The sequence below is a fragment of the Lampris incognitus genome, chromosome 14 (assembly GCF_029633865.1).
Source record: "Lampris incognitus isolate fLamInc1 chromosome 14, fLamInc1.hap2, whole genome shotgun sequence".
Lineage (NCBI taxonomy): Eukaryota > Metazoa > Chordata > Actinopteri > Lampriformes > Lampridae > Lampris > Lampris incognitus.
Window position 1 is genome coordinate 50,236,588 of NC_079224.1, and position 101,546 is coordinate 50,338,133.

The 101,546-nt window shown below is 43.2% G+C and overlaps 1 protein-coding gene across 3 annotated transcripts; it reads left to right on the forward strand.

Annotated features, from left to right (window-relative positions):
• The first annotated feature begins 48,529 nt into the window (after positions 1 to 48,529).
• On the forward strand, positions 48,530 to 92,768 carry afg3l2 (AFG3-like AAA ATPase 2). Of its 3 annotated transcripts, none has more exons than XM_056292973.1 (20): positions 48,530 to 48,545; positions 48,686 to 48,737; positions 48,878 to 48,937; positions 49,109 to 49,241; positions 51,449 to 51,542; positions 60,635 to 60,712; positions 68,808 to 68,932; positions 69,273 to 69,425; positions 70,092 to 70,166; positions 70,254 to 70,378; positions 70,473 to 70,746; positions 73,102 to 73,239; positions 73,644 to 73,797; positions 81,240 to 81,347; positions 81,434 to 81,559; positions 81,648 to 81,758; positions 82,161 to 82,276; positions 89,386 to 89,586; positions 90,879 to 91,073; positions 91,186 to 92,768. In XM_056292973.1, exons 4-20 carry the CDS (start codon positions 49,146 to 49,148, stop codon positions 91,426 to 91,428), a joined length of 2,412 nt encoding a protein of 803 aa, XP_056148948.1. In that variant the 5' UTR covers positions 48,530 to 48,545; positions 48,686 to 48,737; positions 48,878 to 48,937; positions 49,109 to 49,145; the 3' UTR covers positions 91,429 to 92,768. The 3 variants fall into 3 exon arrangements, with proteins under 3 accessions (XP_056148948.1, XP_056148950.1, XP_056148949.1); XM_056292975.1 differs by having other exon boundaries at positions 70,257 to 70,378; XM_056292974.1 differs by lacking the exons at positions 48,530 to 48,545; positions 48,686 to 48,737; positions 48,878 to 48,937 and having other exon boundaries at positions 49,044 to 49,241.
• The last annotated feature ends 8,778 nt before the right edge of the window (positions 92,769 to 101,546 follow it).

Below are 101,546 nucleotides of genomic sequence, written 5' to 3' on the forward strand. Positions count from 1 at the left end.
ATATGGACAAACACAATGTATAGCTTGAGTCTTTATCCAACATCTCAAAACCCAGCAGAACACCATCATACTGTACCACTCTAACAGACAACATGTTCTCAGATAATATGGACAAACACAATGTATAGCTTGAGTCTTTATCCAACATCTCAAAACCCAGCAGAACACCCTCACACTGTACCACTCTAACAGACAACATGTTCTCAGATAATATGGACAAACACAATGTATAGCTTGAGTCTTTATCCAACATCTCAAAACCCAGCAGAACACCATCACACTGTACCACTCTAACAGACAACATGTTCTCAGATAATATGGACAAACACAATGTATAGCTTGAGTCTTTATCCAACATCTCAAAACCCAGCAGAAGACCATCACACTGTACCACTCTGACAGACAACATGTTCTCAGATAATATGGACAAACACAATGTATAGCTGAGTCTTTATCCAACATCTCAAAACCCAGCAGAACACCATCACACTGTACCAGATAATATGGACAAACACAATGTATAGCTTGAGTCTTTATCCAACATCTCAAAACCCAGCAAAACACCATCACACTGTACCAGATAATATGGACAAACACAATGTATAGCTTGAGTCTTTATCCAACATCTCAAAACTCAGCAGAACACCATCACACTGTACCACTCTAACAGACAACATGTTCTCAGATAATATGGACAAACACAATGTATAGCTGAGTCTTTATCCAACATCTCAAAACCCAGCAGAACACCATCACACTGTACCACTCTAACAGACAACATGTTCTCAGATAATATGGACAAACACAATGTATAGCTTGAGTCTTTATCCAACATCTCAAACCCAGCAGAACACCATCACACTGTACCACTCTAACAGACAACATGTTCTCAGATAATATGGACAAACACAATGTATACCTTGAGTCTTTATCCAACATCTCAAAACCCAGCAGAACACCATCACACTGTACCACTCTAACAGACAACATGTTCTCAGATAATATGGACAAACACAATGTATAGCTTGAGTCTTTATCCAACATCTCAAAACCCAGCAGAACACCACCACACTGTACCACTCTAACAGACAACATGTTCTCAGATAACATGGACAAACACAATGTATAGCTTGAGTCTTTATCCAAAATCTCAAAACCCAGCAGAACACCATCACACTGTACCACTCTAACAGACAACATGTTCTCAGATAATATGGACAAACATAATGTATACCTTGAGTCTTTATCCAACATCTCAAAACCCAGCAAAACACCATCACACTGTACCAGATAATATGGACAAACAAAATGTATAGCTTGAGTCTTTATCCAACTTCTCAAAACTCTGCAGAACACCATCACACTGTGCCACTCTAACAGACAACATGTTCTCAGATAATATGGACAAACACAATGTATAGCTTGAGTCTTTATCCAACATCTCAAAACCCAGCAGAACACCATCACACTGTACCACTCTAACAGACAACATGTTCTCAGATAATATGGACAAACATAATGTATAGCTTGAGTCTTTATCCAACATCTCAAAACCCAGCAGAACACCATCACACTGTACCACTCTAACAGACATGTTCTCAGATAATATGGACAAACACAATGTATAGCTTGAGTCTTTATCCAACATCTCAAAACCCAGCAGAACACCATCACACTGTACCACTCTAACAGACAACATGTTCTCAGATAATATGGACAAACACAATGTATACCTTGAGTCTTTATCCAACATCTCAAAACCCAGCAAAACACCATCACACTGTACCAGATAATATGGACAAACACAATGTATAGCTTGAGTCTTTATCCAACATCTCAAAACCCAGCAAACCACCATCACACTGTACCAGATAATATGGACAAACACAATGTATAGCTTGAGTCTTTATCCAACATCTCAAAACTCAGCAGAACACCATCACACTGTACCACTCTAACAGACAACATGTTCTCAGATAATATGGACAAACACAATGTATAGCTTGAGTCTTTATCCAACATCTCAAAACCCAGCAGAACACCATCACACTGTACCAGATAATATGGACAAACACAATGTATAGCTTGAGTCTTTATCCAACATCTCAAAACCCAGCAGAACACCATCACACTGTACCACTCTAACAGACAACATGTTCTCAGATAATATGGACAAACACAATGTATAGCTTGAGTCTTTATCCAACATCTCAAAACCCAGCAGAACACCATCACACTGTACCACTCTAACAGACAACATGTTCTCAGATAATATGGACAAACACAATGTATAGCTTGAGTCTTTATCCAACATCTCAAAACCCAGCAGAACACCATCACACTGTACCACTCTAACAGACAACATGTTCTCAGATAATATGGACAAACACAATGTATAGCTTGAGTCTTTATCCAACATCTCAAAACCCAGCAGAACACCATCATACTGTACCACTCTAACAGACAACATGTTCTCAGATAATATGGACAAACACAATGTATAGCTTGAGTCTTTATCCAACATCTCAAAACCCAGCAGAACACCCTCACACTGTACCACTCTAACAGACAACATGTTCTCAGATAATATGGACAAACACAATGTATAGCTTGAGTCTTTATCCAACATCTCAAAACCCAGCAGAACACCATCACACTGTACCACTCTAACAGACAACATGTTCTCAGATAATATGGACAAACACAATGTATAGCTTGAGTCTTTATCCAACATCTCAAAACCCAGCAGAAGACCATCACACTGTACCAATCTGACAGACAACATGTTCTCAGATAATATGGACAAACACAATGTATAGCTGAGTCTTTATCCAACATCTCAAAACCCAGCAGAACACCATCACACTGTACCACTCTAACAGACAACATGTTCTCAGATAATATGGACAAACACAATGTATAGCTTGAGTCTTTATCCAACATCTCAAAACCCAGCAGAACACCACCACACTGTACCACTCTAACAGACAACATGTACTCAGATAATATGGACAAACACAATGTATAGCTTGAGTCTTTATCCAACATCTCAAAACCCAGCAGAACACCATCACACTGTACCACTCTAACAGACAACATGTTCTCAGATAATATGGACAAACACAATGTATACCTTGAGTCTTTATCCAACATCTCAAAACCCAGCAGAACACCATCACACTGTACCAGATAATATGGACAAACACAATGTATAGCTTGAGTCTTTATCCAACATCTCAAAACCCAGCAGAACACCATCACACTGTACCACTCTAACAGACAACATGTTCTCAGATAATATGGACAAACACAATGTATAGCTTGAGTCTTTATCCAACATCTCAAAACCCAGCAGAACACCCTCACACTGTACCACTCTAACAGACAACATGTTCTCAGATAATATGGACAAACACAATGTATAGCTTGAGTCTTTATCCAACATCTCAAAACCCAGCAGAACACCACCACACTGTACCACTCTAACAGACAACATGTTCTCAGATAATATGGACAAACACAATGTATAGCTTGAGTCTTTATCCAACATCTCAAAACCCAGCAGAACACCATCACACTGTACCAGATAATATGGACAAACACAATGTATAGCTTGAGTCTTTATCCAACATCTCAAAACCCAGCAGAACACCACCACACTGTACCACTCTAACAGACAACATGTTCTCAGATAATATGGACAAACACAATGTATAGCTTGAGTCTTTATCCAACATCTCAAAACCCAGCAGAACACCATCACACTGTACCAGATAATATGGACAAACACAATGTATAGCTTGAGTCTTTATCCAACATCTCAAAACCCAGCAAAACACCATCACACTGTACCAGATAATATGGACAAACACAATGTATAGCTTGAGTCTTTATCCAACATCTCAAAACTCAGCAGAACACCATCACACTGTACCACTCTAACAGACAACATGTTCTCAGATAATATGGACAAACACAATGTATAGCTGAGTCTTTATCCAACATCTCAAAACCCAGCAGAACACCATCACACTGTACCACTCTAACAGACAACATGTTCTCAGATAATATGGACAAACACAATGTATAGCTTGAGTCTTTATCCAACATCTCAAACCCAGCAGAACACCATCACACTGTACCACTCTAACAGACAACATGTTCTCAGATAATATGGACAAACACAATGTATACCTTGAGTCTTTATCCAACATCTCAAAACCCAGCAGAACACCATCACACTGTACCACTCTAACAGACAACATGTTCTCAGATAATATGGACAAACACAATGTATAGCTTGAGTCTTTATCCAACATCTCAAAACCCAGCAGAACACCACCACACTGTACCACTCTAACAGACAACATGTTCTCAGATAACATGGACAAACACAATGTATAGCTTGAGTCTTTATCCAAAATCTCAAAACCCAGCAGAACACCATCACACTGTACCACTCTAACAGACAACATGTTCTCAGATAATATGGACAAACATAATGTATACCTTGAGTCTTTATCCAACATCTCAAAACCCAGCAAAACACCATCACACTGTACCAGATAATATGGACAAACACAATGTATAGCTTGAGTCTTTATCCAACTTCTCAAAACTCTGCAGAACACCATCACACTGTGCCACTCTAACAGACAACATGTTCTCAGATAATATGGACAAACACAATGTATAGCTTGAGTCTTTATCCAACATCTCAAAACCCAGCAGAACACCATCACACTGTACCACTCTAACAGACAACATGTTCTCAGATAATATGGACAAACATAATGTATAGCTTGAGTCTTTATCCAACATCTCAAAACCCAGCAGAACACCATCACACTGTACCACTCTAACAGACATGTTCTCAGATAATATGGACAAACACAATGTATAGCTTGAGTCTTTATCCAACATCTCAAAACCCAGCAGAACACCATCACACTGTACCAGATAATATGGACAAACACAATGTATAGCTTGAGTCTTTATCCAACATCTCAAAACTCAGCAGAACACCATCACACTGTACCACTCTAACAGACAACATGTTCTCAGATAATATGGACAAACACAATGTATAGCTTGAGTCTTTATCCAACATCTCAAAACCCAGCAGAACACCATCACACTGTACCACTCTAACAGACAACATGTTCTCAGATAATATGGACAAACACAATGTATAGCTTGAGTCTTTATCCAACATCTCAAAACCCAGCAGAACACCATCACACTGTACCACTCTAACAGACAACATGTTCTCAGATAATATGGACAAACACAATGTATAGCTTGAGTCTTTACCCAACATCTCAAAACCCAGCAGAACACCATCACACTGTACCACTCTAACAGACAACATGTTCTCAGATAATATGGACAAACACAATGTATAGCTTGAGTCTTTATCCAACATCTCAAAACCCAGCAAAACACCATCACAATGTACCAGATAATATGGACAAACACAATGTATAGCTTGAGTCTTTATCCAACTTCTCAAAACTCTGCAGAACACCATCACACTGTGCCACTCTAACAGACAACATGTTCTCAGATAATATGGACAAACACAATGTATAGCTTGAGTCTTTATCCAACATCTCAAAACCCAGCAGAACACCATCACACTGTACCACTCTAACAGACAACATGTTCTCAGATAATATGGACAAACATAATGTATAGCTGAGTCTTTATCCAACATCTCAAAACCCAGCGGAACACCATCACACTGTACCACTCTAACAGACAACATGTTCTCAGATAATATGGACAAACACAATGTATAGCTTGAGTCTTTATCCAACATCTCAAAACCCAGCAGAACACCATCACACTGTACCACTCTAACAGACAACATGTTCTCAGATAATATGGACAAACACAATGTATAGCTTGAGTCTTTATCCAACATCTCAAAACCCAGCAGAACACCATCACACTGTACCACTCTAACAGACAACATGTTCTCAGATAATATGGACAAACACAATGTATAGCTTGAGTCTTTACCCAACATCTCAAAACCCAGCAGAACACCATCACACTGTACCACTCTAACAGACAACATGTTCTCAGATAATATGGACAAACACAATGTATAGCTTGAGTCTTTATCCAACATCTCAAAACCCAGCAAAACACCATCACACTGTACCAGATAATATGGACAAACACAATGTATAGCTTGAGTCTTTATCCAACTTCTCAAAACTCTGCAGAACACCATCACACTGTGCCACTCTAACAGACAACATGTTCTCAGATAATATGGACAAACACAATGTATAGCTTGAGTCTTTATCCAACATCTCAAAACCCAGCAGAACACCATCACACTGTACCACTCTAACAGACAACATGTTCTCAGATAATATGGACAAACATAATGTATAGCTGAGTCTTTATCCAACATCTCAAAACCCAGCGGAACACCATCACACTGTACCACTCTAACAGACAACATGTTCTCAGATAATATGGACAAACACAATGTATAGCTTGAGTCTTTATCCAACATCTCAAAACCCAGCAGAACACCATCACACTGTACCACTCTAACAGACAACATGTTCTCAGATAATATGGACAAACACAATGTATACCTTGAGTCTTTATCCAACATCTCAAAACCCAGCAAAACAGCATCACACTGTACCAGATAATATGGACAAACACAATGTATAGCTTGAGTCTTTATCCAACATCTCAAAACCCAGCAAAACACCATCACACTGTACCAGATAATATGGACAAACACAATGTATAGCTTGAGTCTTTATCCAACATCTCAAAACTCAGCAGAACACCATCACACTGTACCACTCTAACAGACAACATGTTCTCAGATAATATGGACAAACACAATGTATAGCTGAGTCTTTATCCAACATCTCAAAACCCAGCAGAACACCATCACACTGTACCACTCTAACAGACAACATGTTCTCAGATAATATGGACAAACACAATGTACAGCTTGAGTCTTTATCCAACAGCTCAAAACCCAGCAGAACACCATCACACTGAACCACTCTAACAGACAACATGTTCTCAGGTAATATGGACAAACACAATGTATAGCTTGAGTCTTTATCCAACATCTCAAAACCCAGCAGAACACCATCACACTGTACCACTCTAAAAGAAATGTTCTCAGATGTTATGGACAAACACAATGTATAGCTTGAGTCTTTATCCAACATCTCAAAACCCAGCAGAACACCATCACACTGTACCAGATAATATGGACAAACACAATGTATAGCTTGAGTCTTTATCCAACATCTCAAAACCCAGCAGAACACCATCACACTGTACCAGATAATATGGACAAACACAATGAATAGCTTGAGTCTTTATCCAACATCTCAAAACCCAGCAGAACACCATCACACTGTACCACTCTAACAGACAACATGTTCTCAGATAATATGGACAAACACAATGTATAGCTTGAGTCTTTATCCAACATCTCAAAACCCAGCAGAACACCATCACACTGTACCACTCTAACAGACAACATGTTCTCAGATAATATGGACAAACACAATGTATAGCTTGAGTCTTTATCCAACATCTCAAAACCCAGCAGAACACCATCACACTGTACCAGATAATATGGACAAACACAATGTATAGCTTGAGTCTTTATCCAACATCTCAAAACTCAGCAGAACACCATCACACTGTACCACTCTAACAGACAACATGTTCTCAGATAATATGGACAAACACAATGTATAGCTTGAGTCTTTATCCAACATCTCAAAACCCAGCAGAACACCATCACACTGTACCACTCTAACAGACAACATATTCTCAGATAATATGGACAAACACAATGTATAGCTTGAGTCTTTATCCAACATCTCAAAACCCAGCAGAACACCATCACACTGTACCAGATAATATGGACAAACACAATGTATAGCTTGAGTCTTTATCCAACATCTCAAAACCCAGCAGAACACCATCACACTGTACCACTCTAACAGACAACATGTTCTCAGATAATATGGACAAACACAATGTATAGCTTGAGTCTTTATCCAACATCTCAAAACCCAGCAGAACACCATCACTCTGTACCAGATAATATGGACAAACACAATGAATAGCTTGAGTCTTTATCCAACATCTCAAAACCCAGCAGAACACCATCACACTGTACCACTCTAACAGACAACATGTTCTCAGATAATATGGACAAACACAATGTATAGCTTGAGTCTTTATCCAACATCTCAAAAACCAGCAGAACACCACCACACTGTACCACTCTAACAGACAACATGTTCTCAGATAACATGGACAAACACAATGTATAGCTTGAGTCTTTATCCAAAATCTCAAAACCCAGCAGAACACCATCACACTGTACCACTCTAACAGACAACATGTTCTCAGATAACATGGACAAACATAATGTATACCTTGAGTCTTTATCCAACATCTCAAAACCCAGCAAAACACCATCACACTGTACCAGATAATATGGACAAACACAATGTATAGCTTGAGTCTTTATCCAACATCTGAAAACTCAGCAGAACACCATCACACTGTACCACTCTAACAGACAACATGTTCTCAGATAATATGGACAAACACAATGTATAGCTTGAGTCTTTATCCAACATCTCAAAACCCAGCAGAACACCATCACACTGTACCACTCTAACAGACAACATGTTCTCAGATAATATGGACAAACACAATGTATAGCTTGAGTCTTTATCCAACATCTCAAAACCCAGCAGAACACCATCACACTGTACCACTCTAACAGACAACATGTTCTCAGATAATATGGACAAACACAATGTATAGCTTGAGTCTTTACCCAACATCTCAAAACCCAGCAGAACACCATCACACTGTACCACTCTAACAGACAACATGTTCTCAGATAATATGGACAAACACAATGTATAGCTTGAGTCTTTATCCAACATCTCAAAACCCAGCAAAACACCATCACAATGTACCAGATAATATGGACAAACACAATGTATAGCTTGAGTCTTTATCCAACTTCTCAAAACTCTGCAGAACACCATCACACTGTGCCACTCTAACAGACAACATGTTCTCAGATAATATGGACAAACACAATGTATAGCTTGAGTCTTTATCCAACATCTCAAAACCCAGCAGAACACCATCACACTGTACCACTCTAACAGACAACATGTTCTCAGATAATATGGACAAACATAATGTATAGCTGAGTCTTTATCCAACATCTCAAAACCCAGCGGAACACCATCACACTGTACCACTCTAACAGACAACATGTTCTCAGATAATATGGACAAACACAATGTATAGCTTGAGTCTTTATCCAACATCTCAAAACCCAGCAGAACACCATCACACTGTACCACTCTAACAGACAACATGTTCTCAGATAATATGGACAAACACAATGTATAGCTTGAGTCTTTATCCAACATCTCAAAACCCAGCAGAACACCATCACACTGTACCACTCTAACAGACAACATGTTCTCAGATAATATGGACAAACACAATGTATAGCTTGAGTCTTTACCCAACATCTCAAAACCCAGCAGAACACCATCACACTGTACCACTCTAACAGACAACATGTTCTCAGATAATATGGACAAACACAATGTATAGCTTGAGTCTTTATCCAACATCTCAAAACCCAGCAAAACACCATCACACTGTACCAGATAATATGGACAAACACAATGTATAGCTTGAGTCTTTATCCAACTTCTCAAAACTCTGCAGAACACCATCACACTGTGCCACTCTAACAGACAACATGTTCTCAGATAATATGGACAAACACAATGTATAGCTTGAGTCTTTATCCAACATCTCAAAACCCAGCAGAACACCATCACACTGTACCACTCTAACAGACAACATGTTCTCAGATAATATGGACAAACATAATGTATAGCTGAGTCTTTATCCAACATCTCAAAACCCAGCGGAACACCATCACACTGTACCACTCTAACAGACAACATGTTCTCAGATAATATGGACAAACACAATGTATAGCTTGAGTCTTTATCCAACATCTCAAAACCCAGCAGAACACCATCACACTGTACCACTCTAACAGACAACATGTTCTCAGATAATATGGACAAACACAATGTATACCTTGAGTCTTTATCCAACATCTCAAAACCCAGCAAAACAGCATCACACTGTACCAGATAATATGGACAAACACAATGTATAGCTTGAGTCTTTATCCAACATCTCAAAACCCAGCAAAACACCATCACACTGTACCAGATAATATGGACAAACACAATGTATAGCTTGAGTCTTTATCCAACATCTCAAAACTCAGCAGAACACCATCACACTGTACCACTCTAACAGACAACATGTTCTCAGATAATATGGACAAACACAATGTATAGCTGAGTCTTTATCCAACATCTCAAAACCCAGCAGAACACCATCACACTGTACCACTCTAACAGACAACATGTTCTCAGATAATATGGACAAACACAATGTACAGCTTGAGTCTTTATCCAACAGCTCAAAACCCAGCAGAACACCATCACACTGAACCACTCTAACAGACAACATGTTCTCAGGTAATATGGACAAACACAATGTATAGCTTGAGTCTTTATCCAACATCTCAAAACCCAGCAGAACACCATCACACTGTACCACTCTAAAAGAAATGTTCTCAGATGTTATGGACAAACACAATGTATAGCTTGAGTCTTTATCCAACATCTCAAAACCCAGCAGAACACCATCACACTGTACCAGATAATATGGACAAACACAATGTATAGCTTGAGTCTTTATCCAACATCTCAAAACCCAGCAGAACACCATCACACTGTACCAGATAATATGGACAAACACAATGAATAGCTTGAGTCTTTATCCAACATCTCAAAACCCAGCAGAACACCATCACACTGTACCACTCTAACAGACAACATGTTCTCAGATAATATGGACAAACACAATGTATAGCTTGAGTCTTTATCCAACATCTCAAAACCCAGCAGAACACCATCACACTGTACCACTCTAACAGACAACATGTTCTCAGATAATATGGACAAACACAATGTATAGCTTGAGTCTTTATCCAACATCTCAAAACCCAGCAGAACACCATCACACTGTACCAGATAATATGGACAAACACAATGTATAGCTTGAGTCTTTATCCAACATCTCAAAACTCAGCAGAACACCATCACACTGTACCACTCTAACAGACAACATGTTCTCAGATAATATGGACAAACACAATGTATAGCTTGAGTCTTTATCCAACATCTCAAAACCCAGCAGAACACCATCACACTGTACCACTCTAACAGACAACATATTCTCAGATAATATGGACAAACACAATGTATAGCTTGAGTCTTTATCCAACATCTCAAAACCCAGCAGAACACCATCACACTGTACCAGATAATATGGACAAACACAATGTATAGCTTGAGTCTTTATCCAACATCTCAAAACCCAGCAGAACACCATCACACTGTACCACTCTAACAGACAACATGTTCTCAGATAATATGGACAAACACAATGTATAGCTTGAGTCTTTATCCAACATCTCAAAACCCAGCAGAACACCATCACTCTGTACCAGATAATATGGACAAACACAATGAATAGCTTGAGTCTTTATCCAACATCTCAAAACCCAGCAGAACACCATCACACTGTACCACTCTAACAGACAACATGTTCTCAGATAATATGGACAAACACAATGTATAGCTTGAGTCTTTATCCAACATCTCAAAAACCAGCAGAACACCACCACACTGTACCACTCTAACAGACAACATGTTCTCAGATAACATGGACAAACACAATGTATAGCTTGAGTCTTTATCCAAAATCTCAAAACCCAGCAGAACACCATCACACTGTACCACTCTAACAGACAACATGTTCTCAGATAACATGGACAAACATAATGTATACCTTGAGTCTTTATCCAACATCTCAAAACCCAGCAAAACACCATCACACTGTACCAGATAATATGGACAAACACAATGTATAGCTTGAGTCTTTATCCAACATCTCAAAACCCAGCAAAACACCATCACACTGTACCAGATAATATGGACAAACACAATGTATAGCTTGAGTCTTTATCCAACATCTCAAAACTCAGCAGAACACCATCACACTGTACCACTCTAACAGACAACATGTTCTCAGATAATATGGACAAACACAATGTATAGCTGAGTCTTTATCCAACATCTCAAAACCCAGCAGAACACCATCACACTGTACCACTCTAACAGACAACATGTTCTCAGATAATATGGACAAACACAATGTATAGCTTGAGTCTTTATCCAACATCTCAAACCCAGCAGAACACCATCACACTGTACCACTCTAACAGACAACATGTTCTCAGATAATATGGACAAACACAATGTATACCTTGAGTCTTTATCCAACATCTCAAAACCCAGCAAAACACCATCACACTGTACCACTCTAACAGACAACATGTTCTCAGATAATATGGACAAACACAATGTATAGCTTGAGTCTTTATCCAACAGCTCAAAACCCAGCAGAACACCATCACACTGTACCACTCTAACAGACAACATGTTCTCAGGTAATATGGACAAACACAATGTATAGCTTGAGTCTTTATCCAACAGCTCAAAACCCAGCAGAACACCATCACACTGTACCACTCTAACAGACAACATGTTCTCAGGTAATATGGACAAACACAATGTATAGCTTGAGTCTTTATCCAACATCTCAAAACCCAGCAGAACACCATCACACTGTACCACTCTAAAAGAAATGTTCTCAGATAATATGGACAAACACAATGTATAGCTTGAGTCTTTATCCAACATCTCAAAACCCAGCAGAACACCATCACACTGTACCAGATAATATGGACAAACACAATGTATAGCTTGAGTCTTTATCCAACATCTCAAAACCCAGCAGAACACCATCACACTGTACCAGATAATATGGACAAACACAATGTATAGCTTGAGTCTTTATCCAACATCTCAAAACTCAGCAGAACACCATCACACTGTACCACTCTAACAGACAACATGTTCTCAGATAATATGGACAAACACAATGTATAGCTTGAGTCTTTATCCAACATCTCAAAACCCAGCAGAACACCATCACACTGTACCACTCTAACAGACAACATGTTCTCAGATAATATGGACAAACACAATGTATAGCTTGAGTCTTTATCCAACATCTCAAAACCCAGCAGAACACCATCACACTGTACCAGATAATATGGACAAACACAATGTATAGCTTGAGTCTTTATCCAACATCTCAAAACCCAGCAGAACACCATCACACTGTACCACTCTAACAGACAACATGTTCTCAGATAATATGGACAAACACAATGTATAGCTTGAGTCTTTATCCAACATCTCAAAACCCAGCAGAACACCATCACACTGTACCACTCTAACAGACAACATGTTCTCAGATAATATGGACAAACACAATGTATAGCTTGAGTCTTTATCCAACATCTCAAAAACCAGCAGAACACCACCACACTGTACCACTCTAACAGACAACATGTTCTCAGATAACATGGACAAACACAATGTATAGCTTGAGTCTTTATCCAAAATCTCAAAACCCAGCAGAACACCATCACACTGTACCACTCTAACAGACAACATGTTCTCAGATAACATGGACAAACATAATGTATACCTTGAGTCTTTATCCAACATCTCAAAACCCAGCAAAACACCATCACACTGTACCAGATAATATGGACAAACACAATGTATAGCTGAGTCTTTATCCAACATCTCAAAACCCAGCGGAACACCATCACACTGTACCACTCTAACAGACATGTTCTCAGATAATATGGACAAACACAATGTATAGCTTGAGTCTTTATCCAACATCTCAAAACCCAGCAGAACACCATCACACTGTACCACTCTAACAGACAACATGTTCTCAGATAATATGGACAAACACAATGTATACCTTGAGTCTTTATCCAACATCTCAAAACCCAGCAAAACACCATCACACTGTACCAGATAATATGGACAAACACAATGTATAGCTTGAGTCTTTATCCAACATCTCAAAACCCAGCAAAACACCATCACACTGTACCAGATAATATGGACAAACACAATGTATAGCTTGAGTCTTTATCCAACATCTCAAAACTCAGCAGAACACCATCACACTGTACCACTCTAACAGACAACATGTTCTCAGATAATATGGACAAACACAATGTATAGCTGAGTCTTTATCCAACATCTCAAAACCCAGCAGAACACCATCACACTGTACCACTCTAACAGACAACATGTTCTCAGATAATATGGACAAACACAATGTATAGCTTGAGTCTTTATCCAACATCTCAAACCCAGCAGAACACCATCACACTGTACCACTCTAACAGACAACATGTTCTCAGATAATATGGACAAACACAATGTACAGCTTGAGTCTTTATCCAACAGCTCAAAACCCAGCAGAACACCATCACACTGAACCACTCTAACAGACAACATGTTCTCAGGTAATATGGACAAACACAATGTATAGCTTGAGTCTTTATCCAACATCTCAAAACCCAGCAGAACACCATCACACTGTACCACTCTAAAAGAAATGTTCTCAGATAATATGGACAAACACAATGTATAGCTTGAGTCTTTATCCAACATCTCAAAACCCAGCAGAACACCATCACACTGTACCAGATAATATGGACAAACACAATGTATAGCTTGAGTCTTTATCCAACATCTCAAAACTCAGCAGAACACCATCACACTGTACCACTCTAACAGACAACATGTTCTCAGATAATATGGACAAACACAATGTATAGCTTGAGTCTTTATCCAACATCTCAAAACCCAGCAGAACACCATCACACTGTACCACTCTAACAGACAACATGTTCTCAGATAATATGGACAAACACAATGTATAGCTTCAGTCTTTATCCAACATCTCAAAACCCAGCAGAACACCATCACACTGTACCAGATAATATGGACAAACACAATGTATAGCTTGAGTCTTTATCCAACATCTCAAAACCCAGCAGAACACCATCACACTGTACCACTCTAACAGACAACATGTTCTCAGATAATATGGACAAACACAATGTATAGCTTGAGTCTTTATCCAACATCTCAAAACCCAGCAGAACACCATCACACTGTACCAGATAATATGGACAAACACAATGAATAGCTTGAGTCTTTATCCAACATCTCAATACCCAGCAGAACACCATCACACTGTACCAGATAATATGGACAAACACAATGTATAGCTTGAGTCTTTATCCAACATCTCAAAACCCAGCAGAACACCATCACACTGTACCACTCTAACAGACATGTTCTCAGATAATATGGACAAACACAATGTATAGCTGAGTCTTTATCCAACATCTCAAAACCCAGCAGAACACCATCACACTGTACCACTCTAACAGACAACATGTTCTCAGATAATATGGACAAACACAATGTATAGCTTGAGTCTTTATCCAACATCTCAAAACCCAGCAGAACACCATCACACTGTACCAGATAATATGGACAAACACAATGAATAGCTTGAGTCTTTATCAAACATCTCAAAACCCAGCAGAACACCATCACACTGTACCACTCTAACAGACAACATGTTCTCAGATAATATGGACAAACACAATGTATAGCTTGAGTCTTTATCCAACATCTCAAAACCCAGCAGAACACCATCACACTGTACCACTCTAACAGAAATGTTCTCAGATAATATGGACAAACACAATGTATAGCTTGAGTCTTTATCCAACATCTCAAAACCCAGCAGAACACCATCACACTGTACCAGATAATATGGACAAACACAATGTATAGCTTGAGTCTTTATCCAACATCTCAAAACCCAGCAGAACACCATCACACTGTACCACTCTAACAGACAACATGTTCTCAGATAATATGGACAAACACAATGTATAGCTTGAGTCTTTATCCAACATCTCAAAACCCAGCAGAACACCATCACACTGTACCACTCTAACAGACAACATGTTCTCAGATAATATGGACAAACACAATGTATAGCTTGAGTCTTTATCCAACATCTCAAAACCCAGCAGAACACCATCACACTGTACCACTCTAACAGACAACATGTTCTCAGATAATATGGACAAACACAATGTATAGCTTGAGTCTTTATCCAACATCTCAAAACCCAGCAGAACACCATCACACTGTACCAGATAATATGGACAAACACAATGTATAGCTTGAGTCTTTATCCAACATCTCAAAACCCAGCAGAACACCATCACACTGTACCACTCTAACAGACAACATATTCTCAGATAATATGGACAAACACAATGTATAGCTTGAGTCTTTATCCAACATCTCAAAACCCAGCAGAACACCATCACACTGTACCAGATAATATGGACAAACACAATGTATAGCTTGAGTCTTTATCCAACATCTCAAAACCCAGCAGAACACCATCACACTGTACCACTCTAACAGACAACATGTTCTCAGATAATATGGACAAACACAATGTATAGCTTGAGTCTTTATCCAACATCTCAAAACCCAGCAGAACAACATCACACTGTACCAGATAATATGGACAAACACAATGAATAGCTTGAGTCTTTATCCAACATCTCAAAACCCAGCAGAACACCATCACACTGTACCACTCTAACAGACAACATGTTCTCAGATAATATGGACAAACACAATGTATAGCTTGAGTCTTTATCCAACATCTCAAAACCCAGCAGAACACCATCACACTGTACCAGATAATATGGAAAAACACAATGTATAGCTTGAGTCTTTATCCAACATCTCAAAACCCAGCAGAACACCATCACACTGTACCACTCTAACAGACAACATGTTCTCAGATAATATGGACAAACACAATGTATAGCTTGAGTCTTTATCCAACATCTCAAAACCCAGCAGAACACCATCACACTGTACCACTCTAACAGACATGTTCTCAGATAATATGGACAAACACAATGTATAGCTGAGTCTTTATCCAACATCTCAAAACCCAGCAGAACACCATCACACTGTACCACTCTAACAGACAACATGTTCTCAGATAATATGGACAAACACAATGTATAGCTTGAGTCTTTATCCAACATCTCAAAACTCAGCAGAACACCATCACACTGTACCACTCTAACAGACAACATGTTCTCAGATAATATGGACAAACACAATGTATAGCTTGAGTCTTTATCCAACATCTCAAAACCCAGCAGAACACCATCTCACTCTACCACTCTAACAGACAACATGTTCTCAGATAATATGGACAAACACAATGTATAGCTTGAGTCTTTATCCAACATCTCAAAACCCAGCAGAACACCATCACACTGTACCAGATAATATGGACAAACACAATGTATAGCTTGAGTCTTTATCCAACATCTCAAAACCCAGCAGAACACCATCACACTGTACCACTCTAACAGACAACATGTTCTCAGATAATATGGACAAACACAATGTATAGCTTGAGTCTTTATCCAACATCTCAAAACCCAGCAGAACACCATCACACTGTACCACTCTAACAGACAACATGTTCTCAGATAATATGGACAAACACAATGTATAGCTTGAGTCTTTATCCAACATCTCAAAACCCAGCAGAACACCATCACACTGTACCACTCTAACAGACAACATGTTCTCAGATAATATGGACAAACACAATGTATAGCTTGAGTCTTTATCCAACATCTCAAAACCCAGCAGAACACCCTCACACTGTACCACTCTAACAGACAACATGTTCTCAGATAATATGGACAAACACAATGTACAGCTTGAGTCTTTATCCAACAGCTCAAAACCCAGCAGAACACCATCACACTGTACCACTCTAACAGACAACATGTTCTCAGATAATATGGACAAACACAATGTACAGCTTGAGTCTTTATCCAACATCTCAAAACCCAGCAGAACACCATCACACTGTACCACTCTAACAGACATGTTCTCAGATAATATGGACAAACACAATGTATAGCTGAGTCTTTATCCAACATCTCAAAACCCAGCAGAACACCATCACACTGTACCACTCTAACAGACAACATGTTCTCAGATAATATGGACAAACACAATGTATACCTTGAGTATTTATCCAACATCTCAAAACCCAGCAGAACACCATCACACTGTACCAGATAATATGGACAAACACAATGAATACCTTGAGTCTTTATCCAACATCTCAAAACCCAGCAGAACACCATCACACTGTACCACTCTAACAGACAACATGTTCTCAGATAATATGGACAAACACAATGTATAGCTTGAGTCTTTATCCAACATCTCAAAACCCAGCAGAACACCATCACACTGTACCACTCTAACAGAAATGTTCTCAGATAATATGGACAAACACAATGTATAGCTTGAGTCTTTATCCAACATCTCAAAACCCAGCAGAACACCATCACACTGTACCAGATAATATGGACAAACACAATGTATAGCTTGAGTCTTTATCCAACATCTCAAAACTCAGCAGAACACCATCACACTGTACCACTCTAACAGACAACATGTTCTCAGATAATATGGACAAACACAATGTATAGCTTGAGTCTTTATCCAACATCTCAAAACCCAGCAGAACACCATCACACTGTACCAGATAATATGGACAAACACAATGTATAGCTTGAGTCTTTATCCAACATCTCAAAACCCAGCAGAACACCATCACACTGTACCACTCTAACAGACAACATGTTCTCAGATAATATGGACAAACACAATGTATAGCTTGAGTCTTTATCCAACATCTCAAAACCCAGCAGAACACCATCACACTGTACCACTCTAACAGACAACATGTTCTCAGATAATATGGACAAACACAATGTATAGCTTGAGTCTTTATCCAACATCTCAAAACCCAGCAGAACACCATCACACTGTACCACTCTAACAGACAACATGTTCTCAGATAATATGGACAAACACAATGTATAGCTTGAGTCTTTATCCAACATCTCAAAACCCAGCAGAACACCATCACACTGTACCACTCTAACAGACATGTTCTCAGATAATATGGACAAACACAATGTATAGCTTGAGTCTTTATCCAACATCTCAAAACCCAGCAGAACACCCTCACACTGTACCACTCTAACAGACAACATGTTCTCAGATAATATGGACAAACACAATGTATAGCTTGAGTCTTTATCCAACATCTCAAAACCCAGCAGAACACCATCACACTGTACCACTCTAACAGACAACATGTTCTCAGATAATATGGACAAACACAATGTATACCTTGAGTCTTTATCCAACATCTCAAAACCCAGCAGAACACCATCACACTGTACCACTCTAACAGACAACATGTTCTCAGATAATATGGACAAACACAATGTATAGCTTGAGTCTTTATCCAACATCTCAAAACCCAGCAGAACACCATCACACTGTACCAGATAATATGGACAAACACAATGAATAGCTTGAGTCTTTATCCAACATCTCAAAACCCAGCAGAACACCATCACACTGTACCACTCTAACAGACAACATGTTCTCAGATAATATGGACAAACACAATGTATAGCTTGAGTCTTTATCCAACATCTCAAAACCCAGCAGAACACCATCACACTGTACCACTCTAACAGACAACATGTTCTCAGATAATATGGACAAACACAATGTATAGCTTGAGTCTTTATCCAACATCTCAAAACCCAGCAGAACACCATCACACTGTACCAGATAATATCGACAAACACAATGTATAGCTTGAGTCTTTATCCAACATCTCAAAACCCAGCAGAACACCATCACACTGTACCACTCTAACAGACAACATGTTCTCAGATAATATGGACAAACACAATGTATAGCTTGAGTCTTTATCCAACATCTCAAAACCCAGCAGAACACCATCACACTGTACCACTCTAACAGACAACATGTTCTCAGATAATATGGACAAACACAATGTATAACTTGAGTCTTTATCCAACATCTCAAAACCCAGCAGAACACCATCACACTGTACCAGATAATATGGACAAACACAATGTATAGCTTGAGTCTTTATCCAACATCTCAAAACTCAGCAGAACACCATCACACTGTACCACTCTAACAGACAACATGTTCTCAGATAATATGGACAAACACAATGTATAGCTTGAGTCTTTATCCAACATCTCAAAACCCAGCAGAACACCATCACACTGTACCACTCTAACAGACAACATATTCTCAGATAATATGGACAAACAGAATGTATAGCTTGAGTCTTTATCCAACATCTCAAAACCCAGCAGAACACCATCACACTGTACCAGATAATATGGACAAACACAATGTATAGCTTGAGTCTTTATCCAACATCTCAAAACCCAGCAGAACACCATCACACTGTACCACTCTAACAGACAACATGTTCTCAGATAATATGGACAAACACAATGTATAGCTTGAGTCTTTATCCAACATCTCAAAACCCAGCAGAACACCATCACACTGTACCAGATAATATGGACAAACACAATGAATAGCTTGAGTCTTTATCCAACATCTCAAAACCCAGCAGAACACCATCACACTGTACCACTCTAACAGACAGCATGTTCTCAGATAATATGGACAAACACAATGTATAGCTTGAGTCTTTATCCAACATCTCAAAACCCAGCAGAACACCATCACACTGTACCACTCTAACAGACAACATGTTCTCAGATAATATGGACAAACACAATGTATAGCTTGAGTCTTTATCCAGCATCTCAAAACCCAGCAGAACACCATCACACTGTACCAGATAATATGGACAAACACAATGTATAGCTTGAGTCTTTATCCAACATCTCAAAACCCAGCAGAACACCATCACACTGTACCACTCTAACAGACAACATGTTCTCAGATAATATGGACAAACACAATGTATAGCTTGAGTATTTATCCAACATCTCAAAACCCAGCAGAACACCATCACACTGTACCACTCTAACAGACATGTTCTCAGATAATATGGACAAACACAATGTATAGCTGAGTCTTTATCCAACATCTCAAAACCCAGCAGAACACCATCACACTGTACCACTCTAACAGACAACATGTTCTCAGATAATATGGACAAACACAATGTATAGCTTGAGTCTTTATCCAACATCTCAAAACCCAGCAGAACACCATCACACTGTACCAGATAATATGGACAAACACAATGAATGCCTTGAGTCTTTATCCAACATCTCAAAACCCAGCAGAACACCATCACACTGTACCACTCTAACAGACAACATGTTCTCAGATAATATGGACAAACACAATGTATAGCTTGAGTCTTTATCCAACATCTCAAAACCCAGCAGAACACCATCACACTGTACCACTCTAACAGAAATGTTCTCAGATAATATGGACAAACACAATGTATAGCTTGAGTCTTTATCCAACATCTCAAAACCCAGCAGAACACCATCACACTGTACCAGATAATATGGACAAACACAATGTATAGCTTGAGTCTTTATCCAACATCTCAAAACTCAGCAGAACACCATCACACTGTACCACTCTAACAGACAACATGTTCTCAGATAATATGGACAAACACAATGTATAGCTTGAGTCTTTATCCAACATCTCAAAACCCAGCAGAACACCATCTCACTGTACCACTCTAACAGACAACATGTTCTCAGATAATATGGACAAACACAATGTATAGCTTGAGTCTTTATCCAACATCTCAAAACCCAGCAGAACACCATCACACTGTACCAGATAATATGGACAAACACAATGTATAGCTTGAGTCTTTATCCAACATCTCAAAACCCAGCAGAACACCATCACACTGTACCACTCTAACAGACAACATGTTCTCAGATAATATGGACAAACACAATGTATAGCTTGAGTCTTTATCCAACATCTCAAAACCCAGCAGAACACCATCACACTGTACCACTCTAACAGACAACATGTTCTCAGATAATGTGGACAAACACAATGTATAGCTTGAGTCTTTATCCAACATCTCAAAACCCAGCAGAACACCATCACACTGTACCACTCTAACAGACAACATGTTCTCAGATAATATGGACAAACACAATGTATAGCTTGAGTCTTTATCCAACATCTCAAAACCCAGCAGAACACCATCATACTGTACCACTCTAACAGACAACATGTTCTCAGATAATATGGACAAACACAATGTATAGCTTGAGTCTTTATCCAACATCTCAAAACCCAGCAGAACACCCTCACACTGTACCACTCTAACAGACAACATGTTCTCAGATAATATGGACAAACACAATGTATAGCTTGAGTCTTTATCCAACATCTCAAAACCCAGCAGAACACCATCACACTGTACCACTCTAACAGACAACATGTTCTCAGATAATATGGACAAACACAATGTATAGCTTGAGTCTTTATCCAACATCTCAAAACCCAGCAGAAGACCATCACACTGTACCACTCTGACAGACAACATGTTCTCAGATAATATGGACAAACACAATGTATAGCTGAGTCTTTATCCAACATCTCAAAACCCAGCAGAACACCATCACACTGTACCACTCTAACAGACAACATGTTCTCAGATAATATGGACAAACACAATGTATAGCTTGAGTCTTTATCCAACATCTCAAAACCCAGCAGAACACCACCACACTGTACCACTCTAACAGACAACATGTACTCAGATAATATGGACAAACACAATGTATAGCTTGAGTCTTTATCCAACATCTCAAAACCCAGCAGAACACCATCACACTGTACCACTCTAACAGACAACATGTTCTCAGATAATATGGACAAACACAATGTATACCTTGAGTCTTTATCCAACATCTCAAAACCCAGCAGAACACCATCACACTGTACCAGATAATATGGACAAACACAATGTATAGCTTGAGTCTTTATCCAACATCTCAAAACCCAGCAGAACACCATCACACTGTACCACTCTAACAGACAACATGTTCTCAGATAATATGGACAAACACAATGTATAGCTTGAGTCTTTATCCAACATCTCAAAACCCAGCAGAACACCCTCACACTGTACCACTCTAACAGAAAACATGTTCTCAGATAATATGGACAAACACAATGTATAGCTTGAGTCTTTATCCAACATCTCAAAACCCAGCAGAACACCATCACACTGTACCACTCTAACAGACAACATGTTCTCAGATAATATGGACAAACACAATGTATACCTTGAGTCTTTATCCAACATCTCAAAACCCAGCAGAACACCATCACACTGTACCACTCTAACAGACAACATGTTCTCAGATAATATGGACAAACACAATGTATAGCTTGAGTCTTTATCCAACATCTCAAAACCCAGCAGAAGACCATCACACTGTACCACTCTGACAGACAACATGTTCTCAGATAATATGGACAAACACAATGTATAGCTGAGTCTTTATCCAACATCTCAAAACCCAGCAGAACACCATCACACTGTACCACTCTAACAGACAACATGTTCTCAGATAATATGGACAAACACAATGTATAGCTTGAGTCTTTATCCAACATCTCAAAACCCAGCAGAACACCATCACACTGTACCACTCTAACAGACAACATGTTCTCAGATAATATGGACAAACACAATGTATAGCTCGAGTCTTTATCCAACATCTCAAAACCCAGCAGAACACCACCACACTGTACCACTCTAACAGACAACATGTTCTCAGATAATATGGACAAACACAATGTATAGCTTGAGTCTTTATCCAACATCTCAAAACCCAGCAGAACACCATCACACTGTACCACTCTAACAGACAACATGTTCTCAGATAATATGGACAAACATAATGTATAGCTGAGTCTTTATCCAACATCTCAAAACCCAGCAGAACACCATCACACTGTACCACTCTAACACACAACATGTTCTCAGATAATATGGACAAACACAATGTATAGCTTGAGTCTTTATCCAACATCTCAAAACCTAGCAGAACACCATCACACTGTACCACTCTAACAGACAACATGTTCTCAGATAATATGGACAAACACAATGTATAGCTTGAGTCTTTATCCAACATCTCAAAACCCAGCAGAACACCATCACACTGTACCACTCTAACAGACAACATGTTCTCAGATAATATGGACAAACACAATGTATACCTTGAGTCTTTATCCAACATCTCAAAACCCAGCAGAACACCATCACACTGTACCACTCTAACAGACAACATGTTCTCAGATAATTTGGACAAACACAATGTATAGCTTGAGTCTTTATCCAACATCTCAAAACCCAGCAGAAGACCATCACACTGTACCACTCTAACAGACAACATGTTCTCAGATAATATGGACAAACACAATTTATAACTGAGTCTTTATCCAACATCTCAAAACCCAGCAGAACACCATCACACTGTACCACTCTAACAGACAACATGTTCTCAGATGATATGGACAAACACAATGTATAGCTTGAGTCTTTATCCAACATCTCAAAACCCAGCAGAACAACCTCACACTGTACCACTCTAACAGACAACATGTTCTCAGATAATATGGACAAAAGCAATGTATAGCTTGAGTCTTTATCCAACATCTCAAAACCCAGCAGAACACCATCACACTGTACCACTCTAACAGACAACATGTTCTCAGATAATATGGACAAACACAATGTATACCTTGAGTCTTTATCCAACATCTCAAAACCCAGCAGAACACCATCACACTGTACCACTCTAACAGACAACATGTTCTCAGATAATATGGACAAACACAATGTATAGCTTGAGTCTTTATCCAACATCTCAAAACCCAGCAGAAGACCATCACACTGTACCACTCTAACAGACAACATGTTCTCAGATAATATGGACAAACACAATGTATAGCTTGAGTCTTTATCCAACATCTCAAAACCCAGCAGAACAACCTCACACTGTACCACTCTAACAGACAACATGTTCTCAGATAATATGGACAAACACAATGTATACCTTGAGTCTTTATCCAACATCTCAAAACCCAGCAGAACACCATCACACTGTACCACTCTAACAGACAACATGTTCTCAGATAATATGGACAAACACAATGTATAGCTTGAGTCTTTATCCAACATCTCAAAACCCAGCAGAAGACCATCACACTGTACCACTCTAACAGACAACATGTTCTCAGATAATATGGACAAACACAATGTATAGCTTGAGTCTTTATCCAACAGCTCAAAACCCAGCAGAACACCATCACACTGAACCACTCTAACAGACAACATGTTCTCAGGTAATATGGACAAACACAATGTATAGCTTGAGTCTTTATCCAACATCTCAAAACCCAGCAGAACACCATCACACTGTACCACTCTAACAGAAATGTTCTCAGATAATATGGACAAACACAATGTATAGCTTGAGTCTTTATCCAACATCTCAAAACCCAGCAGAACACCATCACACTGTACCAGATAATATGGACAAACACAATGTATAGCTTGAGTATTTATCCAACATCTCAAAACCCAGCAGAACACCATCACACTGTACCAGATAATATGGACAAACACAATGTATAGCTTGAGTCTTTATCCAACATCTCAAAACTCAGCAGAACACCATCACACTGTACCACCCTAACAGACAACATGTTCTCAGATAATATGGACAAACACAATGTATAGCTTGAGTCTTTATCCAACATCTCAAAACCCAGCAGAACACCATCACACTGTACCACTCTAACAGACAACATGTTCTCAGATAATATGGACAAACACAATGTATAGCTTGAGTCTTTATCCAACATCTCAAAACCCAGCAGAACACCATCACACTGTACCAGATAATATGGACAAACACAATGTATAGCTTGAGTCTTTATCCAACATCTCAAAACCCAGCAGAACACCATCACACTGTACCACTCTAACAGACAACATGTTCTCAGATAATATGGACAAACACAATGTATAGCTTGAGTCTTTATCCAACATCTCAAAACCCAGCAGAACACCATCATACTGTACCAGATAATATGGACAAACACAATGAATAGCTTGAGTCTTTATCCAACATCTCAAAACCCAGCAGAACACCATCACACTGTACCACTCTAACAGACAGAATGTTCTCAGATAATATGGACAAACACAATGTATAGCTTGAGTCTTTATCCAACATCTCAAAACCCAGCAGAACACCATCACACTGTACCACTCTAACAGACAACATCTTCTCAGATAATATGGACAAACACAATGTATAGCTTGAGTCTTTATCCAACATCTCAAAACCCAGCAGAACACCATCACACTGTACCACTCTAACAGACATGTTCTCAGATAATATGGACAAACACAATGTATAGCTGAGTCTTTATCTAACATCTCAAAACCCAGCAGAACACCATCACACTGTACCACTCTAACAGACAACATGTTCTCAGATAATATGGACAAACACAATGTATAGCTTGAGTCTTTATCCAACATCTCAAAACCCAGCAGAAAACCATCACACTGTACCAGATAATATGGACAAACACAATGAATAGCTTGAGTCTTTATCCAACATCTCAAAACCCAGCAGAACACCATCACACTGTACCACTCTAACAGACAACATGTTCTCAGATAATATGGACAAACACAATGTATAGCTTGAGTCTTTATCCAACATCTCAAAACCCAGCAGAACACCATCACACTGTACCACTCTAACAGAAATGTTCTCAGATAATATGGACAAACACAATGTATAGCTTGAGTCTTTATCCAACATCTCAAAACCCAGCAGAACACCATCACACTGTACCAGATAATATGGACAAACACAATGTATAGCTTGAGTCTTTATCCAACATCTCAAAACCCAGCAGAACACCATCACACTGTACCACTCTAACAGACAACATGTTCTCAGATAATATGGACAAACACAATGTATAGCTTGAGTCTTTATCCAACATCTCAAAACCCAGCAGAACACCATCACACTGTACCACTCTAACAGACAAAATGTTCTCAGATAATATGGACAAACACAATGTATAGCTTGAGTCTTTATCCAACATCTCAAAACCCAGCAGAACACCATCACACTGTACCAGATAATATGGACAAACACAATATATAGCTTGAGTCTTTATCCAACATCTCAAAACTCAGCAGAACACCATCACACTGTACCACTCTAACAGACAACATGTTCTCAGATAATATGGACAAACACAATGTATAGCTTGAGTCTTTATCCAACATCTCAAAACCCAGCAGAACACCATCACACTGTACCACTCTAACAGACAACATATTCTCAGATAATATGGACAAACACAATGTATAGCTTGAGTCTTTATCCAACATCTCAAAACCCAGCAGAACACCATCACACTGTACCAGATAATATGGACAAACACAATGTATAGCTTGAGTCTTTATCCAACATCTCAAAACCCAGCAGAACACCATCACACTGTACCACTCTAACAGACAACATGTTCTCAGATAATATGGACAAACACAATGTATAGCTTGAGTCTTTATCCAACATCTCAAAACCCAGCAGAACACCATCACACTGTACCAGATAATATGGACAAACACAATGAATAGCTTGAGTCTTTATCCAACATCTCAAAACCCAGCAGAACACCATCACACTGTACCACTCTAACAGACAGCATGTTCTCAGATAATATGGACAAACACAATGTATAGCTTGAGTCTTTATCCAACATCTCAAAACCCAGCAGAACACCATCACACTGTACCACTCTAACAGACAACATGTTCTCAGATAATATGGACAAACACAATGTATAGCTTGAGTCTTTATCCAACATCTCAAAACCCAGCAGACCACCATCACACTGTACCAGATAATATGGACAAACACAACGTATAGCTTGAGTCTTTATTCAACATCTCAAAACCCAGCAGAACACCATCACACTGTACCACTCTAACAGACAACATGTTCTCAGATAATATGGACAAACACAATGTATAGCTTGAGTCTTTATCCAACATCTCAAAACCCAGCAGAACACCATCACACTGTACCACTCTAACAGACAACATGTTCTCAGATAATATGGACAAACACAATGTATAGCTGAGTCTTTATCCAACATCTCAAAACCCAGCAGAACACCATCACTGTACCACTCTAACAGACAACATGTTCTCAGATAATATGGACAAACACAATGTATAGCTTGAGTCTTTATCCAAAATCTCAAAACCCAGCAGAACACCATCACACTGTACCACTCTAACAGACAACATGTTCTCAGATAATATGGACAAACACAATGTATACCTTGAGTCTTTATCCAACATCTCAAAACCCAGCAAAACACCATCACACTGTACGACTCTAACAGACAACATGTTCTCAGATAATATGGACAAACACAATGTATAGCTTGAGTCTTTATCCAAAATCTCAAAACCCAGCAGAACACCATCACACTGTACCAGATAATATGGACAAACACAATGTATTGCTTGAGTCTTTATCCAACATCTCAAAACTCAGCAGAACACCATCACACTGTACCACTCTAACAGACAACATGTTCTCAGATAATATGGACAAACACAATGTATAGCTTGAGTCTTTATCCAACATCTCAAAACCCAGCAGAACACCATCACACTGTACCACTCTAACAGACAACATGTTCTCAGATAATATGGACAAACACAATGTATAGCTGAGTCTTTATCCAACATCTCAAAACCCAGCAGAACACCATCACACTGTACCACTCTAACAGACAACATGTTCTCAGATAATATGGACAAACACAATGTCTAGCTTGAGTCTTTATCCAACATCTCAAAACCCAGCAGAACACCATCACACTGTACCACTCTAACAGACAACATGTTCTCAGATAATATGGACAAACACAATGTATAGCTGAGTCTTTATCCAACATCTCAAAACCCAGCAGAACACCATCACACTGTACCACTCTAACAGACAACATGTTCTCAGATAATATGGACAAACACAATGTATAGCTGAGTCTTTATCCAACATCTCAAAACCCAGCAGAACACCATCACTGTACCACTCTAACAGACAACATGTTCTCAGATAATATGGACAAACACAATGTATAGCTTGAGTCTTTATCCAACATCTCAAAACCCAGCAGAACACCACCACACTGTACCACTCTAACAGACAACATGTTCTCAGATAATATGGACAAACACAATGTATAGCTTGAGTCTTTATCCAAAATCTCAAAACCCAGCAAAACACCATCACACTGTACCACTCTAACAGACAACACGTTCTCAGATAATATGGACAAAAACAATGTATAGCTTGAGTCTTTATCCAACATCTCAAAACCCAGCAGAACACCATCACACTGTACCAGATAATATGGACAAACACAATGTATACCTTGAGTCTTTATCCAACATCTCAAAACTCAGCAGAACACCATCACACTGTACCACTCTAACAGACAACATGTTCTCAGATAATATGGACAAACACAATGCATAGCTTGAGTCTTTATCCAACATCTCAAAACCCAGCAGAACACCATCACACTGTACCACTCTAACAGACAACATGTTCTAAGATAATATGGACAAACATAATTTATAGCTGAGTCTTTATCCAACATCTCAAAACCCAGCAGAACACCATCACACTGTACCACTCTAACAGACATGTTCTCAGATAATATGGACAAACACAATGTATAGCTGAGTCTTTATCCAACATCTCAAAACCCAGCAGAACACCATCACACTGTACCAGATAATATGGACAAACACAATGTATAGCTTGAGTCTTTATCCAACATCTCAAAACTCAGCAGAACACCATCACACTGTACCACTCTAACAGACAACATGTTCTCAGATAATATGGACAAACACAATGTATAGCTTGAGTCTTTATCCAACATCTCAAAACCCAGCAAAACACCATCACACTGTACCACTCTAACAGACAACACGTTCTCAGATAATATGGACAAAAACAATGTATAGCTTGAGTCTTTATCCAACATCTCAAAACCCAGCAGAACACCATCACACTGTACCAGATAATATGGACAAACACAATGTATACCTTGAGTCTTTATCCAACATCTCAAAACTCAGCAGAACACCATCACACTGTACCACTCTAACATACAAAATGTTCGCAGATAATATGGACAAACACAATGCATAGCTTGAGTCTTTATCCAACATCTCAAAACCCAGCAGAAAACCATCACACTGTACCACTCTAACAGACAACATGTTCTAAGATAATATGGACAAACATAATTTATAGCTGAGTCTTTATCCAACATCTCAAAACCCAGCAGAACACCATCACACTGTACCACTCTAACAGACATGTTCTCAGATAATATGGACAAACACAATGTATAGCTGAGTCTTTATCCAACATCTCAAAACCCAGCAGAACACCATCACACTGTACCAGATAATATGGACAAACACAATGTATAGCTTGAGTCTTTATCCAACATCTCAAAACTCAGCAGAACACCATCACACTGTACCACTCTAACAGACAACATGTTCTCAGATAATATGGACAAACACAATGTATAGCTTGAGTCTTTATCCAACATCTCAAAACCCAGCAGAACACTACCACACTGTACCACTCTAACAGACAACATGTTCTCAGATAATATGGACAAACACAATGAATAGCTTGAGTCTTTATCCAACATCTCAAAACCCAGCAGAACACCATCACACTGTACCACTCTAACAGACAACATGTTCTCAGATAATATGGACAAACACAATGTATAGCTTGAGTCTTTATCCAACATCTCAAAACCCAGCAGAACACCATCACACTGTACCACTCTAACAGAAATGTTCTCAGATAATATGGACAAACACAATGTATAGCTTGAGTCTTTATCCAACATCTCAAAACCCAGCAGAACACCATCACACTGTACCAGATAATATGGACAAACACAATGTATAGCTTGAGTCTTTATCCAACATCTCAAAACCCAGCAGAACACCATCACACTGTACCACTCTAACAGACAACATGTTCTCAGATAATATGGACAAACACAATGTATAGCTTGAGTCTTTATCCAACATCTCAAAACCCAGCAGAACACCATCACACTGTACCACTCTAACAGACAAAATGTTCTCAGATAATATGGACAAACACAATGTATAGCTTGAGTCTTTATCCAACATCTCAAAACCCAGCAGAACACCATCACACTGTACCAGATAATATGGACAAACACAATATATAGCTTGAGTCTTTATCCAACATCTCAAAACTCAGCAGAACACCATCACACTGTACCACTCTAACAGACAACATGTTCTCAGATAATATGGACAAACACAATGTATAGCTTGAGTCTTTATCCAACATCTCAAAACCCAGCAGAACACCATCACACTGTACCACTCTAACAGACAACATATTCTCAGATAATATGGACAAACACAATGTATAGCTTGAGTCTTTATCCAACATCTCAAAACCCAGCAGAACACCATCACACTGTACCAGATAATATGGACAAACACAATGTATAGCTTGAGTCTTTATCCAACATCTCAAAACCCAGCAGAACACCATCACACTGTACCACTCTAACAGACAACATGTTCTCAGATAATATGGACAAACACAATGTATAGCTTGAGTCTTTATCCAACATCTCAAAACCCAGCAGAACACCATCACACTGTACCAGATAATATGGACAAACACAATGAATAGCTTGAGTCTTTATCCAACATCTCAAAACCCAGCAGAACACCATCACACTGTACCACTCTAACAGACAGCATGTTCTCAGATAATATGGACAAACACAATGTATAGCTTGAGTCTTTATCCAACATCTCAAAACCCAGCAGAACACCATCACACTGTACCACTCTAACAGACAACATGTTCTCAGATAATATGGACAAACACAATGTATAGCTTGAGTCTTTATCCAACATCTCAAAACCCAGCAGACCACCATCACACTGTACCAGATAATATGGACAAACACAACGTATAGCTTGAGTCTTTATTCAACATCTCAAAACCCAGCAGAACACCATCACACTGTACCACTCTAACAGACAACATGTTCTCAGATAATATGGACAAACACAATGTATAGCTGAGTCTTTATCCAACATCTCAAAACCCAGCAGAACACCATCACTGTACCACTCTAACAGACAACATGTTCTCAGATAATATGGACAAACACAATGTATAGCTTGAGTCTTTATCCAAAATCTCAAAACCCAGCAGAACACCATCACACTGTACCACTCTAACAGACAACATGTTCTCAGATAATATGGACAAACACAATGTATACCTTGAGTCTTTATCCAACATCTCAAAACCCAGCAAAACACCATCACACTGTACGACTCTAACAGACAACATGTTCTCAGATAATATGGACAAACACAATGTATAGCTTGAGTCTTTATCCAAAATCTCAAAACCCAGCAGAACACCATCACACTGTACCAGATAATATGGACAAACACAATGTATTGCTTGAGTCTTTATCCAACATCTCAAAACTCAGCAGAACACCATCACACTGTACCACTCTAACAGACAACATGTTCTCAGATAATATGGACAAACACAATGTATAGCTTGAGTCTTTATCCAACATCTCAAAACCCAGCAGAACACCATCACACTGTACCACTCTAACAGACAACATGTTCTCAGATAATATGGACAAACACAATGTATAGCTGAGTCTTTATCCAACATCTCAAAACCCAGCAGAACACCATCACACTGTACCACTCTAACAGACAACATGTTCTCAGATAATATGGACAAACACAATGTCTAGCTTGAGTCTTTATCCAACATCTCAAAACCCAGCAGAACACCATCACACTGTACCACTCTAACAGACAACATGTTCTCAGATAATATGGACAAACACAATGTATAGCTGAGTCTTTATCCAACATCTCAAAACCCAGCAGAACACCATCACACTGTACCACTCTAACAGACAACATGTTCTCAGATAATATGGACAAACACAATGTATAGCTGAGTCTTTATCCAACATCTCAAAACCCAGCAGAACACCATCACTGTACCACTCTAACAGACAACATGTTCTCAGATAATATGGACAAACACAATGTATAGCTTGAGTCTTTATCCAACATCTCAAAACCCAGCAGAACACCACCACACTGTACCACTCTAACAGACAACATGTTCTCAGATAATATGGACAAACACAATGTATAGCTTGAGTCTTTATCCAAAATCTCAAAACCCAGCAAAACACCATCACACTGTACCACTCTAACAGACAACACGTTCTCAGATAATATGGACAAAAACAATGTATAGCTTGAGTCTTTATCCAACATCTCAAAACCCAGCAGAACACCATCACACTGTACCAGATAATATGGACAAACACAATGTATACCTTGAGTCTTTATCCAACATCTCAAAACTCAGCAGAACACCATCACACTGTACCACTCTAACAGACAACATGTTCTCAGATAATATGGACAAACACAATGCATAGCTTGAGTCTTTATCCAACATCTCAAAACCCAGCAGAACACCATCACACTGTACCACTCTAACAGACAACATGTTCTAAGATAATATGGACAAACATAATTTATAGCTGAGTCTTTATCCAACATCTCAAAACCCAGCAGAACACCATCACACTGTACCACTCTAACAGACATGTTCTCAGATAATATGGACAAACACAATGTATAGCTGAGTCTTTATCCAACATCTCAAAACCCAGCAGAACACCATCACACTGTACCAGATAATATGGACAAACACAATGTATAGCTTGAGTCTTTATCCAACATCTCAAAACTCAGCAGAACACCATCACACTGTACCACTCTAACAGACAACATGTTCTCAGATAATATGGACAAACACAATGTATAGCTTGAGTCTTTATCCAACATCTCAAAACCCAGCAAAACACCATCACACTGTACCACTCTAACAGACAACACGTTCTCAGATAATATGGACAAAAACAATGTATAGCTTGAGTCTTTATCCAACATCTCAAAACCCAGCAGAACACCATCACACTGTACCAGATAATATGGACAAACACAATGTATACCTTGAGTCTTTATCCAACATCTCAAAACTCAGCAGAACACCATCACACTGTACCACTCTAACATACAAAATGTTCGCAGATAATATGGACAAACACAATGCATAGCTTGAGTCTTTATCCAACATCTCAAAACCCAGCAGAAAACCATCACACTGTACCACTCTAACAGACAACATGTTCTAAGATAATATGGACAAACATAATTTATAGCTGAGTCTTTATCCAACATCTCAAAACCCAGCAGAACACCATCACACTGTACCACTCTAACAGACATGTTCTCAGATAATATGGACAAACACAATGTATAGCTGAGTCTTTATCCAACATCTCAAAACCCAGCAGAACACCATCACACTGTACCAGATAATATGGACAAACACAATGTATAGCTTGAGTCTTTATCCAACATCTCAAAACTCAGCAGAACACCATCACACTGTACCACTCTAACAGACAACATGTTCTCAGATAATATGGACAAACACAATGTATAGCTTGAGTCTTTATCCAACATCTCAAAACCCAGCAGAACACTACCACACTGTACCACTCTAACAGACAACATGTTCTCAGATAATATGGACAAACACAATGTATAGCTTGAGTCTTTATCCAACATCTCAAAACCCAGCAGAACACCATCACACTGTACCACTCTAACAGACAACCTGTTCTCAGATAATATGGACAAACACAATGTATAGCTTGAGTCTTTATCCAACATCTCAAAACCCAGCAGAACACCATCACACTGTACCACTCTAACAGACAACATGTTCTCAGATAATATGGACAAACACAATGTATAGCTGAGTCTTTATCCAACATCTCAAAACCCAGCAGAACACCATCACACTGTACCAGATAATATGGACAAACACAATGTATAGCTTGAGTCTTTATCCAAAATCTCAAAACCCAGCAGAACACCATCACACTGTACCACTCTAACAGACAACATGTTCTCAGATAATATGGACAAACACAATGTATAGCTTGAGTCTTTATCCAACATCTCAAAACCCAGCAGAACACCATCACACTGTACCAGATAATATGGACAAACACAATGTATAGCTTGAGTCTTTATCCAACATCTCAAAACCAAGCAGAACACCATCACACTGTACCACTCTAACAGACAACATGTTCTCAGATAATATGGACAAACACAATGTATAGCTTGAGTCTTTATCCAACATCTCAAAACCCAGCAGAACACCATCACACTGTACCACTCTAACAGACAACATGTTCTCAGATAATATGGACAAACACAATGTATAGCTGAGTCTTTATCCAACATCTCAAAACCCAGCAGAACACCATCACACTGTACCACTCTAACAGACAACATGTTCTCAGATAATATGGACAAACACAATGTATAGCTTGAGTCTTTATCCAACATCTCAAAACCCAGCAGAACACCATCACTGTACCACTCTAACAGACAACATGTTCTCAGATAATATGGACAAACACAATGTATAGCTTGAGTCTTTATCCAACATCTCAAAACCCAGCAGAACACCACCACACTGTGCCACTCTAACAGACAACATGTTCTCAGATAATATGGACAAACACAATGTATAGCTTGAGTCTTTATCCAAAATCTCAAAACCCAGCAGAACACCCTTACACTGTACCACTCTAACAGACAACATGTTCTCAGATAATATGGACAAACACATTGTATACCTTGAGTCTTTATCCAACATCTCAAAACCCAGCAAAACACCATCACACTGTACCACTCTAACAGACAACATGTTCTCAGATAATATGGACAAAAACAATGTATAGCTTGAGTCTTTATCCAACATCTCAAAACCCAGCAGAACACCATCACACTGTACCAGATAATATGGACAAACACAATGTATACCTTGAGTCTTTATCCAACATCTCAAAACTCAGCAGAACACCATCACACTGTACCACTCTAACAGACAACATGTTCTCAGATAATATGGACAAACACAATGTATAGCTTGAGTCTTTATCCAACATCTCAAAACCCAGCAGAACACCATCACACTGTACCACTCTAACAGACAACATGTTCTCAGATAATATGGACAAACACAATGTATAGCTTGAGTCTTTATCCAACATCTCAAAACCCAGCAGAACACCATCACACTGTACCACTCTAACAGACAACATGTTCTCAGATAATATGGACAAACACAATGTATAGCTTGAGTCTTTATCCAACATCTCAAAACCCAGCAGAACACCATCACACTGTACCACTCTAACAGACAACATGTTCTCAGATAATATGGACAAACACAATGTATACCTTGAGTCTTTATCCAACATCTCAAAACCCAGCAAAACACCATCACACTGTACGACTCTAACAGACAACATGTTCTCAGATAATATGGACAAACACAATGTATAGCTTGAGTCTTTATCCAACATCTCAAAACCCAGCAGAACACCATCACACTGTACCAGATAATATGGACAAACACAATGTATAGCTTGAGTCTTTATCCAACATCTCAAAACCAAGCAGAACACCATCACACTGTACCACTCTAACAGACAACATGTTCTCAGATAATATGGACAAACACAATGTATAGCTTGAGTCTTTATCCAACATCTCAAAACCCAGCAGAACACCATCACACTGTACCACTCTAACAGACAACATGTTCTCAGATAATATGGACAAACACAATGTATAGCTGAGTCTTTATCCAACATCTCAAAACCCAGCAGAACACCATCACACTGTACCACTCTAACAGACAACATGTTCTCAGATAATATGGACAAACACAATGTATAGCTTGAGTCTTTATCCAACATCTCAAAACCCAGCAGAACACCATCACTGTACCACTCTAACAGACAACATGTTCTCAGATAATATGGACAAACACAATGTATAGCTTGAGTCTTTATCCAACATCTCAAAACCCAGCAGAACACCACCACACTGTGCCACTCTAACAGACAACATGTTCTCAGATAATATGGACAAACACAATGTATAGCTTGAGTCTTTATCCAAAATCTCAAAACCCAGCAGAACACCCTTACACTGTACCACTCTAACAGACAACATGTTCTCAGATAATATGGACAAACACATTGTATACCTTGAGTCTTTATCCAACATCTCAAAACCCAGCAAAACACCATCACACTGTACCACTCTAACAGACAACATGTTCTCAGATAATATGGACAAAAACAATGTATAGCTTGAGTCTTTATCCAACATCTCAAAACCCAGCAGAACACCATCACACTGTACCAGATAATATGGACAAACACAATGTATACCTTGAGTCTTTATCCAACATCTCAAAACTCAGCAGAACACCATCACACTGTACCACTCTAACAGACAACATGTTCTCAGATAATATGGACAAACACAATGTATAGCTTGAGTCTTTATCCAACATCTCAAAACCCAGCAGAACACCATCACACTGTACCACTCTAACAGACAACATGTTCTCAGATAATATGGACAAACACAATGTATAGCTTGAGTCTTTATCCAACATCTCAAAACCCAGCAGAACACCATCACACTGTACCACTCTAACAGACAACATGTTCTCAGATAATATGGACAAACACAATGTATAGCTTGAGTCTTTATCCAACATCTCAAAACCCAGCAGAACACCATCACACTGTACCACTCTAACAGACAACACGTTCTCAGATAATATGGACAAACACAATGTATAGCTTGAGTCTTTATCCAACATCTCAAAACCCAGCAGAACACCATCACACTGTACCAGATAATATGGACAAACACAATGAATAGCTTGAGTCTTTATCCAACATCTCAAAACCCAGCAGAACACCACCACACTGTGCCACTCTAACAGACAACATGTTCTCAGATAATATGGACAAACACAATGTATAGCTTGAGTCTTTATCCAAAATCTCAAAACCCAGCAGAACACCCTTACACTGTACCACTCTAACAGACAACATGTTCTCAGATAATATGGACAAACACATTGTATACCTTGAGTCTTTATCCAACATCTCAAAACCCAGCAAAACACCATCACACTGTACCACTCTAACAGACAACATGTTCTCAGATAATATGGACAAAAACAATGTATAGCTTGAGTCTTTATCCAACATCTCAAAACCCAGCAGAACACCATCACACTGTACCAGATAATATGGACAAACACAATGTATACCTTGAGTCTTTATCCAACATCTCAAAACCCAGCAGAACACCATCACACTGTACCACTCTAACAGACAACATGTTCTCAGATAATATGGACAAACACAATGTATAGCTTGAGTCTTTATCCAACATCTCAAAACCCAGCAGAACACCATCACACTGTACCACTCTAACAGACAACATGTTCTCAGATAATATGGACAAACACAATGTATAGCTTGAGTCTTTATCCAACATCTCAAAACCCAGCAGAACACCATCACACTGTACCACTCTAACAGACAACATGTTCTCAGATAATATGGACAAACACAATGTATAGCTTGAGTCTTTATCCAACATCTCAAAACCCAGCAGAACACCATCACACTGTACCACTCTAACAGACAACACGTTCTCAGATAATATGGACAAACACAATGTATAGCTTGAGTCTTTATCCAACATCTCAAAACCCAGCAGAACACCATCACACTGTACCAGATAATATGGACAAACACAATGAATAGCTTGAGTCTTTATCCAACATCTCAAAACCCAGCAGAACACCATCACACTGTACCACTCTAACAGACAACATGTTCTCAGATAATATGGACAAACACAATGTATAGCTTGAGTCTTTATCCAACATCTCAAAACCCAGCAGAACACCATCACACTGTACCACTCTAACAGACAACATGTTCTCAGATAATATGGACAAACACAATGTATAGCTTGAGTCTTTATCCAACATCTCAAAACCCAGCAGAACACCATCACACTGTACCACTCTAACAGACAACATGTTCTCAGATAATATGGACAAACACAATGTATAGCTTGAGTCTTTATCCAACATCTCAAAACCCAGCAGAACACCATCACACTGTACCAGATAATATGGACAAACACAATGTATAGCTTGAGTCTTTATCCAACATCTCAAAACCCAGCAGAACACCATCACACTGTACCACTCTAACAGACAACATGTTCTCAGATAATATGGACAAACACAATGTATAACTTGAGTCTTTATCCAACATCTGAAAACCAAGCAGAACACCATCACACTGTACCACTCTAACAGACAACATGTTCTCAGATAATATGGACAAACACAATGTATAGCTGAGTCTTTATCCAACATCTCAAAACCCAGCAGAACACCATCACACTGTACCAGATAATATGGACAAACACAATGTATAGCTTGAGTCTTTATCCAACATCTCAAAACCCAGCAGAACACCATCACACTGTACCACTCTAACAGACAACATGTTCTCAGATAATATGGACAAACACAATGTATAGCTGAGTCTTTATCCAACATCTCAAAACCCAGCAGAACACCGTCACACTGTACCACTCTAACAGACAACATGTTCTCAGATAATATGGACAAACACAATGTATAGCTTGAGTCTTTATCCAACATCTCAAAACCCAGCAGAACACCATCACACTGTACCACTCTAACAGACAACATGTTCTCAGATAATATGGACAAACACAATGTATAGCTGAGTCTTTATCCAACATCTCAAAACCCAGCAGAACACCATCACACTGTACCAGATAATATGGACAAACACAATGTATAGCTTGAGTCTTTATCCAACATCTCAAAAGCCAGCAGAACACCATCACACTGTACCACTTTAACAGACAACATGTTCTCAGATAAAATGGACAGCAACATAGTGTGCAGGCTGTTAATGAATGATATATGTGACCATTTGCCAGGTTTTTTGATCTGTGGCTGTGATCACGTGAAGGCTCATGCGTGCATTTAGAAATGTAGTATTAAAACAAAACTGGAAAAAGTGTATGAGAAAAATGCCATTGACAAAGCATGTAATACATTTCTCAGTATATTTATAACACTATATGACAAAAACTGCCCAATAAAACCAAACAACAGCAAGCAAAACTGTCAGGACAGACCTGGATTACAAAGGGACTCTGCAAAATGCCTGTACGGAAAAAAATGCTCTTTATATACAGTCCATGAATTGTTGAAGAGTAGAGGCAGAAAAAGACATAAAAATAAGTTAATAAATATTATGAGAATATGCAAGAAGGAATATTATAATAAAATATTAGAGGGAAACAAAGACTATCAAGGGCACATGGAGAGTATTGAATAGCATCACTAGAAATGGATCAACAAGCACAAGTTACCCTCACTGTTTCCTGGACAATGATAAAACTATAAAGTCAAGTCAAGTCAGTTTTATTTGTATAGCCCAGTATCACCAATTACAAATGGGCCTCGGTGAGCTTTACAGCAACACAACACCCTGTCCTCAGATGAAACAATAAACAATATGAATGTTGTGGTAACTGGGTTTAACACATTTTTGTAAGTGTGGACCAGAACTGGCAGAAGAAATCGGTGACCCACAGCCAAAAGAGGTGGGGGCTGTCGGGGATTATGGAGATAGAATTCAAAGCTCAATCTTTCTGAGAGCTGTAGAAGGAAAGGAAATCACTGATATTGTTAACAAGAGTACGAACCAAATGTTGATTTCTTTTCTGTCTTTAACGTCAAAATATTCTGCTTTATCTTTTATATTCCATCCAAAACTATTTTCCTTAAACCTGTCATGTTCCAAACATTCATTTAGGACACTTTTAGTGGTATTTTCATCCCATGTCCTCCAAGACGAATCCAGTGAGCCTGGGTGCCAGTTGGGCTCTTCTGAGCTCCAGTGGGATTCCTCCTGATTCTACCAGCACAGCGTTACATGGTGTTGATCTCATTGCACCAAGGCCAACTCTCAAGGCTTTATTTTGCATTCTATCAGTTTTCACAGGGTCGTCAGATGCAGAGCTAGCTTTTATCCCCAAAACATCCCCATGTAATTTACGCTTTGCTGAAAAAGTCTATCTCAATCCTCTTTAAAAACGTAATTGTCCATACACTTATCTGCTCTTGTAATGCTCGCGCTGTACATTATTGAAAATAAATCACTATGACCATTGGAAATGTAGAGCTTCTGCAGTGGCGAAAACAACCAGGAGGTGGGACCATTTTGTTTTGCCTCTCTATGTTTACCTGCAGAGGCCAGCAGAACAAGAAATGTAGAAATACTCTCTTGTTTCCATTCCACAATTTTCTCCGTCGTCTTTTGAATTTCATGCTGTTACTGTCTCTTATCCAGTCAAACTCGCCATTGTGGTTAAGTACTGCCCACCAGGCCCCCTTGGTGAGTTTCTGGAGGAGCTTCACACACTTGTCTTGCACTTCCGTGCGAGACAACATCCACACTGACAAGCTAGATCCTCTTCTCTCTTTCCTCTCCTCCTTTGACCTTCACCTCTCACCCTCTCCTCCTACCGACAAGGCCGGCAACCAGCTGGACTTTACCTTTACTAGACACTGTCCTATTTCAAATCTCTCTGTTACTCCCCTCCAGCTCTCTGACCACTATTTCATGCCCTACTCTCTCTCCTTCTCTTTACCCCCCTCAGCCCCTCCCCCTACCCACATGGTTTCCACCCGTAGACACCTCCGCGCTCTCTCCGCCACTGATCTTTCTTCCTCTGTTCCCTCTATCCTCCCTACACCTGAATCTTTCTCTCTCCTACCCCCTGACACTGCTACTGATCTTCTTCTCTCTACCCTCTCCTCTTCTCTGGACAACCTCTGTCCCCTCACCTCCAGGCCTGCACGCCCAACTCCACCTGCCCCTTGGCTGTCCGACTTCTGCAACTGCCAAAGGATCTCTGCTTGTTGGCTCGCCAACGCCGCCTGCTGGCTCGTTAGGTTACCCACACAGGCCTGGAGGGGCTGGACCCGAGTCTGAAGATCCCTCACCGCAGCAGAGGACGCCTCTAGCTGCTGGGTGTGGGAGTTGGTCAGTTGGATCTGTCTGATGAGAGCCGCTTGAACCGGACTGGCCGGTACGCTCTCTGTGTTGGCTGGGGTCGTCGTGGTCAGTTGGTATTGTTAGGGTTTGTGGAAGTGTGGTATTGTCTTACATGCCTTATCCTTCCAGTAGGTGGCAGTAGCGCCTAGCACTACAGACTGTACGTGTTGATATGTGCATGTCCCTGAAGAAGAGTTCCGGGTAAAGGAAGTTGAAACAACACCTTGCCTTGTCCGTCTGCTCTTTTCATGCTAACGGTACTACTCAACATATTGGCGATGAGGACGGGATAATTATGGCCCTACTAGGTATTTCGCCACCTCCGGCATTTTCACACAGCCCGGGTGTGCCCACTGTCCACTTTGATACGTGGATTCATATGTTTGATAAGTACGTGACGGCTCTTGCTGACAAGATGGAAGACCAGAGGAAGCGCGCCCTGCTAATTCATGCAATCGGTGCGGAGGCACAGCGCATGTTTTATACATTGCCAGTCGACAGGGACTCTTATGCAGATGCTTTGAAAGCACTGAGAACTTGTTTTGTCCCGAAGTTGAATGTGGTGGCAGAGAGAAATAAGGTTCGACAGAGATCTCAGAGGACTGGTGAGTCTACTGCAGAGTTTGCTGCTGCTGCCCTGCGTGAACTCGTTGCTACATGTGAGTTTGGCGGGCTTGCTGACGATATGATGAGAGGTCAGATTGTTGAAAAGACGAACAATGCTAGGATTAGAGAACGTCTGCTGCTTGAGGGGAATCTGACTCTGGAGAAAGCCATTACAATTCCATGCCAGATAGAACATGCAGTAGCTGGGGCTAAAGCGATGGCCACTACACGCCATGGAGCGTCAGCAGAAGTCGGCATGGTGCGTGGGGGGGTCTACGTTCCGAGGCGGGAAACACAGACGTCCACAGAAGCCTTCACCCTCCGCTTCCCGCCCTCCTTCCAACGCGGCTGCTGCTGGTAAGAGTTGCTACCGGTGTGGCTCCACAAACCACCTAGCAAATGACCCCAAGTGCCCAGCTAAATCAGCCATTTGTAGACAATGTAACAAGAATGGACATTATGCCAAAGTCTGTAAAAGCAAGTCTGCGTCACAAAATGTGGGGGAAGTGTCCACTGCTTCCACTGAGAGTGTTGACACTGTGACAGTGCTACACATTGATGAGAATGACGTGACACGGTGCAATAAGCTGATGTGCTGTGTCTCCCTGGAGGCTTCCAGCGGCCCCACAATTACTACTGATTTGATAGTAGATACTGGGTCTGGCGTTTCCATCCTTCCTGAGCACATATACAGAAATCACTTCAGTCATGTGACCCTTTCAAAGCCCGAAAAAAGACTTACCACTTACACACAGAAACCCATACAGGCGCTTGGTTGCATGGAGCTGAAAGTGACTTACGAGACAAACAGTGCGTCTACACACATTCATGTGGTGCCAGCGGGAACGCCCATATTGGGCATGGACCTTTTCAATGCGCTACGGCTACAAATTTCAGATGGTAAAGTGACTATTAGTAAAACCCTACCTGTTACAAATCCTACTGTTCCCGTACACTACACTACTGTCAACACGGAGCCAACTGTCAATGCAGAGAGTACTGGGACAGTTAGAGGCTTCGTCCACAAAGTGAAGGTGAGATCTGACGTGCAGCCTGTGCAGATGAAGCTACGCCGTCTGCCCTTCGCCGTGCGTGACCAAGTTTCAGAAGAGCTGCAGAGATTGGAGAAGGATGGAGTGATTGAGCGCATCGACTCCTCGCCGTGGGTTTCACCCATTGTGGTGGTGAAACGGAAGTCAGGCCGGCTCAGGATATGTGCAGATCTCCGTGAGCCTAACAAGGCGGTGGTCATCGATAGCCACCCCTTACCACACATTGAGGAGGTGCTCCATGAGCTGCGAGGAGCACACATGTTTTCATCCATCGACCTACAACATGCGTATTATCAGGTTCCACTCCACCCTGAGAGCAGAGAAATTACCAGCTTTATTACACATGATGGACTTTTCCGCTTCACAAAGGTTCCATTCGGGCTCGCCTCAGCTCCAAGTGCGTTTCAGCGCATGATGTCACAGATCCTGTCAGGCCTGGATGGCATACAGTGTTACTTAGATGACATTGTGGTGTATGCCGACACCCCAGAGCTACACGAGAGAAGGCTAAAGGCCGTGCTGCACTGCCTGAACAGCAGTGGCCTGAAGCTAAATATGGAGAAGTGCCTTTTCAGACAAACCAAACTGTTCTACTTGGGGCATGTCGTTTCTGCATCGGGGATCCGCCCCAACCCAGAGAACGTTGTTGCTATCAAGAAGGCCCCTGCTCCTGAGGATGCTGCTGCCCTCAAATCCTTCTTGGGCCTCACAGGGTGGTATTCTAAGTTCATCCCCGGTTACGCTTCTGCGGTGGAGCCCCTCCGTGCTCTCCTGAGAGGGGACGCACAGTTTCAGTGGACTGATGCTGCACAACGAGCTTTCACCCGACTCAAGGAACTGATTGCTACAAGCCCAGCGCTCATGTTATTCGACCCCACTCTCCCAACAATAGTCACTACAGATGCCTGTGACTAGGGCATAGGCGCTGTGCTCACCCAAATGCACGGGGACACTGAATTGACTGTTGCCTTTGCGTCCAGAGCTCTTTCTTCCAGTGAATGAAACTACTCCATCATCGAAAAAGAGGCTCTCGCCTGTGTGTGGGCGGCTGAGCGGTGGCGCATGTACCTGTGGGGGAGACACTTTACCCTGCGCACGGATCACAGCCCGCTTACAACTCTCCTATCTACAAAAGGTTTCGGGAGAGCAGGGATGAGGATAGCGAGGTGGTCTGCCCGCCTCATGTGGTTCAACTACAGTGTGGAATACAAACCTGGCCATGACAATGTTGTAGCGGACTGCCTGTCGCACCTGCCCCTGCCTGTCCTTGACCAACTGGAGTTGGAGGAGGACACTATAGCGCTAGTGACTGTTGATCTTACCTCTCTTACAGCTGACCAGTTACGCACTGCCTACACAGACTGACCTGTTTTGCAGCAGGTCACCAAGCACGTTCGCCAGCGGTGGCCACGCACTTCTAAGGGCCTGGACCCGGCCCTGTTGCCCTATTATCGTGTCAAACTGAGTTGGCTGAGCTGGATGGCTACCTGATACGTGGCACTCACCGTGTGGTGATTCCCCCGGCTCTTCAGTCACAACTCATACAGCTGGCTCACAATACTCACCAAGGCATCGTCAGGACCAAACAGAGGCTGAGAGAACTCTACTGGTGGCCTGGAATGGACTCTGATGTTGAAACTGCCATCAAGTCGTGTGCTACCTGCTCCCAGCATGACAAAACAGCCAAAACACGAGCTGCTCCCCTGCAACCTGTTGCCTTTCCCAATGCTGCCTGGGAAAAGCTCGCTATGGATATAGTGGGTCCATTTCACTCTGCTTCCCCTGACTGCCGGTTTGCTATCACATTAGTGGACTATTACAGCAAATGGTCAGAAGTGGCCTTCACATCAGATGTGACGTCTGCCACTGTCATAACCTTCCTGTCCACCGTCTTCAGCCGTGAGGGCAACCCCCTCGAACTAGTCACTGACAACGGCTCCTCCTTTGTGTCTGCTGAGTTTGAGGCTTACTTGGCAGCCCAAGGCATTACACACTGCCGCAGCTCCATCTACTACCCTCAGAGTAATGGAGAGGTTGAGAGGTGGAACAGAGTATTCAAAGACTGTCTCCAGACGGCTGACATCGAGGGCAAGCCCTGGAAGCCCCTTTTCACTGATTTTCTTCTGACGTACCGTGCCACTCCCCATGCAGTGACTCAAATCTCTCCTGCCGAGCTGCTGCGCGGTCGTCCTTTCCGCACCATCCTGAACATCAAAGGTCTCCCACCCCCTCCTGCCTCTACTCGGCGTGACACCTTGAGACACACCGTGGTGCTGAAGCAAGCCAAAGTGAAGAAATACACCGATGCGCGTCGGGGTGCACGGTCTCCTACATTCCAGTGTGGATTGTATGTGCGGGTTAGGAAGCCTGGGATCACAAAGAAAGGACACTTCATGTTCACACAGCCCTTCCAGGTGGGGGCTCAGAGAGGCCCTGCAACCTATGAATTGTCTGACGGTAGGGTGTGGAATGCCATGCACCTGTCACCTGCCTCTGTCCCAGCCTCTGCTGCACACTCACGGCCCACTGTCCAGCCAGAGGATGTTTACATGCCCCCTCCTGCTGCCCCGCCTCCTCGAGCATCTCCTGTTCCCCAGCGAGGCCGCAGGCAAGTTCACTCACCTGCTTGGTTGGAGGACTATGTACCCTAAGCTTTTCAGAGGGGCAGGTTGGGTGTGTAATGGACTGTGTTATGGACTGTTACACTTAATATGTTTTCACCTTAAAAAAGGACTGTTGCACTTTCATATGTTTGTAATATCAGCAACAAAAGAAGAAAAAGTAATTGGTACTGAAAAGGGAAAGTATGCAAATATACTGTTTTGTATAAGGTGAATTTGGAAAAAAAAGAAAGGACACCTGTCTTGTCTGTTTGTTGGTTGGTAAATACACTGTTCATGTGTTATCACGAAGTAATCTATGGCAAATGCACTGACATTCTGATAAGATGTTTTAGTTACAGTGATGACTGCACTTTCCGTTTAAAATTGATATGCAATATTTTTGACATATATTTGATATGCTATATAAGCTACTTTCAGTTACAAATGGTTGACAAGTCAGAGTCGTTTACTTAAAGTGTTCATTCAAAACATGGTTTATTGCAGGAATGTTATTGTTAAAAGAGAGGGATATGTGGTATTGTCTTACATGCCTTATCATTCCAGTAGGTGGCAGTAGCGCCTAGCACTACAGACTGTACGTGTTGATATGCGCATGTCGCTGAAGAAGAGTTCCGGGTAAAGGAAGTTGAAACTACACCTTGCGTTGTCCGGCTGCTCTTTTCATGCTAACGGTACTACTCGGCAGGAAGACCCCAAGCGCACGACACCAGGCAGAGACGGGTCAGCCGAAACTGGCTCGTACAACGGTCAAACACAGGAGGGCAATGAGCGACAAGAAAACGGGAAGTCCAAGGGAAAAAACTCGCGGGTAATCCAAACTGGGAACACGGCAGGATACTTCCACGGGGAAACCTTGCAAGGGAGACCATAAACCAAGGCTGGGGTGAGCTCGGAGAGAGACGCACCGTGAGGGAAGAGTAGCACGAACTGACAACGGGCGCTGGGAGACCAGCAAACTTAAGCCCGGCCCTGACGGCTAAGCCCTGACGAGCTGATTGGCTGCCGGCGCGAGGTGGGCGGGCCACGGCGCGGGGTGGGCGAGCCGTAACATATTGTAAGTCGCTTCGGATAAAAGCGTCGGCTGAATGACTGTAATGTAGCGAATTCGGGGGGCAACCACAGGAACTGCCGCGACCGGGACGCGAACCCGTATCTCCCGCGCCGCGGGAGGCATCGACTAAATGGTCAGACCCGTCAGCCAGCGGCCAACGTGTCTACTTATCCATGCATGTTACACTACCCCTCTCCTTCGGGAAGCGCGTCCCCGCACTTAAGCATATCAGCTCCTTCACGCCTATGGGTGCATGCGCTTCCGATGGCCTTACGGTCCCACCATCCCACTTCTGACACCAATGTAGCGGATTCGGGGGGGGGGCACTCGGGAGCACCGCCACAGACGGGACGCGAATCCGTGTTTCCCACTCCGCAAGCGACAACGTTAACCAGTCGACTAAAGGGTCAGACCCGTTAGTCAAGGACCAACGTGTCTACTTATCCATGCACGTTACAGTAGAAATGTAGAGCTTATGCAGGGACGACGACAACCAGCAGGTGGCATCATTTTGTTTTCCCTCTCTATGTTTACCCGCATAGTCCAGCCGAACAAGAAATGTAGACGCGTAGAGCTTCTGCAGGGACGACGACAACCAGCAGGTGGCGTCATTTTATTTCCCCCTCTCTATGTTTACCCACATAGGACAGCCGAACAAGAAACGTAGAGCTTCTGCAGGGACGACGACAACCAGCAGGTGGAATCATTTTGTTTTCCCTCTTTATGCTTACCCGCATAGTCATGCCGAACAAGAAATGTAGAAGCGTAGAGCTTCTGCAGGGACGACGACAACCAGCAGGTGGAATCATTTTGTTTTCCCTCTCTATGCTTACCCGCATAGTCATGCCGAACAAGAAATGTAGAAGCGTAGAGCTTCTGCAGGGACGACGACAACAAGCAGGTGGCAACATTTTATTTTCCCTCTGTTTACCCACATAGGCCAGCCGAACAAGAAACGTAGAGCTTCTGCAGGGACGACGACAACCAGCAGGTGGCATCATTTTGTTTTCCCTCTCTGCTTACCCGCATAGGACAGCCGAACAAGAAATGTAGAAGTGTAGAGCTTCTGCAGGGACGACGACAACCAGCAGGCGGCATCATTTTATTTTCCCTCTCTGTTTACCCACATAGGCCAGCCGAACAAGAAACGTAGAAACGTAGAGCTTCTGCAGGGACGAAGGCAACCAGCAGGTGGCATCATTTTATTTTCCCTCTCTATGTTTACCCACATAGGACAGCCGAACAAGAAAGACCGGTCGTCGTTTTACGTAATCAGATATGTTTGTCAGGATGACAGTAAAGATGGCGGCTGAAGTGGGTCGTGTAGGAGAGTAGAATCTGACCTACGCATTTCTCTGTCAGCAGACACACGGCTGCGGTGCTGCGGGTTGGGGTCAGGATGGCCCACCGGTACCTCCGTCTATCCGGAGGCTGCAGGAGTCTCTTCAGAATCCTCCTGCCTTCAAACGGCGCAGGGACGGGCGGCGCGCGGCTGGTGCGTGTTTATCTCATAATGAGCCAAGCTAACGCTAATGCTAGCACAGACCTGTCAACATGTGTATTGTAGACGAGATTAATGGAGATTATCCTTCAAATCACAACAAACTCAGCTCCCCGGTGGCTAAAGCAGCTCGGCTCTACAGGCCTGATGCTGCGGTGTGTTGTTCCACAACCACCCTGCCAGCTGACCCTTGTCTGCATGCAGGGCTGCAGGATGTTGACCCTCGTCTGCATGCAGGGCTGCAGGATGTCGACACAATCAGATATCAGGATAGTCCTGACTCAGTACCTCCACATCAGTAATGTGGTGATAGTTAGTGGACGACTACTGGTGCGTTCATAAGATATTTACACAGCAGAAAATGTTGATAAATGATCATTAGTAATGTGGACATGACGACCAAGCAAGTAGAGATTAATTTTTCATTTCACTAGAATAGTGGAATAAGTTCAGAAAATGGTCTCACTTTAATGCAGCCTTTAAGTAATTTCACCATATTACCAGAACCATAATCCCACAACACACCTAGTCCGATCAACATTACAGATGATGTCAACATTATATCCAGATGCTGACAAGTTTACTCAGGGTAAACTTGTCAGCATCTGGGTCTACCCAGACTTCAAAAAATGCTATCCCCCCCAGCATCTTTTGTAGTCAGAGGTCACAGTTGTCAGTAGTTAACGAGTACGGACAACTATGACCTCTGACTACAAACACAAAATCCTTGCTCATAATTTGTGAAAGTTCACTGATAAATGCTGTCTTGAGTTTATGCTGTCTAGTGGCATTTTCCTGCGAATATGAATCAACTGTATTACTGCTATTGGTGTTGGCTGTAGTACTGCTGCGCCCTTACTTATTTCAACACCATCATTGTCATGTTTATATCGTATCCTCTTTCTCCTGTACTGTCATGTTCAGATGTACACTGATATGAGTCAGTGTACATCTGTTCACCACCTCTTGATGAGCTACACACACGTACACTAAATGTACTCCACATGACATGTACTCTTGGCTATAATACGATTAGTATGTAGTTAATGTATCACTACTTCATAGTAAAGCTAGGATGTGGGTACTAGTTAGGGCTCTATTTAACTTTATCTCCTAATTGTTGACTCTATTGTCACTCACTTTGGTTAAAAGTGTTTGTTTATTATTATAAAGGATTAAATGTATTGGATTGGTGCAGCATCAGCAGTAATACAGGTGTTGTACTGGACCGTTATGGTGAAGAGGGAGCTGAGCCGGGAGGCAAAGCTCTCAGTTTACCAGTCAGTCTTCGTTCCAACCCTCACCTATGGTCATGAGCTTTGGGTAGTGACCGAAAGGGTGAGATCACGGATACAAGCGACTGAAATGAGTTTCCTCCGTAGGGTGTCTGGGCTCAGCCTTAGAGATAGGGTGAGGAGCTCGGACATCCAGAGGGAGCTCGGAGTAGAGCCGCTGCTCCTTCACATTGAAAGGAGCCAGTTGAGGTGGTTTGGGCATCTGATCAGGATGCCTCCTGGGCGCCTTCCTTTGGAAGTTTACCGGTCATGGCCAACTGGGAGGAGACCCCGGGGTAGACCCAGAACTCACTGGAGTGACTACATGTCCAATCTGGCCTGGGAACGCCTTGGGATCCCCCAGGAGGAGGTGGAGGGCGTTGCTGGGGAGAGGGACATCTGGAGTGCCCTACTTAGCTTGCTGCCACCGAGACCCGACCCCGGAGAAGCGGCTGAAGATGAATGAATAAATTAATGTATATGTAGCTGGTAATGGAGACTAGCTATGGCTTTCTGAATGTGATGAGCTTATGAAAATACATGTGGACGCTTCAGTACTTTGGGTGTATAATTTCATGTTGTGGTTGGTAGTTTAGAGGTGTACATTGTGCGACATATAACTTATGTTGACCTGAAACAAAATCAGTTGCACTGTATTGATTTAAACACTGAAGGAGACTCCACCAGTCGCTTTCTACTGATAGACTGTGGAGCGGTAATGGCTGAAGTGCTTTGTTGAGACACTTCAGTGTTTATCTTGTCGGTTTTTTCAAACAGCCTGCGGCTTGTGCTTCAGGTAGCTAGCGATAGCACTGACTTAAATATGTGTCAGTTGCAAAGTGTACTAATGTTTAGTCATGAAGAATGTTCAGGTGTGTTGAGTATGTTGGATGTATAATTACAGTCTCCTGACTGTGTTCTCCACAGGCTTCCAGCCAGACAGTGAGCCTCACTGAGAGACCAAGTCTCTTTACTGCTATACTGGGAGCTTATCGTAGACTGTGCTCCAAACCACCAAAAGGTCAGTCTGTCTGTGTGGCTTTGTGTATGTCTGTGTGTGTCTGTAAATATGTGTCTGTCTGTGCATGTGTGTTTAAACGTGATTGTGTGTGTGCTTGTATGTCAGTGTGTGTGTATTCACTTGTTTGTTTCCTGTGTATCTTTGTGTGTCTGTGTATGTATATGAGTGCACAGTTACACACACCTGATGTGACTTACCACCCACAAATACAACCCTTCTTAAAGGAAGTCAACCCCCCCCCCTTTTAAACCGTTAAATCTGCAAAAACACAGTTTCTATCAAACCTTGTGTCCAACAATTGTAATAGGCCTCAGGTTCTTTTTAATACTATTAACTCTCTTATAAATCCATGTGAGTCTCCTTGCATCGTGCCAACGCCCACGCTCTATGAAGAATTTTTTCAAGTTTTTACAGATAAGATCTCTGCTATTAGGGCCTCACCATCCTCTTCGACCTCAGAACCTGCTATTTATTCTATGGGCCCAGCTGTCTTAGAGCAGTTTGAGCCCGTGTCCCCCTCCTTTATATCTGAGGTAGTTAACCATTTGAGGCCTTCACATTGCCGCCTTGACAGTATTCCACCCAGACTGTTAAAAGATGTTTTTACCACTGTTGGGTCTTGTATTGTAAATTTGATAAACACCTCTCTTCTCTCAGGCTGTGTTCCTGCTGCTTTCAAACATGCTGTAGTACAGCCCCTCAACAAAAAGAGCAATCTTGATCCCTCTGTTCTTTCTAATTTTAGGCCAATTTCTAAGCTGCATTTTCTTTCAAAAGTCTTAGAGAAAGCAGTTTATGTACAGTTACAAACACACCTAGAAATTAATGGCATTTGTGAAAAGTTCCAGTCTGGTTTCAAATCACGTCACAGCACTGAAACAGCCCTTTTAAGAGTTTTTAATGATCTTCTTTTAATTGTGGACTCTGGGAACTCTGCTGTTCTGGTGCTTTTGGACCTGACTGCTGCCTTCGACACTGTTGACCATACTATACTTTTATCACGTCTTGAGCTATGTGTAGGCATTAAAGGTACTGCCCTAGAATGGTTCAAGTCTTACCTGTCAAATAAAGCTTTTCTGTCCATATAGACCAATTCTCTTCAGCTGCACTGAACTGTGGGGTCCCCCAAGGCTCCATTTTGGGCCCCATTCTCTTCTCATTGTTTATGCTGCCCTTGGGGTCCATTTAAAAAGAAAGATAATATGTCTTTTCATTGTTTTGCTGATGATTTGAAAATCTATCTTCCTATAAAAACCAACAGCAGAGATTCTATACAGGCTTTGATGAGTTGTTTAAAGGATGTCAAAACATGGATGGAGTTAAATTTCCTGAAACTAAATCAAATAACACTGAAATTATTGTATATGGACAGCCTGATCTGCTGGATGGTTATGATAGCGCTCTTGGCCCTTTAGCTTCCTACAGTCACTCTTCTGTTAGGAATCTTGGGGTGATTTTTGACAGCTCTTTTAACTTTGATAAACAAATAAGCTCAGTAGTCAAAACAAGTTTTTTTCAATTACAACTTCTGGGAAAAGTACAGCCCTATCTCCCTCCAAATGATCTTGAAAGGGTAATTCATGCATTTATTACCTCTCGTTTGGATTATTGTAACTCATTGTATGTTGGCGTAGCTCAGTCGTTGCTTCGTCGCCTGCAGCTTGTACAAAATGCAGCTGCTCGCCTTCTGACAGGAAAGAAATGCCGTGATCACATAACACCTGTACTGGCCTCCCTTCATTGGCTTCCTGTCTATTTTAGGATCCAGTTTAAGATTTTATTACTTGTTTTTAAGTCTTTACATGGGCTGGCACCATCTTATTTATCTGAGCTAATACATCATCATACACCAGTCAGAGCACTCAGGTTAACAAACCAGATGCTCTTACATGTTCCCAGATCCAGGCTTAAGAATAGGGGTGACAGAGCCTTTGCAGTAGCTGCCCCTGATCTCTTGAACAACTTACCAGTACACAGAAGATCTGCTCAGACCCTAGAGACATTTAAATCTTGGTTGAAGACCTATCTTTTCTCGCTGGCATTCAATTCAAGTTGAGCTTGACACCGTGATTTTATTCTGCAAATATAGTTTTACTCTTATGTTTTATTGTTTACATTTATATTCTTTATTTTATGTCTTCTTTGCATGTATTTTTATATTCATATGTGCCACTTATTTCATATTGTATTTTAAAATTGTGCAGCACTTTGGTTCAACTGTGGTTGTTTTAAATGTGCTATATAAATAAACTTGACTTGACTTAAAAAAAACGTCACTGTATAGGGAAAACCTTACAACTACAGTGCTTCCAGCCTCTGCTCTCAATGCCCTTGAAAATGTCCGCTGGTTTATGAGTACATCAGTACTCATAAGGATAACTTCTGAGTGTTTATCTTTACAAGGTGGATAACTTCTGAGTGTTTATCTTTACAGGGTAGATAACTTCTGAGTGTTTATCTTTACGGGGTAGATAACTTCTGAGTGTTTATCTTTACAGGGTGGATAACTTCTGAGTGTTTATCTTTACAGGGTGGATAACTTCTGAGTGTTTGTCCTTACAAGGTGGATAACTTCTGAGTGTTTATCTTTACAGGGTGGATAACTTCTGAGTGTTTTTCCTTACAAGGTGGATAACTTCTGAGTGTTTATCTTTACAGGGTAGATAACTTCTGAGGGTTTATCTTTACAGGGTAGATAATTTCTGAGTGTTTATCTTTACAGGGTAGATAACTTCTGAGTGTTTATCTTTACAAGGTGGATAACTTCTGAGTGTTTATCTTTACAGGGTGGATAACTTCTGAGTGTTTATCTTTACAGGGTGGACAACTTCTGAGTGTTTATCTTTACAGGGTAGATAACTTCAATTCAATTCAATTTATTGTCAATAAAAACAATGTGCAGGCACATGTTAAAAATGAAATGAGGGCTGTGGCTTCACCAAACAGTGCAAGACAGACACAGCAAACACAATATAAGATATACACACATGAAGACCAAAAGCTAGAAATAAGTTAAAAGAGAGCTGGAGTACAAAATATTTAAAAATATCTACAGACATTCAGTGGGTAGCCAGGTTCAGGTGGGCAACAGCTTGTGGAAAGAAGCTGTTTTTGAGCCGGGTAGTGCGGGCTCTGAGGCTCCTGTAGCGCCTCCCAGAGCGCAGGGGGAAGAACAGTCCGTGGTTGGGGTGGGTGGGATCTCTGCTGATGCTCAGACCCCTTCGAAGGCAGCGTTTGTGATAAATGTCTTTTATGGCTGGGAGCTGGGTACCGGTGATATGCTGGGCCGCCTTGACAATCCACTGCAGAGCTTTCTGGTCTACTGAGGTGCAGTTGCCATACCACACTGAAATGCAGATGGTCAGGATGCTCTCTATGGTGCAGTGGTAGAAGTTGGTGAGAATTTTAGGGGGTAGATGGGCGCTCCTCAGCCTCCTCAGGAAATGTAGGCGTTGTTGGGCCTTTTTCACAAGGGCCTGGGTGTTTAATGTCCACGAAGGTCCTCGCTGATGTGGACTCCAAGGAATTTAAAGCTGGAAACACGCTCCACTTCCACCCCATTGATGTGAATGGGGGAGTGGCTGCAACTTCTAGACCTCCTGAAGTCCACAATCAGCTCCTTCGTCTTCTGCACATTAAGGACAAGATTGTTGGTAGTACACCATGATGTGAGGTGCTCAATCTCATCTCTGTAGGCCATCTCATCATTGTTGGTGATACAGCCAATGACTGTGGTGTCATCTGCAAACTTAACTATAACATTTGAAGGGTGAGTTGGCAGGCAGTTGTGGGTAAAGAGGGAGAAGAGGAGGGGGCTCAGAACACAGCCTTGAGGGGCACCTGTGCTGAGGGTCAGGGTGGAGGAGGTGTGGTCACCTAACCTAACAGACTGAGGTCTGTTGGTCAGGAAGTCCAGGATCCAGTTACAGAGGGAGGGGTTGAGGCCAAGGGAGAGGAGTGTGGTGGTTAGTTTGGTGGGGATGAAGGTGTTGAAGGCAGAGCTGTAATCTATAAACAGCATCCAGATGTATGTGTTATTAAGTTCAAGGTGGGTCAGAGCAATGTGCAGGGCAGTGGCAATGGCATCCTCAGTAGACCTTTTGGGACGGTAGGCGAACTGATGTGGGTCGAATGTGGGGGGGATAATGTTTTTGATGTGAGCCAGAACCAGTCTTTCAAAGCACTTCATGGCAATGGGGGTGAGTGCTATGGGTCTGTAGTCATTCAGACATGTGGATGTTGGTTTCTTGGAGACAGGAATGATAAAGGTGGTCTTAAAGCATGCCGGGACTTTAGATTGGGACAGTGAGAGGTTAAATACAGGTGTGAAGACCTCAGCCAGCTGGTCGGCACATTTCCGGTAGACCCAACCTGGTATGCCGTCTGGTCCAGCAGCCTTCCGTGTGTTCACTCTGCGCAGTGATTCTCTGACCTCTGCGACTGATAGAGTGAGCACCTGGTTTTCTGGGTGGCTGGGGATTTTTGTGGCTGGGTCAGTATTGTTCTTGTTGAAGCGGGCATAGAAATGACTTAGCTTGTCTGGCAGGGAGGCATCATGGACAGTGGGACCGCTAATGGAGCTTTTGTAGTCAGTGATAGACTGAATGCCTTGCCACATTCGCCGAGGATCAGAGTTATTGTGAAAGTGGTCCTCTATTCGTAGGGAATATTTATGTTTCGCTGTTCTGATGCCCTTTTTGAGGTTGGATCTGACTGCGCTGTAGGCCTCACAGTTACCTGACCTGAACGCTGCACCCCGACTTTCAGCAGCTGCCGGAGCTCACTGGTCATCCAGGGTTTCTGGTTTGGAAAGGTGCAGACTGATTTCTTTGTTGTGACACTCTCAGTGCAAAAGTTAATGTAGGCTAGTATGGCAGATGTCTGTTCATTAATGTCTGTATGGGAGCCATGGGTAGCTGAATGTGCAAAAATACTCCAGTCTGTGTTTTCAAAACAGTCCTGGAGTTCAGAGACTGCTCCTTCTGGCCGGACAGTGATTGTCTTTACTGCTGGCTTGACCCGTTTTATTAGGGGTTTGTAGGCTGGGACCAGGAACAGGCAGAGGTGGTCAGAATGCCCCAGATGAGGGCAGGGAGTAGCTTTGTACGAGTCCTTGATGTTTGTATAGAGATGGTCCAGGGTGTTTTGTCCCCTAGTGGGGCAGGAGACATGCTGATGGAATTTGGGCAATACAGCCCTGAGGTTAGCCTGATTAAAGTCACCACCTGTGATAAAGGCATTGTCCGGGTGTTGGGTCTGTTGTCTGCTGATGGCACATTGTAGCTGCTTAAGTGCTACCTTAGCATTAGCATGTGGGGGGATGTATACAGCGGCGATGGTAATGGCCGTTAGCTCCCTGGGCAGGTAGAAAGGCCTGCACTGAATCATAAGGAGCTCCAGATCAGCAGAGCAATGCCTTTCAACCATCTTTATATTGTTGCACCAAGAGATACTGACATAAATACTCAAACCTCCTCCCCGGGTCTTGCCGGAGTCCGCTGTCCTGTCGGTACGGAAGGCTGTGCGGCCCGCTAGCTCGACTGCCGAGTCACCATGCTGCTGCTGAGCCAAGTCTCCGTAAACATCAGCAGCTTCTGACTGTTTATCTTTACAGGGTGGATAACTTCTGAGTGTTTATCTTTACAGGGTGGATAACTTCTGAGTGTTTATCTTTACAGGGTAGATAACTTCCGAGTGTTTATCTTTACAGGATGGATAACTTCTGAGTGTTAATCTTTACAGGGTGGATAACTTCTGAGTGTTTATCTTTACAGGATGGATAACTTCTGAGTGTTTATCTTTACAGGGTAGATAACTTCCGAGTGTTTATCTTTACAGGGTAGATAACTTCTGAGCGTTTATCTTTACAGGGTGGATAACTTCTGAGTGTTTATCTTTACAGGGTAGATAACTTCCGAGTGTTTATGTTTACAGGGTAGATAACTTCTGAGTGTTTATCTTTACAGGGTGGATAACTTCTGAGTGTTTATCTTTACAGGATGGATAACTTCCGAGTGTTTATCTTTACAGGGTAGATAACTTCTGAGTGTTTATCTTTACAGGGTAGGTAAGTTGTCAGAGCTGGTGAGAGGGACCAAGTTTATTGAACAGTAGAAACACATTACTAGCTGAGTGATAATGTGTCTGACACGTCCACTTTTTCGTGAGTGTGGCAAGTGCGTTGCCATGAGGGGGTTTGGACAGAGGGAAGGAGGCGAATATCATCAGTGACAGATATATTTATTACGACACATACATACAGGCACAAAGAGAAGACAGAGCCAGCCACAGATCTGGAACTTTCCCAGTCTTTCCCCGACGTGCCTCTTCCTCCCTACTCTGGCTCAGCTTCCTCATGGTGACAACCACCTGGTGGCGGCCCCACCTGGTGCCGTGTGCTGTCCATCGTATACGTGGCATCTCCCTTGATCTCCCTCCGTCTCTCTCTCCGTCTGCACCAGCCTGCCATCTCTCTCGTCTGTCTCCTCCATTTCGGTCATCTGATACGTTCACCTCCGCCCAGTGTGGCAGTGGTGGTGAGTCTCCGCTTGTCAAGCTGGGCCAAGAGGGTGAACCGGTGGCTCAATGGGAAGGGTAAAGGCTCCACAATAATGCCACCTCACATGCTCCTCCTCGCTGGCGCTAACAAACCTCAGTGACCCTGTCCAATTTGCTCTTCTTCTTCTTCTTCTGAATCGGTTTGAACATCTGTGGCTGAATTACTCCTATATTACCACTGGACATTGTGTAGCGTACAGTAGCAGCAGAAAACAAGCAGAAGTTAGTGCGTTTGATGAAGTCGGCGGTGAGCAGGTATGCTCTGCAGGCGAGCGGTGGAAGGGTGAGGGGGGGGTTGGATTGAGAGTGGAGATAATTCGCATATACATAGATTCTGAAATGTTTAATGAGGAAGAAGGATTAGATGTGATTTTCAGGATTCTAACAAGATAATTGAACTTATTTTGCAGAAAAAAACACATCAGACAATTTATTATATAAATCAGAGCATTTTATATTTCCTGAAACGTGACTGGAGCGGGACTTTAATCATTTAGTCAGCATGTTTTTCATTTTTTAAATGTTCTCTTGCCTGTGCTTTTCTGAGCCTGGTCACACACCCTCATACAGAACATCGTTTAGGGAAACACTGTGTGTGTGTGTGTGTGTGTGTGTGTGTGTGTGTGTGTGTGTGTGTGTGTGTGTGTGTGTGTGTGTGTGTGTGTGTGTGTGTGTATATACACTACCGTTCAAAAGTTTGGGATCACATTGAAATGTCCATATTTTTGAAGGAAAAGCACTGTACTGTTCAATGAAGATAACTTTAAACTAGTCTTAACTTTAAAGAAATACACTCTATACATTGCTAATGTGGTAAATGACTATGCTAGCTGCAAATGTCTGGTTTTTGGTGCAATATCTACATAGGTGTATAGAGGCCCATTTCAAGCAGCTATCACTCCAGTGTTCTAATGGTACAATGTGCTTGCTCATTGGCTCAGAAGGCTAATTGATGATTAGAAAACCCTTGTGCAATCATGTTCACACATCTGAAAACAGTTTAGCTCGTTACAGAAGCTACAAAACTGACCTTCCTTTGAGCAGATTGAGTTTCTGGAGCATCACATTTGTGGGGTCAATTAAACGCTCAAAATGGCCAGAAAAAGAGAACTTTCATCTGAAACTCGACAGTCTATTCTTGTTCTTAGAAATGAAGGCTATTCCATGCGAGAAATTGCTAAGAAATTGAAGATTTCCTACACCGGTGTGTACTACTCCCTTCAGAGGACAGCACAAACAGGCTCTAACCAGAGTAGAAAAAGAAGTGGGAGGCCGCGTTGCACAACTGAGCAAGAAGATAAGTACATTAGAGTCTCTAGTTTGAGAAACAGACGCCTCACAGGTCCCCAACTGGCATCTTCATTAAATAGTACCCGCAAAACACCAGTGTCAACATCTACAGTGAAGAGGCGGCTGCGGGATTCTGGGCTTCAGGGCAGAGTGGCAAAGTTGTGGACGGATGAATCCAAGTTTGAGGTGTTTGGATCACAAAGAAGAACGTTTGTGAGACGCAGAACAAATGAAAAGATGCTGGAAGAATGCCTGACGCCATCTGTTAAGCATGGTGGAGGTAATGTGATGGTCTGGGGTTGCTTTGGTGCTGGTAAGGTGGGAGATTTGTACAGGGTAAAAGGGATTCTGAATAAGGAAGGCTATCACTCCATTTTGCAACGCCATGCCATACCCAGTGGACAGCGCTTGATTGGAGCCAATTTCATCCTACAACAGGACAATGACCCTAAACACACCTCCAAATTGTGCAAGAACTATTTAGAGCAGAAGCAGGCAGCTGGTATTCTATCGGTAATGGAGTGGCCAGCGCAGTCACCAGATCTGAACCCCATTGAGCTGTTGTGGGAGCAGCTTGACCGTATGGTACGCAAGAAGTGCCCATCCAACCAATCCAACTTGTGGGAGCTGCTTCTGGAAGCGTGGGGTGCAATTTCTCCAGATTACCTCAACAAATTAACAGCTAGAATGCCAAAGGTCTGCAATGCTGTAATTGCTGCAAATGGAGGATTCTTTGACGAAAGCAAAGTTTGATGTAAAAAAAATCTTATTTCAAATACAAATCATTATTTCTAACCTTGTCAATGTCTTGACTCTATTTTCTATTCATTTCACAACATATGGTGGTGAATAAGTGTGACTTTTCATGGAAAACACAAAATTGTTTGGGTGATCCCAAACTTTTGAACGGTAGTGTATATATATAGCGAGAGAGAGAGAGAGAGCAAGAGAGAGAGAGCAAGAGAGAGAGCGTTTTTCCCCCCCAGAATATCAATACGTGGCATCTCCCTTGATCTCCCTGGTTAATTTCGCTGGCACTTGTGTCCAGTGACAATAAAGGTTGCTTACTTACTTACTTGCTTACTTACTTACAGATGCAGGCTTGTACTGCTATGTATTTAAACTTTTTTTCCTGCATCTGTGTTGATATGTTTATCTGTGTGTATGTGTGTAGTTTTATGTCCATCATTGAGATATATTGTCTATATGAGGTATAATAACTGTTGTTATTCTTTATTTCTCAGGATTTGAGAAATATTTCCCGGACAGTAAGAAGGCAGCTAAAAGCAGTGAAAGCGGTGCAGACAGTGCCGTATCCAAAGGTAAACCTTCACTTCTAATATGCTTTAATCAACTGTTGCTGATTCTGGAAAACAGGGGTGTCAGGGTGGTGTGCCAGGATGCCACCAGGCGGGACAGAATAGTTTAGACATCTGATGGGAGGAGTATGTGACCAGTCTTAAATTCTCACTGGTCTGTCCAGTCTGGCTGAACTGAACATAACAATACGCTTGGGATTTTTATGTCCTGCAAGTAATATTATAGATATAGACTTTCCTGCAGTAATATTATAGATATAGTGTACCTTGTGCATTTTAACTTCTGAAGGGATTCTGAATTGTTGGTTCATCTAGAATAGAGTAAGTGTCTCTATAAAAAAAGTATCTCTTTCTTGCTTAACAAGTTGCTATTAGTCTTATTCCAGCTGCTTGAGTATTATTCCTTTTCTCTATTGGTCTGCTGCTGGTTCCTAGTGGGGACTAGTGGGATCTTATTCTAGCTGTAGCTGTTTTTCACCTAGTGTGGCCTTAAATATTTCTTGTTGCCTAGCTGTTTAGACTTAGTTATCCTTTCAGCTTATAAACATGTTCCTTGGTAACTTTCTCTTTGCAGTTTTAGTAGTTCTGTGTGAGGTTTGATACAGTTTTACATAAGTGACCAGTTTCTGGGCAATAGGCCTAGTTTCAGTTTACCTCTTTGGCCAATTGGGTGTTAAGTGGCCAGGGTGTGGCCTGCACTCCTGGCAGACAATTAGCAATCAGTGTTCTTTAAATCACTGCTGCTTCTTGGAAGCTGGAAGTATCAGCTTCCAAGCCACAGGCAAACAAGCCGAGGGCAAACAGGTCCAGGTTGAACGAAGGCTAGAGTGAACAAAGGGCAAGCGTGATTTTTTTTCAAGGACTGCTCTTTTTAGGTCCTGTCAGTCAACTGTATTTTGTGTACCTAGTATAGACTATGTGTTTCCTTCGCATTCCTGTCCTTTCCTCTTCCTGGGGCTGGCATAGATGTTGGGTCACTCCTAGGCGCTGTGACCCTACCAATCTCATCTATCCCACTCTCTCCACTCACGTTGAGCAAGTGGTGACAGGAGGACTCTGGAATTGCCAGTCTGCGGTGCCGAAAGCTGAGTTTATCTCAGGCTACGCATCCTTGCTCTCTCCCTCAACTTTCTTGCTCTAACTGAGACCTGGATCATGCCAGAAAACACTACCACACCCGCAGCTCTGTCTGATGTGTACTCTTTTTCTCACACTCCCAGAGCTGGGAGGCGAGGTGGTGGTACTGGCCTGCTAATCTCCCTGAAATGGAAATACTCTCTTGTTTCCATTCCACAATTTTCACGGCCTCTTTTGAATTTCATGCTGTTACTGTCTCTTATCCAGTCAGATTCACCATCGTGGTTGTGTACCGCCCACCAGGCCCCCTTGGTGAGTTTCTGGAGGAGCTTGACACACTTGTCTCGTACCTCCCTGTTGATGACTCTGCACTTCTCCTTCTCGGTGACTTCAACATCCACACTGACGAGCTAGATCCTCTTCTCTCTTTCCTCTCCTCCTTTGACCTTCACCTCTCACCCTCTCCTCCTACCCACAAGGCTGGCAACCAGCTGGACCTTATCTTTACTAGACACTGTCCTATTTCCAATCTCTCTGTTACTCCCCTCCAGCTCTCTTACCACTATTTCATGTCCTACTCTCTCCCTCTCTTCTCCCCCTCAGCCCCTCCCCCTACCCACATGGTTTCCACCCGTAGACACCGCCGCTCTCTCTCTGCCACTGATCTTTCTTCCTCTGTTACCTCTATCCTCCCTACACCTGAATCTTTCTCTCTCCTACCCCCTGACACTGCTACTGATCATCTTCTCTCTACCCTCTCCTCTTCTCTGGACAACCTCTGTCCCCTCACCTACAGGCCTGCACGTCCAACTGCATCTGCCCCTTGGCTGTCCGACTCAGTACGTACTGACAGACTGCCACTCTTAGAGTGGCAGAGCGCAAATGGAGAAAAGGCAAACTCCCAGGGGACCTTCTCAACTTCCAATCTATTCTTTCCACTTTCTCCTCCTCCCTTTCTGCTGCTAAGGCTGCCTTCTATAGCTCTAAAATCCTATCCTCTGCCTCTAATCCTAAGAAACTCATTGAAACCTTCTCTACACTTCTTCAACCCCCACCTCCTCCTCCTACTCCCTCCCTTCTCCCTGATGACTTCACTAACTTCTTTGACAAGAAGATAAACGACATCAGATCCTCCTTTTCTCACCACCTGGTTAGTGCTCCTTGCACTAGCCCACCCTCTGCACCCTCTCTCACCTCTCCACGCCCCACCCTATCCCACCTCGCTCCCCTCTCCCCCGAAGAGTTCCTCAACCTCATCACATCCAGTCGCCCCACCACATGCTTCCTTGAACCGGTCCCCCCCCCCCTTCTTCAGTCTATAGCAGCGTTTCTCAAACCTCTCCTGGCGGACCACTTGTCCTGCATGTTTTAGATCTCTCCCCGCTCCAACACAGCTGATTTAAATGAACAGTTTTGTTATTAGGCAGCTTCGGGAGCTCATAACGAGTTGATCATTTGAATCAGCTGTGTTGGAGCAGGGAGAGATCTAAAACATGCAGGACAAGTGGTCCGCCAGGAGAGGTTTGAGAAACGCTGGTCTATAGCACCTGAACTCCTTCCCTTTCTAACCCACCTCATCAACACCTCCCTCAAGGCAGGTTGCTTTCCAGCTGCCTTCAAGACTGCTAGAGTCACCCCCCTTCTCAAGAAACCATCACTTAACCCCTCTGACGTCAAAAACTACATACCAGTTTCCCTTCTACCCTTTCTCTTCAAAACTTTCGAACGTGCTGTCTTAAACCAACTTTCTTTGTACCTCCACCAGAACAACCTCCCGGACCCCAACCAGTATGGGTTCAAGGTGGGTCACTTGACAGAGACGGCCCTCCTTGCAGTGACAGAATTGTTGCATTCTGCAAGAGCAACATCTCTCTCCTCTGTCTTGATAGTCCTGGACCTGTCAGCTGCGTTCGACACAGTGAACCATCACATCCTCCTCTCTACCCTCGAGGGGCTGAGTGTCACGGGCTCTGCACTCTCAATGTTTGCATCCTACCTGACGGGTCGCTCCTACCAGGTGACATGGAGGGGATCTGTGTCGGACCTCGCAAACTGACTACAGGCGTTCCACAAGGTCCGGTTCTGGGTCCTCTCCTTTTCTCCCTGTACACAACATCCCTGGGTTCTGTTATTTGCTCGCATGACTTCTCTTACCATTGTTATGCCGATGACACCCAGCTGATCTTGTCCTTTCCTCCATCTGACACACAAGTAGAGACACGCGTTGCTGCGTGCTTGACTGACATCTCACAGAGGATGGCGACACACCACCTGACCTGAAGCTCAATCTGGACAAGACAGAGCTGATGTTCCTCCCACGGAAAGGTTGCCCACACCGAGACCTGGCCATCACCATTGACAACACCATGGTGACGCCAACTCGGACTGCAAGGAATTTGGGTGTGACCTGGACAACCAACTGTCAATTGCTGCAAACATTGCATCAATTGCTCTCTCCTGCAGATTTCTCCTCTATAACATCAGGAGGATTCGCCCATTCCTCACCGACAAGACGGCACAGGTGCTCATCCAGGCTCTGGTCATCTTCCGGCTGGACTACGGCAACTCCCTCCTTGCTGGCGCCCTGGCGTCAACCATCAGACCTCTGGAGCTTGTTTAGAAAGCTGCAGCTCATCTAGTGTTCAACCACCCTAAGTTCGCCCACACAACTCCCCTTCTCATGTCCCTACACTGGCTCCCAGTAGCTGCTCGCATCCAGTTTAAGACTCTGGTGCTAGCCTACAGGGCAGTGAAAGGAACAGCTCCTTCCTATCTCCAGGCCATGGTCAAGCCCTACACCCCCGCCCGACCACTTCACTCTGCTGCCTCGGGAAGCCTGGTTGCCCTGTCGCTCAGAGGTCCCTGCTGCCGATCGACCCGGTCACGGCTCTTTTCTGTCCTGGCCCCGCAGTGGTGGAATAAACTCCCCACTGATGTCAGGACAGTGGAGTCGCTGCCCATCTTTCGGCGCAGGTTGAAAATTCACCTCTTCAAGAACTACTACCCTGTTACTTGCTGTTAGCACTTATTGTATTCACTCATTTAAAAAAAAAAATCTTTCTTGCGCTTTTACTTTAGCACTGGTTTTGCTCTTAGATGCTTGTTTAGAGAGAAGATGCACTTATGACCTCTGGTGACTTGTAGTTCACCTGATTTCCTACGTTACATGATGCACTTATTGTAAGTTGCTTTGGATAAAAGTGTCGGCTAAATTACTGTAATGTAATGTAATATAGACTTTCCTGCAATAATATTATAGATAAAAACTTTCCTGCGAGTAATATTATAGGTATAAACTTTCTTGCAAGTAATATTACAGATATAGACTTTTCTGCAATAATATCATAGATGTAGACTTTCCTGCAAGTAATATTATAGATGTAGACTTTCCTGCAATAATATTATAGATATAGACTTTCCTGCAATAATATTATAGATATAGACTTTCCTGCAATAATATTATAGATATAGACTTCCCTGCCATAATATTATAGATATAGACTTTCCTACAAGTAATATTATAGATGTAGACTTTCCTCCAAGTAATGTTATTATTATAGATGTAGACATTCCTGCAAGTAATGTTATAGATATAGACTTTCCTGCAAGTAATATTATAGATATAGACTTTCCTGCAATAATATTATAGATATAGACTTTTCTACGATAATATTATAGATACAGACTTTTCTACAATATTATAGATGTAGACTTTCCCGCAAGTAATATTATAGATATAGACTTTCCTGCAATAATATTATAGATATAGACTTTCCTGCAAGTAATATTGTAGATATAGACTTTGCTGCAAGTAATGTTATAGATATAGACTTTGCTGCAAGTAATATTATAGATGTAGACTTTCCTGCAAGTAATATTATAGATGTAGACTTTCCCGCAAGTAATATTATAGATATAGACTTTGCTGCAAGTAATATTATAGATGCAGACTTTCCTGCAAGTAATATTATAGATATAGACTTTGCTGCAAGTAATATTATAGATATAGACTTTTCTACAATAATATTATAGATACAGACTTTTCTACAATATTATAGATGTAGACTTTCCCGCAAGTAATATTATAGATATAGACTTTTCTACAATAATATTATAGATACAGACTTTTCTACAATATTATAGATGTAGACTTTCCCGCAAGTAATATTATAGATATAGACTTTCCTGCAATAATATTATAGATATAGACTTTTCTACAATAATATTATAGATACAGACTTTTCTACAATATTATAGATGTAGACTTTCCCGCAAGTAATATTATAGATATAGACTTTCCTGCAATAATATTATAGATATAGACTTTCCTGCAAGTAATATTGTAGATATAGACTTTGCTGCAAGTAATATTATAGATATAGACTTTCCTGCAAGTAATATTATAGATATAGACTTTCCTGCAAGTAATATTATAGATATAGACTTTGCTGCAAGTAATATTATAGATAAAGACTTTACTGCAATAGTATTATAGATATAGACTTTCCTGCAAGTAATATTATAGATGTAGACTTTCCTGCAAGTAATATTATAGATATAGACTTTCCTGCAAGTAATATTATAGATGCAGACTTTCCTGCCAGTAGTATTATAGATGTAGACTTACCTGCAAGTAATATAATAGATATAGACCTAGTGAACGAGGCCAGACACACTACACAGGCTAGTGTTGGGGTGTACTGTATGAAACTTCTTGTTACCCCACCGGTATCCAGTCATAAAGGCTTTCCAGTTCAGTAAAGTGTTGGCCTTGTACCAGGTGCAGCTCATCATTACTGAAGGTGATTGGAGAAGTGGCATTGCGTGTTAATTTAACATAATTGTCAAATTCCTTTCAGTTGTGAGAAAACATGTGAATGACAGTGCTCTGCAGAAGGACGCCACATAGGATGTAGTGTAGTCCACGGGTAGCTTTAGACTACAACTCTGAACAGGTTGACATCCAGGTGTCATACAATAATGGACATCAGCCATGTGTGAGCCATGTGTTTTTACCAAACCAGCTTGCATGGCTAACTGCACACTGTAACTACAGTACACGCAGTAGAGTGCAGGTCTCCACTAGGCATAGTACCTATCTGCCCTTCTCTGTACACACAATGAGTGTATTAGAGGGACAGCTCAGCTTGGATGGTTTGGAGACAAAGCAAGAGAGGCAAGATTGAGATGGCATTAACTAGAGTAACAATGGCCATGTGTACTGTTTGCAGAGGATTTGGGAATAGTTGCAGTCACAACATTGTAAGATGGTGACAGATGTACTCTTAGGCCCCCTCGGTTCAGGGATGGTCGTTCCCTGTTCACATAGATGGCCTCTTTTACTCCCCGTTCAAACCAGCATTCCTCCCTATCAAGGATGTGCACATCCTCATCCTTGAACGAGTGTTTAGTTTCCCCAATGTACAAGTCACAGCAATCCTCCTGGTACTTAACAGCTACACTATATTACCCGATCCTTGGGGTGGACCAACTTCTGGTGCAGTGTGTTTTGGGGTTTGAAAGCAAGTGAGATGCTGTGTTTGGAAAATACACGCCTCAACTGTTCTGACACTCCCGCCACATACAGACTCACCACTGGTTTACATTTAGACATCAGAGCCTCTTTTCCACTTCCTCCATATACAAGGTGACCACTACAGGTGAGACTGGGGAACCCATAGCACACCCATGCCTCTGCCTCTGCTACTGCCCCCTGTATGTGAAGTATGTGGACTGAAGACACAGCTTCAGGAGCACACACACTTGTCAGTGTTAAGGGTGGTCCTATTGCTAAGGGTGGGGTCGTCCTGTAATTTCATACAGACTACCTCCTCCACTGCTTCATCAACAGGGACACACGTGAAAAGACTTAACATCATAAGAGACCATTGTTTCATCCCTCTCAATAATGATGTCCCTCACCTTATCCACAACATCCAGTGTTGTGAATGTGATGTTCATTACTGCCTACCAACGGCTTAAGAACAGATGCCAGAAACTTAAGAAATGTGGCCCATAACACCTTGAACATCTTTGACACAGCTGTGCCAGTTTGGGTGGTGATACCACTGTATTGTTTATAAGGCTGGGGATCCCTGCAGTCAGCTTAGACTGCAGAATCACTTAGATGATGAGGAAACATTTCTCCCACTATACTTAGTGTCCAGATGAACTGGTTCAACTTTCTGGAGTTTCCTTACCTGTATTATTTAGCATGCATCGATAACTTTCATTCATAAAATGATGATAAGAAAACATCTCAACTATGGGAAATGTTTTATTGTAGCTGCTGAGATGATTTCCAGCTGCGGTCTTGCTCTTGAAGTTGTAGTTTTACATTGGAGACTATGGAACTTCTGCATGGTGGTGAGGTGAAATATAAGATAAGTTAAGATAACCTTTATTCATCCCCGAAGGGAAATTCAGCTGTAGATAGTAGCAAAGAGGGTAAAAACAAGAGGGTGTACTAGCTGGGTAGTGAGCCATGGGCCAGAGCAGGGGGGGTACAAGCTGGGTAGTTAGCCCTGGGCCAGAGCAGTGGTGTACAAGCTGGGTAGTGAGCCATGGGCCAGATCAGGGGGGTACAAGCTGGGTAGTGAGCCGTGGGCCAGAGCAGGGGGTGTACAAGCTGGGTAGTGAGCCGTGGGCCAGATTAGGGGGGTACAAGCTGGGTAGTGAGCCGTGGGCCAGAGCAGTGGGGTACAAGCTGGGTAGTGAACCGTGGACCAGATTAGGGGGTGTACAAGCTGGGTAGTGAGCCGTGGGCCAGATCAGGGGGGTACAAGCTGGGTAGTGAGCCGTGGGCCAGAGCAGTGGGGTACAAGCTGGGTAGTGAGCCGTGGGCCAGATCAGGGGGGTACAAGCTGGGTAGTGAGCCGTGGGCCAGAGCAGGGGGGTACAAGCTGGATAGGCCAAGAGATGAGAGACAAAACCATCAACAGGATTTATAGAGATGTATTTGTAAGCACTTAACCATTATTTGTAGAATAAAAGGATTTTAGCATACTGCTGCACTCCTCAGAGGCCAAGCCCATCAATCAGCAGAGAGCCTCCGGGAGATCAGGAGGAGGGGGAGGAGCTTCAGGGGGAGGCGGAAAGCGTGGTGGTCGTAAGGAGGAATCCCATTGGTCCAGCCGCCTGCAGAAGGTATAAACACTTTTCCATGCCAGTTCACTTTCCTGTGTTTGAGGTGTATTCACAAAGAAAATGACCCATCACAGATCTGTCTCATCAAGGGCACATTGGCACAGTTTAACACCAGAGTGAGCCGTCCTCTGATGTCCAGTCAGATTACAGGAAACACAGCCCAGTTATGTCGTTTACAGCTGATCTGGTTTTCAGGGAGGGATTTCATTGGTTGGTGTCTTATTGAATCTGAGAGGTTACTGTCTAACAAGCAGTCCTACCAAGTTCACATTTCAGATTGGTAGGAATTTGAGGCCTCTCTCAGATTTAGGCGTGATAGTCAATCTTTTGGGTCTACTAGGGTGAAGTGCCCTGGGATGATAAAGAGTTTCGTATGTACCTCCTGAGCGGGGTGGTGTTCTGGAGCGTCGTCACCTACTACTTCTTCTTCCGTGATGAAGGCAGAGAGGTCACCTGGAAAGACTTTGTCAACAACTATCTCTCCAAAGGAGTGGTGAGAACTCACTGTGACACACTAAATGCTGACATCTCCAGCTGCTATCTACTGGCTTTTCTATGAGCTTGCAGAACAGCCTTGTGGGTAGCGTGATTTTTTTCATACCCGTTTTCCGGGAACTCTGTCTCTGATTGGCTCGTACTCGTTGAGAGAGCGTTCACCTGGATTCCGGGAAGACCCGCCCCTACTCTATCTCTGATTGGCTAACCCTATCCCTAACCCCACCCTAACCCTCACCTTAACCAACCTAATCAACGGAGGCAACGAGTACTAGCCAATCAGAGGCAGAGTTTCCGGAAAACGGGTACGAAAAAAAATCACGCTTGTGGGTATTGAGCTTTTCTATGAGTTAGCAGAACAACCTGTGGGTATTGAAGTCGTCCTCCAAACACAGAGTCAGGTTTCAGTTTCCTGACATTCCTGTTGAATTAGCCTCAGTGAGAAAATAAAATCCCTGGCTGTCAGTGAACTCCTGTAGCACAACCTGACCAGACCTGGTAGGATGACATCACACAGATCGGATCCCTTGCAGAGTAACATGTTAGGTGTAAAACTGATTCTTGTTTTTCTTTTTTTCTTTTTGGAGAAGCAGTTTGCTGGCCAGTGTAAGACATGGAGGCTGTATAGTATAACAGAGAGAATAACTGTCTTGTCCATCTCCAGGTGGACAGGTTGGATGTCGTCAACAAGCGTTACGTCAAAGTTGTGTTTTCCGCTGGGAAGACTCCAGTAGAAGGGGTGAGTTTTGTCCTGTAGAAAGTCAAGAAAGTGAGACAGGCTGAGGGGAAGTAGTCCTGTTAACCCGGAGCCTCTTTCCTCTCTCAGCAGTACGTGTGGTTCAATATTGGCAGTGTGGATACGTTTGAGCGGAACCTGGAAACGGCCCAGTATGAGCTGGGCATCGAGGGGGAGAACAGAGTACCGGTGGTGTATTCCACAGAGAGTGATGGGTGAGCAGGACTGTTGACTGAAGCGTGTCAGACCACCCCATGTCCATGTCCACACCTCTAACATCAGTGTGTGATGAAACTCTCTGCTCTCCAGAACCTTCTTACTGAGCATGCTCCCCACGGTGCTGATCATTGGCTTCCTGCTTTTCATGCTGCGTCGAGGCCCTGCAGGCGCGGGCCGTCCGGGTCGTGGAATGGGGGGGCTTTTCAGTGTCAGCGAGACTACGGCAAAGGTCCTGAGGGATGAGATCGATGTCAAGTTCAAAGACGTGGCGGGCTGCGAGGAGGCAAAGCTGGAGATAATGGAATTTGTCAACTTCCTGAAGAACCCCAAACAGTACCAAGACCTGGGTGCCAAGATTCCCAAGGTAAAGCAGCACCTGAAAACTGACTTTGTTGTGTCTTTGCTGTTTATAGAGAATCCAGATGAATCACAGAAACCGTGATCCACCATCTGTACCAACTACTAACAGGTTAAAGGCCGTCTGCACAGACATTTTAGATAATGACCAGTTTTTTACAATATTCAATTCAATTCAATTTATTGTCATTAAAAACAATGTGCAGGCACATGTTAAAAATGAAATGAGGGCTGTGGCTTCACCAAACAGTGCAAGACAGACACACACAAACACAGCAAGCACAATATAAGATATACACACATGAAGACCACACACAGTATAAGATATACACACATGAAGACCAAACACAGTATAAGATATACACACATGAAGACCAAACACGGTATAAGATACACACACATGAAGACCACACACAGTATAAGATATACACACATGAAGACCACACACAGTATAAGATATACACACATGAAGACCACACACAGTATAAGATACACACACATGAAGACCAAACACAGTATAAGATACACACACATGAAGACCACACACAGTATAAGATATACACACATGAAGACCAAACACAGTATAAGATACACACACATGAAGACCAAACACAGTATAAGATATACACACATGAAGACCACACACAGTATAAGATACACACACATGAAGACCAAACACAGTATAAGATACACACACATGAAGACCACACACAGTATAAGATATACACACATGAAGACCAAACACAGTATAAGATACACACACATGAAGACCACACACAGTATAAGATATACACACATGAAGACCACACACAGTATAAGATACACACACATGAAGACCAAACACAGTATAAGATATACACACATGAAGACCAAACACAGTATAAGATATACACACATGAAGACCACACACAGTATAAGATACACACACATGAAGACCAAACACAGTATAAGATACACACACATGAAGACCAAACACAGTATAAGATACACACACATGAAGACCAAACACAGTATAAGATACACACACATGAAGACCAAACACAGTATAAGATACACACACATGAAGACCAAACACAGTATAAGATAAGATACACATGAAGACCAAACACAGTATAAGATATACACACATGAAGACCAAACACAGTATAAATATACACACATGAAGACCAAACACAGTATAAGATATACACACATGAAGACCAAACACAGTATAAGATATACACGCATGAAGACCAAACACAGTATAAGATATACACACATGAAGACCACACACAGTATAAGATATACACACATGAAGACCAAACACAGTATAAGATATACACACATGAAGACCAAACACAGTATAAGATACACACACATGAAGACCAAACACAGTATAAGATACACACACATGAAGACCAAACACAGTATAAGATACACACACATGAAGACCAAACACAGTATAAGATAAGATACACATGAAGACCAAACACAGTATAAGATACACACACATGAAGACCAAACACAGTATAAATATACACACATGAAGACCAAACACAGTATAAGATGCACACACATGAAGACCAAACACAGTATAAATATACACACATGAAGACCACACACAATATAAGATAAGATACACACATGAAGACCAAAAGCTAGAAATAAGTTAAAAGAGAGCTGGAGTATAAAATATTTAAAATATCTACAGACATTCAGTGGGTAGCCAGGTTCAGGTGGGCAACAGCTTGGGGAAAGAAGCTGTTTCTGAGCCTGGTAGTGGGGGCTCTGAGGCTCCTGTAGCGCCTCCCAGAGCACGGCAGGGGGGAGAAAAGTCCATGGTTGGGGTGGGTGGGATCTCTGCTGATGCTCAGGCCCCTTCGAAGGCAGCGTTTGTGATAAATGTCTTTTATGGCTGGGAGCTGGGTACCGGTGATCTGCTGGGCCGCCTTGATGACCCGCTGCAGAGCTTTCTGGTCTACTGAGGTGTAGTTGCCGTACCACACTGACATGCAGATGGTCAGGATGCTCTCTATGGTGCAGTGGTAGAAGTTGGGGAGAATTTTGGGGGATAGACGGGCGCTCCTCAGCCTCCTCGGGAAATGCAGGCGTTGTTGGGCCTTTTCACAAGGGCCTGGGTGTTTAATGTCCACGAAAGGTCCAATATAGTATGTACAGACTACTACGTATACTCACATAGTGAGGTCGGACGATCAGACTGACAGGCAGTTGTCGTGTGAATGTGTCAAAGCAGAGTGAACTGGTTCTATATCAGTCATCAGTCTTCTACCGCAGGTGTGGCTAAATGGCTCCTGTACAGCTGGAGTTATAAGTGATATGTGTATAATATTTCTAAAAGTCCTTCCCCTCTGGTATGTTACAGGGTGCCATCCTAACAGGTCCCCCTGGCACAGGGAAAACCCTGCTGGCCAAAGCCACAGCAGGCGAGGCCAATGTCCCCTTCATCACTGTCAATGGCTCTGAGTTCCTGGAGATGTTTGTGGGTGTCGGCCCTGCTAGGGTAATGACCTAGATGGACTCCTTTTAAACAGGAAACACTGTCTGTTGTCTTGCTGCTTGAGTCCACTATGATGAGCTACTGACCATATCTGATTATGATTTATTTAATTTTCATCACAAGAGAATCTTCAAGTGCAACACACCAAAGTCAGAAACGAGTAAAAACAGCAGGAAGTGCTCGGAGTGCTATATATAATGTTGGAGTGCTATATATATATGGCATAAAAAGATGTTAAATAAGAAATGCGGAGTAAGATAAAAAGAAATTAAAAAAGAACATAAGATGAAGAAATTTTGAAAAAGAAATGGTAAAAGCATCGAGGAATAAAATTGGAATTAATAGTGAATATACTACTATTGTCATAGTGTGGATGGTATAGCTTTGCTCTCTGTCTCCCCCTCTAGGTCAGAGACCTGTTTGTCATGGCTCGTAAAAATGCCCCCTGCATCCTCTTCATTGATGAGATCGATGCCGTGGGGAGGAAGAGGGGCAGAGGGAACTTCGGAGGTCAGAGCGAGCAGGAGAACACCCTCAACCAGCTGCTGGTGGAGATGGATGGTGGGTGGGGCTTGGGGAAGAAGTGGGTGGGGCTTAGAGGGGTAGTGGATGGAGTCAGAACACACTGTCGAGGAAGTCAGTCTTTGGTAGAGGCACTGTTGCTCTATGTGTGATGTCATGTTTAAAACAAACTTCAGTAGCACTTAACTTTACAGCTCGGTAATAGTGGGGTAACAGTTTGATAATAAAGAGGTAATAATTGCGTAATACCATGTAGTTACCAAAGTAATAACCAGGTATTAACAATGGATAGGTCTGGGTATTATTATTAGACTTACTATTAGGTATTATTATTAGACCAGGTATTAACAATGGGTATGTCTGGGTATTAACAATGGGTATGTCTGGGTATTATTATTAGACTTAAATTTATATAACAGGATAATAAGTGGCCAAAAACAAAGGGTAATAATGGGAAAACGCGTTTAAAGATAGCAACGAGGCAACATATTTGGTAATAGTACGGTAGTGTCCGCGGGGGTGTAGCTGTCTAAGCATCGGCTTTGTGTCAATGCAGTTGCCCACTGGGGACCGGGGTTCGCATCTCAGTCTCGTCAGATCCAACTATGGCCGGACTCGATCAAGCAGCAATAATTGGCAACCTTGTCTTCGGGAGGGGGGCGGAGTCGGCTTGTGTTCGTCACATGAATGCGTCTCTGTGTGTGTGGGGAAAAAGCAGTGGTTCGGCCTGGAGTCGCCCGACTCCTTCAAGACTGCCGGCTGGACAGATGCAGATGGCCAACGCATGCAGTATGAGGATGGGTGTTTGAACTAAAATAGAGATCGATTGGCCACTAAATTGGGAGAAAAAGGGAAAAATTAGAAAAAAAAAGTAGTACAGTAGTATTTTACTACATTTGAAACATTTCTTCCATTAACATTATCTGGTTTTAGGATTTTCATCCATTCATCAAAATGTCCAAGAATCTGCATTAATGGAACAATAGGCGGCCGTTGATTTTGGGCAGAACTTGGAAATATTTTCAAACCGAATTTGACACCGCCCTTCCCAATCAGAAAGCATCAGGATGCCTTCAAAGCCACGCCCTGAAAACACATGCACGCGCCGGACACACCGGCTGACTGAAGCGAAAGCGGTTCACCTGAGACGAGCATCATTCTGAGTGGAGCCGAATCAGCTGTACCAAATGATGTCACACACGCAAGAGAAAAGTAACTTTACTATCACGATGAACATAAACAACGTCTGATGAGGACTTGTCCGTGGTCGGAGCTATGCCCGTGCAACAGCATGGGCAGCCGTGTCACTGAGGGTTTGATAGACAGCTCGCTCATTCCAATCATTTGACTTGGTCGTCGTTTGATTGGATGTTGTTGTTTTAGCTCCAGCCCCCTACAGGAATGACAATTTTTTTTTCATTTCAGTGTCAAACGTCTTGTTTTTTTGAGTACTATCGATTACTGTCGAGATATAATAAGAAATATAGAATTTTGCCAAAAATTGGCGGTCGCCTATAGCTCCTTCAAGTCATTACTTTGGTGTTGCACCACCTCCAAACAAATGCCAGACTGAGCCTGTATGTAAAAAACGTGTATTCGGGGAAAAGTGGCTGCAAGAAGTAGTCTGGCTCCAAACATGATGACCACACAGAGATGTGGTGCAAAATATGCCGTGAAAATCCCAATCTCACGGATAAAGCAGCACCTTTTATATAGCGACAAGACATTCAGTCATCCAGCTTCTGAAAAGCACGAGAAGAGTAAAGAGCACGTGAACACAGTTCAAAGTATTGATAACAGCTGCAGCAGGATCAGAAATCCACTCGCCCTCCTGACACGTGGCAGGACAAACTGAATGAAGAACAGCGTCAAGCACTGTGTCATCTTTTCCTGTCGGCCTTTCACAAAGCCAAACATCCACGCCCGATGCCTTCATATGAGGAGGATACTGAGCTTTTCAAGAGGCTTGGAGTTCATGTCGGGGTGCATATCATTCACGAGAAGGGGGACCCGCATCATGCAAGCATCACACAATCAGTTTAGAACTGAGTAAAAACCTGAAGGCAGCTGAATTCTTGGGCGTGCTCTTTGATGGATCAGTAGACACAACACAAGTGGAGCAGGACATTGTGTACATTATGTCTGTGTCTCGCTACAGAGCGTTTACCTCAGATTTCCTTGGGTTAATTAATTTGGGTATGAACCGAACAGCACAGGACATAGTGAACGGACAAGGGCAGCTCTTCCATACTTGCAATTTAGGGGATCAGTAGAAGACGAAGTTGGTCTCGGTGTGTACAGATGGAGCAGCAGTCAACGTTGGAGTTTACAATGGGATCGTTCCCAAATTGTGTCAAATGGTGGCAATCGGGGATTCCCTTGTGCATATTTTGTGTACTGTCCACACCCTCGAGGACTGCACAAAGTCAGCTGATCGCATGGTACAATACTATGAGACATTTAATCGCTCCGTTGTCAAGTTGCTGAGCTTTTATTTACAGAGAGGGGGCGCAAAAAGAACAGAACAACTAAAGAAGACATGATGAGAATGGCGTTGCCTTTATGAAACAAGGAAAGTTTCACAACATCAGATGGTCTGCATGGAGGCAAGAGACTCTGTTGAAAATATGGAGGCTGTTACCTGCCATTCAAATTCAAGGGTCTACAGTGATGACAGTGACCTAAAACATATCTGCACAGAGCGTTGTCAGTGTTTCCTAGCCAGCATGCCGGACCCTGGAAACATGTTCCAGTTCACCTCCCTCAGTTTCCAGCAGTGTTTCCTAGCCAACATGCCGGACCCTGGAAACATGTTGCAGTTCACCTCCCTCAGGTTCCAGCAGTGTTTCCTAGCCAACATGCCGGACCCTGGAAATATGTTCCAGTTCACCTCCCTCAGGTTCCAGCAGTGTTTCCTAGCCAGCATGCCGGACCCTGGAAACGTGTTGCAGTTCACCTCCCTCAGGTTCCAGCAGTGTTTCCTAGCCAGCATGCCGGACCCTGGAAACATGTTCCAGTTCACCTCCCTCAGGTTCCAGCAGTGTTTCCTTGCCAACATGCCGGACCCTGGAAACATGTTGCAGTTCACCTCCCTCAGGTTCCAGCAGTGTTTCCTAGCCAACATGCTGGACCCTGGAAACATGTTGCAGTTAACCTCCCTCAGGTTCCAGCAGTCTTTCCAACATGCCGGACCCTGGAAACATGTTCCAGTTCACCTCCCTCAGGTTCCAGCAGTGTTTCCTAGCCAGCATGCCGGACCCTGGAAACGTGTTGCAGTTCACCTCCCTCAGGTTCCAGCAGTGTTTCCTAGCCAGCATGCCGGACCCTGGAAACATGTTCCAGTTCACCTCCCTCAGGTTCCAGCAGTGTTTCCTTGCCAACATGCCGGACCCTGGAAACATGTTGCAGTTCACCTCCCTCAGGTTCCAGCAGTGTTTCCTAGCCAACATGCTGGACCCTGGAAACATGTTGCAGTTAACCTCCCTCAGGTTCCAGCAGTCTTTCCAACATGCCGGACCCTGGAAACATGTTCCAGTTCACCTCCCTCAGGTTCCAGCAGTGTTTCCTAGCCAACATGCCGGACCCTGGAAACATGTTCCAGTTCACCTCCCTCAGGTTCCAGCAGTGTTTCCTAGCCAACATGCCGGACCCTGGAAACATGTTGCAGTTCACCTCCCTCAGGTTCCAGCAGTGTTTCCTAGCCAACATGCCGGACTCTGGAACCATGTTGCAGTTCACCTCCCTCAGGTTCCAGCAGTGTTTCCTAGCCAACATGCCGGACCCTGGAAACATGTTCCAGTTCACCTCCCTCAGGTTCCAGCAGTGTTTCCTAGCCAACATGCCGGACCCTGGAAACATGTTCCAGTTCCCCTCCCTCAGGTTCCAGCAAGATAAACTGACGATCGGTGAATGCAGAGATGAGCTCATGGTAGCAGCTGGACAGCTGACACACCACTGGACTGTGAAGCAAGCACAGTGGAGAGACTGTTTCACATGCTGGTGCTGACAGGGACAAGACTGATGTATTGAGAGGTCTAATTCATGAGTTTGAAAGCAGATGTGAATCCCTTAAATCATCTGATCAAGTTTTAATTTTTGATCCTTCAAGTTGGGCTCAAGAAATGCAAGACCTCCACAGTTTTGGCAATACAACACTTATTAACATCCTCCAGAAACATGAGGCCAGCATGTCTGTTGACAGAGACTCCACTGTAAGAGAATGGATGTGTTTAAAGCAGGCAGTTCAACGTGTGGCAGCCTCCTCTGTATATGACTTGGTCAACGCAGTGAAGATAAGTAATCCAGATAGTTGCTCCAACATTCATAAAGTCCTTCTGTTGTCCCTGACACTGCCCTTGAGCAGTGCTGCATGTCAGAGGGGATTTTCACATCTCAATGTAATAAAAAGAAAGTACAGATCCCGCCTGTCAGACTGTCGCCTCTCATCCCTGATGCACATCCACTTGTCTAAGATGACAACAGAGACTTCTGACCCAAAGCCAGCTGTTGACTTATGGATGCAAACAGCTAATCCAGACTCAACCAGGGAGATGAAGTAGGCCTACATCTTCATCTGCCATGTTGGAAAGAGAGGGAGACAGTGAGGAGAGCAGTCAGGGGGGTAGTGATGACGATAGCTTGTAGGATAACCATGCCACGTAAAGACCAAGCAACACCTCCAGCTGCTCCATTGAGAACCAGACCAAGAAAGTTATGTGCACCCCTGGTCATAATATTGTGAAAACATCAGTATATATTACCATATTATTATCAGGTCACCACCCCGTTAATGTCACCATGTCACCATTTTTTAATCCAAATATTGCAGTTATACAACCATTTTGTTGTTAGCAGGCTACCATATTGTTATCAAACGATCACTATTCTACTACTACTACTTTTGGCTGCTCCCGTTAGGGGTCGCCACAGCAGATTATCCTTTTCTATTTCTTCCTGCGTCTTCCTGCGTCTTCCTCTGTCACACCAGCCACCTGCATGTCCTCCCTCACCACATCCATAAACCTCCTCTTTGGCCTTCCTCTTTTCCTCTTTCATGGCAGCTGCATATTCAGTATCCTTCTCCCAATATACCCAGCATCTCTCCTCCACACATGTCCACACCATCTCAATCTTGCCTCTTTTGCTTTGTCTCCAAACCGTCCATCTTCCTAATCCTGTCCTTCTTCGTTACTCCCAATGAAAATCTTATCATCTTCAACTCTGCCACCTCCAGCTCCTCCTCCTGTTTTTTCATCAGACTTCGTTTTGCCCAGTTAGGCTGGAGATATACCTGAAGTTCACTACGTGGTTGTGTGTGCATGACGGCTGCCTCGCGTGTCCTGTGTCTGTTTGCAGTGTTGGTTGTGCACTTCCTAGGAAATTAACGCTACGCTTTCATAAGATGCAATATGCGCATGAACTGTAGGGGCAGTATGGGGATGTGACCAAGTCTGCAATTACCCGCATCTGTGTGATGTGTCTTTGGGCCCAGACACACCAAACCGACATCAGAGACCTAGCGGCGACGAAGGCCGACTGTTGCGTTGCCTCACGTCGCCTGCGTCTGGGCCAAAAAGTAGACCTTCAACACACCGCAAAGACTACAGCCGACGGCCAACTGGCATGTGTACGTTCTGCGCCTGCGCGAGAGGCAATAACTCTCCATACCAGCAGGTGGCAGTAGTCTGTATTCATCATTCAAAATTTGAAACCGGAAGACCCAGGACTGCGGACATACAAACCTTAAACAAAGCAGAGTTTGCTTACCGTTTTCACTCAACTGTCACTCGCTATAGATGGTGTGGTAACGTCTCCTGAACCATGCTGGGCAGCTGGTCTTCACACTCTTCATTCCAGATCGCCATGTCGTTGTGAAAATGTTAGCTTGTTGAAATGTTCAGGTGAGATGAAGACGAGTAATGAGAAGAGCCTTCTGTGTGTGGCCTCTTGACTTTGTCGTTTGCTTGCTTTCGTAACTTCCGTTTTTCTCCTCGTGCACTGATTCGCTAAACTGAACAGCCAATCAGGGTGATCTCTCTCACCAACTGGCTCCGCTGCCGATTCAACATCCTGAATTGGCCGAAAAGCTGCCGACAGGTCTGGCTAGTGCTGACGGTGTGGGACACACCACAAAAACGAGGGCCACAGACGCTGACCGACGGCCTACCGTGGCCTGGTGTGTCACGGCCTGTTGCCGCTGCACAGTGGCAGATATGCTTGTCAGAACAGGTGGTGTGAAGTCAGCACTACTCTAAGAGCTGACATGGAAACCTGCAAAAACAAGTGGAAGCAAGTCTATTTTTGCATGTTTCTCTCATGGATCTAAATACTATTACTAATACTATTACTACTATTACTAAATGCTTTTTTCTTTTTCTTTTTTTGTCTGAATTATGTTACACTGCATTGAAGAAGATTAATTCCCTGAAAAACTCATGTTGTGTTTTCAAAATCTGTTGTTTGAAAAAAAAGCCCGAGACAGTTACATCCGTGTATGGCGAGAAATGTTGGAAAACGGAGGGGGCGACAACGCCGACAGCGTGTTTTGTGTATTTATATCCTTAGTTGTCTGCTGTGCTCTTTGGTGGATCTTCCAGTAACACGGGTCATACACAGACTGGGACATACACAGACAGCAGCTGTGTGAACCAGTCTGTTCACTGCGCAGGCGGCTGTCTACACCAACGCCAACCATGATGTACTAACATGCATGATGCACTAACATGATGATACACTAACATGCATGATGCACTAACGTGCGATGTACAAACATGCCTGATACACTAACATGCATGATGCACTAACATGCATGATATGATGACATGATACACTAACATGATGATACATTAACATGTATGGTGTACTAACATGCATGATGCACTAACATGATGATACACTAACATGCATGATGCACTAACGTGCGATGTACGAACATGCCTGATACACTAACATGCATGATGCACTAACATGCATGATGTACTAGTATGCATGATGTACTAACACGCATGATGCACTAACATGCATGATATGATGACATGATACACTAACATGCATGACATGATGCACTAACATGCATGTTGTACTAGTATGCATGATGTACTAACACACATGATACACTAACATGCATGATATGATGACATGATGCACTAACATGCATGTGTAGCTTGACCGACTTCCACAACCAAGAACAGAGAAATTGGGATTACAACACACACAGAGGAAGTGTGACTTCATCCTCTGCTCAGGAGGCCATTACTCCACTATCTCCTTACATAGCAAATAGTTGTTTGCTGCTGTATTAATGTTCCAAATCTCATATAAAGCACCTTTCAGGGCTTGAAGGTGATTGAAGTCCTTGGTTGACTAAATCTTTTTGCAGACTGGTTCCTCTTCATTCTAGACAGAGAATGATGAGCCTGAGATAATGTTTCCAGGTTTCCTCTTTGAAAGATGGTAGCTGAACTCATTGTTTCTATCTACAGGTTTCAACACAGCGACCAATGTGGTTGTGCTGGCTGGTACCAACAGAGCTGATATCCTGGACCCAGCGCTGATGAGGCCTGGTCGCTTTGATAGGCAGATCTACATCGGTAAGAAGTGCTGGTTTATTTGGCTCATGACAGGAGAGTCTTTTTTTGTGGATGGTATAATGGTTTATAAATTTGTGTACCTTCAGGTCCTCCTGACATCAAAGGCAGGGCTTCCATATTCAAAGTCCATCTAAGACCTCTGAAGCTGGAACCAGATCTGGACAAAGATGCTCTGGCCAAAAATATGGCCGCTCTCACACCCGGTTTCTCAGGTAAACCTCCAGCAAAATTGGTTTTTCGTGTTAGCCCCAGCAGCGTTTGTGGCGACATCATGCTATGGTTGTGTGTGTTGGTCACCAGGTGCAGACATTGCTAACGTGTGTAATGAGGCAGCACTGATCGCAGCCCGCCACCTGTCTGATGCCATCAACCAGAAACACTTTGAGCAGGCCATAGAGAGAGTCATCGGTGGTGAGTCATCCTGACACAGTCCGTTAAGTTAGTCTGGCGCCATCTGTCCAAGACCTCTCATCCCACTAACAAGACACAGGGAGACTGTTGGTGGAAAACTTGTTGAAAACACTTCTAATATGAATATTGTTTTCTGCTAATTGCTGACTGACTTGGACGCAGCTTTAGGCAATAGGATCTGCAAAACGAGTAAATTTAATGATGGCTTGTGAGCTGTCTCAGAGAAATGCTGATCAATAAAGTTTATATCTTTAAAGAGAACATCTGACAGCTCCAACAGGAAACTCTGAATCTAAAATCCAGTCTCAGTGAAGTCAGCGATCATACAGAATGACTCTCTCAGACCTGATAACAAAACCAAAATGGCAGATGTTTGATGGTTTGTGATTGGTTTGATTGCAGGTTTGGAAAAAAAGACGCAGGTCCTTCAGCCAGAGGAGAAGAAAACGGTGGCGTACCACGAGGCGGGGCATGCTGTGGCCGGCTGGTTTCTGGAACACGCCGACCCTCTGCTAAAGGTTGTTCCCTGCTGAACCAGACTTCCTCTTGTCTAGTGCAGATAAAGCTTTCACAGGGTGTCTGCCATTTGGTGGGCACGTCTATCTAAAGCCCCCTGCTGGGCTATAAGCCCAAACATGTTAGGCAGTGGTTCTCAATCAGGTACTCAGGCACCACCTATTGCTAGTTTTCTATTCTGTCGGGTAGTTCATTACATTCACAGAGTTCCCACACATCCTGCAATACCTGGAAATTTCTATACTAGTTTTCCAGGCATGGAAAATACCTGGAAAACTTATCAAATTGATCAAATGTCCAGGAAATATTGAGGTCATGGGAAGTTGTAATGTTGGGTTTTAAAATAATATTTTTACATCCTGAGATGATGTAATTTAGTATGATTTTTGGCTGACATTTGATGTTTGTCTGCATATGTTTCAAGATTTGACATCACTGTGCAGTTGGGCAGTGTGTTCAGTCACACAGTCCATTTAGAGACTGATGACACGTCCACTGATGGTTAAAAATGAATAAAATGACCTTCTGTCAGAAACGCCTGGCATGGATATCCCAAGACGAAGTCATGGAAAATGTCCTTAATGTCCTGGAAAATGATCACCTAAAAAAAAGGATTCAAAAGGTTTATTTGTCACATACTTCACGTAAAAGTACAATGAGCAGTGAAAAGCCTTTTTTCTAACTCTGAAATTGAGCAACAAGAAGTAGAGCAACACTGACCCTGAGAGCAGGATAAGCGGTTCGGATAATGGACGGATGGATGGATATACAGTGCATCCGGAAAGTATTCACACCCCTTCACTTTCCGCACATTTTGTTATGTTACAGCCTTATTCCAAAATGGGTTAAATTCCTTTTTTTTCTCATTAATCTACACACAATACCCCATAATGACAAAGTGAAAAAGGCTTTGTAGAAATTTTTGCAAATTTATTAAAAATAAAAAACTGAAATATTGCATGTACATAAACATTCACACCCTTTGCTATGACACTCAAAATTGAGCTCAGGTTCATCCTGTTTCCACTGATCATCCTTGAGATGTTTCTACATCTTGATTGGAGTCCACCTGTAGTAAATTCAATTGATCGGACATGATTTGGAAAGGCACACACCTGTCTATATAAGGTCCCACTGTTGACAGTGCATGTCAGAGCAGAAACCAAGCCAGGAAGTCAAAGGAATTGTCTGTGGACCTCCAAGACAGGATTGTATCGAGGCACAGATCTGGGGAAGAGTACAAAAAAATTTCTACAGCTTTGAAGGTCCCGAAGAGCACAGTGGTCTCCATCAGTCGTAAATGGAAGAAGTTTGGATCCACCAGGACTCTTCCTAGAGCTGGCCGCCCAGCCAAACTAAGCAATCGAGGGAGAAGGGCCTTGGTCAGGGAGGTGACCAAGAACCCCATGGTCACTCTGACAGAGCTCCAGCGTTCCTCTGTGGAGATGGGAGAACCTTACAGAAGGACAACCATCTCTGCAGCACTCCACCAATCAGGCCTTTATGGTAGAGTGGCCAGACGGAAGCCTCTGCTCAGTAAAAGGCACATGACAGGCCGCTTGGAGTTTGCCAGAAAGCACCTAAAGGACTCTCAGACCATGAGAAACAAGATTCTCTGGTCTGATGAAACCAAGATTGAACTCTTTGGCCTGAATGCCAAACGTCACATCTGGAGGAAACCAGGCACCTCTCATTACCTTGCTAATACCATCCCTACAGTGAAGCATGGTGGTGGCAGCATCATGCTGTGGGGATGTTCTTCAGCGGCAGGAACTGGGTGACTAGTCAGGATCGAGGGAAAGATGAATGAAGCAAAGTACAGAGAGATCCTTGATGAAAACCAGCTCCGGGGTGCTCAGGACCTCAGACTGGGGCGAAGGTTTACCTTTCAACACGACAACGACCCTAAGCACACAGCCAAGACAACGAAGGAGTGGCTTCGGGACAAGTCTGTGAATGTCCTTGAGTGGCCCAGCCAGAGCCCAGACTTGAACCCCATTGAACATCTCTGGAAAGACCTGAAAATAGCTGTGCAGCGACGCTCCCCATCTAACCTTACAGAGCTCGAGAGGATCTGCAGAGAAGAATGGGAGAAATACCCCAAATATAGGTGTGCCAAGCTTGTAGCTTCGCACCCAAGAAGACTTGAGGCTGTAATCACTGCCAAGGGTGCCTCAACCAAGTACTGAGTAAAGGGTGTGAATACTTGTGTGCATGCAATATTTCAGTTTTTTATTTTTAATAAATTTGCAAAAATGTCTACAAAACCTTTTTCGCTTTGTCATTATGGGGTATTGTATGTAGATTGATGAGAGAAAAAAGGAATTTAATCCATTTTGGAATAAGGCTGTAACATAACAACATGTGGGGAAAGTGAATGGGTGTGAATACTTTCCGGATGCACTGTATATCTATATATATATACACTACCGTTCAAAAGTTTGGGATCACCCAAACAATTTTGTGTTTTCCATGAAAAGTCACACTTATTCACCACCATATTTTGTGAAATGAATAGAAAATAGAGTCAAGACATTGACAAGGTTAGAAATAATGATTTGTATTTGAAATAAGATTTTTTTACATCAAACTTTGCTTTCGTCAAAGAATCCTCCATTTGCAGCAATTACAGCATTGCAGACCTTTGGCATTCTAGCTGTTAATTTGTTGAGGTAATCTGGAGAAATTGCACCCCACGCTTCCAGAAGCAGCTCCCACAAGTTGGATTGGTTGGATGGGCACTTCTTGCGTACCATACGGTCAAGCTGCTCCCACAACAGCTCAATGGGGTTCAGATCTGGTGACTGCGCTGGCCACTCCATTACCGATAGAATACCAGCTGCCTGCTTCTGCTCTAAATAGTTCTTGCACAATTTGGAGGTGTGTTTAGGGTCATTTTCCTGTTGTAGGATGAAATTGGCTCCAATCAAGCGCTGTCCACTGGGTATGGCATGGCGTTGCAAAATGGAGTGATAGCCTTCCTTATTCAGAATCCCTTTTACCCTGTACAAATCTCCCACCTTACCAGCACCAAAGCAACCCCAGACCATCACATTACCTCCACCATGCTTAACAGATGGCGTCAGGCATTCTTCCAGCATCTTTTCATTTGTTCTGCGTCTCACAAACGTTCTTCTTTGTGATCCAAACACCTCAAACTTGGATTCATCCGTCCACAACACTTTTTTCCAGTCTTCCTCTGTCCAATGTCTGTGTTCTTTTGCCCATCTTAATCTTTTTCTTTTATTGGTCAGTCTCAGATATGGCTTTTTCTTTGCCACTCTGCCCTGAAGCCCAGAATCCCGCAGCCGCCTCTTCACTGTAGATGTTGACACTGGTGTTTTGCGGGTACTATTTAATGAAGATGCCAGTTGGGGACCTGTGAGGCGTATGTTTCTCAAACTAGAGACTCTAATGTACTTATCTTCTTGCTCAGTTGTGCAACGCGGCCTCCCACTTCTTTTTCTACTCTGGTTAGAGCCTGTTTGTGCTGTCCTCTGAAGGGAGTAGTACACACCGGTGTAGGAAATCTTCAATTTCTTAGCAATTTCTCGCATGGAATAGCCTTCATTTCTAAGAACAAGAATAGACTGTCGAGTTTCAGATGAAAGTTCTCTTTTTCTGGCCATTTTGAGCGTTTAATTGACCCCACAAATGTGATGCTCCAGAAACTCAATCTGCTCAAAGGAAGGTCAGTTTTGTAGCTTCTGTAACGAGCTAAACTGTTTTCAGATGTGTGAACATGATTGCACAAGGGTTTTCTAATCATCAATTAGCCTTCTGAGCCAATGAGCAAACACATTGTACCATTAGAACACTGGAGTGATAGTTGCTTGAAATGGGCCTCTATACACCTATGTAGATATTGCACCAAAAACCAGACATTTGCAGCTAGAATAGTCATTTACCACATTAGCAATGTATAGAGTGTATTTCTTTAAAGTTAAGACTAGTTTAAAGTTATCTTCATTGAAAAGTACAGTGCTTTTCCTTCAAAAATATGGACATTTCAATGTGATCCCAAACTTTTGAACGGTAGTGTATATATATATATATATATATCAACACGAATACAGGAAAAAAGATTTTAATGCATAGCAGTACAGTCCTGTTTCGTGCGTCTCGCACTCATCAGCTGCCAATGTTTTTCACAAAGATGCACAAAACAGGCCTGTACTACTATGCATTAAAATCTTTTTTTCCTGTATCCATGTTGATATTCCGCTCCTCATCAGTCGAGCACTCAACACCATTGACGGTTTCAGAAAAAAACTAACACACACAATCTGCAAAAGTCTATATGGAGGCGAGTCAGTGGCAAAGTGTCAGTGCTTACAGTTCTTAGTATGTATACACAGTTTCAGTTATATATATATTATTGTTATTAAGTGTTAAGAGCCCTTATGGCCTGGTGGTGGTGGGGGGGGGAGCTCTTAAGTCTCACTGTGTTTGGCCTTGTGGCTGAGGAGGCGTCTGCCCGACTAGAAAAGTAGAATCTCTGGTTCACCTGTTGAGTTATTCAGCCTCCAGTCAGGAGGTTTACACCTGGGACAACAGGTGACTGTGATGAAATACCTGTTGAGTTATTCAGCCTGCAGTCAGTAGGTTTTACACCTGGGACAACAGGTGAACGTGATGAAATACCTGTTGAGTTATTCAGCCTGCAGTCAGTAGGTTTTACACCTGGGACAACAGGGGAACATGATGAAATACCTGTTGAGTGTTTCAGCCTGCAGTCAGTAGGTTTTACACCTGGGACAACAGGTGACTGTGATGAAATACCTGTTGAGTTATTCAGCCTGCAGTCAGTAGGTTTTACACCTGGGACAACAGGTGAACGTGATGAAATACCTGTTGAGTTATTCAGCCTGCAGTCAGTAGGTTTTACACCTGGGACAACAGGGGAACATGATGAAATACCTGTTGAGTGTTTCAGCCTGCAGTCAGTAGGTTTTACACCTGGGACAACAGGTGACTGTGATGAAATACCTGTTGAGTTATTCAGCCTGCAGTCAGTAGGTTTTACACCTGGGACAACAGGTGAACGTGATGGAATACCTGTTGAGTTATTCAGCCTGCAGTCAGGAGGTTTTACACCTGGGACAACAGGTGAACGTGATGAAATACCTGTTGAGTTATTCAGCCTGCAGTCAGGAGGTTTTACACCTGGGACAACAGGTGAACGTGATGAAATACCTGTTGAGTTATTCAGCCTGCAGTCAGTAGGTTTTACACCTGGGACAACAGGTGACTGTGATGAAATACCTGTTGAGTTATTCAGCCTGCAGTCAGGAGGTTTTACACCTGGGACAACAGGTGAATGTGATGAAATACCTGTTGAGTTATTCAGCCTGCAGTCAGTAGGTTTTACACCTGGGACAACAGGTGAACGTGATGAAATACCTGTTGAGTTATTCAGCCTGCAGTCAGGAGGTTTTACACCTGGGACAACAGGTGAACGTGATGGAATACCTGTTGAGTTATTTAGCCTGCAGTCAGGAGGTTTTACACCTGGGACAACAGGTGAACATGATGAAATACTTTTTGAGTTATTTAGCCTGCAGTCAGGAGGTTTTACACCTGGGACAACAGGTGACTGTGATGAAATACCTGTTCAGTTATTCAGCCTGCAGCCAGGAGGTTTTACACCTGGGACAACAGGTGAACGTGATGGAATACCTGTTAAGTTATTCACTCTGCAGTCAGGAGGTTTTACACCTAGGACAACAGGTGAACGTGATGAAATACCTGTTGAGTTATTCAGCCTGCAGTCAGGAGGTTTTACACCTGGGACAACAGGTGAACGTGATGAAATACCTGTTGAGTTATTCAGCCTGCAGTCAGGAGGTTTTACACCTGGGGCAACAGGTGACTGTGATGAAATACCTGTTGAGTGTTTCAGCCTGCAGTCAGGAGGTTTTCCACCTGGGACAGCAGGTGAACATGATGAAATACCTGTTGAGTTATTCAGCCTGCAGCCAGGAGGTTTTACACCTGGGACAACAGGTGAACATGATGAAATACCTGTTGAGTTATTCAGCCTGCAGCCAGGAGGTTTTACACCTGGGACAACAGGTGAACATGATGAAATACCTGTTGAGTTATTCAGCCTTCAGTCAGGAGGTTTTACACCTGGGGCAACAGGTGAATGTGATGAAATACCTGTTGAGTTCTTCAGCCTGCAGTCAGGAGGTTTTACACCTGGGACAACAGGTGAATGTGATGAAATACCTGTTGAGTTATTCAGCCTGCAGCCAGGAGGTTTTACACATGGGGCAACAGGTGAATGTGATGAAATACCTGTTGAGTTATTCAGCCTGCACTCAGGAGGTTTTACACCTGGGACAACAGGTGACTGTGATGAAATACCTGTTGAGTTATTCAGCCTGCAGCCAGGAGGTTTTACACATGGGGCAACAGGTGAATGTGATGAAATACCTGTTGAGTTATTCAGCCTGCACTCAGGTTTTACACCTGGGACAACAGGTGAACGTGATGAAATACCTGTTGAGTTATTCAGCCTGCAGTCAGGAGGTTTTACACTTGGGACAACAGGTGAACGTGATGAAATACCTGTTGAGTTATTCAGCCTGCAGTCAGGAGGTTTTACACTTGGGACAACAGGTGAACATGATGAAATACCTGTTGAGTTATTCAGCCTGCAGTCAGGAGGTTTTACACCTGGGACAACAGGTGAACATGATGAAATACCTGTTGGGTTATTCAGCCTCCAGTCAGGAGGTTTTACACCTGGGACAACAGGTGAATGTGATGAAATACCTGTTGAGTTATTCAGCCTGCAGTCAGGAGGTTTTACACCTGGGACAACAGGTGAATGTGATGAAATACCTGTTGAGTTCTTCAGCCTGCAGTCAGGAGGGTTTACACCTGGGACAACAGGTGACTGTGATGAAATACCTGTTGCTAGAATTGAAATCCATTATTATTTGTGGTACCTGAGGACATGATTGAGAACCACTGATATTATGAAACATCATGCCCTGGCACTGTTAGTGCCTCACTCTCTTGACTTACTTCCACAGGACCAAAAGGTATCCCATCATGCTTTGTGATCTCATGTGCCAGTTTTGTGTGTCTGGTCTGTGTGCAGGTGTCCATCATCCCCAGAGGGAAGGGCTTGGGTTATGCTCAGTATCTTCCTAAAGAGCAGTATCTGTACACCAAGGAGCAGCTACTCGACAGGATGTGCATGACATTGGGAGGCCGCGTGGCTGAGGAGATCTTCTTCAGACGGATCACCACCGGAGCTCAGGACGACCTGCGCAAAGTCACGCAGAGCGCCTATGCCCAGGTCTGCTTCCCCCAGGAGAACCCTGGAGGTCATTCATTCCCCTGTCGAGCTCCTCTTCCTGCTTTTGGTTTCGTTTTCCTGGCTGGACTGAATTTTTAGTCCATTCCACCACAAACTGATCCATGGCAGCTTCATTCAGAGTTCTCTCTTCTGGTCTGCTTTGTTGTTTTCTGTGTTGTGTTGTCCTTTAGGCCTTGTTCAGACTGCAGGCAAACGGATTTGCTTCTCAAATCAGATCTTTAAGACAAGACAGTCCGCATTGTTATTTACAAGGGATCCGATTGGATTTTTGTGTCCAGACATCACAGCTTGCTGTGGTAACGACATAGGCGTGAGTAACTACGTATGCTGGTTTATCAACGCGGAAGCATGAGAAATGGAGATCCATCATCTCGCCCTCCAAACAATTGACCTTTCGCAAAGTCCCGCCCCCCTTAGTTACTGCCCGTCAAGCATTTCAGAACTATCCAGGAAGTAGCCGGAAAAAACCAAAACATGAAGGAAGAAATCCGCGCATTGTGTGGGTAAAAGTAACAGTAATAATACATTAGCTGTATTAGCTATCAATAATAGCTAGTAGCAAGCTTAGCTTGGAGCAGGCAGGTATTTTTGTTGATTTTGGATGGATTAAGCTGGCCATGGGGTCTGCTACACTGCCAAATCTATTGCCGACATTGCGCTTCTTGCGTTCTGGGTTTCGGGAAGGGAAAGAGAATTACACCCCCTCCAAACTGTTCACATATCTAGTACCCGATTTGCAATCCCATAGGCACACCGTTCTGGGGCAGTACTTTGCGAAAAGTCAATTGCACTGTCAAGTTGCGGTGCAGAACTCCTCCGTTGCACCAGACAAAGTCAGCGACGGAGGAGTTTGGTATACATTGTAATGTTCCGTGTTGCAGTCATGGCGGCCTCCAGTTCCGTCACACTGGATTTGGATTTGTCTCCATTGTGTGTTGCATTGTGAGTGAGGCAAAAGACAGCTTGAAATCAAATTTGGGCAACCAGAGAGAGCACCCAGAGACATCTTTAGAAATCCAATTGGAATTGCGTTTTTAACCACCTCCAAATGTGATTTAGATCCGATTTGCAAAAATCCCATTTCATGTGTTTTGTTTTGGGGGTTTTTTTTGGTTGCTTTTGCTGTCCAGACTTTATAAAATCAATCTGGATATAATCTGGATATGCTTAAAAACGGATTTGGGCTGGCAGTCTGAACAAGGCCTTAGTAGTTTATTATGTCTTTTGTGTTATGCTTTAGTATTGACAGATCGATGTGTTTCCCTCAACAGATTGTCCAGTTTGGGATGAATGAAAAGGTTGGCCAGGTGTCATTTGACCTGCCCAGGCAAGGGGAGATGGTTCTGGAGAAGCCCTACAGCGAGGCCACTGCTCGCCTCATCGATACAGAGGTGCGCACACTTATCAGTGAGGCCTACCAGCGCACTCACAGCCTGCTGACCGACAAGAAGGCCGACGTCGAGAAGGTGAGAAACTGCTCTGGTTTTTCTGCTGGCTGTTCATGATGTACAAGACATCCGAGGCAGACCCTGTGACTCCTCATTAATTTAAACAACCATGTGGCCTCCTGTACCTTAGGTGGCACTGCATCTCCTGGAAAGGGAGGTTTTGGACAAGAAGGACATGGTGGAACTCCTTGGCGCACGGCCATTCGCTGAGAAATCGACCTATGAGGAATTTGTGGAGGGAACCGGGGGAGAGGAGGAGGACACCTCCCTGCCTGATGGCCTCAAAGACTGGAACAAGGAGCGCGGAAAAGACAAGGAGGAGAGCATGGAGGAGCAGGTGGCTCGCCAAATCTCTGGAGGAATCCCCTTCTAGACTCCTCCACCTGGCCAGTCAGAATGGAGCCTGGATGGACACGCCCACTCTGTACAATGGATGAAGCTGGTAGGCTGGTTCTGTTCCTCATGCTTCTCTGGGTCTTCCAGGCAGGATATTGTGGGCGGTGGGATTTAAAGCAACACTTAATGCTAATTGGACATATTTCCTCATCAGCCTTCAGTGTCGGCTGTCATGTGATCCGTTCTTTCGGCCAGTGGGAAATGAAGTTGCCTTCTAATCAAACATAGGTACAGTCAGGTGTATGTGAGAAAGCTGCTGTTCAGAAGTTCTGAAACATCACTAGAGCAGTTGGTTACACATCAGAAAGCAGGTTTAACAATTCAACACGTTTGTTTGAGATTTCTGTCAACAGCTTCTAGGCATGAATTAATGGAATCACAAGATGAGAAGGCAAACATGAAGGAGAAAAGAACCAGTTTCAGCCCCGAAGTCTCTAGGAGCTGTTAGAAAGAAGAGGTTGAACTTTGGGAATGTTTTCATATGAACGCGGGATGCCGGTCCATAGCGCCGCTGACATTCATCTGTGTAGAAGATGTCCAGATGTTCTTCCCAGCAGCCCACACCGCTGCCATAAGAATAACATGGAATTAAAATAAATGTGCTTAAAAAATATAAATTAGTCTATATCCTTCATGAGAGTGGTTTTATTGTTCAATATGCTCCTTCTTACACTCCAGTCATGTCCAGTGGGATTACTGTCAGTTCAGTTACATTTATAATCCTTCATTTTGTAAAAACAATAATAATAATTCAAAATCCTGAAGTACCCGAAATATGAAAGACTCTGTCACCAGTATAATGGAAATTATATTTTGAATTTACATTCAAACACTTTCAGTGTGCTGAGGCCAACCCTGGCTGACTACAGGTCAGAACCTCAAAACCCACAGGAAGTCCTGAAGAAAGCCTGCTGGTGAATGTTGAACACCTGGAACCATACCTGGCATACAAACTGTCACAATCAGACTCACTTCTTCTCAAAGGCAAAAAAACATCCAGGACCTGGTATGGTTCTCTGGGATTGGTGACTTTATTCGTCACTTATTGAACACATGCTGGTGTTCGTAGGCACTCATGTTCTCCTCTGCTGTCGATGGGAAGGACTACAAACTCTCCTCCACACTAACAGACTTCCCTGAAGTCTGTATTTCTGTTCGGTGAAGTCCACAGAGAAATCTGTGTCTCCATGAGACTGTCGGCAAAGTCAGTCTTCCCATCTCCTGCTGTCACTGCTAAGCTGTTGTAAACATGTAATATGAGCTGTAAGAAGTGTAAATGTGTTCAGGTGTTTAAAGTGATTAAAGACATAGCTGTTCAACACAACCGGCATCAGTATTTCATTCTGTATCATGTCTGTAACAACAATAATAATCTTTTTCTTCTTGCTGTTAGGGGGCGCCACAGCAGATCATCCATTTCCATCTCTTCCCGTCCTCTGCATCTGCCTCTGTCACACCAGCCACCTGCATGTCCTCCCTCACCACATCCATAAACCTCCTCTTTGGCCTTCCTCTTCCCCTCTTCCCTGGCAGCTCCATATTCAGCATCCTTCTCCCAATATAACCAGCATCTCTCCTCCACACATGTCCAAACCATCTCCATCTTGCCTCTCTTGCTTCCTAATCCTGTCCTTCATCACTCCCAATGAAAATCTTATCATCTTCAACTCTGCCACCTCCAGCTCCACCTCCTGTCTTTTCATCAGTGCCACTGTCTCCAAACCATATAACATAGCTGGTCTCACAACCTTCTTGTAAACCTTCCCTTTAACTCTTGCTGGGACCCTTCTGTCACAAATCACTCCTGACACTCTTCACCCACTCCACCCTGCCTGCACTCTCTTCTTCACCTCTTCTGCACTCCCCGTTACTTTGGACAGTTGACACGTACTTAAATTCATACACCTTCGTCACCTCTACTCCTTGCATCCTCAACAGGAATGAATGAGTGAGTGAGTGAATGCCTTTATTTGTCATTGCACAGCAGTACAATGAAATGAAGCGCAACTCCCCAGTGGTACAAACAAGGTTAAAATAAAATAAAATAAAAATATACAAATAGACACAATACAAATAGACACATTTGCAGCACAATCAACATACACTCACTGGCCACTTTATTAGGTACACCTTGCTAGTACCGGGTTGGACCCCCTTTTGCCTTCAGAACTGCCTTAATCCTTCGTGGCATAGATTCAACAAGGTACTGGAAACATTCTTCAGAGAGTTTGGTCCATATTGACATGATAGCATCACGCAGTTGCTGCAGATTTGTCAGCTGCACATCCATGATGCGAATCTCCCGGTCCACCACATCCCAAAGGTGCTCTATTGGATTGAGATCTGGTGATTGTGGAGGCCATTTGAGTACAGTGGACTCATTGTCATGTTCAAGAAACCAGTCTGAGATGATTCGAGCTTTATGACATGGCGCGTTATCCTGCTGGAAGTAGCCATCAGAAGATGGGAACACTGTGGTCATAAAGGGATGGACATGGTCAGCAACAATACTCAGGTAGGCTGTGGCGTTGACACGATGCTCAATTGGTACTAAGGGGCCCAAAGTGTGCCAAGAAAATATCCCCCACACCATTACACCACCACCACCAGCCTGAACCGTTGATACAAGGCAGGATGGATCCATGCTTTCATGTTGTTGACGCCAAATTCTGACCCTACCATCCGAATGTCGCAGCAGAAATCGAGACTCATCAGACCAGGCAACGTTTTTCCAATCTTCTATTGTCCAATTTTGGTGAGCCTGTGCGAATTGTAGCCTCAGTTTCCTGTTCTTAGCCGACAGGAGTGGCACCCGGTGTGGTCTTCTGCTGCTGTAGCCCATCTGCCTCAAGGTTCGACGTGTTGTGCGTTCAGAGATGCTCTTCTGCATACCTCGGTTGTAATGAGTGGTTATTTGAGTTACTGTTGCCTTTCTATCAGCTCGAACCAGTCTGGCCATTCTCCTCTGACCTCTGGCATCAACAAGGCATTTTCGCCCACAGAACTGCCGCTCACTGGATATTTTCTCTTTTTCGGACCATTCTCTGTAAACCCTAGAGATGGTTGTGCGTGAAAATCCCAGTAGATCAGCAGTTTCTGAAATACTCAGACCAGCCCGTCTGGCACCAACAACCATGCCACGTTCAAAGTCACTTAAATCACCTTCCCCATTCTGATGCTTGGTTTGAACTGCAGTAGATCGTCTTGACCATGTCTACATGCCTAAATGCATTGAGTTGCTGCCATGTGATTGGCTGATTAGAAATTTGCATTAACGAGCAGTTGGACGGGTGTGCCTAATAAAGTGGCCGGTCAGTGTATAATGCATGCATAAGTGTAAAAACAAGTGTATTGTTTATGACACTAGATAAATAGTCAGTCTGTATGTTGCACTAACCCGAGTCAGCATATTTTACTGCACGTGTCAAATGTACAGATGTTATCGCACAGTTTCAGGATATCGCAACCTCAGAGTTTGTTATATATGTCTGGACCACAAGTGCACAGCAGAGCTTTGAAACAGTGAAACAGTTGATTGTACACAGTCCCGCGCTGACCTTGTTTGACCCTGATCTGCCCACCATCGTAACCACTGACACTTCAGATTATGGGGTTGGGGCTGTGCTGACTCAAATACACCCAGACAACTCAGAGAGAACAGTGGCGTTCGCGTCACGCACGCTTTCATCAGCAGAGCGGAAGTACTCCATTGTGGAGAAAGAAGCTTTGGGGTGTGTCTGGGCTACAGAGAAATGGAGGACCTACCTGTGGGGCAGACGCTTCACATTACGTACAGACCACAGCCCCCTCACTACACTACTCTCCTTTAAGGGGCTGGACAGAGCTGGTATCCGAAAAGCTAGGTGGTCGGCTAGGTTGCTGTCGTTTAATTATGACATGCAGTACAGACCTGCCACAGAAAATCTCACAGCTGATTGTCTGTCCAGGCTCCCGTTGCTAACTGCTGATCAGGGACAGGAGGATGAGCTGGAGGTGGTGGCACTCATCGGCAGCTTCTCAGCTGTGTCTGCAGATGAATTCAAGGAGGCTTGTCAATCATGCCCTGTTCAGTCACAGCTGCGCGAGTTCATCACCACAAGATGGCCACACTCGGGTCTGGATCCAACACTGACACCCTACTACAGACTGAGAGCAGAACTGTCCATAGTGGATGGATGTGTCCTGTGGGGAGACCATCATCTACTGGTGCCACAGCAACTGCAGCCACAACTGATACGACTGGCTCATGAGACACATCAGGGCATCGTCAGAACGAAACAACGTCTCAGGGACCTCTACTGGTGGCCTGGGATGGATGCACAAGTTGAAGCCACAATCAAATCTTGCCTCACATGTCAGCAGCATGACAAGACAGCTGTTACACATACTATGCCTATGCAACTTGTTCCATTACCAGATGCTGCATGGGAAAAAGTAGCAATAGACATTGTAGGCCCTTTTGAGTCCACAGCCCCTGGTTGCCGTTTTGCTATTACCCTCATAGATTACTTTAGCAAGTGGCCTGAGGTTGCATTCACGTCCCAAGTTACTTCTGCATCAGTGATCCACTTCCTGTCTACAGTGTTCAGCAGGGAAGGAAACCCAAAAGAGTTAATCTCAGACAATGGTAGTCAACTGATTTCACAGGAAATTGAATCTTTTCTCAAGGACAGGGGAATTGCACTCAAACGCTCCTCACTCTACTACCCCCAGGCCAATGGGAAAATTGAGATATTTAATTTATGTCTGAAGGATAGTCTACTGACTGCGAAAATAGAAGCAAAGGAGTGGACGGCATCAACCAGAGACTTTCTACAGGTCTACAGGGCAACCAGGCACGCCATCACTCAATGCTCCCCTGCAAAGCTGTTACACGGACGTAAGATGCACACCAAACTCCATGTGACAGGCCTCCACAAACCAAAGCCTGTCACATCCCTACAGGCACAAAACACAGCACAAGTAGTGAAAGAGAAACAGAGGAAGATGAAGGAGTATGCAGATAAGAAGAGAAGGGTAAAAGCAGTGCACTTTCCTCCTGGGTCTTGGGTCAGAGTTAGGAGACCAGGTATACTACGCAAGAGACAGTGAAAGTACTCTCGCCCTCTTCAGGTACATGAGCAAAGAGGCCAGTACACTTACAGACTGTCTGATGGGCGCACCTGGAATGCATCCTATCTCACGTCAGCCCTACCCCTTCAGGGTCACGCGGACCCTGGGCAGGCCCTTCCTCCCGAGGGGCCTGACATAGACTGTAGCTGAGTCCAGCCTGACCCACTACATGCTCAGCCCCCTCTGTGAGAGGTCAGCGTCAGGAGGCCGCCCGCTTGGGCACAGGACTATGTTATGTGAGGACGGTAAACTAAAACGAGTAGCCTATTGTTGGTATGAAACTGTTATTTTGAGACTGTTATTTCTTATAGACCTAGTACTGTCTGTATGAAACTGTTATTTCAAAACTGTTATTTTTTAATGACCTAGTAGTGTCTGCATGAGACTGTTATTTCGAAACTTATTTGTTTTATGGTCAAGGTATTCTGTTGTTATTGTAAGACTGTTCATAGCGTATACAGTTCGGCATAAGCACCACAGTGATTGTATAGTTGGCGACGGAAATGTTATCTTTTGCAAAGAGGGTATGTGGTCTTGAGTTGATGCAGTTGGAGGACAGTAGGGGAAGCTAGAGGATAAGATAGGGTGTAAGTGACTGTAAGAGGGGAGAAGGAGTGTGACATGGGTTGTTCAAGTAAAGAAGCATATGCTAATGTGACCGGTGTACTTTTTCAGTTGCGTTGTGTAGGAAAGACAGGACAACTTCTCTCATGCATGGGATCTGTATTCTGTCGCCTGTCGCATATAAACAAAACAGGACAGGTTTCAGGAAACTTCAGATCAGCTCCTACTGTAGCCTGCGCAAGAATTGGGACCCACATTAGACATAAGACACATTAGGAATGGATAAAATAAATTACAGGGGCAGACAAAAATGAACACATACCTCTTTCTACATGTCCAGAGCGGGAAAGAGACAGAGGTCAGGGGGAACATACGTTTTGGGGCTACTAACAGGAAATGAGGTCACAACAGGGAGGGGCTACTATAAGCGTTTCCTGATGATAAAATAAAATAATGTTAGCAATGAAAATAATAATCATGTGGTGATACTTTGTGTAATTATATAAAAAGTTTTGGTTATGACGTTTTTAACCATGCTACATTCACCCCCTAGAATTACACAAAAATTGGAACATATCACAAATTGCAATCACCCAACAACACAGCACCCACAATAAAGTCAGCAATACCTGCCATCTACTAAGGTTAGGAGGGCCACAGACTGGCGAAGCGCCAAACCATATCTAAAACCACTCCACGGACAAAACAAGGTGCCTTTTACACCTCACCAAAATGGGCACAAAGGGGCGACGGCTCACAAAACGAAATCAACCAAATAAAAAAAAGGATTGGCAAATTCCACAGTGGACATTACATGAACCAAACAGCAATGTAGGCCTACATTACACTACCCATATAAACACATTAGGCCTAAAACAAAAAGGAGGCAGACTGTGGAGCAACAGTAAAGTGTGGACTGAACCATGGTTTCAATCAACCTATGAACTGGCCTCACTACCCTGCCATACCTAGAGCGAACACTATTCTCAGGGCTCTGAGGTAGGATGTCAGTAAGGGGAGGGGCATGGGGCAAGGGGACGGTGTGAGATGAGCAGCATCATCGGTGGGGAGGACATCTACTGCAGGGGAGGGGGCGCACTCAACAGGTAAGTGACTGACACTCTCCATCTCTGCATGGCTGGACTGATCACAGACCCAGGAAGCAGTGCGATCATGTTCACCTGGGTTCTGCCATGAGGATGAATCCGCCCCTGAATGCTCGGCCTCACTGTCAGGCTCTGACACTGCCGCTTCAGGATCAGGCATGTGCAGCGTAGAGGGGTCATGGGACACTGTGTCAACACCCTGGACAAGATCTCCCTCCATAACCAATGTGTTGTCGAGAGGGAGGAAGTTGACTGATAGGAGGAGGTTCCTGTGGACAACCCTCACACGACCATTGCGGTCCCTGATCCTGTAGATGTGGAACTGTGGCTTGGAAGCAACAACAGTGTGAACATCCGGCTCCCACTTGTCGGCTAGTTTCTGCTTGCCTCTTCCGCCTCTTTTCACCACTAGGACCCGGTCACCAACAAAAAGAGGTAAGCCCTTGGGGTCCGCGATGGTGTAGCGGTCTACGCATCGGTTTTGTGTCGACGCAGTTGCCCACTGGGGACCGGGGTTCACGCTTCGGTCTCGTCAGATCCGACTATGGCCGGACTCCATGAAGCAGCAATAATTGGCAACGCTGTCTTCTGGAGGGGGGGGAGTCGGCTTGTGTTCGTCACATGAATGCGTCTCTGTGTGTGTCAGAAAAAGCAGTGGTTCGGCCTGGATTCGCCTGGTGAGGCGAATCCTTTGAGACTGCCGGCAGGAGAGATACAGTTGGCGAACGCACGCAGTACAAGGGTGGGTGTTTGAACTAAAATAGGGATCGATTGGCCACTAAATTGGGAGAAAAAGGGAAAAATCAGAAATAAATTTATTAAAAAAAAAAAAGAGGTAAGCTCTTGACTCTTTTGTTGTACTGGTCTGACTGATTTTTTTGCTCCACAGACGAGTTCTTCTGGGCCAGCAACATGGCAGACTGCAGATCGGCAGCCAGAGACTTCACATATTCATTGTAGTCGCAGACTGACTCGTCACGCAGGACGTTCTTGAACAACAGATCGGCTGGCAGGTGCGGAACCCTCCCAAACATCAAATAGAGTGGGGCAAAGCCAGCCGTCTCGTGCTGCGTGCAGTTGTAGGCAAAAGTCATGATTTGGACCATCTGAGGCCACTTGTGCTTTGACTTTGGCGGGAAGGAATGCAACATGCTACCCAGAGTAAGATTGAAACGTTCAGTGCCCCCATTCCCTATGAGATGGTAAGGGGAGGTTCGGGACTTCCCAACGCCTGACAACTCCAGAAGCTCAGCAATCAGCTCGCTTTCAAAATTAGCCCCTTGGTCAGAATGAAGGCGCTGCGGGAAACCGTAGACACAAAAAAGTTTTCCCACAGCTTCTTGGCCACCCGCTTCGCAATATGGTCTTGACAGAGGAAGGCATGTGCTAACTTGGTAAAATGGCCAGTTATGACGAGAACATCCACAGACTTGCTGTTGTTGTCTTCAGCAGACCAAAAGTCGATACACACAAGTTCCAGTGGAGCCGAAGTTGTAATGCTCTCCAGCGGGGCCCTTGCTGCCGGCTCTGGAGTCTTGCTGAGCACGCATCTGGGACAGTTCCTGACATAGCTTCGCACATCCCTCTCCATATCGTACCAGAAAAAGCGCTGACGGACCAGCGACAATGTACGAAGCTGCCCCTGGTGACCAGCCAGGTCGTGAACGCCACCCAAGGCCTGCGATTTCAGGGAGTCTGGAAGAACGAACTGGAACCTCCTGTGTTTGGTCACTTGGTCCTTTGAGACTCTGTACAGGGTTCCATCCAACACGGTAAGTTTCTCCCATTGCTTCAGAATCCATAACACCATCATGCTCTCCTTATCCCGCTCATGCCTTGAAGGTCTCCGCTTCTTCTCAACGAAGTGTAGGACTCTCCTGATGGTAGGATCCTGTCTCTGGTGGCTCTGCAGGTCTGTGGATGAGAGTGAGGAGAACACATCTTGGCCAGGAGGAGCTAGCCCGCCAAGGTGACCAGCCAAGGAAGCCAAGGAAACTCCCAATCACCACAGGAGGAGAGGAGAGATGACACATCCTCTTCGGACAATGACACGCCACCAGTAGCACACAGAGAGTGGTTCTCGGCAGACTGAGCCAGACAGGTCACATGGAATGCATCTTGCACACAACTGTCGTCGATGCTGCACACTTGTTCCAGCAACTCTGAGTAGGGCTCTGACAGGAGACGCTGGCCCAGAGGTTTGACAAAGGGAGTCCTGCTGAGAGCATCAGCTACCACATTCAGTCTGCCTGGGACATGTTTGATCTCAAACGAGTATGGGGACAGTTTAGAGACCCAGCGCTGCTCACACGCATCCAACCTCAGCTTCCATCATGATGTATGTGAGCGGGTTGTTGTCAGTCCAGACGGTGAACTTGTGGCCCTTGAGCCAGTGGCTGAACTTGTCACACATGGCCCATTTCAAAGTGAGGAACTCGAGTCTGTGAGCAGGATACTTCGCTTGGCAGCGACTGAGGGCTTTACTGGCAAATGCGATGGGTCGGGCTTTGTCTTCGCCGGCAGGGACCTGGGACAACACTGCACCCAAACCATCCAGAGAGGCATCAGTGGAGAGGATGAATGGCCTGTTGAAATCTGGATGGGCCAGAATGACAGAGTGAAGCAGTGCAGACTTCAGGCCCTCAAAAGCCCTCTCACAAGCCGGATCCCAGTCCTGGGGAGTCAGTGTTCAGAACGTCCCCGCTCTCCTGCAGCCTCTAGAACCCTTCAGCTTGCGCTTCTGTCCTCCAGTCAAAGCAAAGAGAGGCTTTACCATCTTCGAACAACCAGGGATAAAATGCTGATAGTACAGTGCCATGCCAAGAAAACACCTAATCTTCTCCTGGGAGGGGGTGCAGCCATCAGTTTCCATCAGATCATCTTTCTTGAACCCGGAGATGACAGTGACCTTTTCCTGGTCAACAGAGACTCCACTGACATCAACCACATGACCTAGGAATCTCACAGACTTCCTCAAATAGTTACACTTCTTCTGTGAGAGCTTCAGGTTACTGGCTCTGAGTCTGGTAAAGACGACCTCCAGCCGCCCCAGTGCTTCTTCCTCCGACGGAGCAAACACCAGCAGGTCATCCAGGTAACAGAGGAGGCTGGAGAAGTTCAGGTCACCAAAAATGCTAAGCATCATGTGCATGAACGACGCCGGACTGTTGCACAGACCTTGGGGGAGCCGATTATATTCATACAGGCCGAGGGCTGTTGAAGGCTGTGAACTTCCTGTCAGACTCATGGAGCGGGATGTTGTAGAACCCTGAAGTCAGGTCCATGGTGCTGAACAGGGCGTTTTCTCCCAGGG

Coding starts and splice junctions, on each gene's coding strand:
- afg3l2 (XM_056292973.1), top strand. CDS start 49,146: ATGGCCCACCGGTACCTCCGTCTATCCGGAGGCTGCAGGAGTCTCTTC. Junction 49,242..51,448: donor GGACGGGCGGCGCGCGGCTG/GTGCGTGTTTAT, acceptor TGTTCTCCACAG/GCTTCCAGCCAGACAGTGAG. Junction 81,759..82,160: donor CATAGAGAGAGTCATCGGTG/GTGAGTCATCCT, acceptor GTTTGATTGCAG/GTTTGGAAAAAAAGACGCAG.